Source organism: Caretta caretta, chromosome 15, assembly GCF_965140235.1.
Source record: "Caretta caretta isolate rCarCar2 chromosome 15, rCarCar1.hap1, whole genome shotgun sequence".
NCBI lineage: Eukaryota > Metazoa > Chordata > Testudines > Cheloniidae > Caretta > Caretta caretta.
The window spans coordinates 14275424-14418620 of NC_134220.1; the positions used below are offsets into that span (position 1 = coordinate 14275424).

Here is a 143197-nt window from a genome sequence, read left to right on the forward strand (position 1 = left end):
TGCAGTCTTGGGTCCCTCCTCACTCACCACAGCCGGGGCCCCACTGCTCTTCAGCCTGGCCAGCTCCAGTTCGTGCTGTCTTTGTTTCTCCTTCTCCTGGCGCTCATGTTGACGTTGTTTCTCCTTCTCCTCCTGCTCATGTTGACGTTGTTTTTCATGATCCTCCAGCTCCCTCATTTTCATCTCCCTCTCCCATTCCAGCCGCCTCCGCTCCAGGGATGGGGAGCTCCGCCGGGAGGATCCCCTGCTGGGTGCTGGGGTCAGGGTGCCCTCGGTATTCGCTGGGCTTCCCCCAACCCCTCCCCCAGACATAGGTAGGAAGGGTCTCGGGATGTCCTCGGCAGCAGTCTGACCCCTCCCAGCCCGGTCAGGCCCCAGGGCCCACGCTGCGTCTGCCGGGCGGCTCCCCTCAGGGATAGGGATCGGGTCATCCAAGCGATCCCTCTCCTCCAACTGGGCAATCAGTTGTTCCTTGGTGGACCTCCCGATGCGCAGCCCCCTCTGCCTGCACAGCTCCACCAGGTCACTCTTAAGGCGTTTAGCGTACATCTCCCTGCTGGCCACTCGCAGGCCGGGCAGCTTCCCACGGTTTCCAGGAAAAGCCCTTAGTGTGCCAGTCCTTCTTGAGGTCACCACCTCTTTGCCAGGGTCGAGCTGCAGACTCCTCCGCCCCTGGGACTGCTCGCTGCAATCCCCCGGGGGACCCTGTTACTGCAAAAGTCTTTCTCTCTGGTCACACATTCCCAGGGGTTAACCGCCCCCCGAAACCGTCTCTGAATCTTCAGCACGCCTGGTCCCCGTCAATTCCCCTTCGTTTTACTGTTCCCCAGTCACTTACTGCAGGAAGCGCCGTTCACGGGGTGCAGTAGATCCCACCGCTGCCACCAGTTGTCACGGAGTGTGGGGGAGTCCAGGCCCTGCACCCCTCTTCCTGGGATCCACTGAGACTCTCAGCCAGCCAGTAAAACAGAAGGTTTATTGGACAACAGGAACACAGTCCACAACAGAGCTTGTGGGTACAACCAGGACCCCTCAATCACGTCCTTCTGGGGGAGCAGGGAGCTTAGACCCCAGCCCTGGGGTTCCCTGTGTTCCTCCCCCCAGCCTCCAAACTGCCAACTCAACTCACCCCGCAGGTTCCCTGCAGCAGCCTCTGTTCACATTCCTGGGCAGAGGTGTTACCTCCCCCTCCCCCTCCTGGCTCAGGTGACAGGCTCTCAGGTCTCCCATCCCCAGGGCACATTCCCAGGTCAACACTCCCCCCTCCCTGCTGAGTCACATCGTCACACCCAGCGCAGCAGTCTGGGAGCTGACCTTGTTCGTGAAGACAGAGGCAAAAAAAGCATTGAGTACATTAGCTTTTTCCACATCCTCGGTCACTAGGTTGCCTCCCTCATTCAGTAAGGGGCCCACACTTTCCTTGACTTTCTTCTTGTTGCCAACATACCTGAAGAAACCCTTCTCGTTACTCTTAACATCTCTTGCTAGCTGCAGCTCCAGGTGCGATTTGGCCCTCCTGATTTCATTCCTACATGCCCGAGCAATATTTTTATACTCTTCCCTGGTCATTTGTCCAATCTTCCACTTCTTGTAAGCTTCTTTTTTATGTTTAAGATCCGCAAGGATTTCACTGTTAAGCCAAGCTGGTCGCCTGCCATATTTACTATTCTTTCGACACATCGGGATGGTTTGTCCCTGTAACCTCAATAGGGATTCTTTGAAATACAGCCAGCTCTCCTGGACTCCTTTCCCCCTCACGTTATTCCCCCAGGGGATCCTACCCATCAGTTCCCTGAGGGAGTAAAAGCTGCTTTCCTGAAGTCCAGGGTCCGTATTCTGCTGCTTACCTTTCTTCCCTGTGTCAGGATCCTGAACTCGACCAACTCATGGTCACTGCCTCCCAGATTCCCATCCACTTTTGCTTCCCCTACTAATTCTTCCCGGTTTGTGAGCAGCAGGTCAAGAAAAGCTGCCCCCCAGTTGGCTCCTCCAGCACTTGCCCCAGGAAATTGTCCCCTACGTTTTCCAAAAACTTCCTGGATTGTCTGTGCACCGCTGTAGTGCTCTCCCAGCAGATATCAGGATGATTAAAGTCGCCCATGAGAACCAGGGCGTGCGATCTAGTAGCTTCTGCGAGTTGCCTGAAGAAAGCCTCGTCCACCTCATCCCCCTGGTCCGGTGGTCTATAGCAGACTCCCACCACTACATCACTCTTGTTGCTCACACTTCTAAACTTCTAATCCAGAGACACTCAGGTTTTTCTGCAGTTTCGTTCCGGAGCTCTGAGCAGTCATACTGCTCCCTTACATACAGTGCTACTCCCCCACCTTTTCTGCCCTGCCTGTCCTTCCTGAACAGTTTATCTCCATCCATGACAGTACTCCAGTCATGTGAGTTATCCCACCAAGTCTCTGTTATTCCAATCACGTCATAATTCCTTGACTTCACCAGGACCTCCAGTTCTCCCTGCTTGTTTCCAAGGCTTTGTGCATTTGTATATAGGCACTTGAGATAACCTGCTGATCGCCCCTCATTCTCAGTATGAGGTAGGAGCCCTCCCCTCACAGATGTTCCTGCCTGTGCTTCCTCCCGGTACCCCGCTTGCCCACTTACCTCAGGGCTTTGGTCTCCTTCCCCCGGTGAACCTAGTTTAAAGCCCTCCTCACTAGGTTAGCCAGCCTGCTCACAAAGATGCTCTTCCCTCTCTTCGTTAGCTGGAGCCCGTCTCTGCCCAGCACTCCTCCTTCCCTAGCTTGGGTTGCATTCATCTTAATCTAGGCAGGTGCAACTTCTGAAACCCCTGGGGAATCCCTTCCAAAGATGGGACCAGGCTGATGATGTGATCAGTGCAGCCAGCACAGAGAAGAACACCCTGAAAAGGAACAACATGAATGCTGCAAACAACTGTAAAGTGATGTTCCCTGTGGCTGTGAGAGACAGTGAGTGGGGGCCCGCTTTGTGATGAGCTCAGCATGAAGGGTCTACAGCTTTTGTAAAACCCCAGCCAGAATAATTTTAGGAACAGCAGCACTCACCAACAGGGGGTGCTCTTCACCTTCACAGTGCTGGAGCTCAGAGTCTCTACTCGGGCAGTGTAAAGCAAGTCAGGCTACACACTGCTGGGCTAGAGAGATCTCTGGGCTTTGGGGCTTTCTATTCCCCAGCAGCGCTCACATGACCGAGCTGGACAAGGGACCCTAGAGACCACTGTTTGGATTCCAACTTCCCAGCCACTCCCTCTCTGCTCCCTGGTCTCTGGGGCAGAGGTTCTCCGACTGCCAGTCTTGCTTGGAGTGGTGCGAGGGTCACGACAAGATCACCAAAACCCAGGGGCTGCTATAACCCAGAGGGGGCAAGCTTTGTCTTCAGCCTGCCCACACTGTCCTGCTGCAGGGAAGTACCACTATAAGGGGAGCAGTCAGGAACCAGTTGCCTTGATCCTCATGGTCCCCATTGCTCAGCTGGTTCCTCGCTGTCTTTCAGTGGGGCTCCCCTCCAGGAGTGTGCCGTGCAAAAGGGTCTCGACCCCACCCTTCCCAGCAGAGCCTCACCTAGCAGCATACTCCAATAGCACCCCAGAGCCCCCCAGCAGCACCCATCCTGGTCAGTCCCAACCCCAATCAAGCACAACTCCAGAGCCCAGCAGCAGCCACTCACTCCTCAAGCCATCGGTCTGCAGCAGCCACATCTCCCAGTGACGCCCAACCAGCCAGCAGCCGTCCCATCGGACACACAGCTCCAAACCAGCCAGGGTTTCTTGTGGCCACAAAACCCATGGCAAAGGGACGCTGCAAGAGCAATCACGCACCACTCCCTAGCAGCTCAGGTACATCATTTCAGGTACCCGGAGCAGCCGGTGAAGAAGTAAATCACCACAGGGCTGGCGATACCCCAGCCAGGAGCTCCAACCCTGAACCAGGATCAGCTGCTAGTCCCGGCTGGGCTGGAGGCAGGAAAGGAAGGGACTTCCTCTTCCTCTGCAAGGAGCATGGGGCTGTGTCAGACTCACCCCAAAAAACCTTCCCCAGCTGCAGCAAGCTCAGCATCCTCCCCGCTTCCTGCCGCCATCGCTCCTCAGCTGCAGGGGGAGGGGACACTGTACGGGGAGCTGCTCCCCCATTCCCCCAACGCCCATGCATCCTGACCTCCCATATCCAGACACCCCCACCAAGCCTCATCCCATGCACCTAAAACTCACCTCGCACTCTATACCCAAACGCCACCCAACTTAACCTACACTCCTGCATCTGGAGCCCCCCTGCACCCAGACTCCCTGCCTCCAGACCTCCACCCCTGCACCCACACCACCCCCACTGAGCTCCCTGCACTCAAACCCCGACCCTTATGAGCTCCATCACCCTGAGCCCCCACATGAAGACCCCCATGCCACTTTCCCCCCAACTAACTGCACCCAGATTCCCCGCTGAGACCCCCATGCCCAGACCCCTCCATTGATCCCCAACCACCTTCACCTGGAAGCCCCTGCACAGTCCCATTGTCCCTGCACTTGGACCCCGCCCCTCCCCGAGCCCCTGTGCATCCACATCCTGCCACAGTCTGCCTGCACCCAGATTGTCCCACACAGGTGGGACACCTAGATCCCCCCACACTGAGCCTCTTCAGACTTGGATCCTGCCTGGTTCAGCCTGCCTGCCCCACACCGGGTACACCCGGCACAGGGGGGAAGAGTCTCATGGTGTTTCTGGGACAGCAGCTGTTCGAACTTACCCAGACAGCATGCCGTCACACTCACTCCCCCCCAACACACACTGCCTCTGTCTCTCTCCCTCTCCCGCTCACACACACAGACACACGCGTCCTGTCCCGGCTGGGCTGGGACACACACACACACTCCCCCCGACCCCCACACCTGCACAGGAGAAGAGACTGACAAATAGTATGTGCAGTAGGACCAGAAGAAACCTGGCCTTGCCCCCCCCCCCCCACTCATTATATACAAGGACAGTGAGAGACCCTCCAGAATCCCGGAGCGATTGTGTCTGTTGGGGCCCTGGCTGATGCCATCTCAGCACAGCTCTGCTGGGGAGCTGGCCACACGCGGAGTCCTGGGCCGGGCTGGGCAAGGGCTGAGTCTCTCCTCCCCTGACACAGGCTCTGCCGCTGTGCAGACAGGGCTCCGTGCTCCTCTGAGTGGAGAGGCCCATTCTGCTCCCAGAGGAGTGTTGGAAAGTCCCGCAGCAGACAGCTCTCCTGTGGGCTCCTGCCTCGGCCAAGCAGGCATTGCTACTGAGAACCCCAGGGGTCCGGAGGAAAGGGAGAGGGGACACACCCCTGCCTCTCACGAGGGTGGCCAGGTTGCTCAGCAGCCCATCAGTTGCTCTACTTCTCAATCAACTCCTCAGGGGAGTGGGATGAATGCCCAGGGCATAGAAAGGCAGAGACGCTCTTCCAGGATATTGTTATTTCACCGGAACACTGTGGAGATTTACGGTTCCTCGGCACTCTCGGTGTAGGGGATCTAAGGTGGTAATGGTCAATTTCTACTCTGTCCGGCAATGTTCAAAAGCGCAGGGTAAAGCGCCATGCAGGAGCCCGGGGTGGATCTGCCTCCCTACCCCTTCCCCTGGGGACGGGTCTGTCTGTGTCTCACAGAGTTAGATTCATGTAGCCGCACCCCAGTGGCTGCCCAGCTCTAGAATGTCTTAATCTTCCTCCAGGGGAGCGCAGCTGCTCGAAAAACTGACTGATCTCTGCCCAACGTGACTAAGCCGAGGGCCTGATCACCTGGTTAGTGTGGAGAAGGACATCCTGGAAGGAAGAGGGTGAATGCTGGAAGGGACTCGCTAGCGATGTTCCCTACAGCCCTGGAGAGTCAGGGACGTGACCATGGCAAGTGTGATGCTGGCCACTAGGGGGCAATAGTAATCTGTGGGAGCCGACCCCACTGCAGGGAGTGGCTGTGAGTGCTGGTGTGCACCGGCCCTAGATGTTGGGGAAGGTGCGTTTGCCACACGCTCAGAGGCAGGGGCTGTCAGCGCGCCCAGCACTAGACCCCTCCGCCTCCCCCATCCAGCATCCACTCCATAACTGGGCCCAACAACAGCCCCCGTCCAACAGCACCCACACCATCCAGCACCCCAGAAATGATCACCCCAAAACTGGCCAGCATTTCTTCCTGCAATGACCGAAAATGGTGGCATAACTCTGAAAACAATTGTGGCCTGGGAGTATGAGAAGAAACCACAGTTTAATTTGAGGTCCAAGGCAGATAAAATTGGAGACTTCTGGGGAGAGGGGTCTGCACTTGACGTTCTGAGCAGACCAAACCCATTGGGAGCTGCTCACCTCTGGCATGAGCTGAACTTTCTTCTTGCTGATGAAAAGCAAAGCAGTCCTTTCCCCTACAGGTGTCTCAGGGGATTTATGCAGAGAGGCTCTCCCCTAGGTCCCTTCGCTCTTGGGGAGTGAAAGGCAGCAGCAGCCAGTGAGCAGGAGGCTGATTTGCATGAAGGGGCCGTTCTCCAGCACTGGGGGTTTAAGAGAGAATCGGAGGGTCCCAGACACAGACCCATTTGCCTCAGGAAGCCGAGCTCGTCTGGATTCCCACCATGGCCTGGGCCCCTCTGCTCCTTGCGCTGCTCACTTACAGCTCAGGTATTATAAGCGGGAGAGTTTTTCTCCATCTCTTTAGTCAGGGGATTTTCTCTTCCTTGGGTTCCTGCACGGCCTGTGGTGGGTTAGCTCTTGAAATATTGATTGTATCCCCATGTTTTCTCCTCCTGTCTCAGGTTCTCTCGCCCAGTACGTGCTGACTCAGCCGCCTTCAGTCTCTGTGTCTCCAGGGCAAAAAGCTCAACTCACCTGTTCCGGAAGCAATATTGGTAGCAAGAGTGTGCACTGGTACCAACAGAAACCTGGCAGTGCCCCCCTACTCGTTATATATGAGGATAGCAGCAGACCCTCCGGAATCCCCGATCGATTCTCTGGCGCCAACTCCGGTAACACGGCCACGTTAACCGTCACTGGAGTCCAGGCGCAGGACGAGGCTGATTATTACTGTCAGGTGTGGGACAGCGGCACTGCTCACAGTGACACGGCCAGATGGGGAAGTGAGACACAAACCTCTCGTCAGCAAAGGGCAACATGTAATAGCATTCGTCCTCTGACAGCGTGAGGGGCCATTTCAGAGGCAGGGAAGCAGGTATCCTATTTAATCTGCCCAGAAATCCTTCCAGGCAGAGCCTGGGACCACGCTGCGTCTGCCTCATAACCCTTGTGAACAATCTCACCCCAATGCACAGAGATCTAAAGGACAATTCAGAGAGCGAGGGGATCTCGTCCCCATTCCTGTTAAAGGGACAAACTGGACTCGCACCCTGTGCCTGACTCCGTGTCAGTCTCTCATCTCACCTCTCCTATGATACCCCTGGGCATGAGGACGCCCCTCACCTGGCAACAGTCCAGGGCTGGACACTGTTCTCCAAACATCTCCTGCCAAAATCAGACTCGTTCTCTTCTCCTCACAGCTTTGTCTAGACGTCCACACACACACACAGGGCCCTGCAGTGGGAATAGGGGATGGACCCTGGCACTGGAGAAGATCACTTGAGTGTCAGGCTCCTGGAGCCAGCAGCGAGAGCTCACTTTTCCCTGCTCTCCATCCCCATGAGCCTTGCGCACATCTGTGTCCTGCACCCCGTGTCCCAGCCTCCGGATATCCTACACAACAGCCCACCCGCGAGCCAGGCCGAGGCCTGTGACAAGCCCCTGCGTGGCACCAGCAGGAAGGAGAAGAGCCTCAGTCTCTGACTGACGGGAATGTCAAAGGGATGATTTCTGAGGGGAAGCGCACAGGAGCAGGAGGGCTCTGACCGCACAGAGCTGCCCCAAATTCTCAGAGCCATGAGCGAGGGCGAAGGTTCGTTAGCGCAGCCCTGACACCGGGGTGAGGGAGGCAGTGTGAATGCACCGGGCTGGGTTCCCTGATCCCGGCTTAAAACAAGAAGCCCCAGAATGCACGTCTGCTACTTCCGCAACGATCACCGTCCACTCAGTGCAGGAGCCGGGACCAGAACTGCAGAGTTCCCGGCTCCAAGGCCTGTCCCCTGAGCGCTGCCTCTCACCCCTCCTGCTGGGGCAGGCTCAGTGCTGCTGCTGGTGGCTACCTGCCCCTCCCTGCTCCCTGCTGGGGCCATTCTGGGAGGGAGATCGAACGTGGTTAACAACAACTTCACAATCGCTTCTGCAAACCTCTTTATTCAGCCCCAGACTGAAGGGGGCTGCTTTCCTGCGTGACATGCACCCCACCGCAACCAAGGACACCCCACAGACCTTCCCCGCCTGCCCAGCAATGCAGATAGCACAGAGCTGAGCCATAGGATCAGCAGAGATTGAAACCGCGCGAAATGACCCCTTGCGACAGGTGGGAGTGACTGAATAGTTCGCCTCAAGCCACAGACCAGCGTTCAGCAGAGCCAAGGAGCATTTGCGGTGGTGTCCGTGCAGGTTCACGTGAAGCATCAGGAGTCCTATACAGCTACGGCCGCTCCTGTGTATCCGTTTCAGTGGAGGAGGCCTGTGGGCTGTTCTGAAGCGACATCGGCCCATTGTGACTTCCCTGCCCGGTCTGGGACAGCTCAGCTCCTGCCACCACCAAGCTGTGCTGTGGGCAAAACCCTGTCTGCAGGGCGCTGACCCGCTCCAGGGGAATGACTGAAACAGGGCCTGAGATGGCCAAAGACCCTCACCACAGCATGCCCCACCCCTTCACACACGGCACTTTCCCTGTGATCTTGAGGACCGACGAGGCAGGATCAGATGAGCATAAAGGTGGAGCTTGTGTGCGCCTCCCCCAGGAGGATCAATATAAGGGGCAGATACTGTCAGGCCGTCTCGGTGCATTTGGCTCTTTTTCTCCCCAGGGCCTGAAATCTCCTCACCATGCTCTGGGCTCCCCTCCTCCTCCTGCTGGGGATGGGGTGCACAGGTGAGAACAGGGGAGCGGGGTCAAGACACACTGAAGTTGCTGCTGGAGTCAATGCACAAACTGCATCACTCCCAGCCGGGGACGGGCCCCGTGGGGTTCACCGGATTCTCCATTGTTTCCCCAGCGTCCATCTCGCAGCCTGTGGTGACTCAGCCGCCCTCAGGGGCCTGCGCAGGCTGCTAGGTTTGGTCTCTGCCTGTCGCATGTCACAGAAACACGTGTCCTGCACCCTGCCTCTCCACTCCTCAGCCCCTGTGACGGGGTGAGAGCCGGCTTGAGGCACAGGCACGGTCTATATGGCCAGGCCAAGGGTCCTGGCTCTTGTGGCGAGATCAGAATCTCGGCCTTCCTGAAGAGAAATTATAGCCTGTCCTCATGGGTTGTTTGGAAAGGCTTGAAGCACGACTGCAGTGTCCCTGACACCTGCCTGAGTCTGCAGAGAGCCTGAAATAACAGCTCCAGAGCTGTGAGCCACCCACTCATCCTGACCCGGAGAACCTGCTGCTTGTTGTAGGTTCTCACCACCAGAGCACTCTGTGTATTGGGGCCCTGGCTGATGCCATCTCAGCCGGGGTCTGCTGGCCACACCAAGAGTCCTGTGCTCGGGTGGGTCAGGGTTGAATCTTCCCTCCCCTGACACAGGCTCCACCGCTGCGCAGACAGGGCTCCGTGCGCCCGTGAGTTTAGAGGCCCATTCTGCTCCCAGAGGAGTGTTGGAAAGTCCCCCAGCAGACAGCTCCCCTGTGGGCTCCTGCCCCGGCCAAGCAGGCATTGCTACTGCGAACCCAAGGGGTCCTGTGGAAAGGGAGAGGGGACACACCCCTGCCTCTCACGAAGGTGGCCAGGTTCCTCAGCTGCCCATTAGTTGCTCTACTTCTCAATCAACTCCTCAGGGCAGTGGGGTGAACACGGCAGCGATGCCGTTACCAGCTCCCCTGAGGGTTTTCACCATGCCCCTGCCATAGTGGAGCTGTGCAGAGCAGGGATCGAGTGCTCCATGGGGGATCTCACCCCCGCAAGAGGGTTTGTTGGGAATCCCCGCTGGGTGCAGCATGGGGCCCCAACACCCATCCCCATCCAACAGCACCCACCCCATCCAGCACCCACTCCATCACCTGCCCCAGCCTCAGCCCGCATCCCACAGCCCCAAAAACCCTGAAAAGGAACAGCGTGAACGCTGGAAACAACCGTACACCGCTGTTCCCTGCAGCTGTGAGACAGTCAGGAGGGAGCAGCGTTCCCATGAGCTCAGCATGCCGGGCCTGAGCTCTTGTGAAACGCTGGAAGGACTGATCGTACTAATAGCGACTCTGACCACCCAGGGGAGCTCGTCCTCTATCCAGTGCTGGCGCTGGGCATCTGGGTGAGTGCAGCCGTGTCCAGGTGCCAGGCTACAAACTGCGGGGACAGAGACATCTCTGGGCTTGGGGCTTTTCATACCCCTACAACTTTCCCCTTTCCAATGTGACCCTGGAGGACACTGTGCTTTAGATTCTCACTCCCCAGACACCCCCCTCCCCTCTCTGCTCCCCGCGCCCTGGAGCAGGGGCACTCAGACTGGCCGTCTCCTTTGGAATGGCTGGAGAGTCACGACAAGATCACCAAAACCCAGGGGCTGCTCTGACCCGGGAGGGGGAAGCGAAGGGGAGAGAAGCAGAAGTTCTCTCCCTCTCCTGCTGCCACATTCCCGTCCCGCTGACCACAACAGGTCCTTCTGCAGGGAAAGCCACAAAAATCCATCAGGAACCAGCTGCCTTGCTCACCAGGTGCCCCATTGCTCACAGTATCCTCAGCTGGTTCCTCACCATCTTTCAGTGAGTTTCCCGTGAGCAGTGTGCAGCGCAGAAGGGTTTCAGCCCCTCCCCTGCCCCTTTCCAGCAGGACATCCCTCAGTAGCATCTTCCAGGAGCAACATAACCACCCAGCCGCACGTCCACCACCCAGCAGCCGCCACATTGTCCACTCCCAAACCCCTCGCCAACACCCGCCCCAGGCAGCAGCTGCGAATCCCAGAAGCCATCAGTCCATACCCGCCAAACCTCTCAGAGACACCTGCACAACCTGCACCGCCAGCAAGTCCCAGCACCCGTCCCACCAAGGACACACAGCCCCAAACCAGCCAGGGTTTCTTGCCGCAGCAGAAGATTGTGGGTCAGGGTCATGACAAGAAACCCAGCTAGCTTTGCAGTGCCAAGCAGACAATGTTGGAGACTCCTCACTCCAGGGGGAGTGCTCTGAACGGCAATGGTCTGAGTAAACACAGCACTTCGGGAGCTCCTCACCCTCAAGATGAGTTTCATTTTCCCTTGCAAATGGGAAACAAAACAATTCTTGGGTCTGTCCGTAGCTGTCTCTGAGGGGAGGGAGATGCCAGCAGCAGCCAGTGAGCAGGGGGCAGATTTGCATGAAGGGGCCGTTCTCCAGCTCTGGGGGTTTAAGAGAGAATTGGAGGGTCCCAGACACAGACCCGTTTGCCTCAGGAAGCCGAGCTCGTCTGGATCCACCATGGCCTGGGCCCCTCTGCTCCTCACGTTGCTCACTTATTGCTCAGGTATTACAAGCGGGAGAGTTTTTCTCCATCTCTTTAGTCAGGGGATTTTCTCTTCCTCGGGTTCCTGCATGGCCTGTGGTGTGTTAGCTCTTGAAATATTGATTATATCCCCATGTTTTCTCCTCCTGTCTCAGGTTCTCTCGCCCAGTATGTGCTGACTCAGCCGCCTTCAATGTCTGTGTCTCCAGGGCAAAAAGCTCAACTGACCTGTTCGGGAAGCAACATTGGTAGCAAGTATGTGCACTGGTACCAACAGAAACCTGGCAGCGCCCCCCTACTCGTTATATACTATAGTAGTAGCAGACCCTCTGGAATCCCCGATCGATTCTCTGGCGCCAACTCCGGTAACACGGCCACATTAACCGTCACTGGAGTCCAGGCGCAGGACGAGGCTGATTATTACTGTCAGGTGTGGGACAGTGACAGCAGCTCTGCTCACAGTGACACGGCCAGATGGGGAAGTGAGACACAAACTGCCTGTTGACACAGGGGATCATTTATTCTCATTCTTTCTGGGACAGCGTGAGAGGCCATTTCTGAGCTGGGAATGGAGGCGTCTTATTTCATCTGCCCACAAACCCTTCTCCACGGCCTGGGCTCACACTTTGTCTCCTTAGTAACCCCTGGGGTGGGAAAGGGCTGAGTCTTCCCTCCCCTGGCGCAGGCTCCAGGCTCTGCACTCCAGTGAGTTGACAGGCCCATTCAGAGCATTAGGAAGTCCCCCAGCCGACAGCTCTCATGTGGGCTCCTGCCCCGGCCAAGCAGCCATTGCTGGTGAGAACCCCAGGGGGTCCTGAAGAAAGGGCGAGGTGCCACACCGCTGACTCTCAGGGGGTGACCAGGTTTCTCAGTAGCCCACCAGCTGCTCTTCTTCTGAATCCAATCCTCAGGGGAGTGGGGTAAACCCGGCAGTGATGCTGTTACCAAGTGTCCAGAGGGCTGTCAATGTGCACCTGCCGGACTGGAGTTGTGCAGAGCAGGGATCGAGCGCTTCAGGGGGGATCTCAGCCCCGAAAGGGGTTTGCTGAGAGTTCCCACTGGGTTCAGCCTGGGGCATCGAAAGGCAAAGTGAGTTCCACGTAACTAGAGCTGCTCCAAACGTTTCAGACAAATAATTTATTCAGTGAAACGTGCAGGTTTGGTCCAACCGAAAGGACGCACAAATTGGACCCGGCTCGTTTTGGCCAGTCACAAACTAGCCAGAGGGGGCTGGTGCTGCTCTTACTGTTCCTGACACTCCCCCCTACGCTTCATTTACCCCGTGGGGAGGGCGCTCACCTAGACCTTGGGCAGCCCACGTTCAACTCCCCGCTCTGGAACCATTCCAAGCCGGACTTTTACAATACTCCAAAACACGTAAAACGTTTCAGATTCGATCTGAGCTGAACTGAAGACACGTCCAGTAACGCCGGCTATTTAACCATCCCCGGGGCCCTGGCAGAGGACATGGCTGATAATTACGGTGCTGTGGTGCACACCAGTGCCTGCTCCAGTGACTGGGTCAGATGGGGAAGTGAGACAAACTCCTCCCTCCCCTTCCCCCATCCAGGTTCTGTGGTGGGAGGAACAAAAACACACAAGCTGCCGTGTTTGGTTTCTGCCTGTAACGCATCACACAACAGTTGTTCTTCTCAGCGAAGCTCATTTCCCCACTCTCAGCAGTTGCCCAGCGCTTCCCTAGTCTTCCCTGTTCTCTCCTCAGACTCTCGCTGCTGGGGTCCAGGTGGACACCTCTAAGAACATAAGAACGGCCACCCTGGGTCAGACCAATGGTCCATCTATCCCAGTAGCCTGGCTTCCCACAGTGGCCAGTGCCAGAAGCTTCAGATGGAATGAACAGAACAAAGCAATTACTGAGTGATCCGTCCCCTCTCGTCCAGTGCTAGCGTCTGGCAATCTAGCCATTGATGGACCTATCCTCCACAAACTTACCGAGTTCTTTTTCCACTCATAGTTATTCTTTTGGCCTTCACAACTTCCGCTGGCAACGAATCCCACAGGTTGACTGTGCGTTGTGTGAAGAAGTACTCGCTTAGGTTTCTTTTAAACCTACTGCCTATTAATTTCATTGGGTGACCCCTGGTTCTATTGCTATGGGACAAGTTAACAACATGTCCTTATTGACTCTCTCCGCATCAGTCACGATTTTATGGACTTCTACCATCTCCCCCATGTGTTCTCCAAGATGAACCATCCCAATCTTTTTAATCTCTCCTCAGATGGAAGCTGATCCATACCTCGAACCACATTTTTCTGGTTCCTCTTTCTACCTGATCCATATTGGGATACAGCTCCCAGGTGTCAAGAGTTCCAAATAGAAGCGGTGGAATTTTTGAAAGACCGACCGGGAAATATACCAGGAAGCGCTGGAGAAGACAGTAGTGACAATACCAGCCTGGCATCTCTCGGTAAATGAGACCTACCGTCGCTTCTGTGGTGCTATCTACAAAGCAGCCTGCAGAGCCATCCCACGCGGTTGCTCCCCGGTCTACATCCCCTGTCTCGAGGAGGAGAGCGCTGCCTTGCACAAGCAGTAGGAGGCATCTGGTGACCCAGACGCCGCTGACCCTCTGATCGAATCATTGGACACTGCTCGCCGAGCCAGATGGGAGGAGACGACCGAGAGGATGAGCTTTACCTGCTCCAGATGCAAGTCTTGGAGTCGCGCCAAAACCTTGGAGCAGCACAGCAGCCACCTGCACCCTGCCGACCTTCAGTGACGTCAGTGGTGAAGAACTGCATCACGCCACTGCAGATTCCATCGCTTGGCTAGACGACTATGCACACGCAAAACAAACACCTTTTCCAATCCTAAAACGTCTCTTTTGACATAGGGTGTCCAGAACTGCACACAATATTCAAGGTCTGGGCACACCATGGTTTTATATAGTGTCATGATGATATTTGCAGCCTTCTTATCTATCCCTTTCCTGTCATTCCGAACACTGTTCGCTTTTTTGACTGCAGCTGCACATTGAGCAGATGTTTTCAGAGACCTCTCCACAATGACTCCAAGATCTCTCTCTTGAGTGGTAACAGATAACGGCGACCCCATCAATTTATATGTGTAGTTGGGATGATGTTTTCCAATGTGCATTACTTTGCATTCATCAACACTGAATTTCATCTGCCATTTTGTTGCCCAGTCATCCAGTTTTGAGAGATCCCTTTCTAACTGTTCGCAATGAGCTTTGAACTAAATTATCTTGAGTAGTTTTGTATCATCTGCAAACTGTGACACCTCGCTGATTGCCCCTTTTCCAGACCAATTAGGAAGATGTTGAACAGCACTGGTCCTACCCAGATCCTTCTGGGCTCCACTATTTGCCTCTCTCCACTCTGAAAACTGACCATTTTTTCCTACTCTTTTAAGCACTTACTGATCCGCTCAAGGACCTTCCCTCTTATCCCTGGAGAGCTGGCTTGCACGGCCCCAGTATCCGCTACCGCTCACGGTGGGGTGCCCCTGGGATCAGAACAGAACATTAGTGTCGCAGGAAGAGACAACAATAGCAAACCAGCTAGGAGGAGGTGACTTCATAGAATCATAGAGTATCAAGGTTGGAAGGGACCTCAGGAGGTCATCTAGTCCAACCCCCTGCTCAAAGCAGGAACAATCCCCAATTAAATCATCCCAGCCAGGGCTTTGTCAAGCCTGACCTTAAAAACTTCTAAGGAAGGAGATTCTACCACCTCCCTAGGTAACGCATTCCAGTGTTTCACCACCCTCCTAGTGAAAAAATTTTTCCTAATATCCAATCTAAACCTCCCCCACTGCAACTTGAGACCATTACTCCTTGTCCTGTCATCTTTTACCACTGAGAATAGTCTAGAACCATCCTCTTTGGAACCACCTCTCAGGTAGTTGAAAGCAGCTATCAAATCCCCCTTCATTCTTCTCTTCTGCAGACTAAACAATCCCACTTCCCTCAGCCTCTCCTCATAAGTCATGTGTTCCAGACCCCTAATCATTTTTGTTGCCCTTCGCTGGACTCTCTCCAATTTTTCCACATCCTTCTTGTAGTGTGGGGCCCAAAACTGGACACAGTACTCCAGATGAGGCCTCACCAATGTCGAATAGAGGGGAACGATCACGTCCCTCAATCTGCTGGCGATGCCCCTACTTATACATCCCAAAATGCCATTGGCCTTCTTGGCAACAAGGGCACACTGTTGACTCATACCCAGCTTCTCGTCCACTGTCACTCCTAGGTCCTTTTCCGCAGAACTGCTGCCCAGCCATTCGGTCCCTAGTCTGTAGCGGTGCATTGGATTCTTCCGTCCTAAGTGCAGGACCCTGCACTTATCCTTGTTGAACCTCATCAGATTTCTTTTGGCCCAATCCTCCAATTTGTCTAGGTCCCTCTGTATCCTATCCCTACCTGCCACCGTATCTACCACTCCTCCTAGTTTAGTATCATCCGCAAATTTGATGAGAGTGCAATCCACACCATCCTCCAGATCATTTATGAAGATATTGAACAAAACCGGCCCGAGGACCGACCCTTGGGGCACTCCACTTGATACCGGCTGCCAACTAGACATGGAGCCATTGATCACTACCTGTTGAGCCCGACAATCTAGCCAACTTTCTTTCCACCTTACAGTGCATTCATCCAGCCCATACTTCTTTAACTTGCTGACAAGAATACTGTGGGAGACCGTGTCAAAAGCTTTGCTAAAGTCAAGAAACAATACATCCACTGCTTTCCCTTCATCCACAGAACCAGTATCTATGAATCTATGAATCTATGAATCTAATCTCATCATAGAAGGTGATTAGATTGGTCAGGCATGACCTTCCCTTGGTGAATCCATGCTGACTGTTCCCGATCACTTTCCTCTCGTGTAAGTGCTTCAGGATTGATTCCTTGAGGACCTGCTCCAAGATTTTTCCGGGGACTGAGGTGAGGCTGACTGACCTGTAGTTCCCAGTATCCTCCTTCTTCTCTTTTTTAAAGATGGGCACTACATTAGCCTTTTTCCAGTCATCCGGGATTTCCCCCGATCGCCATGAGTTTTCAAAGATAATGGCCAATGGCTCTGCAATCACAGCCGCCAACTCCTGTAGCACTCTCGGATGCAACGCATCCGGCCCCATGGACTTGTGCACGTCCAGCTTTTCTAAATAGTCCCTAAGCACTTCTTTCTCCACCGAAGGCTGGCCACCTACTCCCCATGCTGTGTTGCCCACCGCAGCAGTCTGGGAGCTGACCTTGTTCGTGAAGACAGAGGCCAAAAAAGCATTGAGTATATTAGCTTTTTCCACATCCTCTGTCACTAGGTTGCCTCCCTCATTCATTAAGGGGCCCACACTTTCCTTGGCTTACTGCTCCCTTACATACAGTGCTACTCCCCCACCTTTTCTGCCCTGCCTGTCCTTCCTGAACAGTTTACATCCATCCATGACAGTACTCCAGTCATGTGAGTTATCCCACCAAGTCTCTGTTATTCCAATCATGTCATAATTCCTTGACTTCACCAGGACCTCCAGTTCTCCCTGCTTGTTTCCAAGGCTTTGTGCATTTGTATATAGGCACTTGAGATAACCTGCTGATCGCCCCTCATTCTCAGTATGAGGTAGGAGCCCTCCCCTCACAGATGTTCCTGCCTGTGCTTCCTCCCGGTATGCCGCTTGCCCACTTACCTCAGGGCTTTGGTCTCCTTCCCCCGGTGAACCTAGTTTAAAGCCCTCCTCACTAGGTTAGCCAGCCTGCTCACAAGATGCTCTTCCCTCTCTTTGTTAGCTGGAGCCCGTCTCTGCCCAGCACTCCTCCTTCCCTAGCTTGGGTTGCATTCATCTTAATCTAGGCAGGTGCAACTTCTGAAACCCCTGGGGAATCCCTTCCAAAGATGGGACCAGGCTGATGACGTGATCAGTGCAGCCAGCACAGAGAAGAACACCCTGAAAAGGAACAACATGAATGCTACAAACAACTGTACAGTGATGTTCCCTGTGGCTGTGAGAGACAGTGAGTGGGGGCCCGCTTTGTGATGAGCTCAGCATGAAGGGTCTACAGCTTTTGTAAAACCCCGGCCAGAATAATTTTAGGAACAGCAGCACTCACCAACAGGGGGTGCTCTTCACCTTCACAGTGCTGGAGCTCAGAGTCTCTACTCGGGCAGTGTAAAGCAAGTCAGGCTACACACTGCTGGGCTAGAGAGATCTCTGGGCTTTGGGGCTTTCTATTCCCCAACAGCGCTCACATGACCGAGCTGGACAAGGGACCCTAGAGACCACTGTTTGGATTCCAACTTCCCAGCCACTCCCTCTCTGCTCCCTGGTCTCTGGGGCAGGGGTTCTCCGACTGCCAGTCTTGCTTGGAGTGGTGCGAGGGTCACGACAAGATCACCAAAACCCAGGGGCTGCTATAACCCAGAGGGGGCAAGCTTTGCTTCAGCCTGCCCACACTGTCCTGCTGCAGAGAAGTACCACTCAAAGGGGAGCAGTCAGGAACCAGTTGCCTTGATCCTCATGGTCCCCATTGCTCAGCTGGTTCCTCGCTGTCTTTCAGTGGGGCTCCCCTCCAGGAGTGTGCCGTGCAAAAGGGTCTCGGTCCCACCCTTCCCAGCAGAGCCTCACCTAGCAGCATACTCCAATAGCACCCCAGAGCCCCCCAGCAGCACCCATCCTGGTCAGTTCCAACCCCAATCAAGAACAACTCCAGAGCCCAGCAGCAGACACTCACTCCTCAAGCCATCGGTCTGCAGCATCTCCCAGTGACACCTAACCAGCCAGCAGCCGTCCCATCAGACACACAGCTCCAAACCAGCCAGGGTTTCTTGTGGCCACAAAACCCATGGCAAAGGGACGCTGCAAGAGCAGACACGCACCACTCCCTAGCAGCTCAGGTACATCATTTCAGGTACCCGGAGCAGCCGGTGAAGAAGTAAATCACCACAGGGCTGGCGATACCCCAGCCAGGAGCTCCAACCCTGAACCAGGATCAGCTGCTAGTCCCGGCTGGGCTGGAGGCAGGAAAGGAAGGGACTTCCTCTTCCTCTGCAAGGAGCATGGGGCTGTGTCAGACTCACCCCAAAAAACCTTCCCCAGCTGCAGCAAGCTCAGCATCCTCCCCGCTTCCTGCCCCTATCGCTCCTCAGCTGCAGGGGGAGGGGACACTGTACGGGGAGCTGCTCCCCCATTCCCCCAACGCCCATGCATCTGGACCTCCCATATCCAGACACCCCCACCAAGCCTCATCCCATGCACCTAAAACTCACCTCGCACTCTATACCCAAACCCCACCCAACTGAACCTCAACTCCTGCATCTGGAGACCCCCTGCACCCAGACCCCCTGCCTCCAGACCTCCACCCCTGCACCCACACCACCCCCACTGAGTTCCCTGTACTCAAATCCCCCAACCCTTATGTGCTCCATCACCCTGAGCCCCCACATGCAGACCCCCATGCCACTGACCCCCCAACTAACTGCACCCAGATTCCCCGCTGAGACCCCCATGCCCAGACCCCTCCATTGATCCCCAACCACCTTCACCTGGAAGCCCCTGCACAGTCCCATTGTCCCCGCACTTGGACCCCGCCCCTCCCCGAGCCCCTGTGCATCCACATCCTGCCACAGTCTGCCTGCACCCAGATTGTCCCACACAGGTGGGACACCTAGATCCCCCCACACTGAGCCTCTTCAGACTTGGATCCTGCCTACCCCACACCGGGTACACCCGGCACAGGGGGGAAGAGTCTCATGGTGTTTCTGGGACAGCAGCTGTTCGAACTTACCCAGACAGCATGCCGTCACACTCACTCCCCCCCAACACACACTGCCTCTGTCTCTCTCCCTCTCCCGCTCACACACACAGACACACGCGTCCTGTCACACACTCCCCCCGACCCCCACACCTGCACAGGAGAAGAGACTGACAAATAGTATGTGCAGTAGGACCAGAAGAAACCTGGCCTTGCCCCCCCCCACACTCATTATATACAAGGACAATGAGAGACCCTCCAGAATCTGCCTCCCTGCCCCTTCCCCTGGGGACGGGTCTGTCTGTGTCTCACAGAGTTAGATTCATGTAGCCGCACCCCAGTGGCTGCCCAGCTCTAGAATGTCTTAATCTTTCTCCAGGGGAGCGCAGCTGCTCGAAAAACTGACTGATCTCTGCCCAGCGTGACTAAGCCGAGGGCCTGATCACCTGGTTAGTGTGGAGAAGGACATCCTGGAAGGAAGAGGGTGAATGCTGGAAGGGACTCGCTAGCGATGTTCCCTACAGCCCTGGAGAGTCAGGGACGTGACCATGGCAAGTGTGATGCTGGCCACTAGGGGGCAATAGTAATCTGTGGGAGCCGACCCCACTGCAGGGAGTGGCTGTGAGTGTTGGTGTGCACCGGCCCTAGATGTTGGGGAAGGTGCGTTTGCCACACGCTCAGAGGCAGGGACTGTCAGCGCGCCCAGCACTAGACCCCTCCGCCTCCCCCATCCAGCATCCACTCCATAACTGGGCCCAACACCAGCCCCCGTCCAACAGCACCCACACCATCCAGCACCCCAGAAATGATCACCCCAAAACTGGCCAGCATTTCTTCCTGCAATGACCGAAAATGGTGGCATAACTCTGAAAACAATTGTGGCCTGGGAGCATGAGAAGAAACCACAGTTTAATTTGAGGTCCAAGGCAGATAAAATTGGAGACTTCTGGGGAGAGGGGTCTGCACTTGATGTTCTGAGCAGACCAAACCCATTGGGACCTGCTCACCTCTGGAATGAGCTAAACTTTCTTCTTGCTGATGAAAAGCAAAGCAGTCCTTTCCCCTACAGGTGTCTCAGGGGATTTATGCAGAGAGGCTCTCCCCTGGGTCCCTTCGCTCTTGGGGAGTGAAAGGCAGCAGCAGCCAGTGAGCAGGGGGCTGATTTGCATGAAGGGGCCGTTCTCCAGCACTGGGGGTTTAAGAGAGAATCGGAGGGTCCCAGACACAGACCCATTTGCCTCAGGAAGCCGAGCTCGTCTGGATCCACCATGGCCTGGGCCCCTCTGCTCCTTGCGCTGCTCACTTACAGCTCAGGTATTATAAGCGGGAGAGTTTTTCTCCATCTCTTTAGTCAGGGGATTTTCTCTTCCTTGGGTTCCTGCACGGCCTGTGGTGGGTTAGCTCTTGAAATATTGATTGTATCCCCACGTTTTCTCCTCCTGTCTCAGGTTCTCTCGCCCAGTACGTGCTGACTCAGCCGCCTTCAGTCTCTGTGTCTCCAGGGCAAAAAGCTCAACTCACCTGTTCCGGAAGCAACATTGGTAGCAAGAGTGTGCACTGGTACCAACAGAAACCTGGCAGCGCCCCCCTACTCGTTATATATGGTGATAGCAGCAGACCCTCCGGAATCCCCGATCGATTCTCTGGCGCCAACTCCGGTAACACGGCCACGTTAACCGTCACTGGAGTCCAGGCGCAGGACGAGGCTGATTATTACTGTCAGGTGTGGGACAGCGGCACTGCTCACAGTGACCCAGCCAGATGGGGAAGTGAGACACAAACCTCTCGTCAGCAAAGGGCAACGTGTAATAGCATTCGTCCTGTGACAGCGTGAGGGGCCATTTCAGAGGCAGGGAAGCAGGTATCCTATTTAATCTGCCCAGAAATCCTTCCAGGCAGAGCCTGGGACCACGCTGCGTCTGCCTCATAACCCTTCTGAACAATCTCACCCCAATGCACAGAGATCTAAAGGACAATTCAGAGAGCGAGGAGATCTCGTCCCCATTCCTGTTAAAGGGACAAACTGGACTCGCACCCTGTGCCTGACTCCGTGTCAGTCTCTCATCTCACCTCTCCTATGATACCCCTGGGCATGAGGACGCCCCTCACCTGGCAACAGTCCAGGGCAGGACACTGTTCTCCAAACATCTCCTGCCAAAATCAGACTCGTTCTCTTCTCCTCACAGCTTTGTCTAGACGTCCACACACACACACAGGGCCCTGCAGTGGGAATAGGGGAAGGACCCTGGCACTGGAGAAGATCACTTGAGTGTCAGGCTCCTGGAGCCAGCAGCGAGAGCTCACTTTTCCCTGCTCTCCATCCCCACGAGCCTTGCGCGCATCTGTGTCCTGCACCCTATGTCCCAGCCTCCGGATATCCTACACAACAGCCCACCCGCGAGCCAGGCCGAGGCCTGTGACAAGCCCCTGCGTGGCACCAGCAGGAAGGAGAAGAGCCTCAGTCTCTGACTGACGGGAATGTCAAAGGGATGATTTCTGAGGGGAAGCGCACAGGAGAAGGAGGGCTCTGACCGCACAGAGCTGCCCCAAATTCTCAGAGCCATGAGCGAGGGCGAAGGTTCGTTAGCGCAGCCCTGACACCGGGGTGAGGGAGGCAGTGTGAATGCACCGGGCTGGGTTCCCTGATCCCGGCTTAAAACAAGAAGCCCCAGAATGCACGTCTGCTACTTCCGCAACGATCACCGTCCACTCAGTGCATACTCAGTGCCATACTGGAGCTGTGCAGAGCAGGGATCGAGTGCTCCATGGGGAATCTCACCCCCGCAAGAGGGTTTGTTGGGAATCCCCGCTGGGTGCAGCATGGGGCCCCAACACCCATCCCCATCCAACAGCACCCACCCCATCCAGCACCCACTCCATCACCTGCCCCAGCCTCAGCCCGCATCCCACAGCCACAAAAACCCTGAAAAAGAACAGCGTGAATGCTGGAAACAACCACACACCGCTGTTCCCTGCAGCTGTGAGACAGTCAGGAGGGGGCAGCGTTCCCATGACCTCAGCGTGCCGGGCCTGAGCTCTTGTGAAACACTGGAAGGACTGATCGTAGTAATAGCGACTCTGACCACCCGGGGGAGCTCGTTCTCTCTCCAGTGCTGGAGCTGGGCGTCTGGGTGAGTGCAGCCGTGTCCAGGTGCCAGGCTACAAACTGTGGGGACAGAGACATCTCTGGGCTTGGGGCTTTTCATACCCCTACAACTTTCCCCTTTCCAATGTGACCCTGGAGGACACTGTGCTTTAGATTCTCACTCCCCAGCCACCACCCTCCCCTCTCTGCTCCCCGCGCCCTGGAGCAGGGGCACTCAGACTGGCCGTCTCCTTTGGAATGGCTGGAGGGTCACGACAAGATCACCAAAACCCAGTGGCTGCTCTGACCCAGGAGCGGGAAGCGAAGGGGAGAGAAGCAGAGTTTCTTTCCCTCTTCTGCTGCCACATTCCCGTCCCGCTGCCCACACCAGGTCCTTCTGCAGGGAAAGCCACAAAAATCCATCAGGAGCCAGCTGCCTTGCTCACCACAGGCCTCATTGCTCACAGTATCCTCAGCTGGTTCCTCACCATCTTTCAGTGAGTTTCCCATGGGCAGTGTGCAGCGCAGAAGGGTTTCAGCCCCTCCCCTGCCCCTTTCCAGCAGGACATTGCTCAGCAGCATCTTCCAGGAGCACCATAACCACCCAGCCACACGTCCACCACCCAGCAGCCGCCACATTGTCCACTCCCAAACCCCTCGCCAACACCCGCCCCAGGCAGCAGCTGCGAATCCCAGAAGCCATCAGTCCGCACCCGCCAAACCTCTCAGAGACACCTGCACAACCTGCACCGCCAGCAAGTCCCAGCACCCGTCCCACCAAAGACACACAGCCCCAAACCAGCCAGGGTTTCTTGCCGCCACAAAAGATTGTGGGTCAGGGTCATGACAAGAAACCCAGCTAGCTTTGCAGTGCCAAACAGACAACGTTGGAGACTCCTCACTCCAGGGGGAGTGCTCTGAACGGTAACGGTGTGAGTAGACACAGCACTTCGGGAGCCCCTCAGCCCCAAGATGAGCTTCGTTTTTCCTTGCAAATGGGAAACAAAACAATTCTTGGGTCTGTCCGTCGCTGTCTCTGAGGGGAGGGAGGTGCCAGCAACAGCCAGTGAGCAGGGGGCAGATTTGCATGAAGGGGCCGTTCTCCAGCTCCGGGCATTTAAGAGAGAATTGGAGGGTTCCAGCCACAGACCCGTTTGCCTCAGGAAGCTGAGCTCGTCTGGATCCACCATGGCCTGGGCCCCTCTGCTCCTCACACTGGTCACGTACTGCTCAGGTGCGGCGAGGGAGGGGGGCTTATCTCAGTCTTTCAGTCAAAGAGGGTCTTTGATTTTAGAGCCATTTCTCACATTGCTTCCCCCAGCTGCTGGCCCAGAGCTTTAATCATCATGATTTTATCCCCGTGTTTTCTCCTCCTCTTGCAGGTTCGCTCGCCCAGTACGTGCTGACCCAGCCGCCTGCAGTGTCTGTGTCTCCAGGGCAAAATGCTCAACTCACCTGCACAGGAGAAAAGATTGACAAATACTATGTGCAGTGGTACCAACAGAAACCTGGCCGTGCCCCCGTACTCGTCATATACAAGGACAGTGAGAGACCCTCCGGAATCCCCGATCGATTCTCCGGGGCCAGCTCCGGTAACACGGCCACGTTAACCATCACTGGAGTCCAGGCGCAGGACGAGGCTGATTATTACTGTGAGCAGTGGGACAGTGACAGCAGCTCTGCTCACAGTGACACAGTCAGGCGGGGAAGTGAGACACAAACCTCTGTTGTCTAAGGGGCACATTTATTCTCGTTCTTCCTGTGACAGCGTGAGGGGCCCTTTCCGAGGTGGGAATGGAGACTCCTTATTTCATCTACCCACAAACCCTTCTCAGCAGCCTGGGGTCACAGTATGGCTCCTTAGTAAGCCCTGGAAGCCATCTCACCTCCCTGCATGGGGGAGAATCCTGGCCCCATTGATGTCACTGGCCTGTGACTGCAGTGGGGCCAAGATTTCACCCCAACGCTTGCAAAGTCAAAGGCTGATGCAGGGAGCAATGGGATCTCCTCCTCATTCTTCTTACAGGGAGAAACAAGAATTAGACCCACCCCGGCTCTGTCACAGCTCTGAACTCTGTCTCCTCTTCTGTTGTCCCCCGGAATGAGGACGCCCTTCTACTGGTAACAGTCCAAGGCTGGACACTGATCTCCAAGTTGATGGCGTGGATGACACAGAGAAGCAGAGCACGCTGCGAGGAACAGCCTGTGTGCTGCAATGACTGTCGTGATGCTTCTGTACAGCCATGCAGAGGAATGTCATCAGGGCGTGTGTGACATTGGGGGCAGCTGATCTTCCACAAGCTGCAGAATGGCGTTACTCCTAGGGGAATCCTACACCACTGCGTGAACACAGAATTCATGTCTCCCACAGATTTCTTTGCTTCCCTGCAGAAAAATGACTTTCTAACAGGGAAGAAAAGGGACGCTGCAAAAGCAGTCACGCACCACTCCCTAGCAGCTCAGGTACATCATTTCAGGTACCCAGAGCAGCCGATGGAGAAGTAAATCACCACAGGGCTGGCGATACCCCAGCCAGGAGCGTCAACCCTGAACCAGAATCAGCTGCTAGTCCCGGCTAGGCTGGAGGCAGGAGAGGAAGGGACTTCCTCTTCCCCTGCAAGGAGTGTGGGGCTGTGTCAGACTAACCCCAAAAAGCCTTCCCCAGCTGCAGCAAGCTCAGCATCCTCCCCTGCTTCCTGCCCCCATCGCTCCTCAGCTGCAGGAAGAGGGGACACTGTACGGGGAGCTGCTCCCCCATCCAACCAACTCCCATGCATCTGGACCTCCCATATCCAGACACCCCCACCAAGCCTCACCCCGTGCACCTAAAACTCACCTAGCTCTCCATACCCAAACGCCACCCCACTGAACCTCAACTCCTGCATCTGGAGACCCCCTGCACCCAAACCCCCTGCCTCCAGACCTCCACCCCTGCACCCACACCACCCCCACTGAGCTCCCTGCACTCAAACCCCGACCCTTATGTGCTCCATCACCCTGAGCCCCCACATCCATACCCCCATTCCACTGATCTCCCAACTAAATGCACCCAGACTCCTCCGCTGACACCCCCATGCCCAGACCCCTCCATTGATCCCCAACCACCTTCACCTGGAAGCCCCTGCACAGTCCCATTGTCCCTGCACTTGGACCCTGCCCCTCCCCGAGCCCCTGTGCATCCAGATCCTGCCACAGTCTGCCTGCACCCAGATTGTCCCACACAGGTGGGACACCCAGATCCCCCCACACTGAGCCTCTTCATACTTGGATCCTGCCTGGTTCAGCCTGACAGCCCCACAACGGGTCCCCCTGGCACAGAGGGGAAGATTCTCATGGTGTTTCTGGGACAGCAGCTGTTCCAACTTATGAGACAGCATGGCGACACACTCACTCTCCCCCAACACTCACTGCCTCTGTCTCTCCCTCTCCCGCTCACACACACAGACACACGCATCCTGTCACACACTCCCCCCGACCCCAACACCTGCACAGGAGAAGAGACTGACGAATAGTATGTTCTGTAGTACCAGAAGAAACCTGGCCGTGCCCCCCCCCCCCACTCGTTATATACAAGGACAGTGAGAGTCTCTCCTCCCCTGACACAGGCTCTGCCGCTGTGCAGACAGGGCTCCGTGATCCTCTGAGTGGAGAGGCCCATTCTGCTCCCAGAGGAGTGTTGGAAAGTCCCCCAGCAGACAGCTCCCCTGTGGGCTCCTGCCTCGGCCAAGCAGGCATTGCTACTGCGAACCCCAGGGGTCCTGAGGAAAGGGAGAGGGGACACACCCCTGCCTCTCACGTGGGTGGCCAGGTTGCTCAGCAGCCCATCAGTTGCTCTACTTCTCAATCAACTCCTCAGGGGAGTGGGATGAATGCCCAGGGCATCGAAAGGCAGAGACGCTCTTCCAGGATATTGTGATTACACCTGAACTCTGTGGAGATTTACGGTTCCTCGGCACTCTCAGTGTAGGGGATCTAAGGTGGTGATGGTCAATTTCTACTCTGTCCAGTAGGGTAAAGCGCCATGCAGGAGCCCGGGGTGGTTCTGCCTCCCTGCCCCTTCCCCTAGGGACGGGTCTGTCTGTGTCTCACAGAGTTAGATTCATGTAGCCGCACCCCAGTGGCTGCCCAGCTCTGGAATGTCTTAATCTTCCTCCAGCTGCCTGAATAACTGGCTGATCTCTGCCCAAAGTGACTAAGCCAAGGGCCTGATCAGCTGGTTAGTGTGGAGAAGGACATCCTGAAAGGAAGAGGCTGAATGCTGGAAGGGACTGGCTAGCGATGTTCCCTACAGGCCTGGAGAGTCAGGGAAGTGATCATGGCAAGTGCGATGCTGGCCACTGAGTGCTGGTGTGCACCGGCCCTAGATGTTGGGGAAGGTGCGTTTGCCACACGCTCAGAGGCAGGGGCTGTCAGCGTGCCCAGCACTAGACCCCTCCGCCTCGACCCCACGAACACTCACAGTCTGCTGAATAACAAAGGACGCTGTGCGAGGGCTGCCAGAAATAAACGGGGCATCGCACTTTGCACAACGGCTTAAAGGGAGAAAGAAAAGATGAACCAGCAGCTCCTCACGCGTTCCCATGGGGCGGCCGGGCCAGACCTGAGCAGGGCTGTGACCCGCTCACTAGGGCCCAGGTTGCAGTTCCCAGAGTGAGGAGCCAAGTCCAGCCAGCCCCGTGGAATGGGGAGTTTCTGCGTCATATCGGGACAGTCCTGGGAACCATGGATTCATGTAAAGTCTGAAAATATCAACTGCCCTCATCCAGCCTCCACTCCGAAACTAGCCCAAATCCAGTCTCCATCCAACAGCACCCACCCATCCAGCACCCACTCTATAACCAGCCCCCACACCAGTCCCCATCCAACAGCACCCACACCATCCAGCACTCCAGAAATGATCACCCCAAAACTGGCCAGCATTCCTGCAATGACTGAAAATGGTGGCCTGACTCTGAAAACTATTGTGGCCTGGGAGCATGAGAAGAAACCACAGTTTAATTTGAGGTCTCAGGCAGATCAAATTGGAGACTGTCACGGAGTCCCTGGGCGATGCTCTGGAACTGCTCCCCATGAAGTCAGTCAGGACTCTGGGGTAGTCGCCTTTCTGTGAGCAGCCTGTCTTCAGGACACACAGCTCACACAGCTTCCACCTTCCTGGGTCTGACCTCGGAGCATTCAGCATCCTCTGCCCCTCCGTGCGCTTTCCCCCAGCGAGTCCGCTCAGGCGGGGCTCCTGGGGAAGCCAGAGGGTCCTGCACCCCAACTTCGCAGTCAGACGTGACTCTCAGCCAGCCAGTAAAACAGAAGGTTTATTAGACGACAGGAACATGGTCTAAAACAGAGCTTGCAGGTGCAGAGAACGGGACCCCTCAGCTGGGTCCATTCTGGGGGGCAGTGAGCCAGACAACCACATCTGCACTTCACTCCATGTCCCAGCCAGCCCCAAACTGAAAACCCCCTCCAGCCCCTCCTCCTCTGGGCTTTGTTCCTTTCCCCGGGCCAGGTGGTCACCTGATTCCTTTGTTCTCCAACCCTTTAGCTCTCACCTTGCAGAGGGGGAAGGGCCCAGGCCATCAGTTGCCAGGAAACAGGGTGTCGGCCATTCTCTGTGTCCAGACTCCTGCACACACCTGCCCTCTAGGGCTCTGCAATGATCATACACCCTTACCCCACCCCCTAGATACTTAAGAACTGCCTAGGGGAAACTGAGGCACCCCCACACTATTCAGAGGAAACATTAAGAACAGTCCCACTTCGTCACAGAGACTTCTGGGGAGAGGGGTCTGCACTTGACGTTCTGAGTATACCAGACCCATTGGAGCTGCTCACCTCTGGGATGAGCTAAACTTTCTTCTTGCTGATGAAAGGCAAAGGAGTCCTTTCCCCAACAGGTGTCTGAGGGGATTTATGCAGAGAGGCTCTCCCCTGGGTCCCTTCGCTCTTGGGGAGTGAAAGGCAGCAGCAGCCAGTGAGCAGGGAGCTGATTTGCATGAAGGGGCCGTTCTCCAGCACTGGGGGTTTAAGAGAGGATCGGAGGGTCCCAGACACAGACCCATTTGCCTCAGGAAGCCGAGCTCGTCTGGATTCCCCACTATGGCCTGGGCCCCTCTGCTCCTCACGCTGCTCACTTACTGCTCAGGTATTATTAGCGGGAGAGATCTTCTCCACCTCTTTACTCAGGGGATTTTCTGTTCCTCGGGTTCCTGCATGGCCTGTGGTGGGTTAGATCACTAAATATTGATTTTATCCCCATGTTTTCTCCTCCTGTCTCAGGTTCTCTCGCCCAGTACGTGCTGACTCAGCCGCCTTCAGTGTCTGTGTCTCTAGGGCAAAACGCTCAACTGACCTGTTCGGGAAGCAACATTGGTAGCAAGAATGTGCAGTGGTACCAACAGAAACCTGGCAGCGCCCCCCTACTCCTTATATATGAGGATAGTGAGAGACCCTCCGGAATCCCCGATCGATTCTCTGGCGCCAACTCCGGTAACACGGCCACGTTAACCATCACTGGAGTCCAGGCGCAGGACGAGGCTGATTATTACTGTCAGGTGTGGGACAGCGGCACTGCTCACAGTGACCCAGTCAGATGGGGAAGTGAGACACAAACCTCTCGTCAGCAAAGGGGAATGTGTAATAGCATTCGTCCTGTGACAGCGTGAGGGGCCATTTCAGAGGCGGGGAAGCAGGTATCCTATTTAATCTGCCCAGAAATCCTTCCAGGCAGAGCCTGGGACCACGCTGCGTCTCCCTCATAACCATTGTGAACAATCTCACCCAATGCACAGAGCTCTAAAGTGGAAGAACAATTCAGAGAGCGAGGGGATCTCGTCCCCCTTCCTGTTAAAGGGACAAACTGGACTCGCACCCAGTACCTGGCTCCATGACTCTTGGGATGAGAACAGAATCTCGGCCTTCATTACAAGAAATTACAGTAAGTCCTCATGGGTTGTTAAGAAAAGCTTGAAGAATGACTGCAGTGTCCCTGATACCTGCCTGAGTCTGCAAAAAGCCTGAAACAACAGCTCCAGAGCTGTGACCCACCCACTCATCTTGACCCTGAGAACCTGCTGCTTGTTGTAGGTTCTCACCACTAGAGCACTCTGTTTACTGGGGCCCTGGCTGATGCGATTTCCGCATAGCTCTGCTGGGGTGCTGGGCACACGCAGAGTCCTGTGCTGGGGTGAGTCAGGGCTGAATCCTCCCTCCCCTGGCACAGACTCCACCGCTGCGCAGACAGGGCTCCATGCGCCCATGAGTGGAGAGGCCCATTCTGCTCCCAGTGGAGCATTGGAAAGTCCTCCACCAGACAGCCCTTGTGAGAGCCCCTGCCCGGCCAAGCAGGCATTGCTACTGAGAACCCCAGGGGGTCCTGAGGAAAGGGCGAGGGGACACACCCCTGCCTCTCAGGAGGTGGCCAGGATCCTCAGCAGCCCATCAGTTGCTCTACTTCTGAATGCAATCCTCAGGGGAGTGGGGTGAATATGGCAGTGATGCCGTTACCTACTCTCCTGAGGGTTGTCACAGTGCGCCGGCCATACTGGAGCTGTGCAGAGCAGGGATCGAGAGCCTCAGGGGGGATCTCACCCCCGCAAGAGGGTTAGTTGGGAGTCCCAATTGGGTGCAGCACGAGGCATCGAATGACACAGACGCTCTTCCAGGATATTGTTATTGCACCTGAACACTGTGGAGATTTACGGTTCCTCGGCACTCTCGGTGTAGGGGATCTAAGGTGGTAACAGTCAATTTCTTCTCTGTCCGGCAATGTTCAAAAGTGCAGGGTAAAGCACCGTGCAGGAGCCCGGGGTGGTTCTGCCTCCCTGCCCCTTCCCCTGGGGACGGGTCTGTCCGTGTCTCACAGAGTTAGATTCATGTAGCCGCACCCCGGTGGCTGCCCAGCTCTAGAATGTCTTAATCTTCATCCAGGGGGCTGCAGCTGCCTCAATAACTGGCTGATCTCTGCCCAACGTGACTAAGCCGAGGGCCTGATCCGTTGGTTAGTGTGGAGAAGGACATCCTGAAAGGAAGAGGCTGAATGCTGGAAGGGACTGGCTAGCGATGTTCCCTACCGGCCTGGAGAGTCAGGGACGTAATCGTGGCAAGTGCGACGCTGGCCACTAGGGGGCAATAGTAATCTGTGGGAGCCGACCCCACTGCAGGGAGTGGCTGTGAGTGCTGGTGTGCACCGGCCCTAGATGTTGGGGAAGGTGAGTTTGCCACACGCTCAGAGGCAGGGGCTGTCAGTGCGCCCAGCACTAGACCCCTCCGCCTCGAGCCCACGAACACTCACCGTCTGCTGAATAACAAAGGACGCAGTGCGAGGTTCTGCCAGAAATAAACGGGGCATCACACTTGGCACAACGGCTTAAAGAGAGAAAGAAAAGATGAACCAGCAGCTCCTCACTCGTTCCCGTGGGCCGGCAGGGCCAGACCTGAGCAGGGCTGTGACCCGCTCACTAGTGGCCAGGTTGCAGTTCCCAGAGTGAGGAGCCAAGTCCAGCCAACCCCGTAGAATTGGGAGTTTGTGCGTCATATCGGAGACAATGACAAGAAACCCAGCTAGCTTTGCAATGCCAAGCAGACAACGTTGGAGATTCCTCACTCCAGGGGGAGTGCTCTGAACAGTAAAGGTCTGACCAGACACAGCACTTCGGGAGCCCCTCGCCCCCAAGATGAGCATCACTTTCCCTTGCAAATGGGAAACAAAACAATTCTTGGGTCTGTCCCTAGCTGTCTCTGAGGGGAGGGAGGTGCCAACAGCAGCCAGTGAGCAGGGGGCCGATTTGCATGAAGGGGCCATTCTCCAGCGCTGGGGGTTTAAGAGGGAATTGGAGGGTCCCTGCCACAGACCTGTCTGCCACAGGAAGCTGAGCTTGTCTGGATCCACCATGGCCTGGGCTTTTCTCCTCCTCTCACTGCTCACTTACTGCTCTGGTGCGGCGATGGTGTGTATGTGTGAGGGGCGGGCGGGAAGATTATCTCAGTCTTTCAATCAAAGGGGACTTTGATTTTAGAGCCATTTCTCCCATTGGTTCCCCAGGCTGCTGGCCCAGAGCTTTAATCATCATGATTTTATCCCTATGTTTTCTCCTCCTGTTGCAGGTTCGCTCGCCCAGTACATGCTGACCCAGCTGCCTTCAGTGTCTGTGTCTCCAGGGCAAAATGCTCAACTGACCTGCTCAGGAAACAACTTTGGTAGCAAGTATGTGTACTGGTACCAGCAGAAACCTGGCCGTGCCCCTGTACTCGTCATATACAAGGACAGTGAGAGACCCTCTGGAATCCCGGAGCGATTCTCTGGGGCCAGCTCCGGTAACACGGCCACGTTAACCATCACTGGAGTCCAGGCGCAGGACGAGGCTGATTATTATTGCCAGGTGTGGGACAGCGACACTGCTCACAGTGACCCAGCCAGATGGGGAAGTGAGACACAAACCTCTCATCATCAAAGGGGAACGTGTAATAGCATTCGTCCTGTGACAGCAGGAGGGGCCATTTCAGAGGCGGAGAAGCAGGTATCCTATTTAATCTGCCCAGAAATCCTTCCAGGCAGAGCCTGGGACCACGCTGCGTCTCTCTCATAACTCTTGTGAACAATCTCACTCAATGCACAGAGATCTCAAGTGGAAGGACAATTCAGAGAGCAATGGGATCTCGTCCCTATTCCTGTTACATGGACAAACTGGACTCGCACCCACTGGCAGGAGCAGATGAGCAATTGTAAGATCTATTCCTCAGTATGCTGAGTCCTGAGCCTCCCAACGACAAGTGCAATGTGGATTTTCTCATTAATGATCACAAAACAATGAGTTTTAAAATCGATACTGGGGCACAGGCCAATGTGATGTCTCTAAAGTCATACAACACATTAAGGTCCAAACCACTTTGCACTTTAGTATCCAGCTGATAAGCTACTCATGGGACCCACTGCAAGTATGTGGTAAATGCAGTTTGAACTGTGAGCATCAGGGTAGGAAAGTGTTGCTGGAATTTCACTCGCAAGCCATACTGGGCTTACAGACTGTGACAAGTGGAGAGGGTCAATCTGGTAACGGAAGAACCAGAAGGTGATTGGGATATATTTAGAGAATAAGAGGATGGATGTGCAGGGTGGGGGTGCGTCCCAGGTAAGCACACCATAAAGATGAATTCACAAGTACCGGCTGCAATTCATGTACCTGGTAAAGTTCCAGTGGCATTTAGAGACAGGGGAGTGAAAGAACTGCACCATATGGAACAGTTGCGAGTAATAACAAGAGTTGCAAGAACTTACAAAATGGGTCAATTCTATAGTAAGTGTAGCCAAATCAGGTGGAGATGAAATAAGAATATGCTTGGATCTGAGGGATCTGAATAAAGCAATACAAAGAGAACACTTTCAATTGCCTACAGTGGAAGAAATTACCAGCAAGTTAGCAAAAACTGCCATTTTCCGTGATTTGGACCCCAGTAGTAGATTTTGGCAAGTACAGCTGGATGACAAAAGTTCTAGACTGTGTACATTCAGCACACCATTTGGGAAGTGCAGGTTCACCAGACTTCCTGTGGGCATCTGTTCAGCTCTTGAAGGGTACCAAATAGTGATCCGAAAGACATATGAAGGTCTGGAAGGTGTTAAATATTATACAGATGACATATTGGGTGGGGAAATACCAGATGGGAATATGATGAAAGGCTCAAGAGAGTTCTAGACACCTGTCATGAAAGGAATCTGTGACTGAACTGGATCTGAGAGAGAGAAAATATTTGGGGCATCGTTTGCCAAATGAAGGTCTAAAACCTGATAACTTAAATTATTGAAATGGCCTTATTGGCCTGCAAGGCTGAATTGCCAAGATTTCTTGCAATGGTTACTTACTTTGGGAAATGTATGCTGAACATGTCAACGGGAGCTACTCCTTTAAGGCAACTGTTGGGAAAGACGACATGTTTGCTGGGATGCCAGTACATGGAAGTGGCACATGAAGTCTTGAAAAAATTGCTTACAAGGACACCTGTGCTGAAGTACATACTGCCAAAGAACCAGTCGCTATGCCAGTGGATGCAAGCTCTCCCAATTAGGGGCTGTATTGCTGCAAAACAGGGCTCCTATGGCTCGTGTCTCTAAAGCTCTAAACTTCCACACCACAGAACTATGCCCAGATAGAAGAAATGTTGAAAACAGTATTTGGCTGTATTTGATTTAATCAGTTTACCTACGGGCAAAAAGTAGCTGGGAAAACATACTTTTAGGCCATTTTCAGAAAACCTTTGTAGTGCTCCACCAAGGTTTCCTAGATGGTTGTTAACACTCCCGAAATATTCGCTGGAAGTGAGACATAGACCAGTGAAAGAATTAGCACTTGCTGATTCTTTATCAAGAGCATACATGTTTCAAAGTGAAGGAGTAAGTTCAGAGGAAGCTGATGTTGCAATACATCTTATGATAGCTTATTTTTCTATTTCCAAACAGAAATTGAAGGAATTCCAAGGAGCTACTGCAAATGATGTTGTCCAACAAACCTTAAAACAAACTATTTTGCAAGGATGGCTGGATAAGAGACTGGACGTACCAGAGGATATCTGTGCTTATTCATTATATAATGCGGAACTAAGTTTGCAAGATGGATTTGTCTTTAAGAATGGTGGAAACATAGTACCGGCAAATCTCAGAAAAGAGATCTTGGCTATTATTCAGGACAGTCATCTTGGAGCAGAGCTACGTAAAAGGAGAGCTCAAGATGCCATCTATTGGCAGAGCACGTGCTGTCCAATTGAGGACATGATACAGTCTCTGCAACACATGTCAAACTTTCAGAAACAAAAATCAAAAGGAACCAGTGCTACCACATGAGGCCCCAGACAGATCTTAGCAGAAACTTGGCATGGACCTGTTGAGTTTCAAGGTGCAGAGTATCTTATTGTGGCTGATTAATATTCAGATACTTAGAAGTCTGCTTCCTTCAGAACACCACAAGTGTGTCTCTCATCAGACATCGCAAGTCTATATGTGCAAGGCATGGCATACCTGAAGAACTCATTAGTGACAATGGACTACAGTTTTGTGCCAGAGACTTAAAAAATTTTGCAAAGCAATGGGACTTGATTCACAAAACTTGAAGTCAAATGGAATGATCGAGAGCAGTTCCAACTGTAAAAAGGATTCTTAAAAAATCTAGCCTGGGTTACACAGATCCCTATCTTAGCCTGCTGGACTACTGGAATACACCTAGAGGGGATATGAGATCACCTGCTCAACTCCTCATCTTGGGAAGTCTAAGGACCCGAGTCCTGACTTCATCAACGTTGGTACAACCTAAGCTGATACAAGGAGACATACAAACTAGCCTAAAATTGAGACAAGCAAAGCAGAAATATTTCTTTGACAAGGTGCAAAGCCTTTATCATCACTGAAAAATGGAGAGACTGTATTTGTCAAAAAGGAGCATGGAAATCTGCATTGATGATTGACCAAAACCCTGCTCCAAAATCTTATCTTGCTGAGACAGAGGAAGGAGATATCTATGGAAGAAGCAGACAGTATTTGATGAGCACTAACAGAATTGTGCAGGAGAAGAATGAAAATATGAGACAAACAGAAATTGTGCTAACATCCAGCTCAGAAATACCAGCAATACTAAACCAGTGTACTGAATCTACTGAGTCGCAAGTGGTCAGCTCAACGACAGGGGGGGAAAGGGCCCCTGATACTCCTGGTACTACCTCTAAAGGCAGAGTGCTAAGAAACCCTGCAAGACAGAGGAGAGGAAAGTGATCAGGAACAGTCAGCATGGATTCACCAAGGGCAAGTCATGCCTGACTAATCTAATTGCCTTCTATGATAAGATAACTGGCTCTGTGGATGAGGGGAAAGCAGTGGACGTGTTGTTCCTTGACTTTAGCAAAGCTTTTGACACGGTCTCCCACAGTATTCTTGCCAGCAAGTTAAAGAAGTATGGGCTGGATGAATGGACTATAAGGTGGATAGAAAGTTGGGTAGATTGTCGGGCTCAACGGATAGTGATCAATGGCTCCATGTCTAGCTGGCAGCTGGTATCAAGTGGAGTGCCCCAAGGTTCGGTCCTGGGGCCGGTTTTGTTCAATATCTTCATAAATGATCTGGAGGATGGTGTGGATTGCACCCTTAGCAAGTTTGCAGATGACACTAAACTGGGAGGAGAGGTAGATATGCTGGTGGGTAGGGATAGGATACAGAGGGACCTAGACAAATTATTGGATTGGGCCAAAAGAAATCTGATGAGGTTCAACAAGGAAAAGTGCAGAGTCCTGCACTTAGGATGGAAGAACTCCATGCACCGCTACAGACTAGGGACCGAATGGCTCGGCAGCAGTTCTGCAGAAAAGGACCTAGGGGTTACAGTGGATGAGAAGCTGGATATGAATCAACAGTGTGCCCTTGTTGCCAAGAAGGCCAATGGCATTTTGGGATGTATACGTAGGGGCATTGCCAGCAGATCGAGGGACGTGATCGTTCCCCTCTATTCGACATTGGTGAGGCCTCATCTGGTGTACTGTGTCCAGTTTTGGGGCCCACACTACAAGAAGGATGTGGAAAAATTGGAAAGAGTCCAGCGGAGGGCAACAAAAATGATGAGGGGACTGGAACACATGACTTATGAGGAGGGGCTGAGGGAACTGGGATTGTTTAGTCTGCAGAAGAGAAGAATGAGGGGGGATTTGATAGCTGCTTTCAGCTACCTGGAAGGGGGTTCCAAAGAGGATGGATCTAGACTGTTCTCAGTGGGAGCAGATGACAGAACAAGGAGTAATGGTCTCAAGTTGCAGTGGGGGAGATTTAGGTTGGATATTAGGAAAATCTTTTTCACTAGGAGGGTGGTGAAGCACTGGAATGCATTACCTAGGGAGGTGGTGGAATCTCCTTCCTTATATATTTTTAAGGTCAGGCTTGACAAAGCCCTGGCTGGGATGATTTAGTTGGGGATTGGTCCTGCTTTGAGCAGGGGGTTGGACTAGGTGACCTCCTGAGGTCCCTTCCAACCCTGATATTCTATGATTCTATGATAAAGAGGGTAATTGTTCTAGACTTTTAAGAATTCAGATTAGAGTTGTGGGTGCTACATTAAGTCAATACAGTTAAATAAAAATTTGAAAATTAGTTAAATTGTGTGTATTTTTTTAGAAAAGGAAATGTAACAACAGAAGGAACTTTGGAGTAGGAACAAGTTACCCGTTTTGTTGTATGGAAGGAGTCATCATGTCAGGAGTCTTATCGGCAGGAGCACTTTGCTACAGCACTTGGAGCCAGGCAGGCAAGTCCACAGTAGTCAGTAATAAGTTAATTAAAGAGTTTACCGTTACATAAAGTCTCCCGGATTTCTTCTTATGTTATAATAGCTGGTTGGCAAGAGCTGTTACACCTTGCACTGGAGAAAGTCACTGGGCTCCTGGATCCAGCAGCAAGACCTCACTTCTCCCACTCTCCATCCCCAGGAGCATCTGGGATTCGCGGGCATCTGTCTCCTGAATGCAGTAGAACTCTCTGAGCCCTCCCAGCCTCCTCAGAGCCCGCACTCCAGCCCCAGTGCGAGCAGGGCCCGAGGCTTGTGAAAAAGGCACCAGCGGGAGAGAGAGACACAATCTCTGAATAACAGGACTATGAAGGAGCCGATTCCTGAGGTGAAACGTGCAGGAGCAGGAGGGCTCTGACTGCACAGAGCTGCGCCAAACTCTCAGAGCCCTGAGAGAGAGGGTGAAAGTTAGTGAGTATAGCCCTGACTTCGTGGCAAGGGCGGCAGTATGAATGCACTGGGCTGGGTTAGATTGGAGATGTCAACAGAACCTTCCCGTTGCTTTTCTCTTGGGGGCCAGTCTGGGTTTTTATCCACAAGACTGCCCATAAAGATGCCACCCACATGCCCAGCTGCTTAATATTTCCAGACACTGGGCTATGTTTGTCACCTGAAATTAAGAGTTAGCCCTTGAATGGCACCCCCAAAGCCATGAACAAGAGCTGATGAATTCTCACCATGGCTCTGAGAGGTAAATAACTGCATGTTAAAGTCCCCACTTCTCAAATGGGAAAACAGAGACCTCATTGGCCAAACCCACCCTGATCTAGAGCCCTGTAACTCTAGATGCAGTTACATCTCGGTGCAGTTACATCAGAGATAAACACGGCCCAGGGAGATCATATGACATGCCCAAGGGTGCGCAGGCAGTGCAGGAGCTGGGAGTAGAGCGATATAGTTCGCGGCTCCCAGTCCTATCCCAACAGCACTAGTCCTATCTCCCTCCCTATTTTATTCCTTCCCCTAGGTCAGAGTAAGTGCTGCTGAAGGTGGATACCTGCCCCTCTCCCTGGTCTGGATGTGCTGGGAACGAGGCTCTGAGACTGACAAACATTTATTGTAACTTCCTCAGCCCCCTTCAGCCACCGACTTGAGGGCTCTCCACACACCCCACAGCAGCTAGGGACCCCTGCAGACTCTACCTGCCTGCCCAGGCACTCAGAGAACCACAGAGCAGAACCAAAGGGTGGACACAGACTGAGAGCAGGCCCAGGGGACCACTCGGGCAAAAGTGAGTTATGCATCACTAGAGCTGGAAAAATGTTTCTGACAAATAATTTATTCAGCTAAAGTTGCAGTTTCGGTCGACGCAAAACTGTTCACAGATTAGACACAAATAGTCAAATCTCATCTGGGATGTGGAAGCTCTCTCTTATAGGGCTGTAGCTTGTCCCTCCTCCCGCACAGCCCCCTCCCTGGGATCGTCAGGGCCAATCAGATGAGAGCAGATGAACATAAAAGAAGACTTTAACCCCAGGAGGGTCAATATAAGGAGCAGACACTGTCAGGCATTGTCAGCACCTCTCGCTGCGTTTCTTCCAAGGGCCTGAAATCTCCTCACCATGCTCTGGGTTCCCCTCATTGTCCTCCTGGGGACATGGTGCACAGGTGAGAACAGGGAGAGCAGGTTAAATACACAATGAAGTTACTACTGAAGCCAATTGCACAAACCCTGTTACTAGTGGCTGGGGACGGACAGGGAGGGGTTGACACGTTTCTACCATATTTTTTCCAGGTTCCAGCTCGCAGCCTGTGCTGACTCAGCCGCCCTCAGTGTCAGTGTCCCCAGGAAACACCGTGAAACTCTCCTGCACCATGAGCAGTGGGACCAGTATCAGTGGCTACAGTGTGTTTTGGTACCAGCAGAAACCTGGGAATTCTCCACGATTCCTTCTGAGATACTATTCAGAGTCCAGCAAGGACCCAGGGCTCTGGGGTCCCTGCTCGCTTCTCTGGTTCCAAAGACATGGCCAGTAATGCAGGCTATCTAACCATCTCCGGGGCCCTGTCAGAGGATGAGGCTGATTATTACTGTGCGGTGTGGGCCAGTAGTGCAAATCACAGTGATCCAGCCAGATGGGGAAGTGAGACAAAAACCTCCCTCCCCCACCGTACGATGGTGTTGGGGGACAGAACTGCAGAGGCTGCAGTGTTTGGTCTCTGCCTATAACACATCCCACAAGAGTTGTTCTTCGCAGTGAAGTCCATTTCCTCACTCAGGAGATGCACAGCGCTCCCCTGATTCCTCCTTGTGTTCCCTCTGCAGGGGGTTAGGTGGAACATCTCCCTCCTCCTTCTCTCTCTTTTTGTGGGGAGGAGGGGAGGACAACTCCTCCCAGCTGCCTCCGTGCACTGTGTGAATGGCCCTTCCCTGTCTCCCTCCTCCATCTCCTGGTGCAGGACGGGAACTCTCTGCTCAGACTGGCTAAGGGTCGTCACCCCCTCCAGCATGAGCAGGGGAGCTACAGCTCCAGTTACACCCTCTTGAGACATCCCTAGTCAGGGCCCTAGAGGTCTTGCCAAGAGAACATAAGAACGGCCATACTGGGTCAGAGCAAAGGTCCATCTAGCCCAGTATCCTGTCTTCCAACAGTGACCAATGCCAGGTGCCCCAGAGGGAATGAACAGAACGGTAATCACCAAGTGATCCATTCCTTGTCACCCATTCCCCACTTCTAGCAAACAGAGGCTAAGGATACCAGAACACTTGAGCCTGCAGCAAAGAGAGATCCTGAGATTTCCAGAGTAAAACAAGCCCCTGGGCCAGGTGACGGAGCAGGGCTGTTTGCTTAAATATTCACAGGGAAGCATCAGACTATCCAGGAATGACATTTGGACTGGTGTATGTGTGAACGAACAAGTTACACTCAGAACATACCCGGACTCCACGTCACTGACTGCGGGAGAACCGACCCGAACGGCATTAACGTCTGCCACCGCTCAGCAAAGGGGTGACGCTGGTGTCAGAAAAGGGCCGTTGAGGTCACCAAAAGGGGGAATGATATAGAACCTTACTGGGAGAGGGTGGCTGCTCTACCTTATCCTGATGCGATTGCCCCAATACCTGGGCAATCTCTTCCAAAGCTGTGAGCAGGCCGATGACTTGAGGAGTCGGTCTCTGCACTCAGAGAGCCAGGGAGGAGCTGCTGGATTCTGAGCCCCCTATTTCCTGTGAGGTGCCCGGGTGGGAACTGAGCTCTTTCATAAGTGATCAGCAGGCAGAACCTGCTCCATTGGGCAGCTAGCCCTTGGAAACAGTCTCTGCCTTTGCCAGGAGCGACCAGATCCGTTGGTGCACGTTGACCTCTGCTGGCCTTGCTTTGCCTGCCCCAGCCCCAGCTTGTCTGACACCATGGTCCGTGAGGTGAGTGCTGGATTCACATCAGCTCCGATCTCTGTGGCTCTGCTGCCATCTTCAGGCTCATCCCAAGCAGGAAGCGTCTCCAGCTGTAAGGGTCTGGTTGACATAGACCCGGGAATCTTCACATGGCACTGCAGCAAAAGGACACTAGATGGGGATGTGCACCAGGGAAGGAGGTTACTGCAGGGCTGGGGGGCGCAGGCAGAGTTGCAGATTCCCACAGACACCCAGGAATCATAATCTGGCTAAGATGTTCCAAAAGGACAGGGATCTGGGGAGCCTCTGTTTCTATTTGCCCAACTGAAGACACGGGAAAGGAGCCTGATTTTCACACGACAGGTACTTCGCCCCCTTTGGATACCCGCAAATCACTAGCCACCTTTGAAAATCTTGGCCAATCTGTTTTCTTTTCCTCTGAATTGAGTTCCTGTTAGAGAGGCCTGAACTCAAGCCCTGGATCTAAACAGAAGCAAACTTTGGCAGGGGCAGGGGGCGGAGAGGTAACTGCAGGGGGAGTAGAGGCATCCAGATCTGAATTTCCTGGCACTGTCAGGGAGTTAGCAGAGGGAGGCTCATTGCTTAGCTCTGGGAATTGGGCCTTGCCCGTTATCTGAACTGTGTTGCGACTGATTGTCAGTGTCTGACATTTGCCCAATATTAATTTGTTGCTGCATTTCAGGGCTTAGGTCCATCTCCTGTTCCTTGTCTTTGGCTAGTTTAATCATTTCCCTTTGCGTGGACTCAGACGTATGCATAACTTGATGGGAGATGGCAGCTTGCTACAAAATGTTTACCTGACCTGTATTATTTAGAGTATACGGCTCAGCATCCCTGTCTGAAATTGGGGCATTATGAGCTGCTAAGACTGCACTCATTAAGAAACAATGAAGTTGAGTAACCGACCATATTCATGTCCCTAAGAGACTCAAGTACATGCTGGGACAAATGACTGACCTGGAGGAGCGGCTTGTGGCCTGCTGCACAGCACACGTGCAGTGACGGCACGGTGAATAGTAGGCAAGGCTGCTCAAGCGGAGCACAGTCATCTGCCCCACCTTGCCATGCAAAGCTGCCCAAGTGCACCAGAGCAAAACCAACAGTCTCTTGCCTTGAGAAAGCCCTCTCTGATCCTGGAGGATTCCCAAAGCCCCTCTCAAAATGATCTACAAAGATCACCCATCATTGATCTGCAGCCACCTCTGGGGTGGAGAGAGACAGCTGATGTACAGCCCACAACATCACGACACACAAGTTTGGGGCAGGCAGCACAGAATAATAATACGGCCGATCCAATGAGAAATTGAGGTAGGTAGAATGTAACTAGCTTTGTTACAACAGGCCAGGTCACTGGGGTTAACACCTGAAAGTGCTGTGGAGTCTCATTGAACCCAAATGGCCAGGAGTTCCTTAGACAGCTGCAAAATGCTTCCAAAATAGGAGTAGTATTTATCACAGGAGCTCAATTTCACGTCTCATCTAAAAGATGTTTCTTCCAGAAATCATGTCCCCTCACGCCGTGCTGAGACACCGACTTCCGATCGGTCTCAGCACCTACCCCGTCTACAACACCCAACTTCTTGCAGCCCCCGAGGTGTTTCTTGGAGGTCTCCATGTCCAGCTCAAGCAGTTGTAGTGGGAGAGGCCTGACATGGTGCCCAACCATCCTACGCAAGGCTACGCAGCTACTCACTGAGGCCTTAGCTGATCACTCAGCTGATGAGTGATCAGAGCTCAATTGGTCTTCGCTCCATGTGACAAGGGCATGGCCATTGTGAAGTGATACGTGTAAATACCCCTGACTGCACAATGTCAATGACCAATCACCGTCAGCAGAGCTGAAAGCTTGGCTCTGACACAGACTGTGCTAACAACAGGGTGAAAGGACACCCTGGCAAAGCACAACAAGCCCTGAGCCCCATGGAAGTTTCATTCAACCCTCCAAACAGGGTCTAGGTGTTGGGATGCTGCCCAGGCCCTGGCCTGTGGAGAGAACTGGGTGGGCTCGGCAAGCCAGGGACCAGCAGCCAGAACAACTGAAAAGAGAGCTGGTGATAATGGAAGTCTGATTAGCTTCAACTGGCCACCAGATGCCCTGAGCCACAAACAAGGTGGGGTGGGGAACACCGATGCTCGGGGGGTGGGAGGGCTACTGGCTGAGAAAGCTGGGCTAGTGCTCTCTGCTTTGGTTCGATTCTTTGCCGAGTCTCTGACCCTTACCGGTCCAATAAGCCAGGAAAAAGTAAAACAAAGGGGGTGGGATTGTCTATGAGACACTTCACACACACACACAGGTTTGGGTTTTGTTGGAGTCTGAGTTTTTCTCAAGCTAAACGAAGCCGGTTGACCAGTCTGAATCCAAAACAAAGCAGCCCCAAGCGATGTGTGCGTGCTGGCTGGGCTGGCTCACACATTCACCCTAGGTAAGCACGGCACCCTAGGTAAGCAGGGAGTATGTTCTCTGGCCCAGTCGCTCCCAACCAGCCAGAATGAGCTGGTCCTGGCGGTAGTGAAAGGAATTAACGGGGCTCTTCACCTGGCTCTGGTTTAATGCCAACTGGTGAAACAGTTGCTCTGACACATAAGGGATTGATAGCCCTGGCTAGACCCAGCCAGAGCACCGGCCACTTCTCCAGGCAGCTCCACCCAGGCATCCTAGTCCTGACCCCCAGCACTGTGGTCATTCCACTCCAAGCTCTCCAAGTAGGGTGACTGCCCATGGGAACAGGGGCAAGGCAGAGACCAACTCAGCCTCATTCCTGCAATAAAAAGGCTTGGAATCCAGATACCCAGAGGTGAATGGTTACCAACTGAAGGAAGGGAGACTTGCTTTCCTGAAAGCCTGGCTGCTTGCATGATGCTTCTTGTGCATGCAGGGAACTATAAACAGAGTGATTGCCACTTGCCCTGAGAGGCACTTACGCTCCCCAGAAACTACTCTGATTTCCTTTCAGGTTTAGCAGGAAAAGGAAGTGGTTTCCAGGAGCCAGACAGTTACACACCATCTGCCAGGTGCGCATGCAATTGCAGGACAGTTGGCAACGCAAGACTGCTCAACCCCACAGTGTGTTTCCCCCATGACTAGAGTGTTTCAGTGCATCAATGGAAAAAGAAAAAAAGCATGAAATCATGTAACCACAAGTCAACTTGTGACCACAGGAGCTGACCGCAGAGGGCACTTACTGATTACACGTGGTAACTGTCCTGCCGCATGATATCACACGGCAGGTTTTCATCGGCTACATGTTTCGGGACCAACTGGCACTTCCCCGCCTATGAGATAATTTCAGGTGTACAAAACTGCCACTCAGGGTCAAGCAACCAGCTGTGAAACAGGTAAATTTCATGAGTCCATCTGCCATCGTCAGCTGATCCAAGGGGATTCGGTTCTGATAGGGCAGGTGCAGTGCAGTATTTTCTTACCATTAGCGCATCTCAGCTCTGGCTGCTCCACACAAGGGACAGCAGAGAGGCGGCAGCCACTTTGACTGAAATAAAACTGTGAGTGGGACCCCCCCGCCCCCCTCCAAGGAAGCTTTGGAAAGCTGGAGCCTTTTGCCGCCTCTAATTGCTTTCTAGGGTCTCCCCCCTGGTTGGCCATTCGGAGCAGTAATAGAATGATCAGGATGGGGAATGTTACGGGAATGCCCTCATCTTTTCAGCCGAACACCAGCTATTTTCCCAGCTGGGCAGGTTTCTGCTCTCCTCCCCCCCCAGCCCCAAGAGCATGGAATCAGGTGTCTGAACATTTTGATGTTCACTTTAAAATCCTTCCATTTAAAATAGCACCCACCAGCTGGGGAGGGGGTCGCTCGGTCTGGACTGAACACCCTGCACAGTATGGGATTGGGGACTTTCAAAGGGGATGTTATTGAAGAAAGGCTTTAAAGAGCAACAGGAAGCCCTAGTAGCTTGGGAATCTGGGGTTGACGGAGCAGGCTTGAATTTCAGTTTAAACCTTTCCCCGGGGACCTGCTATTGCAGATGTGTTCAGGCATCGGCCGTCACTGCCCCCGCTGACTCTGTCTGCTTCAGCCCTTGGCTCCTGGCCCCTCCCCTCCAAGCTCACATTGCCAGCTGTACCTATCACCCGATGTTCCTCTCTGTCTCTGGCCTGTACTGCGCACACCAAGCTCAGCTTGTCAGGCATAACTGGCTGAATCCAGGGGTTAAGAAGTGATGTTTCAGTTCCCAGTCAGGTGGCAGAGCCAGAGCAGTGGGATTCCTGAAGACGCCAGTTGAACAGAAGACTCTGTCCATGGCTGAGATGGTGCCCATCCATCCCCCACGGGGCAGATAGGGGAAGGACTTATCTTGCTACTGCAATGAATTATTAGACTGTAGGAGCAGCATCTGTTGGGACAATTTAGCTTTGTGCCTTGGACATACAGAAAGACGGACCTATGTGGCTTTCTTGGGACCCAGGAACTTGCACAGAAGATGCTTATGGTAGATGTCAATGGTGTGAACATCCAGAGGGCCATACTCTGCGAGGGGCAGCCAGACCCTCCCTAATCCTAAGAGACAGCACACGTCATGGCTCAAAACTTGGAAATGGCCTGTGGGTTCCCCTTGTTGTGGATCACTCCATGGTTCCCAGCAAGGACCAACCCCCGGGGCTAGGAGGGCCGTTTACAGCAAGAGTAACCCGTACATTGCGACAAACACCCAGGAGCCTTCCTACCTGCTGCTTCACAGGGATGTCTCTGACTGGCCTTCTGGGGAACCCGTTGGGCTCGCATGTTCTAAAGACGTCTCCAGCGCTGCCTTCGCTGTGGGCCGAATGGAGGATGCTGCTGATACTTCAGTAGCAAGTGTCCTTTAGCCACTGCATTCTCCTTCCAGGATGGGATTCGTTCACGGCATCAAGGTGGATTTCAGAGCAAAGAACCTCATTGTCCTGACCTTCTGCATCAGTGGGACCCACTGGGAATCAAGCCACAGGCTCACTGGAAATATAGAAATACGGAACCAGGTAAACCAGATTTCAAGTCCTAATATCGCCTTTTTCTTGATTTTTATTTGTCTTGACCTAAACGAAAGCAAGGCTGCGCTGCGGCTAGCTCTGAGTTTCCAAAGGACCTGGGCAAAGGGACCCCTACACTCTAGACATCTGTCTGTGACCTTCTTGCCTCCCCGACCATTTCAGATCACACATTGATTCAGACGCTCAGCCTGAAAAGTAGGGGAGTCTGCAGCCATGGAGTGGGGGGAAGTGCCATGGTCTGTGGGGTGGTTCAGGGGAGATATGGATACAGGGGGGCCCATAAGGTGCTGGCTTCATAAGGGGAGACTATTGCTTGTGGCCCTTTGCTAGAACTGGCCCGGCGCAGCATTCTGGAAACTGGGAATAATCATGTAGCCTCTTTTCAATTCTGTCTATCGGCTCCAGTACGATGTATTTTATTGATCCATACTCCAGTCCCTGCCACCTTATCCATTCTGTGGACAACTTCATAACAGAGAGAGCCAGGCTCCCCTTCCTCCCAACCCCTATTTCTTAGCTCTCCACGTCTTGTTGTGCGGTTCCCTGGAGGCCCCTGGACTCCGGGCCGAAAGGTCCTGTGCCAGGCTGGCTGGTGGAAACTCTGCTCGTCTCTGTGATCTGGTTTATTCTATGGGTTCTGAACACTGCTGTGCACCAGCTCCATTAATGTTACACTCACTGTGCTCACATATGTACACGGGGCCCGTTGCCAGGTAGCAGGGCACCGTAGAAAGGTCAAAAACACAGAAATGGAAACCAAGCTGGGCCCAGTGACCCCATTCTGCCAAAATGAGGAGGAAAAAAGATCCAGAAAGGACGAGCTGGTGAAGAAGACAGGCCAAGATGCTCAATGACAAACAGATCTGAATAGAAAGGCCCTGTGCTAGGACTCAAAGAGAAAGAATTTGTTCTTTGGGATTAGCATCCTATTTAACTCAAGACCTTGACCAGAGGCACAGTGGCTTATCCCTTGGGAGAGAAGCTGATTCCACAATTACACTCCCCACTAAATTATTGTCCGTCCCCCTGTATCACCCAAGTTTCTTCAGAGAAGAGAAATCTGGGTCCCTTCTCCCAAAGCTCAACATTCTGGCCAATCAACCTCCCCGTCTAATTCACCCCGCCGATGGGACGCCTGGGCCACAAAGCAGAAGCAAGCAGCTGCTGGGATATTTTTGCACAGCCGTGTGTCACTGTGCGTATGTCTTCGGCGGTGGAACCCAGTTGACCGTCCTTGGTAAGTCACTCTAATATTCATTTACAATCGTTTCCCAGTTGTTGCGAGTTTTGAATTTTGTTCCTTTGTCTCCCCTTCTCAACTTCTCTATCTATTCCAGGCTGGGTGCTCTTCTACTCTGTCCTAATCACCATGAAAATGTGTGCATGGACAGAGGGGGGGTTGCTCTGTTGAATGACAAAACGCAGGTCCTGTGTAGTTACAGATTTTTCCACTTGTAAAAATGTTTTTGCCCTTTTGTTACTGATGAGTCCCCACTGATCAAAGCTTTGGTCACATAACAGGGTTTTGTTTTATTACAGGCTATAGGTGTGTGTGTGGGCGGGGGGGTACCTCCTAATTTCAGAGCCCAGCAAATTGTATTTTAATTGTTTATCTAACAAAACTTTCTATGTCAGTTTTCACTCTCTGATGGAAAGATTCCCAGGTAAGGCTATGGTAACGAGGAGAAAATATTCAGGAGTTTGAGATATAAGGTTTTAGTTTCATAGACGACTGGTCAGTCCTGCAGCCAAAAAAGAAAAAGTGTCTTTGTTTCAGAAATGGTCAAAAATGACAGCTGCTTTTTGGTTTTTTTGTGTCTGATGCTTTTCCTGAGATTATGCTGGAAAACTTAGACGGTTTTGGTGAGAATTTTCAACTCAGGGAAAGAAAATAGGAGTGGTCAATGAGCTGAGAGAGAGAGAGAAACTCCTCTTGAAAACATAGGTGGATGTTTTCGGTCATCCAGGGGGCAGAAGCAATTAAAAGGAGACTTTGAATTCTCAGGTGCAATTAAAAGGGATACAGAGCAAATGACTTCTTCTTGAAACATGAGACACCCTCTTTTGCAAATAGCCTGTTCAGTTTTAAGCATCTGGCTGGCTAGTCACTGTTGTATCGGAGCTTGCAGAGACTGAAAAGAGCCAGAGAAGGATTTCTCCTGGTCAGGCAGTTACTTAGATATTACTGCAATGGGCGCAAGGAATACCTGCGGTAGCTAGATAGGCAACAAAAATGGTCTTAAATAGCGAGACTCACATACGGATGAGGAACTGCTCCAAGTAGGACTCTGTCGCTTGGAATAGAGAGGTGCAGGAGAGGATTCAGTCGAAGTGTTTAAGGTTATGAATGAATTATTGTGATTGTTAACAAGCGAGCACGGCTCACTCCTCCTTTTTGACTGCCCGTTGAGCCACGGGGTCTCTAGGTGGAACGGCTGGCAAGTATGTATTCGCTAAGTAAAAGGGTGTGTTATCCCCTGGGGAGATGATAGAGTAGAACACTGTAGCTTGAGTTAACAAGAAGCTGGATAATTTTATGACCAGTTAACTCCACTGTTCTGTGACTTGCACATGCAAAGACAAGGGAATTGATATCTTGTGCTTCGGGACAGAGGATGATCATTGCGACAGGACAAAAGCATGTCCCTGCCCAGCACTGCACAGCTGCATTGAAACGGGCCAGACTATGAATTCAGTGGGATCTGTGATGGCACAGTGCCTCTGAGAATCAGATCAATAGGAATTGCTGTACAGTGTCAGACCACTGAGCTGGCAATTACCACACATGCTTAGGAGGAAAGTGACCAACCCTTATTAGCTAATTTTCAGAAGTGCTGGGCGCCCATAGCTCCCAATAGCAGTGCTGGGTGCTCAGCGTCTCTGAGAATCAAGCCGTGTGTGCAGGTCTGAACATGTCTGTGCAGTCAGAATATGCAGAACTAAGTCAAGGGATGATTTCCTTTGGGAGTTTAGCCACAGATATTTATTCCTCTCTACTAGGGAGAGGGAAACCAGCAGCAGATAGGGTCACACCAGCAATGTTCAAAATTTTTTTTTTTTTTTGAGAAAGCTTCTCTTAAAACATCTAGGACAGTGGTTTTCAACCCTGGGGGGCCACGGACTATGGCTAAGGTTGTCAAAGGGGTCCACACCTCCATTCAAAATCTTTGAAGGGTCCGCAAATGAAAAGAAGGTTGAAAGCCACTGAACTAGAAATTTTAGATATTCTGATGGGACGAACGTTGTCATTTAAGAGAAAATGAACCCCGATCCAGAAACAATGGGCCAAATCTGCTCTCGGTTACATTGGTGTAAATCTGGAGTAACTGGATTCACTTCGTCCTAGAAGATATTAAAATGATGGGTTCTCCTGCCAACAGCGTGTTTGTGTGTGTGTGTTTGTGTGTGTATACACACACACACTCACACAAACATTTTATATATATATATTGGCCTCTCTCAATCAAAGCCGTGAATTTACAATAGCTGAGAATCTGACCACAACCTTGAGCTCTGAGTGACTATCATTGACCACTGAATCCAGTGGGCCTCTGTGCTAGCACATGGGTCCCCTTGGGGGAACTCATTGCAGGATAAGGGCTTAAGTCTCTGAAAGATCAGTTTCCCTTCAGGAGGAGGGAATCTTATCGGTTATTGGTTGCAGCATTAACTGCAATGTAGCACTGAACAATCATTGATGAAACACAGGGAACTCTAGATGGCTCTCTGCTTCTCTTGATTGTTCGGCAATCAGTGCTGTGAATATTAGCCGCTCTGGCAGTTGTTAGCAAGGAGGTTTCTTTAAACATGAGCTGAAATTGACTTCTGAAAATATTGGGCCATATTCTTCTCGGTACTGTGGCAAAAGTGCATTGACTACACAGGATTTACACAGCGTAGATGAGAGGAGAGTTTGCCCCAGAGACGCAGGTTAACTAAAGATATATCTTTGAATTGCCAAACGCTGTACAACTGAACGCAGGAGAGCGAGCCCTTCCGGCTCTCTACTCCGATAAAATATTGCCCCACTCCTGCAATTGGATCCACACAGGCATACTCACAGAGCATCTTTGAAGCCAATAGGAATCCAGCCCGGGCCGGTGGTATGGACCTGATTGCAGGATCAAGGCCTAAGAGGCTAAATTTCTCTGACTTGAACACAAAGAAATAATCTGACGTAGCAATGCCCCGGAGTGATTGTGAACTCTGCAGTAACGGAGCTATGGGATTAAATGTTGGCTTGTGCCAGGTCAGCCGTCGGCTGAGCATTTCTCAGTAAAGGGCCATTCATTCCCACTAATGTGATGTTCAGCTGTTATAGCTGTAGAGCCAATGAGGTCGTAATGGACAAGATTATTAATGCTAGGACCAAAGGCCTAATTCCAGGCAAGCAGGATATCTGCAGTGGGAGAACTGTGCCCACAGGAATTATCAATGTAGGGTGCCGTGACAGATTCTGAATCTGTGGAAACTTTGATGCTGCCTATGGGCCATAATCTATCCTAAATCTTTGCACAAAGAATCTGATCCAGCAGAGCAATTAAGCACGTGCTTAACTTTAAGCGCATGAGTAGTCAGTCTATTGACTTCCAGGGGATGGCTGATGCATGCATCTAAGTGCTCAACTGGATTAGGGCCCTAGTTCTTATTTTAAGGGCCCAAATTTTGCTTTTGGTTTCTCTGATGCAATCAAATTAACATCAGTGGCTTAACATTTCCCTCAGTACCTGCCTCAATGTGAGCTGAATTTGCCGACATGCGGCCCCAAAGTATTGAGAAAACAGTAAGAATAAAAACTTGAAACACACTATGTGAGTTCTCTGCCGTGTATGGAGTATCCTGCAGGAGGAGATACTGAAGGGGCACAAATTTCTAGAATACCAACAAACCAATTTAAGTAGCTCTCAGGTCAGGCAGGATTCCAAATCAGAGCTAAACCTGGAGCCCTCTGAAACATCCACTTTTCCTACAGCCAGCGACACAAGATGGCAAATGCTAGCTGGCAGTTTTAAAGATAGATATGTTAGAGCCAGATGACAGCAGACCAGCCATAGCGGAGTGCCATTTTGCATATGAAAGCAACAGCTGCTTTCGATGTTCTGAGGGCAGCTCGCAGCAGATCAAACGTGGTTGACTCAAAGAATAAGCCAGCTACATTCCTCGGCCCTGAATTCCTGGGCAATCATGCAAATGCAGCGTCAGTGCCATATGGTTCCTTAGCTGGTGGGAGAGGGAACAAGTACAAGGAGAGATGCTGGGGGATGTTTAACACGGGAGATCATTATATTGGGCTAGCGCAGTGTTTTAGCTGAACTTAGCTTTTCCTGTTCTACTCCACTCTATCTTTACCAGATAGAATCCGGGGATATAGGTGAGCTTTCATTTGATTTTTAATGGTAAGACTTTGTAGTTACAAAGCAGCATTGATTTACAGTTCAGGCAGTTTCTCCCTCAGGCCCCACAGACTTTATTTAAAAAAAAAAAAACTTTATAGACCCGAAGAGCCAGATCCTCCACTGGTGTCATGGAACTACATTGATTTATAGTAGGTGAGGATCTAGCTCAAAATATCTAGTACCTTGGATTCTGCACTGGCAGCGTCTGAATTTGATGTTCCACTGTGTATCTGAATTCTCTTTGGCTTTGTTCCTAATCTGACTCTGAATCTACTTGTCTTGTAGGTCAGCCAAAGGCATCTCCTACCATGCACCTCTTCCCTCCATCCTCGGAAGAGATCAAAACAAAGAGCAAAGCCACACTGGTGTGTCTGCTGGGCAGCTTTTACCCAGGCTCAGTCCAAGTCACCTGGAAAGCTGACGGCAAGCAGCTGTCTACTGGAGTGGAGACGACCAAGCCATCCAAACAGAGTGACAACAAGTTCATGGCCAGCAGTTACCTGTCTCTGGATGCATCAAAGTGGAAGAGCCATGAGACCTACACCTGCCTGGTGACACACGATGGGAAGAACTTCGAGAAGTCCCTGAAGAGCTCAGAGTGTTCTTAACCCTTTCACCCCCAGAGGGCTCGGCCAGTTCCCAGATCAGTCACTAGAGAGTTTCCCAAAAGAGCTGGGATCAGTCTGTAGCATCACCTTAATGCTGATCTCCAGCAGCTCTGCTTCCTGTTTGATGTGGGGGATCTTTGATGATCCCTTTGATATCTTCTTTTAGTCCCATGTTCCCACTGCTCTCATCCCTCTGCATTCCCTGGAATTCTCCTTCCTGCTTTAGTCTCTGATGCAGCCTTGTTATGATATTAATAAAACCAGATACATTCAGCTATCGCTGTGTCTGTGAAGAGTTAAAATTATTGCCTCTTTCAAATGTTTTTAAAAAGTTGTTTATCATGATTCTGCAATAAAAGATGGACATTTATCTGCCAATAGTTTATTCTTCTGGTTCCAAATGCTGGACTGATTTCTATTAATTTATCTGTCAGTAACTTATTCCCAGCAACTATCAGTAAGATTTAGTAGCCACTGGGTAAGATGTGTTCATAGTTATAAAACTCTCTCTTGGATTTTCATCTGGAGTAGATTGGCACCATGCCATTGAATTCGGTGGATTGAGGCCGATTTACGCCCGCCGATGAGCTCACCTTGTTTGCTTTTGTCTAGAAATAAAACCACTAGCACCAAGCTTGGGAGTTACACTGAGTCTGGTGGAAGGTGTTACTGCTCTAAGCAACAGAGGTTGCAGCTGCCAGGGCAGAAATATTCTGGTGGGACCCACTGCCCGGTTTCTCTTGGGAGCTCCTATGGTCTGAACTCAGCCATCTGCAGGGCGCTGAGCAGAAAGCTTGAGTTCCACTTAAACACTATGGTGCAAGCATAAGTGGGTCTTTCTGTTAGTGGCACCATTGGTCTTTTGCTGGCTCGCTGCACAAGAGCGTCACTTGACCCACCTTCAAATGGTGTAACTGGAACACGAACAGTCCCACTCAATTCACTGAGTATCTCTGGCTGCTGGTGTCCCTGGCCACCCACAAGTCACAAAAACAGCAATGCAGCCAGGGAAACGTACCTTCCCATAGAATGCCAAACTGCACTGTGCTTCTCTGTGTGGGACCAGCTATTCGTTCGCAGGGCCAGATGGCTATGGGTTTGTCAATTACAAACAAATGTTATTAGGTAGGAGGAGCTTTGAATAGATTTTTTTAAAATCAAAAGATCTTTGTTCCGAGCTGCTGTATCCCTGTTCCTTCTCCCAAAGGTGAATGTCTCAACAGTGACCCTGCAGCTCCAATAAGAGTGTAAACAGATTATAATTTACCAACAGAGACCTGGCAAATACAGTCATAGATACATTTACAGTTACAAATCTGAACTCCAAATGAAAATACGTCCTCTGTAATAACTTGAAAAGCCATAAAGCCCCCCAAGGGAGAGATTATATTGGTCAGTCCTAGCTCCATTTATCTGTGGTCTGTCATTCATTGTGCTATAGGGTCATCATTACTGAAAAGAATTCTTATTGAATGTAAATGGTTTGCCTGGTCCTTAGCACACAATCTCAGCTGCTCACACAGATATAGCCAGCCTGGACCTGGAAGCATGGGTACAGCTAGTAACAGAATTCATGGAGGGTGAAATTCACCCTCTGCAATGGCCTTCATGAAGCCAATGAACCATTTACATGAGCAGGGCTTCAATAGTACATAGGCCTCCTGCAGGACTCCTGATTTACACCCTAAGAGAAACCACCAGGGAAGCAAGAGTTCAAGGCCCCTGTGTCCCAGGCTGGTACTGGGTCACCATGCTACAGGAAAAGAGAAGGCTAAGATCAAGCATAGCCTGGTGGAATAGCTAGTTTTACTCCAGGCCCTGAGGTTTTTTCCCCCACATGTGATTTCCCAGTCTGCTGTGGCACCTACGCAAGCTAAATCAAGTGTAGGGGAAAGAAACCAAATAACTCTATAATGCCAATTTTTTAAAAAGACTCAAGAGGTGATCCTGGCAATTACAGGCTGATAAGCCTAACTTCAGTATCTGGCAAATTGGTTGAAACTATAGTAAAGCTCCGAATTATCAGACACAGAGATGAACTTGATATATTGGGGAAGAGTCAACATGGCTTTTGTAAAGGAAAAAATCACACCTCACCAATCTATTAGAATTCTTGAGGGTGTAAACAAGCATGTGGACCATGATGATCCAGTGGATATAGTATACTTTGACTTTCAGAAAGCCTCTGATAAGGTCCTACCCCAAAGGCTCTTACACAAAGTAAGTACTCATGGGATAAGAGGGAAGGCCCTTGCATGGATCAGTAACTGCTTAAGGGATAGGAAACAAAGCGTAGGAATAAATGGTGAGTTTTCACTATGGAGAGAGGTAAATAGCAGGGATTTGGACTGGGACCAGCGCTGTTCAACATACTAATAAATGATCTGGAAAAGGGGATAAACAGTGACGTGGCAAAGTTTGCAGATGATACAAAATTACTCAAGATATTTAAGTCCAAAGCTCACTGCAAAGAGTTGCAAAGGGATCTCACAAAACTCCACAAAATAGCAGATGAAATTCAATGTTAATTACATAAACCCAACGACACGTATAAAATGATGGGGTCTAAATTAGCTGTTACTACTCAAGAAAGAGATTTTGAAGTCATTTTGGATAGTTCTCTGAAAACATCCACTCAATGTGCAGAAGCAGTCAAAAAAGCTAACAGAATGTTAGGAACCATTAAGAAAGGGATAAATAATAAGGCAGAAAATATCATATTGCCACTTTATAAATCCACAGTACACCCACACCTTGAATACTGCGTGCAGTTCTGGTCACCTCATCTCAAAAACAATTTAATAGAAGTGGAAAAGGTACTGAGAAGGACAACAAAAATGATTAGGGTATGGAACAGCTGCCATATGTGGAGAGATTGAACACACTGGAACTGTTCAGTTTAGAAAAGACACGGCTAAGGAGGGATATGACAAAGGTCTATAAAATGATGAATGGTGAGAAGAAAGTGAATAAGGAAGTGTTATTTACCCCTTCTCATAACACAAGAACCAGGGGTCACCCCATGAAATTAATAGGCGGTGGATTTAAAACAAACGTAAGCAAGTACTTCTTCACACAACACACGGTCAACCTGTAGAACGCGTTGCCAGGGCATGTTGTGAAGGCCAAAAGGATAACTAGGTTTAAAAAGAATTAGATAAGTTCATGGAGGATAGGTCCATCAGTGGCTATTCGCCAAGATGGTCTGGGATGCAACCCCATGCTCTGGGTGTCCCTAAGCCTCTGACTGCTAGAAGCTGGGACTCGACGACAGGGGATGGATCACTGGATAACTACCCTGTTCTGTTCATTCCCTCTGGCACAGCCAGAGTTAGAAGACAGGCTAGATGGACCATTGGTCTGACACAGTCTGGCCATTCTTATGTTCTTTATGTAGAGTCATTATGAAGTGACTCAGGACAATCCAGCTACCTCCTTTCCAAGGCCCCACGTGGTGTCATTGTGAGCGATAGTGCAGTCACTCTCCATGCTCAGGCTCATGCAGCTCTCAGATGTTTCTGCCCTTCACACAGAAACTCTCAACAAAGCACCCTGGGCCGTGACAACAGCTGTACCGTGCCTTGGAACCTGGCCATTCAGTGAGCACGTCAGTAAGGGCCGTGCCTTTGTAACAGGCGAGGGGTGCTGTGTGGAGCTGCCCCACCCCTGCAGGACTCTGGGGAAGGTGGCATCTCAGCCAGGCCTGGTCTCTCTGGTGCTGTCACCTATGCATGGGGATTGGACAATCTGCTCCTTCCATTAGGATGCTCCCGCCCCACTCACTGGCGGGTTTGCCCTGCTCCCTCGCCAGCTCTTTCCCAGATTCACTATATAACCCTTTCCAATGGGAACAGCATCCCCGGCGAAATACTCTCCTGTTTGCCAGCCCTTGCTGGCATTCGGCTGTCACTGCCACCAGACTTGATTGCATTGCTGAAACTATGATATTTCTTTGTACACAGTGAACGTAAGAACATAAGAACGGCCAGACTGGGTCAGGCCAAAGGTCCATCTAGCCCAGTATCCTGTCTTCCAACAGTGGCCAGTGCCAGGTGCCCCAGAGGGAATGAACAGAACAGGTAAACATCAAGTGATCCATCCCCTCTTGCCCATTCCCAGCTTCTGGCAAATGGAGACTAGGGACACCATCCCTGCCCATCCTGGCTAATAGCCATTGATGGAGCTATCCTCCATGAATTTATCTAGTTCTTTTTTGAACCCTGTTATGGTCTTCGCCTTCGCAACATCCTCTGTGGATGCACAAATGGGGCATGGGTATTATATTTTATTAGCAATGAATTGGCTAGCATTTCCAAAGGAGTCTAAGCAATCAAAGTGCTCAGACCCTGTTGATTTCCAATGGGAGCTGGCACCATATTTGCAGCCCTCTTTGAAAATCCTACTTGTATTGTGTGTACAGTTTGGATTTTCTTTGGGGTTTTTATGGGTTTGGCCCCCATGTAAATACAAACAGATACAAAAAAACAGCCCCCACATTACTCTGCTGCTGGCGGGTGAAGTGAAATTCCCTCTAGTGCAGAGAATCACCACAAGGGTTACACACCACTTCAGTCCCACCTACATCTCCATTTAGCCTATGGCCATCCATTACGAGTCCTTAATCCAGCAAATGAAGGGTTAATGAACCAGTGGCCAAAGCAATCATCAGGCACAAGTAATGCCGCCTGAGGAACCTGAGCAAAAGGAAAACAGGCCCCGATTCAGCAGAGCAGTTAAGCATGTGCCTACCTTTAATTAAAGTTAAACATCTAGATGAGCCACTCCGGAACAATTCAACAGTTAGGGTGTGCATGTTAGCTCTTACTCGGGAGCTTTTACTCACCTGAGTTAGTCTCATGGATTTCCAGAGGACCGTTAGGGTGAGGAAGTGCTCACCAATGGGTGAAATTCACCCTGTGCAGAAGACCTGCATAATGTCTATGTACCACTGAAGTCCTACATAAGTCCTGTTAAGTTGGATTTAAATGGAACCTAGGCCTGTACAGAGCCTAAACCCAGGGGTGACTTCACCCTGCTCTGGGTAAGGGACACATGACCCTGCCCTCAACTGGGAGAATGATGAAGTCACTGAACCTATCAAATCAGAAAGTGCCACATTAGAGGTGTGAGGGGATTTCGAATAACCCAGATCACCTTCAGTAGAAGAGCTACACATTCATCGCTGAGAACTAGACACAACCCCGGATGCTCACCCCAAGCTGCGACTGCAAAGAATTCTCCTGCTCGTCACGGGTTCCCAAGCCCATAGATGCTGAACACTGGTAGTGCTTGTGGAGTGAACTTTAGAGCCTCTGTCAGGCCTGAAAACCACTGTCCAGGGGCGTATGTAAGGTCTGGTTCACTGGAGTCAAGGCAGCTGTGTCACTGACTTCAGTAAGTGCAAGATCAAGCGCTATAAACAGCTTCAACTATGGCCCATTAATGAGGAAATTAGGCTGGTACCATTCACTTCCTTGCCCCTCCTGAGCTGAGACACACCAGGTGCTAAAGGGAGTTTGTATTTACAGTCAGAGGGAGGGTCCAGGGCCCTGGTTTAATTCATAAGAAACCAGCTGAGCATGGACACAGCTCACAGCCTGGATGTTTACTGGCCCTGCCTTTGGCGAGAGGGGCACCACACGCCCACGCTCTGCTGGGCAGCAGACACCAGAGCAGCTCCCCTAAGGTCAGGGGGAGGGAATAGCCCAGCAATGATGGGAGTCTCATGGCAGCTCTGTCCAGGGAGACAGCGCTGGGGTTTACTGCTGAGAACAGCTGGGAAATACAGAGCAAATGGCAGTAGATGATGGCACTCTTAATTTCTAAAGGCAACTGGGTTGCTCCCTTGAGGAAAGTGCTGACGTCTCCTGCATACTGGACATTGGGTGAGCAGACATGCTCTCTATTGATACCAGCATTGCCTTGTATTGGTATCAACAGGGTCTGAAGCATATGCCAGCTGTAGGATGGAGATGAGTCTTACAAGCACCAAAGGTTCTGAGCATCTTGACTGGCTCCTGGCTTCCAGAGAGACTGACAGTAACACCTACTTCTGATCCATTGCTTGTCAACCATCCAGGATTGTCCTGGAGTCTCCAGGAATTAATGATTAATCTTTAATTAAAGATTATGTCATGTGATGAAACCTCCAGGAATAGGTCCAACCAAAATTGGCAAACCCTACTGCTGGGGTTCAGACAGAGCGTGGTGGCAATCAGTTTCATGGCACATGGATCTTGAGCCCTTCCTCAGGCGTATCCAATGTGGAGACTTCACCAGCCCCCTGCATGGCTCAGCTGAGAGCGAACACAGGACGTCATGACACAGCTTCTTGCAGAGACTCAGAGCGACCCCCTGGCCCCCTGGACGAGCTGAAGATCCCAATCAGGTAAGTTAGGACAATGGGGGAGGGGACGTCTTAGCTTCTCATGGACAGGTGCAGAGAGGCTGCGCTATTCAGAGAGTAGACGAGGACAGCACGTGGTTTGGATCACACCCGATCCACGTGTGTGCAGCCCCTGGCATGTCTGATCTGTCTCTTCACTGACACTTATTGGTGGGTCACCGGGACATGCTGTACATTAATTAGGTCGAGAAAGATGCTGGTGCTCACAAACGTGTGGGGTTCTGGACACGTACTTTCTACGTGTGGTTATCGCAACCGTAACATACACGACAGCTCGTGCGCCTCATTCTTTACCCGACGTAATTCCACCGAAGTCAATACAATGGCACCAGTGATGAATGTGGCCCAGTATTGGCCTGTCCTGGCCAAATGGCAGTGGAGGGACCAACACGCAGTCCAGTTGTGTACGTGCCCTCCAGCACCCAGACCTGTTCTCCACGGGCTCCAGGCACAGCAGCACAGATCCACAGCCGGTGCGGGGGTTGGGGGAGCGCTGTAGTGGTGGGACCCAGCACGGTAGCAGAGCACAGAGCTCCTTTGGTTCCCTCTAGGTACCATTACGCCCCCATCACTGTAGTGCCTGAGCATCTCTGAGACACGACAGAACTTATCCTTACACCACCCTCGGAGGCACGGAAGTGCTGCCCCATTTTACAGACGGGGAATGGAGGCAGAGAGAGGGTGTCATTTGCTCAAAGATACAAAGTCAGTGGCAGAGCCAGGACATGAACCCCGCTCTCCTGACTCCCAATCCACTGCCTTAACGACAAGCCCATCTTCTGCGGGCTGCCTGCGGGATTTGGCCTTATTCTGAGTTCTCCCAAGGAATACTCCATTGCTTCATTTCCCAGTGAATCTTCACTCCTCCGATTGTACGATGAGTTTCTCCGGAAAGGATAAACCTGCACTCCCATGGGGTGCCAGTGGAAACTGCCCCGTACCTCTTTTTCCCCCCTCACGGGCAGTGCTGGCGACCTCTCCCTGCCATCGACTGGGACAGGTTTTTGTACAGCCATGTGTCACTGTGGTGGATCTTCGGTGGAGGAACCCAGCTGACCGTCCTTGGTAAGTCACTGAATTACTCTCAAACTTTCCTCCTCCTGGCTGTATGGTACGTTTTCCATGGTTTTTTTCCTGCTTTCTTTGTCTTCATCTTGGGCTCGGGACTCCTCTCACTTTATATATGGACCTTTACACTGTCTTGGGAAGAACGTTTAGTCTCTCTGGATAGTCATAGCAAGTGTACATGGCCCATGTTGGATTTTGTTTTCTTTTCCCACTCAAGAGAAGTTTGAATTTGACCATGAAACCTATTGAGATTCTGCCACTGGGTCCCCATTTACGATGACCTAGTTTTAGCCCCTTCAGGAAAAGATTTTCCCTCTTTTTCTTTTCGGGTATGAACTATTTCTCATTAGCACCGGGTGCTAGTCAGTGTATGAAAGAAATCCCGGGCCAGCTTCTCCGGTGCCGTACAATGCCCTAGCTCCATTGTCCGCAATAGACCTCCACCAGCACTCACCCCAGGATCCTGCAGACAGGTGTCCAATCCCGTGACATCTCATCTGCTATAAAAATCCTTGCTCCCTGGTGATTTAAAATCGGATTTGTTGGGGGCCGTTGGAAGGGAATGCTTAGGAATGAGAGCTGGGCAGAAAATATGGTTTTCTTCTGTGAATAATTTCAGAAAAAGCAAAACAAAAAAATCATTTTCATCTCAATGGGCCCAAAATCCCAAACAAGCATTTTCAGCTGAAAACCGAGAATGCTTCAGTTATTGAGAGGTTTTGGCTTAAGATTTCCACTTTTTCCATTTTCGGATTTTCAACAAAAAAATGATTTTTTTTTTGAGAAAAGCAGATACTTGCCACAAAAATATTCATTCAGTGGAAAACCAATTTTCCATTGAAAATGGTTTTGATGGTCATTTTCAACCAGCCCTATTTGTAGCATTGCTCAATTGGAGCTAGACAAGGGACTGATCAAATTTTAAAAATAGATAGCCAGGTCCCCACATGGTGTAAATCCACGTACCTTCCTTGCCAGCAATGGACTACACTGATTTACGCTTACCCTGAGTGAGTCTAATTGCACTGACTGACTTACTCCTGACACTGAAGATCTGCTCCATTGTACCTTGGAGAAAATTGGATTTCAGTGTGGATATGCAACCCAAACCCACCCAAAACCTTTCAGATATGCAAGATATTAGTTAAATGGAGTGGGGTGGGAGCAGCCTGCAGGGGGAAGGGATTTAAAGAGGTTGCACTAACTGTGCACTAACAAGGTTGCTGGCCAGTCTGAAAGGCTGGACGGCTTCATAGAGGCTGGATTGTGTGTCTGCCAAGCTCAGAGCTCAGTGATCAGGATGCTGGCTGGACCAGCCGGCTTCACTTACAGAACAGCCTAGGGGACCTAGTGCACCTGGCTTAGCCAGGGCTCGGTAAGTCAGGGCTGACAGTATTAGCTCAAATACCATCCTTGGCTGCTTTGACCTACATAAAGTGTGAAATAATTAGGGCCCAGACTGCGGGAGCCCTACTCATGCCGAGTAGCACATTGCTTTTCATACAGTCCCACTAATGTCATGGGACCGACCGCCTGTGGAGTAAGGCGCAACCTGGCGCGAGGACGGGCATCCCAATTTGGCCCCAGCGCCAAGGCTGCTGCTGCAGAAATGTTACTAAGAGTTTAAAAATTCCCCAAACTTTTGCGTCCCTTCTTAAGCAGGTAGTGCCTTCTTTGCCCCCCCCCCCCCCCCCATCTCTACGCAGTTACACAGCACAGCATCAGGCTAGGGCCCAGGGGAATCTACTCTGCCCCCACCATGAAATCAACCCTCAGTGTGGTAGTTTGCAAGGTCCCTTTTCCTCTGGTCTTGAGCCCCAATCTAGCAAAACACTCAGATGCACACTGGATCGGGCCCTGAAGCAGGGATTGGTCCCATAAATGAGTCTGTACTTTACAGCTGCTGAACACAAGCTTGCTTGGTAACTAGGCTGTTCAGCAACAGGAACAGGCAACCAGGCTGTGGTAGGAGATTGTTTGTCACCCAGGTGTTAAGCAGAAGATCTGACCCTTAGCGGAGAGACCTACAGACCCAGACAGACAATGATGATTCAACAATGGGTTTATCGACCCACTTGGCAGAATAGAGAATTTATCCCTGCTATGGAATTCCATAGGATGGTTCACAAACAAACTCCCCCCCCCCACCTCAAAACTACAGAATTTTATACTACTTTCTATAAAACACTATTTAATGCATGTAGCTCTCCCATCCTATGCTTTGGATCCTACTGTTTTGTTTTTTTTTCTAATTATCTGTTATAGCATTTTTTTCATTTGGAAATATGTGGGTTACCCCACATTCCTCTGTGACTCTAGTGAAGCAGCCCCCAAGGCCTGAACAGGCAAATTAAACTCTAAGCTTAGACCCTAAGAAATAGCCCCATTCTCAGATAGACTGTTCTTGAGAAATGAGAGAGAGTGTTTTCACCATGGAAATATCTTCCTACTTAATTCAATGAGTAGCACCTTCCTCTGCACTAAATGGCACCATTTGAGAAGGAAGGTGCTACTCAATGTGAGGAAAGGTATCAAAATCTTGCACTTAATAGGGAGGAATTCTCTGCAAACTGCCGAGGTTGCTAGCTGTTCAGAAGTCGTATTTCCCTTTCTCTGAGCAACAATGAATGAAAAGGTGAGCTTGGAAACAATCCTGATAATACTTCGCACTTCTACAGCACCTTCCACCAAGTGTCTCAGCGCTTTAGAAATATGTAAAAAACCATAAACCTTGAGAAAAAGCCTGCATGCACTGAGGTCAGTGATGGTAAGTGACTTCATCAGGTTCACTAAGGAAGCCTGTGGCAGAACTAGGAATGGACCCCAAGTGTCCAGATTCCCAGTCCTGTGCCTTAACCACAAGAACACCTTACATTGCAGATCATTACCCTGCCCATGGTGCTTGTGAGAAGTTGGATTTGTTACACTGCAGAGATCTGTTTTAGAGTAACAGCCGTGTTAGTCTGTATTCGCAAAAAGAAAAGGAGTACTTGTGGCACCTTTGCAGAGATCTGGAATTTCTTACATTCTGCACTGGCAGTCTCTGGATTTGGGTTTTCTAACACTGAATCTCCTTGTCTTGTAGGTCAGCCAAAGGCATCTCCCACCGTGCACCTCTTCCCTCCATCCTCGGAAGAGATCAAAACAAAGAGCAAAGCCACACTGGTGTGTCTGCTGGGCAGCTTTTACCCAGGCTCAGTCCAAGTCACTTGGAAAGCTGACGGCCAGCAGATCTCCACTGGAGTGGAGACGACCAAGCCATCCAAACAGAGTGACAACAAGTTCATGGCCAGCAGTTACCTGTCTCTGGATGCATCAAAGTGGAAGACTCATGAGACCTACACCTGCCAGGTGACACACGATGGGAAGAACTTCGAGAAGTCCCTGAAGAGCTCAGAGTGTTCTTAACCCTCTGACCCCCGGAGGGCTCGGCCGGTTCCCGTGTCAGTCTGTAGGGGGTTCCCCAAGGGAGCCAGGATCTCTCTGTAGCATTCCGATAATGCCGATTTCTAGCAAATCTGCTTCCTCTTTTAGGTGGGGGATTTTACCAATCCATATGACACCTGTCTTTATTCCCATGTCCCCACCGCTCTCACTCCCTGCATTCCCTGGAATTCTCCTTCCTGCTTTAGTCTCTGATACAGCCTTGTTAGGATATTAATAAAATCGGAAAAAATTGACTATTGCTGTATCTGTGAAGAGTTTAACTTCTTCTGTCCCTTTTACATCTTGTGTATTAATTGCAATATTCACCTTCTCTTCCAATAAAATAAATTTACCTTTTATCAGCTAATATTGTGTTCTTTTTACTCTGGGTCAATGCTCAGCTGGGTCACTAGCCCTGCAGAGAGCAGGCTGCTCTGTGAGTTAGTACTGAGTCACCCTCTGCCCTCGCATGGGGCAGATTCCGGTACCACCTTCTCCCTGAGCATTCGTCATTCTTCAAGAAGCCTCATTCGAATCAGTGGGGCTATTGGCTGGACAGCTCAACACTAAGGGGAATAAGTGACCAAATCTGGCCCATAGAGGGAGGGGCACTGCTGATGGCGGTTTCCTCCGATAGGCTGTAAACAGAGCTCCTGGCTACTTCTAGTCAGTATAGACACAAACCCCTCTTTGGAAGAGTGGCCTTTAATATCCTGCCACCACCGACTTAGGAGACAGCTCTCTGCCCAGATATCCAGATGATGATTTCTGGAGCACCAAGCGTGTGCAGAGCACAGAGGGGATAATGGCTCTCAGAAGTTTTCAGGAGCTTACAATGCTAGGATGAGAGTGAAAGGATCAGACAGAGCATGTGTGTGTGTGTGAGTGAGAGAGAGAGCGCGTGTGCCAACGAGTACACGACTGGAACCCAGACCGTGTGCTGATTTTAACACTACTTCATTGACAAAAAGGCTCTGGAAAGCGATTAACTTCCTTTGCTCAATGTTTAGTAATTGGTCCTGCTCCCTTGCACAGGTGAACAGCAATAGACTGACGAATGGACTGAAAAACTGCATGAAGTATTTAGGGTATTTTCAAAAGAGACTCACTCCATTAAAAGTCTAAGTTCAACTGAAAGTCAATAGGACTTAGGAGCGTAAGGGCCAGATTTAAAAGGCAATGAAATGAATGGGCGTTTGGCAACTAGGTGCTTCTCAAAATCCCACAAGGTGCCCACCTGTATATTTAGATGCTTAAACACCATTAACACTCCAGGCGTGAGTGCTTACGTCACTTCTGACAATGGGACTTGGGGACTTTTGCTGGCGGCTCAGGTCTGCCCTCCACTACCCAGGGAATTCTCCCAGGGTCTGAGCCTCAACCACTGAAGTCACAGGAGCTTCCCCACCAACTCCAGTAGGTGCCGGATCAAGTGTCAAACACAGCACGTGAGCCTTGGCTTCAACTAGGGCCCATTAATGAGGAAATTAGGCTGGTACCATTCACGCCCCTGGCCGTGCTGAGCGGGGACACACCAGGCGCTGAGGGGGGTTTGTATTTACAGTCAGAGGGAGGGTCCAGGGCCCTGGTTTAACTCATAAGAAACCAGCTGAGCATGGACACAGCTCACAGCCTGGACGTTTACTGGCTCTGCCTTTGGCGAGAGGGGCACCACACGCCCACACTCTGCTGGGCAGCAGACACCAGAGCGGCTCCCCTAAGGTCAGGGGGAGGGAATAGCCCAGCAATGGTGGGAGTCTCATGGCAGCTCCGTCCAGGGAGGCAGCGCTGGGATTTACTGCTGAGAACAGCTGGGAAATACAGAGCAAATGGCTGTCGTTGGGGGCAATGTGTTAATTTCTAAAGGCAACTCAGGGGCTCTCTTCAGGAAAGTGCTGATCTCTGCTGTATACTGGATATTGATCCCAACATTGCCTTGTATTGGTGCTAACAGGGCTTGGAGCATTTTCCAGCATATGCCAGATGCAGAATCTTGGCTTCTAGAGAGGCTGCCAGGAACGCCTGCATCCGAACCAAGGCTGAGGTCCCAGCAGAGGATTGTGGTGATTGCTTTCATGGCACATGGATCTTGTGCACTATTTACTTGTTCCTCCAACATGTCCAGTGTGGAGACTTCACCAGCCCCTGGCATGGTTCAACCAAAAGCGAACACACGACGTTTTGACACAGTGTCTTATGGAACTTCTGTGCCCAGTGACTCAGAGCAACCCCTCGCCCACGGACTATCTGCAGATCCTGATCAGGTAAGGCAGGATCATGTGTCATGGGATGGGGTAGCGTCTCACTGACGGGTGCAGGGAAGGCTGCATTGTCCAGATGAGAGACGAGGACTACACGTGGTGTTGGTTTCCTATCCACACACAAGCAGTCCCAACATGGCAGATCTGTTTCTTTGCTGACACTTCTTGGTGTGAAGCTAGGATAGTTTTGACACTGACTAGGTCTGTAGAGAGGCCAGTGCTCCCAGGGATGTGGGCTACAGACACGTGCTTTGGAAACATGGGTATCGCCCACATGAGATTCCCTATTGGATACATTAAATACTGACAACAAATGGGCCTAATTCTTCGGTGGTAAAATTCCATATAAACCACTATAATTGCACCAGGGTTGAACCTGGCTCAGCATGTTCACTATCAGCATCCCAAATAAATCTGCCAGCCTGTCCCTCCTATGGACCTACGAGGGCCAGCTGAAGATCCACAGACCGTGGGTGTGTTTGGGGAGCACAGGGGCAGTGGAACCCAGTGGAGTGGCAGATGCTTAGCACACAGCCCCTTTACTTCTATCTAGGTTGGTTTATGACCTGTAGCACTGTTGTATCTGAGCATCTCACAGCCCAAAAGGAATTTATCCTTACAGCATCCCTGCTGAAATAGGGAAGTACTATCCCCATTTTACAGATGGGGAACTGAGGCACAGAGATGATGTGGCTTGCCCAAGGGCACAACATCAGTCTATGGCAGAGCCAGGACTTGCACTCCAGTCTCCTAACTCCTGCTCCAGTGCCTTAAGGACAAGACCATCCTCTGCTCTCTTACATGGGCTGTGTGCTGGGACCAGGATTTGGCCCCACGTCAGCTCTCCCAAGGAATACTCCATTACTTCTCCTCCCAATGGATCTTCATTCAATCAATTGTACTTTGAGCTTCTTCAGAAACGATGAACCTTCGTTCTCATGGAGAGCCAGCAGAAGTTTTCCAACGACTATTTTCCCCACACGTGCAGTGGTGGTGACTCCTCCCTGCCATTGAACATGACTGGTTTTTGTACAGCCATGTGTCACTGTGGAATGTCTTCAGTGGAGGAACCCAGCTGACCGTCCTTGGTAAGTCACTGAATTACTCACCGCCTTTCCTTCTCAATGCCCAAACTGTCATGTTTCCATGATTTTTTCCTCCTTTTCTGCCTTAGTGCCAGGCTCGGGTCTCCTCTCACTTTACGCACACACCTTCCCACAGGGTTGAGAACAATGTTTAACCCGTGGAGAGTCAGAATAGGGTGTACATGTCGCATGCTGGATTTTCTTATATTGTACCTGTGAACAGGGTTTTGAATTTGCCCATGAAACATGTCCAGATTCTGCTGTCAGGTCCCAATTTTGAAATAACTGGTATTAGCCTCTTCAGGGAAATATTTCCCAACCCCCAATTGTTTTTTATTTGCTTTGGTTTTACTGGACTAGACATTTCTTTTTAGCACTCGGTTTTGACTCATATGTGAAAGAAACTAGGGGCCAGATTCTCAACCAAGGTCAAACAAAATAGTCCCATGGTCTTCAATAAACCTACACCAAAACTCATCCAAATCTCTTTAAGATGGGTGTACAATACCTTGAAACCTAATGTGACAGAGAAAATAATGTGTTTGTTGTGATCTATATCCCGATTTGTCTGGTTAGCTTGAAGAAAATTCAAATTCGTGAGAGTTGGTCACGAAATAGGATTAAAGTTTCCTTATAGGAAATTTTCAACAAAAATTTAAAAAAAATATTTTCATCTAAATTTTCAGCAGAAAATTTTGACTTTGGGGCAAAAACCCTAAACCCAAACACCAAAACGTTGTCACCGAACAATTACTGAAGAGCTGGGGAGGTGGGAGAAATCAGAGTTTAGGTGAAAATATTTGGTTTTGAGTTTTTGCTTTTCCAACAGTAAAAAAAGATGTTTTTTCGAGATCTGGAGAAACATTCTGCAAAACTTCCATTTAGATGAAAACCCAATTTTTAACTGACAAGAGATTTAGTGGGTAATTCTTAACACCCCTATTTGCAGTCTCCTTTTAGAGCAAGTTCAGCGACTGATATTTTTACAGTACAAGAACAGATCCTCATGTGGTGTAAATCAGTGTAGCCCCTTGGCAGCAATGGAATGACACTGATTTACACTTACACCGAGTGAGTCTAATTGCACTGACTGACTTCTGACCCGGAGGATCGGTTCCATTGTTCCTTGGATGACTGTAGCTATCGTGGATTTCAGTTTGGAAATACCACTCAGACCTGATTTTCTGACCGTGCTGCAGGATACCCCACACCTTTGAAATATGGAGGGCTGCAGATAAATGGGGGTGGGGTGGTTTGGAGCAGCCTGTGCGGGGTGCAGGAAAGAGGCTGCACTAATTGCCTCTCCGAAGCCTGGAGCACATTAACAAGGTTGCTGGCCAGCTTCCTTGAAGCTGCATTCTAGGGCTGCCAAACTCAGAACTCAGTGGAGAGGATGCTGGCTGGGCCAGCAACTTCTGTTAGAGTAAAACCTTGAGGAGCAGATAGATCTCGGCTAGCCAGGGCTCAGTAAATCAGGGCTGCCTGTGCTAACTCAGACAACACTCAGGTTTCAGAGTAACAGCCGTGTTAGTCTGTATTCGCAAAAAGAAAAGGAGTACTTGTGGCACCTTAGAGACTAACCAATTTATTTGAGCATGAGCTTTCGTGAGCTACAGCTCACTTCATCAGATGCATACCGTGGAAACTGTAGCAGACTTTATATATACACAGAGAATATGAAACAATACCTCCTCCCACCCCACTGTCCTGCTGGTAATAGCTTATCTAAAGTGATCATCAGGTGGGCCATTTCCAGCACAAATCCAGGTTTTCTCACCCTCCACCCCCCCACACAAATTCACTCGAATTTGTGGGGGGGGGTGGAGGGTGAGAAAACCTGGATTTGTGCTGGAAATGGCCCACCTGATGATCACTTTAGATAAGCTATTACCAGCAGGACAGTGGGGTGGGAGGAGGTATTGTTTCATATTCTCTGTGTATATATAAAGTCTGCTACAGTTTCCACGGTATGCATCTGATGAAGTGAGCTGTAGCTCACGAAAGCTCATGCTCAAATAAATTGGTTAGTCTCTAAGGTGCCACAAGTACTCCTTTTCCTTCAGACAACACTGTTTGTAGTTTTGACCTGTGTAAAGCATGAAATAACTACAGCCCGCAGGCTGCACTGAGCCTACTCGTGCTGAGTAGCACCTTGCTCTTCAAACAGGCCCACTGACGTCAGTGGGACCGACCCCTTGTGGAGTAGGGTGCTACCTGGAATGAGGAAGAGTTGCTCAGTTTGGTCCCAGGTGTCTGGATGTTACCACTCTGAGGAATTTTTAAACCCCTGGTGCACCCATTCCTAAACCAGTAGGTTCTTTATTGTGTCCATATCTTGCAATGTCCCTTTTCCTCTTGTCTTGGACCCTGATCCAGTAAAGCACTGAGACACATACTGACTCGAGTCCTTTGGTCCCATAAATGTTTCTGAAAACATTTTAGCAACAAGAGTATCCAGTATATAACACGGTGCGATAAAAAGCTATTTCCCAGCCAAGACTCATGCAGACAGATCTGACCCTTAGCTTAGAGACCTACAGAAAGTGATGAACAATGGTAACTGCTCAATGAGATCATTGATTTATGTTGCAGAATTTTATATCCTGAAACTTTATCTGTGCCATAGAATGACATAGAGTGGTTCAAAAGAGCTCTCTCTAGGAAAGTTCTGTACTGTATTACAGTAGTTTCTATGGAATGCTATCAATGTGTCTAGATCCCCTGTCCCATTCTTTGGCTCTTGTTGGTTGCTTTGTTATTACATTTTATAAGATTATTCCATACGGGAAAATGTGGGTTACCCCAGATTCCCTTCTGGGCACTGAAGCAGCTTCTGGTGCCCTAACCACACACATTAAACTCTAAGAAATAACCCCAAACAAATATCCAGAACATAGTCCAAAACCCTTAGAAAGCGTATTTTAGATTTCTAAAATGCAGCACAACGTAGAACGAATTGCAGATTTTCTTTGTGAACCACTCATGCTAGACATCCAATGCATATAGATCGCAACATACTTCTTTGCTCACTTTCATAACAATAATTTGTATCCTTAGTGCCAACACTGTACACCTTGCAGGCCCCAAGTTATTATTTGAAGTCAGTGGGAGTTATGGGTGCAGCAGGAATACAAGATAAAGCCTTCACGGATTAAAGTGACAAAAAGGATGAGGAGTACTAGTGGCACCTTAGAGACCAACCAATTTCTTTGAGCATAAGCTTTCGTGAGCTACAGCTCACTTCATCGGATGAGTAAAGTAATATTATCCCCTTTTACAGCCATAGGGACAGTAACTAACTAGGCCAGGTTCACTAAGGAACCCTATGGCAGAGCAACGATGAGACCCCAAATCTCCTGATTCCCAGTCCTGTGCCTTAACCAGAAGAGCATCTTACATCTCAGAAAATTACCCTGCCCACGGCACTTGTGAGAGTTTGGATTTGTTACACGGCAGAGATCTGGAACGTTGAACATTCTGCACTGGCAATCTCTGGATTTGGGTTTTCTAACACTGAATCTCCTTGTCTTGTAGGTCAGCCAAAGGCATCTCCTACCGTGCACCTCTTCCCTCCATCCTCGGAAGAGATCAAAACAAAGAGCAAAGCCACACTGGTGTGTCTGCTGGGCAGCTTTTACCCAGGCTCAGTCCAAGTCACTTGGAAAGCTGACGGCCAGCAGATCTCCACTGGAGTGGAGACGACCAAGCCATCCAAACAGAGTGACAACAAGTTCATGGCCAGCAGTTACCTGTCTCTGGATGCATCAAAGTGGAAGACTCATGAGACCTACACCTGCCAGGTGACACACGATGGGAAGAACTTCGAGAAGTCCCTGAAGAGCTCAGAGTGTTCTTAGCCCTCTGACCACAGGGGGCTCAGCTGGTTCCCGTGTCAGTCTGTAGGGGGTTCCCCAAGGGAGCCAGGATCTCTCTGTAGCATTCCCATAATGCCGATTTCCAGCAAATCTGCTTCCTCTTTTAGGTGGGGGATTTTACCAATCCATATGACACCTGTCTTTATTCCCATGTCCCCACTGCTCTCACCCCCTGCATTCCCTGGAAATGTCCTTCCTGCTTTAGTCTCTGATGCAGCCTTGTTACGATATTAATAAAATCGGAAAAAATTGACTATTGCTGTATCTGTGAAGAGTTTAACTTCTTCTGTCCCTTTTACATCTTGTGTATTAATTGCAATATTCACATAATCTTCCAATAAAATAAACTTACCTTTTATCAGCCAATATGGTTTTCTTTTTAGTAGGGATCTCATTGGCTTTGGGGTTTCAGACAAGCTAAGGGAGAAGTAATGCTTAGTGACATGTAATATCATGGAGATCAGAGGAGGGGGAGAGATGTCACAGAGGAATCATTACCCAAGCTGTGACAGTTCTCCCCTAACACTGGTCACTCTGGCTCTCAGCCAGCCTTCTGGGAGGTGTGACAATTGCTGCTGCACAAATCTCTCTCCAGAGCACACGCTGTGTTAGGGAATCACTGGGGGGATCGTGAGCTGCATGAGAGCTTAATGCAACCCCCGTGGCTCTGCAGCCAGCCCTGCTTGTGCTGGGATCCTGGCACCTCCCAACAGACCAGCAGGGCTAGGCTGGCTCAATGCTCAGCTGGGTCACTCGCCTTGCAAAGAGCAGTCCGCTCTGTGAGTTAGTACTGAGTCACCCTCTGCCCTCGCAGGGGGCAGACTTCCGCTCCCATCTTCTCCCTGAGCATTAGTCATTCTTCAAGAAGCCTCATTGGAATCATTGGGGCTATTGGCTGAACAAGTCAACACTCAGGGGAACAAGCGTCCAAATCTGGCCCATAGAGTGAGGGGCATGACAGTCCTGCAGACTGTTCTCTCGGATAGGCTGCAAACAGAGCTCCTGGCTACTTCTGGTCAGTAGAGACACAAACCCCTCTTTGGAAGAGTGGCCTTCTATATCCTGCCAACACCAACCTGGCCGACAGCTCTCTACCCACCCAACCGGCCCTCCCTTCAGGGGCAGCTGTACATGGAAATCTGCCTGAAAGAAACTCGTCCTGTTGGCCCCTGGGTGACACCTGCTGTGTTTCAGCCGGAGAGGAAGGGGGCCACCCTCATGCCCAGTGTGGCCAGCTGTGTAAGCGTGTGAAGTGCTTTCGGAGCCTTCAGAGTCAAGCTATTCCATTTGAAAAGCCTCATTATTTAGAACTAAATCAGAGCATTCCTGATGATCTGGATTCTCTGGGTGCACAACACTGTGGCCCTTAGTACGTTTTGTGTGTTGCACAGTTTGGGCCTTGAGGGGCCAAAGCAGTCAGTTTGTGATCCATTAAAACTCATAAATGGAGCTGGGGGTCCGGGGATCAGTTTCATGTTGCATGTGAGACTGGATACTCTGAGGAGCGCCCTGGAGACTGTCTCACCCTTCCCAGACAGCAGCATGCACCCTGTGTACAGCTGGGAACTTGCCTCACGGAGAGCGGTTGTCATGCACTTCCACCTCCTCCAGAAACGAATAAGGGGGAAGGGGAGCTGCGGGAAGCTGCACTATGGATGAGTTTTAAAGAATGATGGTTTTATGAATAAGTATTTTTAACATCCCCACACCGATTTGTCCTACCATCCCAACACCCTCACACACACACGTCTGTACTTGGGGGGCTTAAGATATTCAGATGATGATTTGTAGAGTACCAAGAGAGTGCAGAGCACAGAGCAGACAATGGCTCTCAGAAGTTTTCAGGCCCCTACAATGCAAGTCGGAGAGTGAAAGGATCAGAGAGAGAGAGGGAGAGAGAGAGCGCGCGCATGTGCTAATCAGTGCACTACTAGAACCCAGAGCGTGCGACGATTTTCACACTACTTCATTGACAAAAGGGCTCTGGAAAGCGATTAACTTCCTTTGCTCAATGTTTAGTAATTGGTCCTGTTCCCTTGCACACGTGAACAGCAATAGACTGACGAATGGACTGAAAAACTGCATGAAGTATTTAGGGTTTTTCAAAAGTGACTCACTGCATTAAGAGTCTAAGTTCAACTGAAAGTCAATAGGACTTAGGAGCGTAAGGGCCAGATTTAAAAGGCAATGAAATGAATGGGCGTTTGGCAACTAGGTGCTTTTGAAAATCCCACTAGGCGCCTGCCTGTAACTATAGGTGCTTAAATACCTTTAACTTTCTGTCCCCTTGTGCTTATGTCACTTCTGACAATGGGACTTGGGCACATTTGCTGGCGGCTCAGGCCTGCCCTCCACTACCCAGGGAATTCTCCCAGGGTCTGAGCCTGAGCCACTGAAGTCACAGGAGCTTCCCCACCAACTCCAGTAGGTGCCGGATCAAGTGTCAAACACAGCACGTGAACCTCCTTGGCTTCAACTAGGGCCCATTAATGAGGAAATTAGGCTGGTACCATTCACGCCCCTGGCCGTGCTGAGCTGACACACACCAGGCGCTGAGGGGGGTTTGTATTTACAGTCAGAGGGAGGGTCCAGGGCCCTGGTTTAATTCATAAGAAACCAGCTGAGCATGGACACAGCTCACAGCCTAGACGTTTACTGGCCCTGCCTTTGGTGAGAGGGGCACCACACGCCCACGCTTTGCTGGGCAGCAGACACCAGAGCGGCTCCCCTAAGGTCAGGGGGAGGGAATAGCCCAGCAATGGTGGGAGTCTCATGGCAGCTCTGTCCAGGGAAACAGCGCTGGGATTTACTGCTGAGAACAGCTGGGAAATACAGAGCACATGGCTGTCGTTGGGGACACTCTGTTAATTTCTCAAGGCAAATGGGGGGCTCCCTTCAGGGAAGCACTCATCTCTGCTGCACACTGGACACTGATCCCAACATTGCCTTGTATTGGTACTAACAGGGTTGCAGCAGAGGATGGTGGTGATTGGTTTCATGGCACATGGATCTTGAGCATTATTTACTTGGTCCTTGGACACGTCCAGTGTGGAGACTTCACCAGCCAAATACAAGACAGAACATGATGATGCAGCTTCTTCAGAGCGACCCCTGGCCCTATGGACTATCTGATCAGGTAAGGCAGGATGTGGTAGCTTCTTACTGATAGGTGCAGGGAAGGCTGCACTATCCAGATGAGACGAGGACAGCACATGGTGTTGGTTTCCTATCCACACACGTGCAGCCCCAGCATGGCAGATCTGTTTCTTTGCAGACACTTGTTGGTGTGGTGTTAGGAGAGTTTTTACACTATGTCTTTAGAGAGGCCAGTGCTCCCAGGGGTGTGGGTTACAGACACGTGTTTTAGAAACAGGGTATATCCAACATGAGCATCTCACAGTCATAAAAGAATTTATCCTTACAGCACCCTTGTGAAATAGGGAAGTACTATCCCCATTTTATAGATAGGATATTGAGGCACAGAGATTATGTGGCTTGCCCAAGGGCACAACATCAGTCTGTGGCAGAGCCAGGACTTGAACCCCCGTCTCCTGATTCCCACTCCAGTGGCTTAACAACAAGACAATCTTCTGCTCTCTTATGTGGTGCGCATGCGTGGACCAGGATTTGGCCCCATGTCAGCTCTCCCAAGGAATACTCTAGTGCTTCACCTCCCAATGGATCTTCATTCAATCAATCAATTGTACTATGAACTTCTCCAGAAAGGATGAACATTCCCGCTCATGGAGGGCCATCAGAAGTTGTTCCATGGCCATTTTCTCCACAAGTGCAGTGGTGGAGACCTTTCCTTGCCATTGAACATGACTGGTTTTTGTACAGCCGTGTGTCACTGTGGTATGTCTTCGGTGGAGGGACCCAGCTGACCGTCCTTGGTAAGTCACTGAATTACACTCCAACTTTCCTTCTCAATGCCAAGACTGCAATGTTTCCATGATTTTTTCCTCCTTTTCTGCCTTTGATCCAGGCTTGGGTCTCCTCTTACTATACACTCAGACCTTCATACGGTGTTGAGAACAATATTTAGCCCGTCCGGACTCAGAACAGGGTGTAGATGTCCCATGCTGGATGGTTTTTTTATCTTTTCCCAATGAACAGGTTTCTGAATTTGCCCATGAAACCTACCCAGATTTTGCTGTTGGGTCCCAATTTTTAAATAACTGGTGTTAGCATCTAAAAGAAAATATTTTCTACCTTGTTTTTGGTTTTCATGGACTAGACATTTCTTACTTATTCGCACTGGGTTTTTCCAATATGTGAAAGAAACCAAGGGCCAGATTCTCAGCCAGCTAAAACAACATAGTCCCTTTGTTTTCAATAGATGTCCACCAAAACGCATCTAAACCTTCTTAAAATAGTTGTACAACCCCTTGAAATCTAATCTGATCTAAAAATAATTTGTCCTTTGTGATTTGAAATCTGATCTTCTGGAGTAGTTTGAAGACTATTCATTTTGGTAAGAGTTAGTCACTAAATGGGTTTCATTTTCTGGAAAATTTCAACAAAAATTAAAAATGTTATTTTTGTCAAAATTCTCAGCAGAAAATAGATTTTTGGCAAAAAAAATCAAAAATGAAACATTTTCACAAAATAATTACTGAAAACAGGGGAAAAAATCCCCAGATATCTGCAGAAACTTGAGTTTCCAACCAGAAATTCCTTCGACATGAGACACTTTCCGTCAAAACGTCCGTTGAGATAAAACCCCAATTGTTAACTGACAGGAGATAGAGTGAGTCATTTTTGACCAGCCCTTTTTGTAGAATTGCTAATTGAGAACGAGTTAAGAGATTGATGTAATCTTAAAAATATAAGAGCAAATGCTCATGTGGTGTAAATCAGTGTAGCCCCCTTGGCAGTAATGGAACTACACGGATTTACACTTACACTGAGCGAGTGTAACTGCACTGAGTGACTTACTCATGACCCGGAGGATCAGTTCCACTGTCCCTTGGACGACTGTAGCTATCGTGGATTTCAGTTTGGGAATACCACTCAGACCTGATTTTCTGACAGTGCTGAGGGACACCTTTGAAATATGGAGAGTTACAGATAAATGGGGTGAGGTTGGACCAGACTGCGCGGGGAGAGGGCTTGAAAGAGACTGCACTAATTGCCTCTCTCAAGCCTGGAGCACACTAACAAGGTTGCTGGCCAGTCTGGAAAGGCTGGACGCCTTCCTAGACTGGTATTCTAGGGCTGCCAGCGGACTTTACATAGGCTTTGGCTACACTGCCAATTGAAAGACAAAACTTGTGGCGTTCATGGGTGCCTTTTACTAGGGGGTTAAAAATGCCACAAACTTCTGTGTCCATTCCTAAGCCAGGAGGTCCCTTATTGTCTCCATAGCTCCATGCAGTAACATAGCACAACATCGTGCAAGGGGGCAGGGGACTCTACTCTGTACCCACCCTGACATCAACCAATACTGTGATATTTTGCAATGTCCCTTTTGCTTGTCTTGGCCCCGCATCCAGCAAGGCACTTAGACACATACTGGCTCCAGTCCTTTGGCTGGGATTCCTCCCATACAGGAGTCTGTACATTACGAGCTTCTGAAAATGGTTCAGCAACAAGCCAACTTGGTAACGAGGCTATTCAGCAGCCGGCATATCACAGGAGGAGTTAAGGAGATTATTTCCCGTTGAGGTCTTTTTCAAACGTACGTTCCCTTAGTAGAAAGGCCTGCAGAATGTGACAGACGATGATAACTGCTGAACAGCTTTATTGACCCAACTTGCAGAATTTAATATATAGAGACTTTCTTCCTGCTATAGAATACCATAGAATAGTTAAAAAAAGAAAAAAAGTCTCTTACTTGAACTCCATAGAATTTTACGGTACATTATATGAAACACTCTGAAATGTGTCGAGACCCCATATCCCATCCTTTGGATCATTCTGGTTGCTTTGTTATTACGTTTTATAGGTTTGTTCCACAAGGAAAAATGTGGGTTACCCTGGATTCCTCTCTGGGCACTGAAGTGGCTTCTGATGCCCTAACCACACACATTAAACTCGAAGCGAAGCTTAGACCCTAAGAAATAACGCCGAATAAATAACCAGAACATAGTACAAAATCCTTAGAAAGCTGCTTTTAGATTTCTAAAATGCAGCACAATGCAGAATCAGCTGCAGCATTCCTTTGTGAAAGGCTCTTGCGAGAAGTCCAGTGCATACAGATTGCAATGCAATTCTCTACTCCCTTTCACACCAATTGATTTTTCTTCCCTTTAGCACCAACACTGTACCTCTTGCAGGCCCCAAGTTGTTATTTGAAGTCAATAGGAGATACCTGTGCAGGAGGAATATGGGATCAAGCCTTCAGTGATTCAAGGGACAAAAAGAATGAGTAAAGTGATATCCCCTTTTACAGGCATAGTGGCAGTTACTAACTAGGCCAGGTTCACTAAGGAAGCACATGAGAGACCAAGGATTGGGTCCCTGATTCCTAGTCCTGTGCCTTAACCAGAAAAACATCTTACATCTCAGATCATTACCCTGCCCACGGCACTTCTGAAAAGTTGGATTTGTTACACGGCAGAGATCTGGAACGTCGAACATTCTGCACTGGCAATCTCTGGATTTGGGTTTTCTAACACTGAATCTCCTTGTCTTGTAGGTCAGCCAAAGGCATCTCCTACCGTGCACCTCTTCCCTCCATCCTCGGAAGAGATCAAAACAAAGAGCAAAGCCACACTGGTGTGTCTGCTGGGCAGCTTTTACCCAGGCTCAGTCCAAGTCACTTGGAAAGCTGACGGCCAGCAGATCTCCACTGGAGTGGAGACGACCAAGCCATCCAAACAGAGTGACAACAAGTTCATGGCCAGCAGTTACCTGTCTCTGGATGCATCAAAGTGGAAGACTCATGAGACCTACACCTGCCAGGTGACACACGATGGGAAGAACTTCGAGAAGTCCCTGAAGAGCTCAGAGTGTTCTTAGCCCTCTGACCACAGGGGGCTCAGCTGGTTCCCGTGTCAGTCTGTAGGGGGTTCCCCAAGGGAGCCAGGATCTCTCTGTAGCATTCCCATAATGCCGATTTCCAGCAAATCTGCTTCCTCTTTTAGGTGGGGGATTTTACCAATCCATATGACACCTGTCTTTATTCCCATGTCCCCACTGCTCTCACCCCCTGCATTCCCTGGAAATGTCCTTCCTGCTTTAGTCTCTGATGCAGCCTTGTTACGATATTAATAAAATCGGAAAAAATTGACTATTGCTGTATCTGTGAAGAGTTTAACTTCTTCTGTCCCTTTTACATCTTGTGTATTAATTGCAATATTCACATAATCTTCCAATAAAATAAACTTACCTTTTATCAGCCAATATGGTTTTCTTTTTAGTAGGGATCTCATTGGCTTTGGGGTTTCAGACAAGCTAAGGGAGAAGTAATGCTTAGTGACATGTAATATCATGGAGATCAGAGGAGGGGGAGAGATGTCACAGAGGAATCATTACCCAAGCTGTGACAGTTCTCCCCTAACACTGGTCACTCTGGCTCTCAGCCAGCCTTCTGGGAGGTGTGACAATTGCTGCTGCACAAATCTCTCTCCAGAGCACACGCTGTGTTAGGGAATCACTGGGGGGATCGTGAGCTGCATGAGAGCTTAATGCAACCCCCGTGGCTCTGCAGCCAGCCCTGCTTGTGCTGGGATCCTGGCACCTCCCAACAGACCAGCAGGGCTAGGCTGGCTCAATGCTCAGCTGGGTCACTCGCCTTGCAAAGAGCAGTCCGCTCTGTGAGTTAGTACTGAGTCACCCTCTGCCCTCGCAGGGGGCAGATTTCCGCTCCCATCTTCTCCCTGAGCATTAGTCATTCTTCAAGAAGCCTCATTGGAATCATTGGGGCTATTGGCTGAACAAGTCAACACTCAGGGGAACAAGCGTCCAAATCTGGCCCATAGAGTGAGGGGCATGACAGTCCTGCAGACTGTTCTCTCGGATAGGCTGCAAACAGAGCTCCTGGCTACTTCTGGTCAGTAGAGACACAAACCCCTCTTTGGAAGAGTGGCCTTCTATATCCTGCCAACACCAACCTGGCCGACAGCTCTCTACCCACCCAACCGGCCCTCCCTTCAGGGGCAGCTGTACATGGAAATCTGCCTGAAAGAAACTCGTCCTGTTGGCCCCTGGGTGACACCTGCTGTGTTTCAGCCGGAGAGGAAGGGGGCCACCCTCATGCCCAGTGTGGCCAGCTGTGTAAGCGTGTGAAGTGCTTTCGGAGCCTTCAGAGTCAAGCTATTCCATTTGAAAAGCCTCATTATTTAGAACTAAATCAGAGCATTCCTGATGATCTGGATTCTCTGGGTGCACAACACTGTGGCCCTTAGTACGTTTTGTGTGTTGCACAGTTTGGGCCTTGAGGGGCCAAAGCAGTCAGTTTGTGATCCATTAAAACTCATAAATGGAGCTGGGGGTCCGGGGATCAGTTTCATGTTGCATGTGAGACTGGATACTCTGAGGAGCGCCCTGGAGACTGTCTCACCCTTCCCAGACAGCAGCATGCACCCTGTGTACAGCTGGGAACTTGCCTCACGGAGAGCGGTTGTCATGCACTTCCACCTCCTCCAGAAACGAATAAGGGGGAAGGGGAGCTGCGGGAAGCTGCACTATGGATGAGTTTTAAAGAATGATGGTTTTATGAATAAGTATTTTTAACATCCCCACACCGATTTGTCCTACCATCCCAACACCCTCACACACACACGTCTGTACTTGGGGGGCTTAAGATATTCAGATGATGATTTGTAGAGTACCAAGAGAGTGCAGAGCACAGAGCAGACAATGGCTCTCAGAAGTTTTCAGGCCCCTACAATGCAAGTCGGAGAGTGAAAGGATCAGAGAGAGAGAGGGAGAGAGAGAGCGCGCGCATGTGCTAATCAGTGCACTACTAGAACCCAGAGCGTGCGACGATTTTCACACTACTTCATTGACAAAAGGGCTCTGGAAAGCGATTAACTTCCTTTGCTCAATGTTTAGTAATTGGTCCTGTTCCCTTGCACACGTGAACAGCAATAGACTGACGAATGGACTGAAAAACTGCATGAAGTATTTAGGGTTTTTCAAAAGTGACTCACTGCATTAAGAGTCTAAGTTCAACTGAAAGTCAATAGGACTTAGGAGCGTAAGGGCCAGATTTAAAAGACAATGAAATGAATGGGCGTTTGGCAACTAGGTGCTTTTGAAAATCCCACTAGGCGCCTGCCTGTAACTATAGGTGCTTAAATACCTTTAACTTTCTGTCCCCTTGTGCTTATGTCACTTCTGACAATGGGACTTGGGCACATTTGCTGGCGGCTCAGGCCTGCCCTCCACTACCCAGGGAATTCTCCCAGGGTCTGAGCCTGAGCCACTGAAGTCACAGGAGCTTCCCCACCAACTCCAGTAGGTGCCGGATCAAGTGTCAAACACAGCACGTGAACCTCCTTGGCTTCAACTAGGGCCCATTAATGAGGAAATTAGGCTGGTACCATTCACGCCCCTGGCCGTGCTGAGCTGACACACACCAGGCGCTGAGGGGGGTTTGTATTTACAGTCAGAGGGAGGGTCCAGGGCCCTGGTTTAATTCATAAGAAACCAGCTGAGCATGGACACAGCTCACAGCCTAGACGTTTACTGGCCCTGCCTTTGGTGAGAGGGGCACCACACGCCCACGCTTTGCTGGGCAGCAGACACCAGAGCGGCTCCCCTAAGGTCAGGGGGAGGGAATAGCCCAGCAATGGTGGGAGTCTCATGGCAGCTCTGTCCAGGGAAACAGCGCTGGGATTTACTGCTGAGAACAGCTGGGAAATACAGAGCACATGGCTGTCGTTGGGGACACTCTGTTAATTTCTCAAGGCAAATGGGGGGCTCCCTTCAGGGAAGCACTCATCTCTGCTGCACACTGGACACTGATCCCAACATTGCCTTGTATTGGTACTAACAGGGTTGCAGCAGAGGATGGTGGTGATTGGTTTCATGGCACATGGATCTTGAGCATTATTTACTTGGTCCTTGGACACGTCCAGTGTGGAGACTTCACCAGCCAAATACAAGACAGAACATGATGATGCAGCTTCTTCAGAGCGACCCCTGGCCCTATGGACTATCTGATCAGGTAAGGCAGGATGTGGTAGCTTCTTACTGATAGGTGCAGGGAAGGCTGCACTATCCAGATGAGACGAGGACAGCACATGGTGTTGGTTTCCTATCCACACACGTGCAGCCCCAGCATGGCAGATCTGTTTCTTTGCAGACACTTGTTGGTGTGGTGTTAGGAGAGTTTTTACACTATGTCTTTAGAGAGGCCAGTGCTCCCAGGGGTGTGGGTTACAGACACGTGTTTTAGAAACAGGGTATATCCAACATGAGCATCTCACAGTCATAAAAGAATTTATCCTTACAGCACCCTTGTGAAATAGGGAAGTACTATCCCCATTTTATAGATAGGATATTGAGGCACAGAGATTATGTGGCTTGCCCAAGGGCACAACATCAGTCTGTGGCAGAGCCAGGACTTGAACCCCCGTCTCCTGATTCCCACTCCAGTGGCTTAACAACAAGACAATCTTCTGCTCTCTTATGTGGTGCGCATGCGTGGACCAGGATTTGGCCCCATGTCAGCTCTCCCAAGGAATACTCTAGTGCTTCACCTCCCAATGGATCTTCATTCAATCAATCAATTGTACTATGAACTTCTCCAGAAAGGATGAACATTCCCGCTCATGGAGGGCCATCAGAAGTTGTTCCATGGCCATTTTCTCCACAAGTGCAGTGGTGGAGACCTTTCCTTGCCATTGAACATGACTGGTTTTTGTACAGCCGTGTGTCACTGTGGTATGTCTTCGGTGGAGGGACCCAGCTGACCGTCCTTGGTAAGTCACTGAATTACACTCCAACTTTCCTTCTCAATGCCAAGACTGCAATGTTTCCATGATTTTTTCCTCCTTTTCTGCCTTTGATCCAGGCTTGGGTCTCCTCTTACTATACACTCAGACCTTCATACGGTGTTGAGAACAATATTTAGCCCGTCCGGACTCAGAACAGGGTGTAGATGTCCCATGCTGGATGGTTTTTTTATCTTTTCCCAATGAACAGGTTTCTGAATTTGCCCATGAAACCTACCCAGATTTTGCTGTTGGGTCCCAATTTTTAAATAACTGGTGTTAGCATCTAAAAGAAAATATTTTCTACCTTGTTTTTGGTTTTCATGGACTAGACATTTCTTACTTATTCGCACTGGGTTTTTCCAATATGTGAAAGAAACCAAGGGCCAGATTCTCAGCCAGCTAAAACAACATAGTCCCTTTGTTTTCAATAGATGTCCACCAAAACGCATCTAAACCTTCTTAAAATAGTTGTACAACCCCTTGAAATCTAATCTGATCTAAAAATAATTTGTCCTTTGTGATTTGAAATCTGATCTTCTGGAGTAGTTTGAAGACTATTCATTTTGGTAAGAGTTAGTCACTAAATGGGTTTCATTTTCTGGAAAATTTCAACAAAAATTAAAAATGTTATTTTTGTCAAAATTCTCAGCAGAAAATAGATTTTTGGCAAAAAAAATCAAAAATGAAACATTTTCACAAAATAATTACTGAAAACAGGGGAAAAAATCCCCAGATATCTGCAGAAACTTGAGTTTCCAACCAGAAATTCCTTCGACATGAGACACTTTCCGTCAAAACGTCCGTTGAGATAAAACCCCAATTGTTAACTGACAGGAGATAGAGTGAGTCATTTTTGACCAGCCCTTTTTGTAGAATTGCTAATTGAGAACGAGTTAAGAGATTGATGTAATCTTAAAAATATAAGAGCAAATGCTCATGTGGTGTAAATCAGTGTAGCCCCCTTGGCAGTAATGGAACTACACGGATTTACACTTACACTGAGCGAGTGTAACTGCACTGAGTGACTTACTCATGACCCGGAGGATCAGTTCCACTGTCCCTTGGACGACTGTAGCTATCGTGGATTTCAGTTTGGGAATACCACTCAGACCTGATTTTCTGACAGTGCTGAGGGACACCTTTGAAATATGGAGAGTTACAGATAAATGGGGTGAGATTGGACCAGACTGCGCGGGGAGAGGGCTTGAAAGAGACTGCACTAATTGCCTCTCTCAAGCCTGGAGCACACTAACAAGGTTGCTGGCCAGTCTGGAAAGGCTGGACGCCTTCCTAGACTGGTATTCTAGGGCTGCCAGCGGACTTTACATAGGCTTTGGCTACACTGCCAATTGAAAGACAAAACTTGTGGCGTTCATGGGTGCCTTTTACTAGGGGGTTAAAAATGCCACAAACTTCTGTGTCCATTCCTAAGCCAGGAGGTCCCTTATTGTCTCCATAGCTCCATGCAGTAACATAGCACAACATCGTGCAAGGGGGCAGGGGACTCTACTCTGTACCCACCCTGACATCAACCAATACTGTGATATTTTGCAATGTCCCTTTTGCTTGTCTTGGCCCCGCATCCAGCAAGGCACTTAGACACATACTGGCTCCAGTCCTTTGGCTGGGATTCCTCCCATACAGGAGTCTGTACATTACGAGCTTCTGAAAATGGTTCAGCAACAAGCCAACTTGGTAACGAGGCTATTCAGCAGCCGGCATATCACAGGAGGAGTTAAGGAGATTATTTCCCGTTGAGGTCTTTTTCAAACGTACGTTCCCTTAGTAGAAAGGCCTGCAGAATGTGACAGACGATGATAACTGCTGAACAGCTTTATTGACCCAACTTGCAGAATTTAATATATAGAGACTTTCTTCCTGCTATAGAATACCATAGAATAGTTAAAAAAAGAAAAAAAGTCTCTTACTTGAACTCCATAGAATTTTACGGTACATTATATGAAACACTCTGAAATGTGTCGAGACCCCATATCCCATCCTTTGGATCATTCTGGTTGCTTTGTTATTACGTTTTATAGGTTTGTTCCACAAGGAAAAATGTGGGTTACCCTGGATTCCTCTCTGGGCACTGAAGTGGCTTCTGATGCCCTAACCACACACATTAAACTCGAAGCGAAGCTTAGACCCTAAGAAATAACGCCGAATAAATAACCAGAACATAGTACAAAATCCTTAGAAAGCTGCTTTTAGATTTCTAAAATGCAGCACAATGCAGAATCAGCTGCAGCATTCCTTTGTGAAAGGCTCTTGCGAGAAGTCCAGTGCATACAGATTGCAATGCAATTCTCTACTCCCTTTCACACCAATTGATTTTTCTTCCCTTTAGCACCAACACTGTACCTCTTGCAGGCCCCAAGTTGTTATTTGAAGTCAATAGGAGATACCTGTGCAGGAGGAATATGGGATCAAGCCTTCAGTGATTCAAGGGACAAAAAGAATGAGTAAAGTGATATCCCCTTTTACAGGCATAGTGGCAGTTACTAACTAGGCCAGGTTCACTAAGGAAGCACATGAGAGACCAAGGATTGGGTCCCTGATTCCTAGTCCTGTGCCTTAACCAGAAAAACATCTTACATCTCAGATCATTACCCTGCCCACGGCACTTCTGAAAAGTTGGATTTGTTACACGGCAGAGATCTGGAACGTCGAACATTCTGCACTGGCAATCTCTGGATTTGGGTTTTCTAACACTGAATCTCCTTGTCTTGTAGGTCAGCCAAAGGCATCTCCTACCGTGCACCTCTTCCCTCCATCCTCGGAAGAGATCAAAACAAAGAGCAAAGCCACACTGGTGTGTCTGCTGGGCAGCTTTTACCCAGGCTCAGTCCAAGTCACTTGGAAAGCTGACGGCCAGCAGATCTCCACTGGAGTGGAGACGACCAAGCCATCCAAACAGAGTGACAACAAGTTCATGGCCAGCAGTTACCTGTCTCTGGATGCATCAAAGTGGAAGACTCATGAGACCTACACCTGCCAGGTGACACACGATGGGAAGAACTTCGAGAAGTCCCTGAAGAGCTCAGAGTGTTCTTAGCCCTCTGACCACAGGGGGCTCAGCTGGTTCCCGAGTCAGTCTGTAGGGGGTTCCCCAAGGGAACCAGGATCTGTCTGTAGCATTCCCATAATGCTGATTTCCAGCAAAACTCCTTCCTGTTTAAGGTGGGAGATTTTACCAATCCATATGACACCTGTCTTTATTCCCACGTCCCCACTGCTCTCACCCCCTGCATTCCCTGGAAATGTCCTTCCTGCTTTAGTCTCTGATGCAGCCTTGTTAGGATATTAATAAAATCAGAAAAATTTGACTATCGCTGTGACTCTGAAGGGTTTAACTTCTTCTGTCCCCTTTTCTCCTGATGTATTAATTGCAATATTCACATAATCTTCCAATAAAATAAACTTACCTTTTATCAGCCAATATGGTTTTCTTTTTTGTAGAGATCTCGTTGGCTTTGGGGTTTCAGACAAGCTAAGGGAGAAGTAACGCTGAGTGACGTGTAATATCATAAAAAGAAAAGGAGTACTTGTGGCACCTTAGAGACTAACCAATTTATTTGAGCATGAGCTTTCGTGAGCCACAGCTCACTTCATCAGATGAATCACATCACATCACATCTGATGAAGTGAGCTGTGGCTCACGAAAGCTCATGCTCAAATAAATTGGTTAGTCTCTAAGGTGCCACAAGTACTCCTTTTCTTTTTGCGAATACAGACTAACACGGCTGTTCCTCTGAAACGTGTAATATCATGGAGATCAGGGGAGGGGGAGAGATGTCACAGAGGGATCATTACCCAAGCTGTGACTGTTCTCCCCTAACACGGGTCACTCTGGCTCTCAGCCAGCCTTCTGGGAGGGGTGACAATTGCTGCTGCACAAATCTCTCTGCAGAGCACACGTTGCGTTAGGGAATCACTGGGGATCATGGGCTGCATGAGAGCGTAATGCAAACCCTCGTGGCTCTGAAGCCAGCCCTGCTTGTGCTGGGATCCTGGCACCTCCCAACAGACCAGCAGGGCTAGGCTGGCTCAATGCTCAGCTGGGTCACTAGCCCTGCAGAGACCAGTCTGCTCTGTGAGTTAGTACTGAGTCACCCTCTGCCCTCGCAGGGGGCAGATTCCGGCTCCCGTTTTCTCCCTTTAGTCATTCTTCAAGAAGCCTCATTAGAGTCAGTCAATGGGTTATTGGCTGAACAGCTCAGGACTCAGGGGAATAAGCGTCCAAATCTGGCCCATAGAGTGAGGGGCACGACACTGCTGCAGGTTGGTCCCTGGGTTAGGCTATAAACAGAGCTCCTGGCTACTTCTGGTCAGTAGAGACACACAGGACCTCTTTGGATGAGTTCCACTGGGCAGGATATTAAATACCAACTTGGGGGACAGCTCCCTACGCACCCAACCTGCCCTCCCAGCAGGGGCAGCTGCACATGGAAATCTGCCTGAATTAAACAAGTGCTGCTGGCCACTGAGACACACCTGCTGTGTTTCAGCCAGAGGGGAAGGCAGTGACCTTTATGTGCAGTTTGACCAACTGTGTAAATGAGTAAAGTGCTTTGGGAGTCTTCAGATTCAAGATGCTTTTCAAATGAAATCAAAACATTACTGATGATCTGGATTCTCTGGAAACACTCAGGCCTTTGTTACTTCTGGGCTTTTGCACAATTTGAGCCTTGACAGGCCAGAGCAGACAATTTGTGTCCCATTAATTACCCCATAGTTGTCCTGGGGAATCAGTTTCATGTGAGACTGGATACTCGGAGGGGAGCTCCGGGGTCTGTCTCACCCTTCCCAGACAGCAGCATGCACAGTGTGTACAGCTGGGAATTTGCATCACAAAGACATTTATCATGGACCCCAAGCCGTGCTGGGCCACCAGCCAAAGGAGACCCTGATTCCCTGACAGTCCTGGGGCCAGGGAGGTAAAGGGATACATTTGTATCACATATGCCACGTATTGGTCAGATACCACCATGCTGTCGCCTCTCACAATACGGGTGACATGGATGGGTGGATGGATGGCCAGTCATGCACTGCCACCTCCTACAGAAGGGGTTAAGCGGAAAGGGAGCAGAGGGAGGCTGCGATATGGATGAGTTTGAAAGAATGAAGGGTTCTAAACTTCACAAAGTATGTTTAACGTCCCCAGACCAGCTGTCCCACCATTCCCCCCTACACAAACAGGTCTGTACATGGTGTCGGGGGTAAGAATTCCAGGTTATGATTTGTGGAGCCCCAAGAGTGTGCAGTACACAGAGGAGACAATGGCTCTCAGAAGTTTTCAGCAGCTCACACAGAACGTGTGTATGAGAGGGAGAACGAGCATGGGCCATGGAGTTCGCTACTCGAATTCAGGGTGTGCGCTGATTTTAACACTACTTCATTGACAAAAAGGCTCTGTTGCCTTGCACGTGTAAACTACAATAGACTGATGAATGGACTGACAAGCTACATGAAGTATTTAAGGTGTTTTCAAAAGTGACTAACTCCATTAAAAGTCTAAGTTCAACTGAAAGTCAATAGGATTTAGAAGTGTAAGGGCCAGATTTAAAAGGCAATGAAATGAATGGGCGTTTGGCAGCTAGGTGCTTTTGAAAATCCCGCTAGGTGCCATCCTGTACATATAGGTGCTTAAATACCTTTAACACTCCGGCCCAACATGCTGAAGTCACTTCTGACAAGGGGACTTCAGCACATTTGCCAGCGGCTGAGGCCTCCCCTCCCTACCCAGGGAATTCTCACAGCGTCTGAGCCTGAGCCACTGAAGTCACAGGCTCTTCCCCACCAACTCCAGTAGGTGCCGGATCAAGTGTCAAACACAGCACGTGAACCTCCTTGGCTTCAACTAGGGCCCATTAATGAGGAAATTAGGCTGGTACCATTCACGCCCCTGGCCGTGCTGAGTTGACGCACACCAGGCACTAAGGGGGGGTTCGTGTTTACAGTCAGAGGGAGGGTCCAGGGCCCTGGTTTAATTCATAAGAAACCAGCTGAGCATGGACACAGCTCACAGCCTGGACGTTTACTGGCCCTGCCTTTGGCGAGAGGGGCACCACACGCCCACGCTCTGCTGGGCAGCAGACACCAGAGCGGCTCCCCTAAGGTCAGGGGGAGGGAATAGCCCAGCAATGGTGGGAGTCTCATGGCAGCTCCGTCCAGGGAGACAGCGCTGGGGTTTACTGCTGAGAACAGCTGGGAAATACAGAGCACATGGCTGTCGTTGGGGGCAATGTGTTAATTTCTAAAGGCAACTGGGGGCTCCCTCGAGGAAAGTGCTGATCTCTGCTGCGCACTGCACATGGGCAGATACCAGCCTGGCCTTGTATTGGTGCCAACAGGGTCTGGGGCATTTTCCAGCATATGCCAGCTGTGCGATGGACACGGCTTTTACAAACACCAAAGGTTCTGAGCATCTTGCTTGACTCGGGGCTTCCAGCAATGCCTGCACCTGACCCACTGCTGGGGTTCAGACAGAGCGTGGTGGCCATCGGTTTCATGGCACATGGATCTTCAGCCCTTCCTCAGGCACGTCCAATGTGGAGACTTCACCAGCCCCCTGCATGGCTCAGCTGAGAGTGAACACAGGACGTCATGACGCAGCTTCTGGCAGAAGGGCTGTGCTCAGTGAGTCAGAGCGACCCCCTGGACGATCTGAAGATCCCGATCAGGTACGTTAGGACAATGGGGGAGGGGACGTCTTAGCTTCTCACGAACAGGTGCAGGGAGGCTGCGCTATTCAGAGAGTAGACAAGGACAGCACGTGGTTTGGATCACACCCGATCCACGCGTGTGCAGCCCCTGGCATGTCTGATCTGTCTCTTCACTGACACTTATTGGTGGGTCACCGGGACATGCTGTACATTAATTAGGTCGAGAAAGATGCTGGTGCTCCCAGATGTATGGGGTTCCGGACACGTACTTTCTAAGTTTGGTTATCGCATCCGTAACATACACGACAGCTCGTGCGCCTCATTCTTTCCCCAACGTAATTCCACCAAAGTCAATAAAATGGCACCAGTGACGAATGTGGCCCAGTATTGGCCTGTCCTGGCCAAATGGCAGTGGAAGGACCAACACGCAGTCCAGTTGTGTACATGCCCTCCAGCACCCAGACCCGTTCTCCACGGGCTCCAGGCACAGCAGCACAGACACGCATGCAGATCCACAGCCGGTGCGGGGGTTGGGGGAGCGCTGTAGTGGTGGGACCCAGCTCGGTACCAGAGCACAGAGCTCCTTTGGTTCCCTCTAGGTACCATCACGCCGCCATCACTGTAGTGCCTGAGCATCTCTGAGACACGACAGAACTTATCCTTACACCACCCTCGGAGGCACGGAAGTGCTGCCCCATTTTACAGACGGGGAATGGAGGCACAGAGATGATGTGACTTGCCCAACGGCACAAAATCTGTGGCAGAGTCAGGACATGAACCCCGCTCTCCTGACTCCCAATCCACTGCCTTAACGACAAGCCCATCTTCTGCTCTCTTATGTGGGCTGTCTGCGGGGACCAGGATTTGGCCTTATTCTGAGTTCTCCCAAGGAATACTCCATTGCTTCATTTCCCAGTGAATCTTCACTCCTCCGATTGTACGATGAGTTTCTCCGGAAAGGATAAACCTGCACTCCCATGGGGTGCCAGTGGAAATTGCCCCGTACCTCTTTTTCCCCCCTCACGGGCAGTGCTGGTGACCTCTCCCTGCCATCGACTGGAACAGGTTTTTGTACAGCCGTGTGTCACTGTGGTGGATCTTCGGTGGAGGAACCCAGCTGACCGTCCTTGGTAAGTCACTGAATTACTCTCAAATTTTCCTCCTCCTGGCTGTATTGTACGTTTTCCATGTTTTTTTTCCTGCTTTCTTTGTCTTCATCTTGGGCTCGGGACTCCTCTCACTTTATATATGGACCTTTACACTGTCTTGGGAAGAACGTTTAGTCTCTCTGGATAGTCATTGCAGGTGTACATGGCCCATGTTGGATTTTCTTTTCTTTTCCCACTCAAGAGAAGTTTGAATTTGACCATGAAACCTAGTCTGCCACTGGGTCCCCATTTACGATGACCTAGTTTTAGCCCCTTCAGGAAAAGATTTTCCCTCTTTTTCTTTTCGGGTATGAACTATTTCTCATTAGCACCGGGTGCTAGTCAGTGTATGAAAGAAATCCCGGGTCAGCTTCTCCGGTGCCGTACAATGCCTTAGCTCCATTGTCCGCAATAGACCTCCACCAGCACTCACCCCAGGATCCTGCAGACAGGTGTCCAATCCCGTGACATCTCATCTGCTATAAAAATCCTTGCTCCCTGGTGATTTAAAATCGGATTTGTTGGGGGCCGTTGGAAGGGAATGCTTAGGAATGAGAGCTGGGCAGAAAATATGGTTTTCTTCTGTGAATAATTTCAGAAAAAGCAAAACAAAAAAACATTTTCATCTCAATGGGCCCAAAATCCCAAACAAGCATTTTCAGCTGAAAACCGAGAATGCTTCAGTTATTGAGAGGTTTTGGCTTAAGATTTCCACTTTTTCCATTTTCGGATTTTCAACAAAAAAATGATTTTTTTTTTTTTGAGAAAAGCAGATACTTGCCACAAAAATATTCATTCAGTGGAAAACCAATTTTCCACTGAAAATGGTTTTGATGGGTCATTTTCAACCAGCCCTATTTGTAGCATTGCTCAGTTGGAGCTAGACAAGGGACTGATCAAATTTTAAAAATAGATGGCCAGCTCCCCACATGGTGTAAATCCATGTAGCTTCCTTGCCAGCAATGGACTACACTGATTTACGCTTACCCTGAGTGAGTCTAATTGCACTGACTGACTTACTCCTGACACTGAAGATCTGCTCCATTGTACCTTGGAGAAAATTGGATTTCAGTGTGGATGTGCAACCCAAACCCACCCAAAACCTTTCAGATATGCAAGATATTAGTTAAATGGAGTGGGGTGGGAGCAGCCTGCAGGGGGAAGGGATTTAAAGAGGTTGCACTAACTGTGCACTAACAAGGTTGCTGGCCAGTCTGAAAGGCTGGACGGCTTCATAGAGGCTGGATTGTGTGTCTGCCAAGCTCAGAGCTCAGTGATCAGGATGCTGGCTGGACCAGCCGGCTTCACTTACAGAACAGCCTAGGGGACCTAGTGCACCTGGCTTAGCCAGGGCTCGGTAAGTCAGGGCTGACAGTATTAGCTCAAATACCATTCTTGGCTGCTTTGACCTACATAAAGCGTGAAATAATTAGGGCCCAGACTGCGGGAGCCCTACTCATGCCGAGTAGCACATTGCTTTTCATACAGTCCCACTAATGTCATGGGACCGACCGCCTGTGGAGTAAGGCGCAACCTGGCGCGAGGACGGGCATCCCAATTTGGCCCCAGCGCCAAGGCTGCTGCTGCAGAAATGTTACTAAGAGTTTAAAAATTCCCCAAACTTTTGCGTCCCTTCTTAAGCAGGTAGTGCCTTCATTGTCCCCCCGTCTCTATGCAGTTACACAGCACAGCACCAGGCTAGGGCCCAGGGGAATCTACTCTGCCCCCACCATGAAATCAACCCTCAGTGTGGTAGTTTGCAAGGTCCTTTTCCTCTGGTCTTGAGCCCCAATCTAGCAAAACACTCAGATGCACACTGGATCGGGCCCTGAAGCAGGGATTGGTCCCATAAATGAGTCTGTACTTTACAGCTGCTGAACACAAGCTTGCTTGGTAACTAGGCTGTTCAGCAACAGGAACAGGCAACCAGGCTGTGGTAGGAGATTGTTTGTCACCCAGGTGTTAAGCAGAAGATCTGACCCTTAGCGGAGAGACCTACAGACCCAGACAGACAATGATGATTCAACAATGGGTTTATCGACCCACTTGGCAGAATAGAGAATTTATCCCTGCTGTGGAATTCCATAGGATGGTTCACAAACAAACTCCCCCCCCCACCTCAAAACTTCAGAATTTTATACTACTTTCTATAAAACACTATTTAGTGCATGTAGCTCTCCCATCCTATGCTTTGGATCCTACTGTTTTGTTTTTTTTTCTAATTATCTGTTATAGCATTTTTTTCATTTGGAAATATGTGGGTTACCCCACATTCCTCTGTGACTCTAGTGAAGCAGCCCCCAAGGCCTGAACAGGCAAATTAAACTCTAAGCTTAGACCCTAAGAAATAGCCCCATTCTCAGATAGACTGTTCTTGAGAAATGAGAGAGAGTGTTTTCACCATGGAAATATCTTCCTACTTAATTCAATGAGTAGCACCTTCCTCTGCACTAAATGGCACCATTTGAGAAGGAAGGTGCTACTCAATGTGAGGAAAGGTATCAAAATCTTGCACTTAATAGGGAGGAATTCTCTGCAAACTGCCGAGGTTGCTAGCTGTTCAGAAGTCGTATTTCCCTTTCTCTGAGCAACAATGAATGAAAAGGTGAGCTTGGAAACAATCCTGATAATACTTCGCACTTCTACAGCACCTTCCACCAAGTGTCTCAGCGCTTTAGAAATATGTAAAAAACCATAAACCTTGAGAAAAAGCCTGCATGCACTGAGGTCAGTGATGGTAAGTGACTTCATCAGGTTCACTAAGGAAGCCTGTGGCAGAACTAGGAGTGGACCCCAAGTGTCCAGATTCCCAGTCCTGTGCCTTAACCACAAGAACACCTTACATTGCAGATCATTACCCTGCCCATGGTGCTTGTGAGAAGTTGGATTTGTTACACTGCAGAGATCTGTTTTAGAGTAACAGCTGTGTTAGTCTGTATTCGCAAAAAGAAAAGGAGTACTTGTGGCACCTTTGCGGAGATCTGGAATTTCTTACATTCTGCACTGGCAGTCTCTGGATTTGGGTTTTCTAACACTGAATCTCCTTGTCTTGTAGGTCAGCCAAAGGCATCTCCCACCGTGCACCTCTTCCCTCCATCCTCGGAAGAGATCAAAACAAAGAGCAAAGCCACACTGGTGTGTCTGCTGGGCAGCTTTTACCCAGGCTCAGTCCAAGTCACTTGGAAAGCTGACGGCCAGCAGATCTCCACTGGAGTGGAGACGACCAAGCCATCCAAACAGAGTGACAACAAGTTCATGGCCAGCAGTTACCTGTCTCTGGATGCATCAAAGTGGAAGACTCATGAGACCTACACCTGCCAGGTGACACACGATGGGAAGAACTTCGAGAAGTCCCTGAAGAGCTCAGAGTGTTCTTAACCCTCTGACCCCCGGAGGGCTCGGCCAGTTCCCGTGTCAGTCTGTAGGGGGTTCCCCAAGGGAGCCAGGATCTCTCTGTAGCATTCCCATAATGCCGATTTCCAGCAAATCTGCTTCCTCTTTTAGGTGGGGGATTTTACCAATCCATATGACACCTGTCTTTATTCCCATGTCCCCACCGCTCTCACTCCCTGCATTCCCTGGAATTCTCCTTCCTGCTTTAGTCTCTGATGCAGCCTTGTTAGGATATTAATAAAATCGGAAAAATTTGACTATTGCTGTGACTGTGAAGAGTTTAACTTCTTCTGTCCCTTTTACATCTTGTGTATTAATTGCAATATTCACCTTCTCTTCCAATAAAATAAATTTACCTTTTATCAGCTAATATTGTGTTCTTTTTACTCTGGGTCAATGCTCAGCTGGGTCACTAGCCCTGCAGAGAGCAGGCTGCTCTGTGAGTTAGTACTGAGTCACCCTCTGCCCTCGCATGGGGCAGATTCCGGTACCACCTTCTCCCTGAGCATTAGTCATTCTTCAAGTAGCCTCATTCGAATCAGTGGGGCTATTGGCTGGACAGCTCAACACTAAGGGGAATAAGTGACCAAATCTGGCCCGTAGAGGGAGGGGCACTGCTGATGGCGGTTTCCTCCGATAGGCTGTAAACAGAGCTCCTGGCTACTTCTAGTCAGTATAGACACAAACCCCTCTTTGGAAGAGTGGCCTTTAATATCCTGCCACTACCGACTTAGGAGACAGCTCTCTGCCCAGATATCCAGATGATGATTTCTGGAGCACCAAGCGTGTGCAGAGCACAGAGGGGATAATGGCTCTCAGAAGTTTTCAGGAGCTTACAATGCTAGGATGAGAGTGAAAGGATCAGACAGAGCATGTGTGTGTGTGTGAGTGAGAGAGAGAGCGCGTGTGCCAACGAGTACACGACTGGAACCCAGACCGTGTGCTGATTTTAACACTACTTCATTGACAAAAAGGCTCTGGAAAGCGATTAACTTCCTTTGCTCAATGTTTAGTAATTGGTCCTGCTCCCTTGCACAGGTGAACAGCAATAGACTGACGAATGGACTGAAAAACTGCATGAAGTATTTAGGGTATTTTCAAAAGTGACTCACTCCATTAAAAGTCTAAGTTCAACTGAAAGTCAATAGGACTTAGGAGCGTAAGGGCCAGATTTAAAAGGCAATGAAATGAATGGGCGTTTGGCAACTAGGTGCTTCTCAAAATCCCACAATGTGCCTATCTGTATATTTAGATGCTTAAACACCATTAACACTCCAGGCGTGAGTACTTACGTCACTTCTGACAATGGGACTTGGGGACTTTTGCTGGCGGCTCAGGCCTGCCCTCCACTACCCAGGGAATTCTCCCAGGGTCTGAGCCTCAACCATTGAAGTCACAGGAGCTTCCCCACCAACTCCAGTAGGTGCCGGATCAAGTGTCAAACACAGCACGTGAGCCTTGGCTTCAACTATGGCCCATTAATGAGGAAATTAGGCTGGTACCATTCACGCCCCTGGCCGTGCTGAGCTGACACACACCAGGCACTAAGGGGGGGTTGTATTTACAGTCAGAGGGAGGGTCCAGGGCCCTGGTTTAATTCATAAGAAACCAGCTGAGCATGGACACAGCTCACAGCCTAGACGTTTACTGGCCCTGCCTTTGGCGAGAGGGGCACCACACGCCCACACTCTGCTGGGCAGCAGACACCAGAGCGGCTCCCCTAAGGTCAGGGGGAGGGAATAGCCCAGCAATGGTGGGAGTCTCATGGCAGCTCTGTCCAGGGAGACAGCGCTGGGATTTACTGCTGAGAACAGCTGGGAAATACAGAGCACATGGCTGTCATTGCTGGCAATGCGTTAATTTCTAAAGGCAACTCAGGGGCTCTCTTCAGGAAAGTGCTGATCTCTGCTGTATACTGGATATTGATCCCAACATTGCCTTGTATTGGTGCTAACAGGGCTTGGAGCATTTTCCAGCATATGCCAGATGCAGAATCTTGGCTTCTAGAGAGGCCGCCAGGAACGCCTGCATCCGAACCAAGGCTGGGGTCCCAGCAGAGGATGGTGGTGATTGCTTTCATGGCACACGGATCTTGTGCACTATTTACTTGTTCCTCCAACATGTCCAGTGTGGAGACTTCACCAGCCTCTGGCATGGTTCAGCCAAAAGCGAACACACGACGTTTTGACACAGTGTCTTATGGAACTTCTGTGCCCAGTGACTCAGAGCGACCCCTCGCCCACGGACTATCTGCAGATCCTGATCAGGTAAGGCAGGATCATGTGTCATGGGATGTGGTAGCGTTTCACTGACGGGTGCAGGGAAGGCTGCATTGTCCAGATGAGAGAAGAGGACTACACGTGGTGTTGGTTTCCTATCCACACACAAACAGCTCCAACATGGCAGATCTGTTTCTTTGCTGACACTTCTTGGTGTGAAGCTAGGATAGTTTTGACACTGACTAGGTCTGTAGAGAGGCCAGTGCTCCCAGGGGTGTGGGCTACAGACACGTGCTTTGGAAACATGGGTATCGCCCACATGAGATTCCCTATTGGATACATTAAATACTGACAATAAATGGGCCTAATTCTTCGGTAGTAAAATTCCATACAAACCACTATAATTGCACCAGGGTTGAACATGGCTCAGCATGTTCACTATCAGCATCCCAAATAAATCTGCCAGCCTGTCCCTCCTACGGACCTATGAGGGCCAGCTGAAGATCCACAGACCGTGGGTGTGTTTGGGGAGCACAGGGGCAGTGGAACCCAGTGGAGTGGCAGCTGCTTAGCACACAGCCCCTTTACTTCTATCTAGGTTGGTTTATGACCTGTAGCACTGTTGTATCTGAGCATCTCACAGCCCAAAAGGAATTTATCCTTACAGCATCCCTGGTGAAATAGAGAAGTACTATCCCCATTTTACAGATGGGGAATTGAGGCACACAGATGATCTGACTTGTCCAAGGGCACAACATCAGTCTGTGGCAGAGCCAGGACTTGCATCCCGGTCTCCTGACTCCTGCTCCAGTGCCTTAAGGACAAGACCATCCTCTGCTCTCTTACATGGGCTGTGTGCTGGGACCAGGATTTGGCCCCACGTCAGCTCTCCCAAGGAATACTCCATTACTTCTCCTCCCAATGGATCTTCATTCAATCAATTGTACTTTGAGCTTCTCCAGAAATGATGAACCTTCATTCTCATGGAGAGCCAGCAGAAGTTTTCCAATGACTATTTTCCCCACACGTGCAGTGGTGGCGACCTCTCCCTGCCATTGTTCATGACTGGTTTTTGTACAGCCGTGTGTCACTGTGGGATGTCTTCGGTGGAGGAACCCAGCTGACCGTCCTTGGTAAGTCACTGAATTACTCACCGCCTTTCCTTCTCAATGCCAATACTGTCATGTTTCCATGATTTTTTCCTCCTTTTCTGCCTTAGTGCCAGGCTCGGGTCTCCTCTCTCTTTATGCACACACCTTCCCACAGGGTTGAGAACAATGTTTAACCCGTGGAGAGTCAGAATAGGGTGTACATGTCGCATGCTGGATTTTCTTATATTGTACCTGTGAACAGGGTTTTGAATTTGCCCATGAAACATGTCCAGATTCTGCTGTCAGGTCCCAATTTTGAAATAACTGGTATTAGCCTCTTCAGGGAAATATTTCCCAACCCCCAATTGTTTTTTATTTGCTTTGGTTTTACTGGACTAGACATTTCTTATTAGCACTCGGTTTTGACTCATATGTGAAAGAAACCAGGGGCCAGATTCTCAACCAAGGTCAAACAAAATAGTCCCATGGTCTTCAATAAACCTACACCAAAAATCATCCAAATCTCTTTAAGATGGGTGTACAATACCTTGAAACGTAATGTGATAGAGAAAATAATGTGTTTGTTGCAATCTAAAACCCGATTTGTCTGGTTAGCTTGAAGAAAATTCAAATTAGTGAGAGTTGGTCACAAAATATTATTAAAGTTTCCTTATAGGAAATTTTCAACAAAAATTTTAAAAAAATATTTTCATCTAAATTTTCAGCAGAAAATTTTGACTTTGGGGCAAAAACCCCAAACCCAAACACCAAAACGTTGTCACCGAACAATTACTGAAAAGCCGGGGAGGTGGGAGAAATCAGAGTTCAGGTGAAAATATTTGGTTTTGAGTTTTTGCTTTTCCAACAGTAAAAAAAGATGTTTTTTCGAGATCTGGAGAAACATTCTGCAAAAACTTCCATTTAGATAAAACCCCAATGTTTTAACTGACAAGAGATTTGGTGGGTAATTTTTAACACCCCTATTTGCAGTCTCCTTTCAGAACAAGTTCAGCGATTGATATTTTTACAGTATAAGAACAGATCCTCATGTGGTGTAAATCAGTGTAGCCCCCTTGGCACCAATGGAACGACACTAATTTACACTTACACGGAGTGAGTGCAATTGCACTGACTGACTTCTGACCCGGGGGATCGGTTCCATTGTTCCTTGGATGACTGTAGCTATCGTGGATTTCAGTTTGGAAATACCACTCAGACCTGATTTTCTGACTGTGCTGAAGGACACCCAACACCTTTGAAATATGGAGGGCTGCAGTTAAATGGGGGTGGGGTGGTTTGGAGCAGCCTGTGCGGGGTGCAGGAAAGAGGCTGCACTAATTGCCTCTCCGAAGCCTGGAGCACATTAACAAGGTTGCTGGCCAGCTTCCTTGAAGCTGCATTCTAGGGCTGCCAAGCTCAGAACTCAATGGAGAGGATGCTGGCTGGGCCAGCAGGCTTCAGGTACAGCAAAACCTTGAGGAGCAGATAGATCTCGGCTAGCCAGGGCTCAGTAAATCAGGGCTGCCTGTGCTAACTCAGACAACATTGTTTGTCACTTTGACCTGTGTAAAGCGTGAAATAACTACAGCCCGCAGGCTGCACTGAGCCTACTCGTGCCGAGTAGCACCTTGCTCTTCAAACAGGCCCACTGACGTCAGTGGGACCGACCCCTTGTGGAGTAGGGTGCTACCTGGAATGAGGAAGAGTTGCTCAGTTTGGTCCCAGGTGTCTGGATGTTACCACTCTGAGGAACTTTTAAACCCCTGGTGCACCCATTCCTAAACCAGTAGGTCCTTTATTGTGTCCATATCTTGCAATGTCCCTTTTCCTCTTGTCTTGGACCCTGATCCAGTAAAGCACTGAGACACATACTGACTCGAGTCCTTTGGTCCCATAAATGTTTCTGAAAACATTTTAGCAACAAGAGTATCCAGTATATGACACGGTGTGATAAAAAGCTATTTCCCAGCCAAGACTCATGCAGACAGATCTGACCCTTAGCTTAGAGACCTACAGAACGTGATGAACAATGGTAACTGCTCAATGAGATCATTGATTTATGTTGCAGAATTTTATATCCTGAAACTTTATCTGGGAAGATAGAATGACAGAGTGGTTCAAAAGAGCTCTCTCTAGGAAAGTGCTGTACTATATTACAGTAGTTTCTATGGAATGCTATCAATGTGTCTAGATCCCCTGTCCCATTCTTTGGCTCTTGTTGGTTGCTTTGTTATTACATTTTATAAGATTATTCCATACGGGAAAATGTGGGTTACCCCAGATTCCCTTCTGGGCACTGAAGCGGCTTCTGGTGCCCTAACCACACACATTAAACTCTAAGAAATAACCCCAAACAAATATCCAGAACATAGTCCAAAACCCTTAGAAAGCGGATTTTAGATTTCTAAAATGCAGCACAACGTAGAACGAATTGCAGATTTTCTTTGTGAACCACTCATGCTAGACATCCAATGCATATAGATCGCAACATACTTCTTTGCTCACTTTCATAACAATAATTTGTATCTTTAGTGCCAACACTGTACACCTTGCAGGCCCCAAGTTATTATTTGAAGTCAGTGGGAGTTATGGGTGCAGCAGGAATACAAGATAAAGCCTTCACGGATTAAAGTGACAAAAAGGATGAGTAAAGTAATATTATCCCCTTTTACAGGCATAGGGACAGTAACTAACTAGGCCAGGTTCACTAAGGAACCCTATGGCAGAGCAATGATTAGACCCCAAATCTCTTGATTCCCAGTCCTGTGCCTTAACCAGAAGAGCATCTTACATCTCAGATAATTACCCTGCCCATGGCACTTGTGAGAGTTTGGATTTGTTACACGGCAGAGATCTGGAACGTTGAACATTCTGCACTGCAGTCTCTGGATTTGGGTTTTCTAATACTGAATCTCTTTGTCTTGTAGGTCAGCCAAAGGCATCTCCTACCGTGCACCTCTTCCCTCCATCCTCGGAAGAGATCAAAACAAAGAGCAAAGCCACACTGGTGTGTCTGCTGGGCAGCTTTTACCCAGGCTCAGTCCAAGTCACTTGGAAAGCTGACGGCCAGCAGATCTCCACTGGAGTGGAGACGACCAAGCCATCCAAACAGAGTGACAACAAGTTCATGGCCAGCAGTTACCTGTCTCTGGATGCATCAAAGTGGAAGACTCATGAGACCTACACCTGCCAGGTGACACACGATGGGAAGAACTTCGAGAAGTCCCTGAAGAGCTCAGAGTGTTCTTAACCCTCTGACCCCCGGAGGGCTCGGCCGGTTCCCGTGTCAGTCTGTAGGGGGTTCCCCAAAGGAACCAGGATCTGTCTGTAGCATTCCCATAATGCTGATTTCCAGCAAAACTCCTTCCTGTTTAAGGTGGGAGATTTTACCAATCCATATGACACCTGTCTTTATTCCCACGTCCCCACTGCTCTCACCCCCTGCATTCCCTAGAACTGTCCTTCCTGCTTTAGTCTCTGATGCAGCCTTGTTAGGATATTAATAAAATCAGAAAAATTTGACTATTGCTGTGACTGTGAAGAGTTTAACTTCTTCTGTCCCCTTTTCTCCTGATGTATTAATTGCAATATTCACATAATCTTCCAATAAAATAAACTTACCTTTTATCAGCCAATATGGTTTTCTTTTTAGTAGGGATCTCGTTGGCTTTGGGGTTTCAGACAAGCTAAGGGAGAAGTAACGCTAAGTGACGTGTAATATCATGGAGATCAGGGGAGGGGGAGAGATGTCACAGAGGGATCATTACCCAAGCTGTGACTGTTCTCCCCTAACACGGGTCACTCTGGCTCTCAGCCAGCCTTCTGGGAGGGGTGACAATTGCTGCTGCACAAATCTCTCTGCAGAGCACACGTTGCGTTAGGGAATCACTGGGGGATCGTGAGCTGAATGAGAGCGTAATGCAAACCCCCGTGGCTCTGCAGCCAGCCCTGCTTGTGCTGGGATCCTGGCACCTCCCAACAGACCAGCAGGGCTAGGCTGGCTCAATGCTCAGCTGGGTCTCTAGCCCTGCAGAGACCAGTCTGCTCTGTGAGTTAGTATTGAGTCATCCTCTGCCCTCGCAGGGGGCAGATTCAACAAGCCTCATTGGAGTCAATGGGCTATTGGCTGAACAGGTCAGCACTTAGGGGAATAAGTGTCCAAATCTGGCCCATAGAGTGAGGGGGACCACACTGCTGCAGGCTGTTCCCTGGGATAGGCTGTAAACAGAGCTTCTGGCTACTTCTGATCTGTAGAGACACAGCCCCCCCTTTGGAAGAGTGGCCTTTAATATTCTGCCAGCACCAACCTGTATGACAGCTCCCTACGTACCCAACCTGCCCTCCCAGCAGGGGCAGCTGTACATGGAAATCTGCCTGAATTAAGCAAGTGCTGCTGGCCCCTGGGTGACACCTGCTGTGTTTCAGCCAGACATACTTATGTCCAGTATGACCAGCTGCATAAATGTGTAAAGTGCTTTGGGAGCCTTCAGATTCAAGATGCTTTTCAAGTGAAAGCAGAACATTGCTGACGCTCTGGATTCTCTGGTATCACTCAGGCCCATGTTACTTCTGGGGCGCTGCACAGTTTGAGCCCTGATGGGCCAGAGCAGACCGTTTGCATCCCTTAAAAAAACCATTAGTTGTGCTAGGGAATCGGTTTCATGTGAGACAGGATACTCTGTCTGAGGGGTGCTCTGGAGTCTGTCTCACCCTTCCCAGACAGCAGCATGCACCGTGTGTACAGCTGGGAACTCACATCACGGAGCGGGTTTATGATGGACCCCGGAGCCGTGCTGGGCCAGCCAGCCACAAGGGACCCTGATTCTCCTACAGTCCTGGGGCCAGGGAGGGAAAGGGATACATTTATGCCACGTATTTGTCAGATCCCATCAAGCTGCCCCCACTCACCATATGAGTGACACTGATGGATAGATGGATGGCCAGTCATGCACTGCCATCTCCTACAGAAGGGAATAAGGGGAAAGGGGAGCAGAGGGAGGCTGAACTACGGAGAAGTTTTAAACAATGAGGGTTTTTTAACCTTCACAAAGTATTTTTAACATCCCCAGACCGACTGACCCCCCCCTCCCCCCATCCCAACACACTCACAGGACTGTACATGGCAGGATAAGAGTCCCATATAGTGATTTGTGGGGCACCAAGAGTGTGCAGAGCACAGAGGGGACAAAGCAAGGGTGAGAGTGAAGGGATGGGACAGAGCGTGTCAGAGAGAGAGAGAGAGAGAGCGCGCATGTACCATAAATAGTTCGTTGCTAGACCCCATTGAAGTAGTGTTAAAAATCAGCACACACCATTGGCAAAAAAGCTCTGGAAAGAGATTAACTTCCTTTGCTCAAAGTTTATTAATTGGGCCTGTTCCCTTGCACATGGGAACTGCAATAGACTGATGAATGGACTGAAAAACTACATGAAGTATTTAGTGTATTTTCAAAAGTGACTAGCTCCATTAAAAGTCTAAAGTTCAACTGAAAGTCAATTCAAATTAGGTTCCTAAGGGCCAGATTTAAAAGGCAATGAAATGAATGGGCGTTTGGCAGCTAGCTGCTTTTGAAAATCCCACTACGCGCCTGCCTGTAACTATAGGTGCTTAAATACCTTTAACTCTCTGTCCCCAAGTGCTTACGTTGCTTCTGACAATGGGACTTGGGCACATTTGCCAGCGGCTCAGGCCTGCCCTCCACTACCCAGGGAATTCTCACAGCATCTGAGCCTCAACCACTGAAGTCACAGGAGCTTCTCCAGCAACTCCAGTAGGTGCCGGATCAAGTGTCAAACACAGCATGTGAGCCTTGGCTTCAACTAGGGCCCATTAATGAGGAAATTAGGCTGGTACCATTCACGCCCCTGGCCGTGCTGAGCTGACACACACCAGGCACTAAGGGGGGGTTCGTGTTTACAGTCAGAGGGAGGGTCCAGGGCCCTGGTTTAATTCATAAGAAACCAGCTGAGCATGGACACAGCTCACAGCCTAGACGTTTACTGGCCCTGCCTTTGGCGAGAGGGGCACCACACGCCCACACTCTGCTGGGCAGCAGACACCAGAGCGGCTCCCCTAAGGTCAGGGGGAGGGAATAGCCCAGCAATGGTGGGAGTCTCATGGCAGCTCCGTCCAGGGAGGCAGCGCTGGGATTTACTGCTGAGAACAGCTGGGAAATACAGAGCAAATGGCTGTCGTTGGGGGCACTGTGTTAATTTCTAAAGGCAACTAAGGGGCTCCCTTCAGGAAAGTGCTCATCTCTGCTGCACACTGGACATTGATCCCAACATTGCCTTGTATTGGTGCTAACAGGGCATGGAGAATTTTCCAGCATATGCCAGATGCAGAACCTTGGCTACCAGCTAGACCGCCAGGAACACCTGCATCCGATCGATGGCTGGGGTCCCAGCAGAGGATGGTGGTGATTGGTTTCATGGCCCACGGATCTTGTGCACTATTTACTTGTTCCTCGGACATGTCCGGTGTGGAGACTTCACCAGCCAAATGAGAGACGGAACAGGAGGGTGCAGTTTCTTCAGAGCAACCCCTGGCCCATGGACTATCTGGAGATCCTGATCAGGTAAGGCAGGATCATGTGTCATGGGATGGGGTAGCGTCTCACTGACGGGTGCAGGGAAGGCTGCACTGTCCACATGAGAGACGAGGACAACATGTGATGTTGGTCTCCTATCCACACTCATGCAGCCCCGGCATGGCAGATCTGTTTCTTTGCTGACGCTTGTTGGTGTGACGCTAGGATAGTTTTGACACTGACTAGGTCTGTAGAGAGGCCAGTGCTCCCAGGGTGTGAGCTACAGACACGTGCTTTAGAAACATGGGTAACGCCGACATAAAATACACTATTGGATACATTAAATACTGACAGCAAATGGGCCTAATTCTTCTCTAGTAGAATTCCCACAAGTCACTATAATTGTAGCAGGGTTGAATGTGGCTCAGCATGTTCACTCTCAGGATCCCAAATAAATTTGCCAGCCTCTCCCTCCTGGGGACCTATGAGGGGCAGCTGGCAATGGAAGGACCAACAGCTTAGCAGCCCCAATTCAAACACTCTCTGCGTCCCCTCCATCACCCACAGTGGTGCTAGATGGAGCTCCATCCACAGCAGCACACACAGGCATGCTGGACGTACCTGTAGATCCACAGACCGTGGGTGTGTTGGTGGAGCACAGGGACAGTGGAACCCAGTGCAGCAGCAGCTGCCTTGCACACAGTTCATTTGCTTCTATCTAGGCAGGTTTATGACCTGTATCACTGTCATACCTGAGCAGCTCACAGCCCTAAAGGAATTTATCCTTATACCACCCCTGTGAAATAGGGAAGTACTATCCCCATTTTACAGATGGGGAACTAAGGCAAGAGATGACGTGACTTGCCCTAGGGCACAAAGTCAGTCTGTGGCAGAACCAGGACTTGAACCCATCTTCTGACTCCCACTCCAGTGCCTTAAGTACAAGACCCTCCTCTGCTCTCTTACGTGGGCTGCATGCTGGGACCAGAATTTGGCCCCATGTCAGCTCTCCCAAGGAATACTCCATTGCTTCACCTCCCAATGGATCTTCATTCAATCAGTTGTACTATGAGCTTCTCCAGAAACGATGAACCTTCGCCCTCAAGGAAATCCCAGTTGTCGTCCCGTGTCTATTTTCTCCACACGTGCAGCGGTGGCAACCTCTCCCTGCCATTGAACATGACTGGTTTTTGTACAGCCTTGTGTCACTGTGGATTGTCTTCGGTGGAGGAACCCAGCTGACCGTCCTTGGTAAGTCACTGAATTACTCACCGCCTTTCCTTCTCAATGCCAATACTGTCATATTTCGATGATTTTTTTCCTCCTTTTCTCTCTTAGAGCCAGCATTGGGTCTCCTCTCTCTTTATGCACAGACTTTTCCACAGGATTGAGAACAAATGTTCAATCTGTGGATAGTCAGAACAAGGTTTAGATGTCCCATGCTGGATTTTTCTTATCTTTTCCCAATGAACAGATTTCTGAATTTGCCCATGAAACCTACCCAGATTTTGCTGCTGGGTCCCAATTTTTAAATAACTGGTGTTAGCATCTTAAAAGAAAACATTTTAAAAGAAAATGTTTTTTGTTTTAATGGACTAGACATTCCTTATTCACACTGGGTGTTCCCAAAATGAGAAAGAAACCAAGGGCCAAATTCTCAGCCAGGGTAAAACGACATAGTGCCTTTACTTTCAATAGATCTCCACCAAAATGCACCGAAGCCTCCTTAAAATAGATGTACAATCCCTTGAAATGTAATGTGAGAAAGGACATATTATTTTCATGTCATTTGAAATCTGACCTTCTGGAGTAGTTTGAAGACTTTTCATTTTGGCAAGAGTTAGTCACAAAATGGGGTTTCAATTTCTGGAAAATTTCAACAAAAATGAAAACTGTTATTTTTGTCTAAACTCTCAGCAGAAAATTGACTTTTTAGGAAAAAAATTTAAAAAACAAACACTATCTTTTCAGTAATTATTGGGTGAAAAAGAAAACCCCCAGATATTTACAGAAACCTTTTGGTTCTGAGTTTTTGTGTTTCCAACAAGAAATTTTTTGACCTCAGACACATTCTGTAAAAATTTCCATTGAGATGAAAACCCAGTTTTTCACTGACAAGAGATTTGATGGGTCATTTTTGACAGCCCTAGTTGTAGAATTGCTAATTTCGAGCGAGATATGAGATCAATGTAATTTTACAGATATAAGAACGAATCCTGATAGAGTTTAAATGAACACAGTCCCCTTGACAACAATGGAACTACACTGATTTACACTTACACTGAGTGAGTGTAATTGCACTGACTGACTTAATCCTGACCTGGAGGGTCGGTTCCATTGTTCCTTGGATGGCTGTAGCTATCATGGACTTCAGTCTGGAAATACCCTCAGACCTGTTTTTCTGCAGGTGCTGAGGGACACCCAACACCTTTGAAATATGGAGGGCTACAGATAAATGGGGTGGGCTTGGAGCAGCCTGAGGGGGGAGAGGGCTTGAAAGAGGCTGCACTAACTACCTCTCTCAAGCCTTTAGCACATTAACGAGGTTGCTGGCCAGTCTGGACGGCTTCCTAGAAGCTGCATTCTCGGGCTGCCAAGCTCAGAGCTCAATGATCAGGATGCTGGCTGGGCCAGCAGGCTTCAGGTACAGCAAAACCTTGAGGAGCAGATAGATCTCGGCTAGCCAGGGCTCAGTAAATCAGGGCTGCCTGTGCTAATTCAGACAACATTGTTTGTCTCTTTGACCTGTGTAAAGTGTGAAATAACTACAGCCCACAGGCTGCACTGAGCCTACTCGTGCTGAGTAGCACCTTGCTCTTCAAACAGGCCCACTGACGTCAGTGGGACCGACCCCTTGTGGAGTAGGGTGCTACCTGGAATGAGGCTCAGTTTGGCCCCAGTTAGAAGGCAGGTGCCTTTTACTAGGGGGTTGAAAATTCCGCAAACTTGTGTGTCCCGTCCTAAGCCAGGAGGTCCCTTATTGTCTCCATAGCTCCATGCAGTAACATAGCACAACATCGTGCAAGGGGGCAGGGGACTCTACTCTGTACCCACCCTGACATCAACCAATACTGTGATATTTTGCATTGTCCCTTTTGCTCGTCTTGAACCCTGATCCAGCAAGGCACTTAGACACATACTGGCTCGAGTCCTTTGGCTGCGATTGGTCCTGTACAGGAGTCTGTACATTACAAGCTTCTGAAAACATTTCAGCAACAAGCCAGCTTGGTAACAAGGCTGCTGTTCAGCAGCCGCCATATCACAGGAGGAGTTAGGAGGTTATTTCCCATTGAGGTCTTATTCAAAAGTGCGGTCCCTTAGTAGAAAGGCCTGCAGAGTGTGACAGACAAAGATAACTGCTTAATAGGTTTATTGACCCATCTTACAGAATTTAAGATATAGACTTTATTCCTACCATAGAATGGTTAAAAAAAAAATCTTTCTTTTAGAACTCCATAGAATTTTATGGTACTTTATATGAAACACTCTTAAACTTGTCTAGCTCTCTGCCCCATTCTTTGGATCATGTTGCTTGCTTTGTAATTACATTTTATAGGATTATTTCATAAGGGACAATGTGCGTTACCCCGGATTGCTCTCTGAGCACTGAAGTGGCTTCCAATGCCCTAACCACACACATTAAACTCGAAGTAAAGCTTAGACCTTAACAAATATCCTTAAACTAGTAAGTACAACATCATCCAAAATCTTCAGAGAGCTGCTTTTAGATTTCTAAAATGCAGCACAATGCAGAATCAGCTGCAGCATTCCTTTGTGAAAGGCTCTTGCGAGAAGTCCAGTGCATACAGATTGCAATGCAATTCTCTACTCCCTTTAACACCAATTTATTTTTCTTCCCTTTAGCACCAACACTGTACCCCTTGCAGGCCCCAAGTTGTTATCTGAAGTCAGTAGGAGATACCTGTGCAGGAGGAATATGGGATCAAGACTTCAGTGATTCAAGGGACAAAAAGAATGAGTAAAGTGATATCCCATTTTACAGGCATAGGGACAGTTACTAACTAGGCCAGGTTCACTAAGGAAGCACGTGACAGACCAAGGATTGGGTCCCTGATTCCTAGTCCTGTGCCTTAACCAGAAGAGCATCTTACATCTCAGATAATTACTCTGCCCACGGCACTTCTGAAAAGTTGGATTTCTTACACGGCAGAGATCTGGAACGTTGAACATTCTGCACTGGCAGTCTCTGGATTTGGGTTTTCTAACACTGAATCTCTTTGTCTTGTAGGTCAGCCAAAGGCATCTCCTACCGTGCACCTCTTCCCTCCATCCTCGGAAGAGATCAAAACAAAGAGCAAAGCCACACTGGTGTGTCTGCTGGGCAGCTTCTACCCAGGCTCAGTCCAAGTCACTTGGAAAGCTGACGGCCAGCAGATCTCCACTGGAGTGGAGACGACCAAGCCATCCAAACAGAGTGACAACAAGTTCATGGCCAGCAGTTACCTGTCTCTGGATGCATCAAAGTGGAAGACTCATGAGACCTACACCTGCCAGGTGACACACGATGGGAAGAACTTCGAGAAGTCCCTGAAGAGCTCAGAGTGTTCTTAACCCTCTGACCCCCGGAGGGCTTGGCCGGTTCCCGTGTCAGTCTGTAGGGGGTTCCCCAAGGGAGCCAGGATCTCTCTGTAGCATTCCCATAATGCCGATTTCCAGCAAATCTGCTTCCTCTTTTAGGTGGGGGATTTTACCAATCCATATGACATCTGTCTTTATTCCCATGTCCCCACTGCTCTCACCCCCTGCATTCCCTGGAAATGTCCTTCCTGCTTTAGTCTCTGATGCAGCCTTGTTACGATATTAATAAAATTGGAAAAAATTGACTATTGCTGTATCTGTGAAGAGTTTAACTTCTTCTGTCCCTTTTACATCTTGTGTATTAATTGCAATATTCACATAATCTTCCAATAAAATAAACTTACCTTTTATCAGCCAATATGGTTTTCTTTTTAGTAGGGATCTCATTGGCTTTGGGGTTTCAGACAAGCTAAGGGAGAAGTAATGCTTAGTGACATGTAATATCATGGAGATCAGAGGAGGGGGAGAGATGTCACAGAGGAATCATTACCCAAGCTGTGACAGTTCTCCCCTAACACTGGTCACTCTGGCTCTCAGCCAGCCTTCTGGGAGGTGTGACAATTGCTGCTGCACAAATCTCTCTCCAGAGCACACGCTGTGTTAGGGAATCACTGGGGGGATCGTGAGCTGCATGAGAGCTTAATGCAACCCCCGTGGCTCTGCAGCCAGCCCTGCTTGTGCTGGGACCCTGGCACCTCCCAACAGACCAGCAGGGCTAGGCTGGCTCAATGCTCAGCTGGGTCACTCGCCTTGCAAAGAGCAGTCCGCTCTGTGAGTTAGTATTGAGTCATCCTCTGCCCTCTCATGGGGCAGACTCCAGCTCCCGTCTTCTCCCTGAGCATTAGTCATTCTTCAAGAAGCCTCATTGGAATCATTGGGGCTATTGGCTGAACAAGTCAACACTCAGGGGAACAAGCGTCCAAATCTGGCCCATAGAGTGAGGGGCATGACAGTCCTGCAGACTGTTCTCTCGGATAGGCTGCAAACAGAGCTCCTGGCTACTTCTGGTCAGTAGAGACACAAACCCCTCTTTGGAAGAGTGGCCTTCAATATCCTGCCAACACCAACCTGGCCGACAGCTCTCTACCCACCCAACCGGCCCTCCCTTCAGGGGCAGCTGTACATGGAAATCTGCCTGAAAGAAACTCGTCCTGTTGGCCCCTGGGTGACACCTGCTGTGTTTCAGCCGGAGAGGAAGGGGGGCACCCTCATGCCCAGTGTGGCCAGCTGTGTAAGCGTGTGAAGTGCTTTCGGAGCCTTCAGAGTCAAGCTATTCCATTTGAAAAGCCTCATTATTTAGAACTAAATCAGAACATTCCTGATGATCTGGATTCTCTGGGTGCACAACACTGTGGCCCTTAGTACGTTTTGTGTGTTGCACAGTTTGGGCCTTGAGGGGCCAAAGCAGTCAGTTTGTGATCCATTAAAACTCATAAATGGAGCTGGGGGTCCGGGGATCAGTTTCATGTTGCATGTGAGACTGGATACTCTGAGGAGCACCCTGGAGACTGTCCCACCCTTCCCAGACAGCAGCATGCACCCTGTGTACAGCTGGGAACTTGCCTCACGGAGAGCGGTTGTCATGCACTTCCACCTCCTCCAGAAACGAATAAGGGGGAAGGGGAGCTGAGGGAGGCTGCACTATGGATGAGTTTTAAAGAATGATGGTTTTATGAATAAGTATTTTTAACATCCCCACACCGATTTGTCCTACCATCCCAACACCCTCACACACACACGTCTGTACTTGGGGGGCTTAAGATATTCAGATGATGATTTGTAGAGTACCAAGAGAGTGCAGAGCACAGAGCAGACAATGGCTCTCAGAAGTTTTCAGGCCCCTACAATGCAAGTCGGAGAGTGAAAGGATCAGAGAGAGAGAGGGAGAGAGAGAGCGCGCGCATGTGCCAATCAGTGCACTACTAGAACCCAGAGCGTGCGACGATTTTAACACTACTTCATTGACAAAAGGGCTCTGGAAAGCGATTAACTTCCTTTGCTCAATGTTTAGTAATTGATCCTGTTCCCTTGCACACGTGAACAGCAATAGACTGATGAATGGACTGAAAAACTGCATGAAGTATTTAGGGTTTTTCAAAAGTGACTCACTCCATTAAAAGTCTAAGTTCAACTTAAAGTCAATAGGACTTAGGTTCCTAAGGGCCAGATTTAAACGGCAATGAAATGAATGGGGGTTTGGCAGCTAGCTGCTTTTGAAAATCCCACTAGGCGCCTGCCTGTAACTATAGGTGCTTAAATACCTTTAACTTTCTGTCCCCTAGTGCTTATGTCGCTTCTGACAATGGGACTTGGGCACATTTGCTGGCGGCTCAGGCCTGCCCTCCACTACCCAGGGAATTCTCCCAGGGTCTGAGCCTGAGCCACTGAAGTCACAGGAGCTTCCCCACCAACTCCAGTAGGTGCCGGATCAAGTGTCAAACACAGCACGTGAACCTCCTTGGCTTCAACTAGGGCCCATTAATGAGGAAATTAGGCTGGTACCATTCACGCCCCTGGCCGTGCTGAGCTGACACACACCAGGCACTAAGGGGGGGTTGTATTTACAGTCAGAGGGAGGGTCCAGGGCCCTGGTTTAACTCATAAGAAACCAGCTGAGCATGGACACAGCTCACAGCCTAGACGTTTACTGGCCCTGCCTTTGGCGAGAGGGGCACCACACGCCCACACTCTGCTGGGCAGCAGACACCAGAGCGGCTCCCCTAAGGTCAGGGGGAGGGAATAGCCCAGCAATGGTGGGAGTCTCATGGCAGCTCTGTCCAGGGAAACAGCGCTGGGATTTACTGCTGAGAACAGCTGGGAAATACAGAGCACATGGCTGTCGTTGGGGACACTCTGTTAATTTCTCAAGGCAAATGGGGGGCTCCCTTCAGGGAAGCACTCATCTCTGCTGCACACTGGACACTGATCCCAACATTGCCTTGTATTGGTACTAACAGGGTTGCAGCAGAGGATGGTGGTGATTGGTTTCACGGCACATGGATCTTGAGCATTATTTACTTGGTCCTTGGACACGTCCAGTGTGGAGACTTCACCAGCCAAATACAAGACAGAACATGATGATGCAGCTTCTTCAGAGCGACCCCTGGCCCTATGGACTATCTGATCAGGTAAGGCAGGATGTGGTAGCTTCTTACTGATAGGTGCAGGGAAGGCTGCACTATCCAGATGAGACGAGGACAGCACATGGTGTTGGTTTCCTATCCACACACGTGCAGCCCCAGCATGGCAGATCTGTTTCTTTGCAGACACTTGTTGGTGTGGTGTTAGGAGAGTTTTTACACTATGTCTTTAGAGAGGCCAGTGCTCCCAGGGGTGTGGGTTACAGACACGTGTTTTAGAAACAGGGTATATCCAACATGAGCATCTCACAGTCATAAAAGAATTTATCCTTACAGCACCCCTGTGAAATAGGGAAGTACTATCCCCATTTTATAGATAGGATATTGAGGCACAGAGATTATGTGGCTTGCCCAAGGGCACAACATCAGTCTGTGGCAGAGCCAGGACTTGAACCCCTGTCTCCCGATTCCCACTCCAGTGGCTTAACAACAAGACAATCTTCTGCTCTCTTATGTGGTGCGCATGCGTGGACCAGGATTTGGCCCCATGTCAGCTCTCCCAAGGAATACTCCAGTGCTTCACCTCCCAATGGATCTTCATTCAATCAATCAATTGTACTATGAGCTTCTCCAGAAAGGATGAACATTCCCGCTCATGGAGGGCCATCAGAAGTTGTTCCATGGCCATTTTCTCCACAAGTGCAGTGGTGGAGACCTTTCCTTGCCATTGAACATGACTGGTTTTTGTACAGCCGTGTGTCACTGTGGTATGTCTTCGGTGGAGGGACCCAGCTGACCGTCCTTGGTAAGTCACTGAATTACACTCCAACTTTCCTTCTCAATGCCAAGACTGCAATGTTTCCATGATTTTTTCCTCCTTTTCTGCCTTTGATCCAGGCTTGGGTCTCCTCTTACTATACACTCAGACCTTCATACGGTGTTGAGAACAATATTTAGCCCGTCCGGACTCAGAACAGGGTGTAGATGTCCCATGCTGGATGGTTTTTTTATCTTTTCCCAATGAACAGGTTTCTGAATTTGCCCATGAAACCTACCCAGATTTTGCTGTTGGGTCCCAATTTTTAAATAACTGGTGTTAGCATCTAAAAGAAAATATTTTCTACCTTGTTTTTGGTTTTCATGGACTAGACATTTCTTACTTATTCGCACTGGGTTTTTCCAATATGTGAAAGAAACCAAGGGCCAGATTCTCAGCCAGCTAAAACAACATAGTCCCTTTGTTTTCAATAGATGTCCACCAAAACGCATCTAAACCTTCTTAAAATAGTTGTACAACCCCTTGAAATCTAATCTGATCTAAAAATAATTTGTCCTTTGTGATTTGAAATCTGATCTTCTGGAGTAGTTTGAAGACTATTCATTTTGGTAAGAGTTAGTCACTAAATGGGTTTCATTTTCTGGAAAATTTCAACAAAAATTAAAAATGTTATTTTTGTCAAAATTCTCAGCAGAAAATAGATTTTTGGCAAAAAAAATCAAAAATGAAACATTTTCACAAAATAATTACTGAAAACAGGGGAAAAAATCCCCAGATATCTGCAGAAACTTGAGTTTCCAACCAGAAATTCCTTCGACATGAGACACTTTCCGTCAAAACGTCCGTTGAGATAAAACCCCAATTGTTAACTGACAGGAGATAGAGTGAGTCATTTTTGACCAGCCCTTTTTGTAGAATTGCTAATTGAGAACGAGTTAAGAGATTGATGTAATCTTAAAAATATAAGAGCAAATGCTCATGTGGTGTAAATCAGTGTAGCCCCCTTGGCAGTAATGGAACTACACGGATTTACACTTACACTGAGCGAGTGTAACTGCACTGAGTGACTTACTCATGACCCGGAGGATCAGTTCCACTGTCCCTTGGACGACTGTAGCTATCGTGGATTTCAGTTTGGGAATACCACTCAGACCTGATTTTCTGACAGTGCTGAGGGACACCTTTGAAATATGGAGAGTTACAGATAAATGGGGTGAGGTTGGACCAGACTGCGCGGGGAGAGGGCTTGAAAGAGACTGCACTAATTGCCTCTCTCAAGCCTGGAGCACACTAACAAGGTTGCTGGCCAGTCTGGAAAGGCTGGACGCCTTCCTAGACTGGTATTCTAGGGCTGCCAGCGGACTTTACATAGGCTTTGGCTACACTGCCAATTGAAAGACAAAACTTGTGGCGTTCATGGGTGCCTTTTACTAGGGGGTTAAAAATGCCACAAACTTCTGTGTCCATTCCTAAGCCAGGAGGTCCCTTATTGTCTCCATAGCTCCATGCAGTAACATAGCACAACATCGTGCAAGGGGGCAGGGGACTCTACTCTGTACCCACCCTGACATCAACCAATACTGTGATATTTTGCAATGTCCCTTTTGCTTGTCTTGGCCCCGCATCCAGCAAGGCACTTAGACACATACTGGCTCCAGTCCTTTGGCTGGGATTCCTCCCATACAGGAGTCTGTACATTACGAGCTTCTGAAAATGGTTCAGCAACAAGCCAACTTGGTAACGAGGCTATTCAGCAGCCGGCATATCACAGGAGGAGTTAAGGAGATTATTTCCCGTTGAGGTCTTTTTCAAACGTACGTTCCCTTAGTAGAAAGGCCTGCAGAATGTGACAGACGATGATAACTGCTGAACAGCTTTATTGACCCAACTTGCAGAATTTAATATATAGAGACTTTCTTCCTGCTATAGAATACCATAGAATAGTTAAAAAAAGAAAAAAAGTCTCTTACTTGAACTCCATAGAATTTTACGGTACATTATATGAAACACTCTGAAATGTGTCGAGACCCCATATCCCATCCTTTGGATCATTCTGGTTGCTTTGTTATTACGTTTTATAGGTTTGTTCCACAAGGAAAAATGTGGGTTACCCTGGATTCCTCTCTGGGCACTGAAGTGGCTTCTGATGCCCTAACCACACACATTAAACTCGAAGCGAAGCTTAGACCCTAAGAAATAACGCCGAATAAATAACCAGAACATAGTACAAAATCCTTAGAAAGCTGCTTTTAGATTTCTAAAATGCAGCACAATGCAGAATCAGCTGCAGCATTCCTTTGTGAAAGGCTCTTGCGAGAAGTCCAGTGCATACAGATTGCAATGCAATTCTCTACTCCCTTTCACACCAATTGATTTTTCTTCCCTTTAGCACCAACACTGTACCTCTTGCAGGCCCCAAGTTGTTATTTGAAGTCAATAGGAGATACCTGTGCAGGAGGAATATGGGATCAAGCCTTCAGTGATTCAAGGGACAAAAAGAATGAGTAAAGTGATATCCCCTTTTACAGGCATAGTGGCAGTTACTAACTAGGCCAGGTTCACTAAGGAAGCACATGAGAGACCAAGGATTGGGTCCCTGATTCCTAGTCCTGTGCCTTAACCAGAAAAACATCTTACATCTCAGATCATTACCCTGCCCACGGCACTTCTGAAAAGTTGGATTTGTTACAAGGCAGAGATCTGGAATGTCGAACATTCTGCACTGGCAATCTCTGGATTTGGGTTTTCTAACACTGAATCTCCTTGTCTTGTAGGTCAGCCAAAGGCATCTCCTACCATGCACCTCTTCCCTCCATCCTCGGAAGAGATCAAAACAAAGAGCAAAGCCACACTGGTGTGTCTGCTGGGCAGCTTTTACCCAGGCTCAGTCCAAGTCACCTGGAAAGCTGACGGCCAGCAGATCTCCACTGGAGTGGAGACGACCAAGCCATCCAAACAGAGTGACAACAAGTTCATGGCCAGCAGTTACCTGTCTCTGGATGCATCAAAGTGGAAGACTCATGAGACCTACACCTGCCAGGTGACACACGATGGGAAGAACTTCGAGAAGTCCCTGAAGAGCTCAGAGTGTTCTTAACCCTCTGCCCACAGGGGGCTCAGCTGGTTCCCGAGTCAGTCTGTAGGGGGTTCCCCAAGGGAACCAGGATCTGTCTGTAGCATTCCCATAATCCTGATTTCCAGCAAAACTCCTTCCTGTTTAAGATGGGAGATTTTACCAATCCATATGACACCTGTCTTTATTCCCACGTCCCCACTGCTCTCACCCCCTGCATTCCCTGGAAATGTCCTTCCTGCTTTAGTCTCTGATGCAGCCTTGTTAGGATATTAATAAAATCAGAAAAATTTGACTATCGCTGTGACTCTGAAGGGTTTAACTTCTTCTGTCCCCTTTTCTCCTGATGTATTAATTGCAATATTCACATAATCTTCCAATAAAATAAACTTACCTTTTATCAGCCAATATGGTTTTCTTTTTTGTAGAGATCTCGTTGGCTTTGGGGTTTCAGACAAGCTAAGGGAGAAGTAACGCTGAGTGACGTGTAATATCATGGAGATCAGGGGAGGGGGAGAGATGTCACAGAGGGATCATTACCCAAGCTGTGACTGTTCTCCCCTAACACTGGTCACTCTGGCTCTCAGCCAGCCTTCTGGGAGGGGTGACAATTGCTGCTGCACAAATCTCTCTGCAGAGCACACGTTGTGTTAGGGAATCACTGGGGATCGTGGGCTGCATGAGAGCGTAATGCAAACCCCCGTGGCTCTGCAGCCAGCCCTGCTTGTGCTGGGATCCTGGCAGCTCCCAACAGACCAGCAGGGCTAGGCTGGCTCAATGCTCAGCTGGGTCACTAGCCCTGCAGAGAGCAGGCTGCTCTGTGAGTTAGTACTGAGTCACCCTCTGCCCTCGCAGGGGGCAGATTCCGGCTCCCGTTTTCTCCCTTTAGTCATTCTTCAAGAAGCCTCATTAGAGTCAGTCAATGGGTTATTGGCTGAACAGCTCAGGACTCAGGGGAACAAGCGTCCAAATCTGGCCCATAGAGTGAGGGGCACGACACTGCTGCAGGCTGGTCCCTGGGTTAGGCTGTAAACAGAGCTCCTGGCTACTTCTGGTCAGTAGAGACACAAAGGACCTCTTTGGAAGAGTTCCATTGGGCAGGATATTAAATACCAACTTGGGGGACAGCTCCGTACGCACCCAACCTGCCCTCCCAGCAGGGGCAGCTGCACATGGAAATCTGCCTGAATTAAACAAGTGCTGCTGGCCACTGAGACACACCTGCTGTGTTTCAGCCAGAGGGGAAGGCAGTGACCTTTATGTGCAGTTTGACCAACTGTGTAAATGAGTAAAGTGCTTTGGGAGTCTTCAGATTCAAGATGCTTTTCAAATGAAATCAAAACATTACTGATGATCTGGATTCTCTGGAAACACTCAGGCCTTTGTTACTTCTGGGCTGCTGCACAATTTGGGCCTTGACAGGCCAGAGCAGACAGTTTGTGTCCCATTAATTACCCCATAGTTGTCCTGGGGAATCAGTTTCATGTGAGACTGGATACTCGGAGGGGAGCTCCGGGGTCTGTCTCACCCTTCCCAGACAGCAGCATGCACCGTGTGTACAGCTGGGAATTTGCATCTCAAAGACATTTATCATGGACCCCGAGCCGTGCTGGGCCACCAGCCAAAGGAGACCCTGATTCCCTGACAGTCCTGGGGCCAGGGAGGTAAAGGGATACGTTTGTATCACATCTGCCACGTATGTGTCAGATACCACCATGCTGTCGCCTCTCACAATACGGGTGACATGGATGGGTGGATGGATGGCCAGTCATGCACTGCCATCTCCTACAGAAGGGGTTAACTGGAAAGGGAGCAGAGGGAGGCTGCGATATGGATGAGTTTGAAAGAATGAAGGGTTCTTAAACTTCACAAAGTATGTTTAACATCCCCAGACCAGCTGTCCCACCATCCCCCCCTACACAAACACGTCTGTACATGGTGTTGGGGTAAGAATTCCAGGTTATGATTTGTGGAGCCCCAAGAGTGTGCAGTACACAGAGGAGACAATGGCTCTCAGAAGTTTTCAGCAGCTCACACAGAACGTGTGTATGAGAGGGAGAACGAGCATGGGCCATGGAGTTCGCTACTCGAATTCAGGGCGTGCGCTGATTTTAACACTACTTCATTGACAAAAAGGCTCTGTTGCCTTGCACGTGTAAACTACAATAGACTGATGAATGGACTGACAAGCTACATGAAGTATTTAAGGTGTTTTCAAAAGTGACTAACTCCATTAAAAGTCTAAGTTCAACTGAAAGTCAATAGGATTTAGAAGTGTAAGGGCCAGTTTTAAAAGGCAATGCAATGAATGGGCGTTTGGCAGCTAGGTGCTTTTGAAAATCCCGCTAGGTGCCATCCTGTACATATAGGTGCTTAAATACCTTTAACACTCCGGCCCAACATGCTGAAGTCACTTCTGACAAGGGGACTTCAGCACTTTTGCCAGCGGCTGAGGCCTCCCCTCCCTACCCAGGGAATTCTCACAGCGTCTGAGCCTGAACCACTGAAGTCACAGGAGCTTCCCCACCAACTCCAGTAGGTGCCGGATCAAGTGTCAAACACAGCACGTGAGCCTTGGCTTCAACTAGGGCCCATTAATGAGGAAATTAGGCTGGTACCATTCACGCCCCTGGCCGTGCTGAGCTGACGCACACCAGGCACTAAGGGGGGGTTCGTGTTTACAGTCAGAGGGAGGGTCCAGGGCCCTGGTTTAATTCATAAGAAACCAGCTGAGCATGGACACAGCTCACAGCCTAGACGTTTACTGGCCCTGCCTTTGGCGAGAGGGGCACCACACGCCCACGCTCTGCTGGGCAGCAGACACCAGAGCGGCTCCCCTAAGGTCAGGGGGAGGGAATAGCCCAGCAATGGTGGGAGTCTCATGGCAGCTCCGTCCAGGGAGACAGCGCTGGGGTTTACTGCTGAGAACAGCTGGGAAATACAGAGCACATGGCTGTCGTTGGGGGCAATGTGTTAATTTCTAAAGGCAACTGGGGGCTCCCTCGAGGAAAGTGCTGATCTCTGCTGCGCACTGCACATGGGCAGATACCAGCCTGGCCTTGTATTGGTGCCAACAGGGTCTGGGGCATTTTCCAGCATATGCCAGCTGTGCGATGGACACGGCTTTTACAAACACCAAAGGTTCTGAGCATCTTGCTTGACTCGGGGCTTCCAGCAATGCCTGCACCTGACCCACTGCTGGGGTTCAGACAGAGCGTGGTGGCCATCGGTTTCATGGCACATGGATCTTCAGCCCTTCCTCAGGCACGTCCAATGTGGAGACTTCACCAGCCCCCTGCATGGCTCAGCTGAGAGTGAACACAGGACGTCATGACGCAGCTTCTGGCAGAAGGGCTGTGCTCAGTGAGTCAGAGCGACCCCCTGGACGATCTGAAGATCCCGATCAGGTACGTTAGGACAATGGGGGAGGGGATGTCTTAGCTTCTCACGAACAGGTGCAGGGAGGCTGCGCTATTCAGAGAGTAGACGAGGACAGCACGTGGTTTGGATCACACCCGATCCACGCGTGTGCAGCCCCTGGCATGTCTGATCTGTCTCTTCGCTGACACTTATTGGTGGGTCACCGGGACATGCTATACATTAATTAGGTCGAGAAGGATGCTGGTGCTCCCAGACGTGTGGGGTTCCGGACACGTGCTTTCTAAGTTTGGTTATCGCATCCGTAACATACACGACAGCTCGTGCGCCTCATTCTTTCCCCGACGTAATTCCACCAAAGTCAATACAATGACACCAGTGACGAATGTGGCCCAGTATTGGCCTGTCCTGGCCAAATGGCAGTGGAGGGACCAACACGCAGTCCAGTTGTGTACATGCCCTCCAGCACCCAGACCCGTTCTCCACGGGCTCCAGGCACAGCAGCACAGACACGCATGCAGATCCACAGCCGGTGCGGGGGTTGGGGGAGCGCTGTAGTGGTGGGACCCAGAACGGTACCAGAGCACAGAGCTCCTTTGGTTCCCTCTAGGTACCATCACGCCCCCATCACTGTAGTGCCTGAGCATCTCTGAGACAAAACAGAACTTATCCTTACACCACCCTCGGAGGCACGGAACTGCTGCCCCCATTTTACAGACGGGGAATGGAGGCAGAGAGAGGGTGTCACTTGCTCAAAGATACAAAGTCATTGGCAGAGCCAGGACATGAACCCCGCTTTCCTGACTCCCAACCCACTGCCTTAACGACAAGCCCATCTTCTGCTCTCTTATGTGGGCTGTCTGCGGGGACCAGGATTTGGTCTTCTTCTGAGTTCTCCCAAGGAATACTCCATTGCTTCACTTCCCAGTGGATCTTCACTCCTCCAATTGTACGATGAGTTTCTCCGGAAAGGATAAACCTGCACTCCCATGGGGTGCCAGTGGAGATTGCCCCGTACCTCTTTTCCCCCCCACACGGGCAGTGCTGGCGACCTCTCCCTGCCATCGACTGGGACAGGTTTTTGTACAGCCATGTGTCACTGTGGTGGATCTTCGGTGGAGGAACCCAGTTGACTGTCCTTGGTAAGTCACTGAATTACTCTCAAACTTTCCTCCTCCTGGCTGTATTGTACATTTTCCATGGTTTTTTCCTGCTTTCTTCATCTTCATGCTGGGCTCGGGACTCCTCTCACTTTATATATGGACCTTTACACTGTCTGGGGAAGAACGTTTAGTCTCTCTGTATAGTCATAGCAGGTGTACATGGCCCATGTTGGATTTTCTTTTCTTTTCCCACTCAAGAGAAGTTTGAATTTGACCATGAAACCTATTGAGATTCTGCCACTGGGCCCCCACTTACGATGACCTAGTTTTAGCCCCTTCAGGAAAAGATTTTCCCTCTTTTTCTTTTCGGGTATGAACTATTTCTCATTAGCACCGGGTGCTAGTCAGTGTATGAAAGAAATCCCGGGTCAGCTTCTCCGGTGCCGTACAATGCCCTAGCTCCATTGTCCGCAATAGACCTCCACCAGCACTCACCCCAGGATCCTGCAGACAGGTGTCCAATCCCGTGACATCTCATCTGCTATAAAAATCCTTGCTCCCTGGTGATTTAAAATCGGATTTGTTGGGGGCCGTTGGAAGGGAATGCTTAGGAATGAGAGCTGGGCAGAAAATATGGTTTTCTTCTGTGAATAATTTCAGAAAAAGCAAAACAAAAAAACATTTTCATCTCAATGGGCCCAAAATCCCAAACAAGCATTTTCAGCTGAAAACCGAGAATGCTTCAGTTATTGAGAGGTTTTGGCTTAAGATTTCCACTTTTTCCATTTTCGGATTTTCAACAAAAAAATGATTTTTTTTTTTTTGAGAAAAGCAGATACTTGCCACAAAAATATTCATTCAGTGGAAAACCAATTTTCCACTGAAAATGGTTTTGATGGGTCATTTTCAACCAGCCCTATTTGTAGCATTGCTCAGTTGGAGCTAGACAAGGGACTGATCAAATTTTAAAAATAGATGGCCAGCTCCCCACATGGTGTAAATCCACGTAGCTTCCTTGCCAGCAATGGACTACACTGATTTACGCTTACCCTGAGTGAGTCTAATTGCACTGACTGACTTACTTCTGACACTGAAGATCTGCTCCATTGTACCTTGGAGAAAATTGGATTTCAGTTTGGATATGCAACCCAAACCCACCCAAAACCTTTCAGATATGCAAGATACTAGTTAAATGGGGTGGGGTGGGAGCAGCCTGCAGGGGGAAGGGATTTAAAGAGGTTGCACTAACTGTGCACTAACAAGGTTGCTGGCCAGTCTGAAAGGCTGGACGGCTTCATAGAGGCTGGATTGTGTGTCTGCCAAGCTCAGTGATCAGGATGCTGGCTGGATCAGCCGGCTTCACTTACAGAACAGCCTAAGGGACCTAGTGGACCTGGCTTAGCCAGGGCTCGGTAAGTCAGGGCTGACAGTATTAGCTCAAATACCATTCTTGGCTGCTTTGACCTACATAAAGCGTGAAATAATTAGGGCCCAGACTGCGGGAGCCCTACTCATGCCGAGTAGCACATTGCTTTTCATACAGTCCCACTAATGTAATGGGACCGACCGCCTGTGGAGTAAGGCGCAACCTGGCGCGAGGACGGGCATCCCAATTTGGCCCCAGCACCAAGGCTGCTGCTGCAGAAATGTTACTAAGAGTTTAAAAATTCCCCAAACTTTTGCGTCCCTTCTTAAGCAGGTAGTGCCTTCTTTGCCCCCCCGTCTCTATGCAGTTACACAGCACAGCACCAGGCTAGGGCCCAGGGGAATCTACTCTGCCCCCACCATGAAATCAACCCTCAGTGTGGTAGTTTGCAAGGTCCTTTTCCTCTGGTCTTGAGCCCCAATCTAGCAAAACACTCAGATGCACACTGGATCGGGCCCTGAAGCAGGGATTGGTCCCATAAATGAGTCTGTACTTTACAGCTGCTGAACACAAGCTTGCTTGGTAACTAGGCTGTTCAGCAACAGGAACAGGCAACCAGGCTGTGGTAGGAGATTGTTTGTCACCCAAGTGTTAAGCAGAAGATCTGACCCTTAGCAGAGAGGCCTACAGACCCAGACAGACAATGATGATTCAACAATGGGTTTATCGACCCACTTGGCAGAATAGAGAATTTATCCCTGCTGTGGAATTCCATAGGATGGTTCACAAACAAACTGCCCCCCTCTCTCTCAAAACTACAGAATTTTACACAACTTTCTATAAAACACTATTTAATGCATGTAGCTCTCCCATCCTATGCTTTGGATCCTACTGGTTTTTTTTTTCTAATTATCTGTTATAGCATTTTTTTCATTTGGAAATATGTGGGTTACCCTACATTCCTCTGTGACTCTAGTGAAGCAGCCCCCAGGGCCTGAACAGGCAAATTAAACTCTAAGCTTAGACCCTAAGAAATAGCCCCATTCTCAGATAGACTGTTCTTGAGAAATGAGAGAGAGAGAGAGAGAGAGAGAGTGTTTTCACCATGGAAATATCTTCCTACTTAATTCAATGAGTAGCACCTTCGTCTGCACTAAATGGCACCATTTGAGAAGGAAGGTGCTACTCAATGTGAGGAAAGGTATCAAAATCTTGCACTTAATAGGGAGGAATTCTCTGCAAACTGCCGAGGTTGCTAGCTGTTCAGAAGTCGTATTTCCCTTTCTCTGAGCAACAATGAATGAAAGGTGAGCTTGGAAACAATCCTGATAATACTTTGCACTTCTACAGCACCTTCCACCAAGTGTCTCAGCGCTTTAGAAATATGTAAAAAACCATAAACCTTGAGAAAAAGCCTGTGTGCGCTGAGGTCAGTGATGTGACCCCCTTCCATAGCCAGAGAGGTAAGTGACTTCATCAGGTTCACTAAGGAAGCCTGTGGCAGAACTAGGAATGGACCCCAAGTCCTGTGCCTTAACCACAAGAACACCTTACATCGCAGATCATTACCCTGCCCATGGCGCTTGTGAGAGGTTGGATTTGTTACACTGCAGAGACCTGGAATTTCTTACATTCTGCACTGGCAGTCTCTGGATTTGGGTTTTCTAACACTGAATCTCCTTGTCTTGTAGGTCAGCCAAAGGCGTCTCCTACCGTGCACCTCTTCCCTCCATCCTCGGAAGAGATCAAAACAAAGAGCAAAGCCACACTGGTGTGTCTGCTGGGCAGCTTTTACCCAGGCTCAGTTCAAGTCACTTGGAAAGCTGATGGCCAGCAGATCTCCACTGGAGTGGAGACGACCAAGCCATCCAAACAGAGTGACAACAAGTTCATGGCCAGCAGTTACCTGTCTCTGGATGCATCAAAGTGGAAGACTCATGAGACCTACACCTGCCAGGTGACACACGATGGGAAGAACTTCGAGAAGTCCCTGAAGAGCTCAGAGTGTTCTTAACCCTCTGACCAAAGGGGGCTCAGCTGGTTCCCGTGTCAGTCTGTAGGGGGTCCCCAGAGGAGCCGGAATCTGCCTGTAGCACTGCTATAGTGTGGATTTCCAGCAAATCTGCTTCCTGTTTTAGGTGGGGGATTTTACCAATTCATCACACCTGTCTTTATTCCCATGTCCCCGCTGCTCATACCCCTCTGCATTCCCTGGAAATGTCCTTCCTGCTTTAGCCTCTGATGCAGCCTTGTTCGGATATTAATAAATCCAGAAACATGCAAGTATTGCTGTATCTGTGAAGAGTTTAACTTCTTCTGTCCCTTTTACACCTTGTGTATTAATTGCAACATTCACCTTCTCTTCCAATAAAATAAACTTACCTTTTTATCAGCCAATATGGTTTTCTTTTTAGTAGGGATCTTGTGGCTTTGGGGTTTCAGACAAGCTAAGGAAGAAGTAACGCTAAGTGACGTGTAATATCATGGAGATCAGGGGAGGGGAAGGGGGAGAAATGTCACAGAGGGATCATTACCCAAGCTGTGACTGTTCTCCCCTAACACGGGTCACTCTGGCTCTCAGCCAGCCTTCTGGGAGGGGTGACAATTGCTGCTGCACAAATCTCTCTCCAGAGCACACGTTGTGTTAGGGATTCACTGGGGGATCGTGGGCTGCATGAGAGTGTAATGCAAACCCCCGTGGCTCTGCAGCCAGCCCTGCTTGTGCTGGGATCCTGGCAGCTCCCAACAGACCAGCAGGGCTTGGCTGGCTCAATGCTCAGCTGGGTCACTAGCCCTGCAGAGACCAGTCCGCTCTGTGAGTTAGTATTGAGTCACCCTCTGCCCTCGCAGGGGGCAGATTTCCGCTCCCGTCTTCTCCCTGAGCATTAGTCATTCTTCAAGAAGCCTCATTGGAGTCAATGGGCTATTGGCTGAACAGGTCAGCACTTAGGGGAATAAGTGTCCAAATCTGGCCCATAGAGTGAGGGGGACCACACTGCTGCAGGCTGTTCCCTGGGATAGGCTGCAAACAGAGCTCCTAGCTACTTCTGGTCAGTAGAGACACAAACCCCTCTTTGGAAGAGTGGCCTTTAATATCCTGCCAACACCAACCTGGCTGACAGCTCTCTACCCACCCAACTGGCCCTCCCCGCAGGTTCAGCTGTACATGGAAATCTGCTTGAAATAAACTCGTCCTGCTGGCCCCTGGGTGACACCTGCTGTGTTTCAGCCAGAGGGGAAGGGGGTGACCAGTTTGACCCGCTGTGTAAGTGTGTAAATTCTTTGGAATCCCTCAGATGCTTTATTATTTATTTACAAATAAATCATAACATTAGTGATGGTCTGGATTCTGTGGGGTGTGCAGCACCAGGGTCCTTAATTATTCTGGTGTGTTGCACAGTTTGGGTCTTAATTGGCTTGTCCAGACAGTTTGTCCCCCATTAAAAACCCATCAGTTGTGCTGGGGAATCAGTAGCATGCGAGACTGGATACTCTGAGGGGCGCCCTGGAGTCTGTCCCTCCCTTCCCAGACAGCAGCATGCACCGTTTGTATACCTGAGAACTCAAATCACGGAGAGCGTTTAACATGGACCCATGAGCAGTGCAGGGCCAGCCAGCCAAAAGAGACACTTCAACACTGATTCTCCCACAGCCACGTCAGCTTTAAAACAATAATTGAGGAGGCCAATGAGCTTTACAGCGTTTAAATTGGTATCATTTCTGTATGCCAGATATTTGAGGAGAGCAGGGTGGGAGCTAACACTCACAGTATCTGCCTCTCATTGCTGGCAGGCCACTCATGCTCTGCCACCACCAATGAAAAGGAATAAGAGGAAAGACGACAAATGGAGGCTAGCCAATCGAGGAGTTTTGAAGGATGATATTTTCTTCCCCATCACACGTTTTTGACATCTCTGCACCTGTTTGTCCCTCCATCCCAACACACACACACACACAAACTGTCTGCGAGTGATAATTATCCCAGATCATTGCTGTTTTGTGGAGCACTAAGCTAGTACATGGTGCTGTAAAGAACACAGAGGAGACAATGGCTCTCCAACGCTCTCAGGAGCTCGCAATGCAAGCATGGGAGGGAAGGGATCCGAGAGAGAGAAAGCCCACCAGAAAGAGTTGGCTGCTAGAACCAACTGGTTTGTGCTGATTTTTTAAAATAATGTTCTTGATGCACGGGCTCTGGAAAGAGATTAAATTCCTTTGCTCAATGATTATTGATCAATCCTCTTGCCATGCAAATGTGAGCTCCCGGAGACTCTGATGAATAGATTGAAAAACTGCATGAAGCTTTGAGGTTATTTTCAGTAGTGACAAACTTCCTTAGGATCTAAGTCAATGGGATTGAGGCTCTTAAGGGCCAGATTTTTAAAGGTATTGCAATAAATGACCGTTAGGCACCCAGGTTCTTTTGAAAATCCCAGTGGGCCCCTATCTGCATCTTTAGGCACCTAAATACCTTTAAAAATCTGGCCCCAAGTGTCTAAATCACTTTTGAAAATGGGGTTGTGTCTCTCAAGTCATTTAGGTGCTTTTTAAAATGTTACCCTTTGATACGATGGTGACAGATGCTATAGAAAGCCCTACAATTCATAGACAGCTAGAGGGATAGTTTATCTGCAGTTTCTGTAAATACCCCTCTGTCTTCTGTTTTGTAGCTGGCTTCCTGCTTCTGGGGCATGCCCTGGGTGGTGTGCAGTGTTCAGGTGTGCTGTTCTCTCCCCATCAGATGAGTGCCACTCCAGGGGAAATTCCAGTTTAAACATTTTCAACTAGCTTCCATTGGCTTGATTTGTCAGCTAGGGTTTGGAAAGCAGAGGGGTTTTTGGTCCACTGGCTCTGTGGGGCTTACAGACCCTGGGCTCCAGGTCCTCCAGTAGAAACCAGACACCACCAGAGAGCAGCTAAAAAAATCCCCCATGGAGTCTACCAGAACTTCTACCTGGGGAAGATGTGGGTTGTCTCCCCTCTGAGTCCGTACGTGTGTTTTTCTACAGGTCCCCAACATTGCTACATTCAGATTTCACATGCACCCACTTGAGGTCTGATTCTCCAGTCATACCAGCATAAACTGGCCATAATGCCATTGACTGCAGTGGAGTTATGCTCGACTGAGACTGGCCCGTAGCATCCATTGGGGTCTCTATGTCCTTGTTTTCTAGAGCTGGAAGCACTTGAGCATCAGAAGTATGGCACGCAAAGTGCCATAGGTCACACCCTTAGAGGTGAACTGCAGAACTATTAAAAATTGACTCATGACTGCGATGAGATGTCAGTTATCTGTTAGGTCACAGAGCGCTCCATTCTGGGATATCTTCAGCTGGCACTTCCTGGCTTGGAGAACGTCAAAGGGTGTGAAGTATTTTTAAAAGCTCTCCTCACCGGTGAGTTCGGGAGCCCGGAGATCCGTGCTTTGCTTTAAAATGCAGAGTTGGAAAAAGTGTCTTACAGATTCACTCATCATCATCCCACTGCAGAGTCTTGGGGTAAGAGCAGAGCTGGGCATATGCTGTCTGAGAAAGAGGTTGCCATATTATTTCATCAGAGCTAACCCCTGCTGTGCTCCAATACACAAAGCACGCACCGCCCCTCCTCTGTATTCTTCCCTGCGCACTTTACAGCAAGCTGAGCTCCCCTGCATCTGTATAAAGACTTACGCCTAAACCACCCCAGGGTTTAGCCAGCATGGACCCGGGTGGAGGCTCCCAGTCCATCTGGAGACCAGCTTGCTGCACAGAGGGGCTGCAAACCTCCCCGCGTGGGAGAGCGCTGGAGGGGGCCACCATTGCCCCCAAAGTAGACTTCACTGGTCAATACATGAGTTTTTCTTTCAGGTCCCATACATTAATTATGACACTTAGCTGGACTCTATAGATACCAGAGAGAGAAAGAAGTTCACATTTCCAGACAGAGGGATGGTGCAGTGCTCTGGAAGGACAGATGAAACCAGCCGAGTGGAGAGAGGGATCACAGTTAAGATCTACGTTGCTGATGCCTGGAGAGAGAGGGGGTTAGCATCACAAGTGAACAGTCTACTGGGCACCAGGAAGTGAATCTGCCCTGTGACTCTCTGGAGGGAGAGGAGAGCTCTGTAATGCTGAGAGTTTGAAATCAACATCTTTAAGACAAGAGTGCCTGGTTCAACTGGCAAAAAGATCAGAATACAGATACAGGCTGAAGTTAATTCTACAGGCTGCTTCCAGATTGATGTATCCTGCCATATTATTAAATGACCAGCCTGTATTGGTACAAAGACTTGGTAAATTCAAGTTTACCAGACAGACAAAGCCTCGATAGTCCCAGAAAAGCTTGGAGGTTCCCAACTGGTTTTCAGCTACCAACAGCAGTCAGGAAAACCTGTATTGAACCGACTGCTAGGCCCTAAACCAAGGATGATGTAGGTTTTATTCCCTGGGAAATAAACCATAAGCACTGGGTCATTGTCTCACAGCTCCAGACGTATCCTGAACCAGATACCCTATTGCCAAGGGCCGACACAGCAACATCTCCTGTGAATATGGGATGGAGTAGCTTCTGCCCTGGTCTGGTGTCTCCTGAAGAGGCAGATCAGAGAAGGTACAGTACAGTTATCCTAACTTCTCCCATAAGACAATAATGACCGCTACAGAGAATGGGTATCACTTACTATAACAATGCAGTACCAGTTTTCACACATCGTTTCCAACATACTGCGTTCAGTAGTCAATTGTCCTGGCTCTCCAGTGCTTGACATAGGTTCTCGGACTTCATTTTTAAGTGTTGCAATCCTGCAAAACCCAGGAGTCTGACCTACCTAATACCTGCTGTATCCTCTAAAGGATGGCACATGAAAAAAAAAAAAAAGAAATCCGTGAAGCTATATGGGATATCAATGCAGGAATTGGCCCTTGGTGTTCATGTCTATAGGTGCTCCAAGTTCTCCACAGAGAAGCCCATCTTATCTGCAAAAGACCTCCGAATCGGTGAAGAGCAGAATGTTCTGTTATTCTGTCCAAGTGTTCTTCCCCCAGAAGACAACACTTCCAGAAACACTGACGCAGCAACAATCAATGGTAAGTGTCAAATGCTGGAACTATAGCATGGTCCTTCCCAGGATTCCCCTACTGAAACCTCTGGTACATAGTCTCCCTTTATGCGGCGTGAAGAGATCCATGGTGGCGTCCATTAGGGTGGAGGTAGCAACATTCTCATTCTATGCACGGTGTCCATGTGGGAGCACCCTGCTGTGCTAATGCCCAACCAACATTCATTGGACCCAGGAGTCTCCTCAGAGAAAAGGAACGTCTTCCTGATCTCTGGCAATTCCTGATTCAGCACATCCACGGGGTCACCTTCTGCTTGGAGGTTTTTGCACAGCCACGTGTCACTGTGGAATGTCTTCGGAGGAGGAACCCAGCTAACCGTCCTTGGTAAGTAACTGAAATATTCCTCTATAATTATTGTCCAGCTAGTTTATTGTCCAGCTTGTTTTGTTTTGTTTTTAAAAACTTTGCATCTTTTTGTTCCAGTAGAATGAATCATACTGAAATTGTTTTCTTTCCTTTTGCTCTGTGATTAAGAAGGGGCTTGTAGTTCTCGCCTCAGAATTTATCGCAAGTGAAGGATTTGGTCTTTTTAAAAAATGGATATTGAGTTTCTCCCATGAGTGAAATTTCTAAGTTCCTTGCCCTAGTTTGTTTGATGTTGGTTGGGTTTTTTGGGGTCACAGAAGGTTGGGGGGGGGAGGGAAACTGTGACCCAGTCAATTAGAATTCTGCTAGTTTATGCAACAGGAATGGGTTTGGTTTTCCTCCTTTCTTTGAAGGAAAACCTCCCCCAGATACAATCATTTAGAAAGGGAATGCTGTGCTTTTTATAGGAGGTCTGGTTTTTCAGAAGACTATTGTGTCACCAAGACAAACTGCCACTCAGCTTCTGAGACAAACCAAAACTTCGTTTGCTTTCTTATTCTAGTTCAGATTTCCACCAATACTCAATGTAGTGGAGGAGTTCACTGTTAACGTTAACAGTGATTGGGCATGGAAAAGGGAGAAAAGGGGGCATCTTAATTCAGGCGGCTGCAGGTTTCCCCTGCTGAAACCCCTGACACATATTCTCCCTTTATTCTGCATGAAGATCTCCCACTGACCCCTATGGGAGCTTCATGGGAAATCAAGGGGAGGGTGAGACATATTAGGCTCTTTTATGACAGTCTCCAATATTAAAATGTACTTAGAAGAAATATGGCAAGGAGTCATTAGTGACAGGCCTGGGCCATCTAGATCCTTGTAGTCAGGGGAACATAGAGACTCTCTGCAGTAACAAGAATTTAATCAAACCTGCAGTACATTTCAGGAAATCCCAGCCCCGCTGATGCAGTCGGAGTTTTGCCATTGACTGCTGTGGGACCAGGGTTTCACCCATTGTGCCTTGTGAGGATCTCAGAGTATTTTACAATAGGGGTTACTATTCCTCATGTCACAGTTGGGGAATGTGAAGCGTAGAGGTGAAGTGACCTGCCCAAGGTCTTACAGCACATCAGTATCAGAGTCAGAAATAGCACCCAGGTCTTCTCACTCACCGTCTCCCGCCCTAGACCTCCTTTGCTAGACAGTTCTATTTACAAAGGGTCACCTCCTCTTCCCCCCTCCCCCCCCCTCGGGATGGGGCTGCACAGCTGAACTATCACCATTGGCAACAGTTACAACATCAAACAGAGCCAAACACAAAATGCTCAAAGCCTAAACTAAGGGGCCTTAATTAAAACAAAAGGGCAACTTTCCTGAAGGGTTGCAATAGCACTGGGGCCTCCAGCTACAATAGGGACTTGAGAGCTAGGCAGATTTAGGTTTCCCCAAAACCTGTAAGACACAAAGAGCTTGTCAATATTGTAGAGGGGGAAACTACTGAGGTTAACAGAAAATGAAGCTTAAAGGCTGTAAGACCCTGCAGAACAATGTTCCTAAAAGTCTGACGTTTAGAAAGAGGAAGCCTCCCTAAGAATATATTAGCCTGTTTGCAGGATTATGTCCTTAAGCAGCAATTTGGACTGGAATAATCAAAGAACACGACATCACACAGATTCTATGGGAAGCTCTGGAATTGCCTTCATTTGCTTTGCTGAACTCTGAATTTTAATGGCACACTCTGGGGGGGGGGGGGGTGTTTTTTCTTGCCTTGCTAGTGATAAGTCTTTTAAATAAGACTTGAACTCACTTTTTGAAAATGCATCTAGTTACTGACTCGGGTATGAATTGTGAAATGTGCTATATACTTAGGACTAGATTCTGATCTCAGTTACACCAGTGTAAATTCAGAGTCACACTACTAAAGACAATGGAGTTAGTATTGCTAATGGGCTAGATCGTTATCTAGGGCCTGATCCAAAGCCTATTGAAACGAATGAGTGTCTTTCCATTGAATTCAATGGGCTTTGGATCACACGCTCTCTCTCTTAAGTTTCCCGTCTTTATTTAAGACTGATCAAATCCCATTAACTCTCCGTGGAAGAAAAAAGCTGAAAAGTGGGTTTTATAACATTTTATGAAAAAACTTTTTTTAAAAAAAAAATCCCTCAAAAGTACAACGTCTGCAGCTTCGAACGTTGTTTTCAGCATAGCCTAGTGGAGATAATTGTCTCCACAATGTTTGGGAGCTTGCCCCAGGAGTGCAGGGCATAGGAAGGAGCTCACAGTTGGATACAGTAATTGAAAGGGAAGCATTTTTCAACAGATGGGGCAGCTGTAGCATGGTGCTATTGATGCGAGTTCGGTGCAATGCCTCTGCCAGATGTTTTCCCTGATTAGCTCTCAGCATGTGCATCTCTGAGGTCTGAGTCAGGGCCCCATCCTCAACTCTGACCCATCTAAGTAGTCCTTATGCAGATAGCCCCATTGTAACATTAGAGTCATTGAGAATATGCACACTGATCATAACTATTCACAGCAATAGTTTGACTCCAAGCTCCACTGTTGTATAGGAAAAAAAAACTCAAACTGAATGAAAATTGGCAATCACACCCACATTATTTAGCTCTGAAATAGTTTCCTTCCTTCTGCTTTGGCACGTTCTACAATTCAGCTAATGTTAATCATTCTCCTTAATCCTCACACTGAATCTCCTTGTCTTGTAGGTCAGCCAAAGGCGTCTCCTACCGTGCACCTCTTCCCTCCATCCTCGGAAGAGATCAAAACAAAGAGCAAAGCCACACTGGTGTGTCTGCTGGGCAGCTTTTACCCAGGCTCAGTCCAAGTCACCTGGAAAGCTGACGGCCAGCAGATCTCCACTGGAGTGGAGACGACCAAGCCATCCAAACAGAGTGACAACAAGTTCATGGCCAGCAGTTACCTGTCTCTGGATGCATCAAAGTGGAAGACCCATGAGACCTACACCTGCCTGGTGACACACGATGGGAAGAACTTCGAGAAGTCCCTGAAGAGCTCAGAGTGTTCTTAACCCTCTGAACCCCGGGGGCTCAGCCAGTTCCCATGTCAGTCACTAGAGAGTTTCCCAGGGGAGCCAGGAACCATAATGCTGATTTCCAGCAAAACCGCTTCCTGTTTTATGTGATCCCTTTGATACCCACCGTTACTCCTATGTTCCCACTGCTTTCGCCCCTCTGCATTCCCTGGAAACATCCTTCCTGCTTTAACCTCTGATGCAGCCTTGTTACAATATTAATAAAACCAGAAACGTTCGGCTATCACTGTGTCTGTGCAGAGTTAAACCTCTTCTGTGCTCTTCACACTTACTGACTGTATTTGAACTATTTACATTATCTTCCAATAAAACATGTACCTTTATCATCCAAATGTTCATCCTTCTGTGTTTGAGTCTCTTTTGCGTTACACTTTTTCTTAGCTACTTACTCCATGAACACTAGCAGCAGAGAGCTGGGGTGTTATTCCTTGGGAGTCATAGATGAGCTAACGATTGATCTGATCTAAGGTGGTAACTCCAAACCCAGGGATCCCTACCGCAGAAACTCTCCCCGGAAGCAAGTTCTGTTGGTTAATTACAGAGGACCAAATTCTGCCTAAGTCCTATTGAAGTCAATAGGGCTAATCCCAGGGTAAAATGTGATTCATTCCAAATGAGCAAAGGTGACAATGCAGAGATGTTTGATTGTGTGATGCAAACGCTCTAGTTACAATTCAATCATAACAATCCAGGCTTCCTTGAGGTTTATAGCTCTAGGCTGCTCATCGTGTGAACTGACTCATCAAAAACTATTGGACTCTTAAATACAATTGTCTAGTCTTGCATCAAAACCACACACCGTGTTGAGGTATTATTTCCCCTTAGCGCAATGACAGCGTCCAAATCTGCAGATACAATGGACATCCCAGACAGCAGCACTTAGGTACCACTGGGAACCAAGTTCCTACAGAGGAGTTATCAAGGACTCCAAGTGCCCAAGTCAGATGCAGCCAAAGGAGATGCCTTTATTAAAATAAAGTCTTCAGTAATGATGTACACTTTAAAATAATAATTGAGGAGATCAAGGGGTGTAGGGAATGGGTTAAATCGGTTTGCTCACGGAAGGGCTTGAAAGGAGGTGTACACCGCCTAGCACTAGTGTTTGGGGTCCTCTCCCTGGCCTGCCAGATTCTCCACTTCTGGAAGGGAGTTGGGAATTGGGGACGGGGGAAGAACCTGTCTCCTTCTTTCCTCCCTCTACCCAGATCTGTGCAATGGACACTGGCCGGTACTATGCATGGTGAAATGAGATACATGCGCGCACACACACAGGGAGGGAGCTGTGAGATGGAGCCAATGAGTTTGCAGTCATGTTTTAAAACATTTACTTATTAAAAGGCTCCAGGCACAGAGTAACTTTTCTTTTGCTCAGTGGCTACAATGTACTAGTTTCACCTGCATTGAAATTTGGACCCAAACCCAAAATCCTGCTCTGGATCTGAATCTCAAACACCCCAACGATCAGAAGTTGCCCAGATCTAGAGTTTCGATTTGACCCGTTATCGGAATGGGGCTGTTTGTAACATCAGAGGGTTTTTAATTGAGGCTCCTCTCTGCTTGGAAAAGGAGCCAGAAGCGCTTTGATCGATGGAAACATTCTTCAGAGCAGTTGTGCCCCCAAGTGCTGTGTTCACCGGCTACTCTAACCTCTCACAGGCATAATCCTTGGTAAACCTCAGCAGCATTGCCCAGGGTACAAGCACGAGGCCACAATCAGATGTATGCAAGAGCATGAATATCATGCTCTCTGGAATTCCAGTTCAGGACTCAAATGGCTGGACAATCATTGCATGATTGTCTCCTCCAGTCTTCCCCCTTCCCAGGAGTCTGGTCTCCTAGTTCTAGCTCCCTCCCTCCTGACAACTGCATGGTAGGGTGAGTGGGGAAGGGAGAGGGGCCTTGAGCTCAAGTTTTTGCCCCTACACGGGGGCATGAATCCCCCTGCCACTCAGAGTTCGGCACCCGGGGGAAACTGGGCCTGATCCTCTCTCGCCGACACCTGCTTTGCACGGGGCTCGTTGTGCTGACTTCAGCACAGTTTCTCCTGGTTTACCCAGTTGTAAGTCGGGGGGGGGGGGAGGGAGAAATCAGGCCCAGGATGTCTCCTCTTTCTCCAGCAATGGAAGCCAGCGATCAGCGTCGGCATTACAAATCCCTCGCTAGCCCCTTGCTGCTACCATAGCACCCTTTAGCAAACAGCCATGGTAACCAGAGAGCACCACACTGAAGCTGTTTAATGGTCTCGGTGACGGGATAAAGGAACGAGGTTCAGCTCCTAGTGGACAAGTCTCCACATCCCAAAATTACCACCGCAGCCAGCCCCTTTATGGGCCTTTACAGTGGAACAGCCAAGGGCTGAATTGGCCTGGACATCTGGGGACTGAACTACAGACCCACTCACCCTAGAGCCGGGCCTTCCCACGTAGGGTTGAGGTGCATTGGCAGACCATCATGGGGAAATCCTACATGCTACACCTCTAAAGAGGGCTTCGGGCTCTAGGCCTGCCAGTCCAACCCTTTTCCTAACCCTACAGCCCTTGGTGCCCAAAGTTAGGGACCTAAGTCCATATTTAGGCACCAAATTGAGTGGCTTGGTTCTCCAAGGTGCCAAGAACTGCAGCTCCAGCAAAAACATTGGCCTAAAAAAAGTGAGACAGAAGAATGGTAAAAAGAAAGCGTCCGGCAGACCCCTAGTGCCTGTTAGAGGGGTAAACACAGGACGGAGCTCCCACGAGTTATGAACAGGGCTGCGCATGACATGTCATGACCCTGAGAGATGGTCTCTTCAAGTACAGAAAGCCATGCACGCAGGTAGGCACTTGATTTCATTGAGGAACGGGGAGGCAGGTACTGACCTAGTGTCCTAAATGACATCAGTTATTTGGTTTCGATGGGTCCGGCCTGAAAACCTATCAAAGCTTTTCCATTGACCTCAGCTGGAAGGCCCTTCCTGCTTGGAACGGCTTCCCTATTAGCCAGAAATCACTTCACTTCCTAGAGAGCTGGACATTCCTTCATGGAATCCACCCAGAGCAAACACGTGGAGCCAGAGTCTCTGCTGTGGCGAAGAGCCGCTCTGGACAGCAGGGGATATTGGGGGTCAGGATGAGGAAATCAGGGGGTAAGTTACAGCTCCATGATTCTCGACTTGATCCAGAGCCTGTGGGTGTTTTTCCATTCGTTTCAGCGATGTTTGGATCAGGTCCTATGAGCCCAGCCGTCCTCAGCAGGCTCAGAGCACTGGGACGAGACTGGACCCCTAACCCTGCCCTCAACATATTTGACTTGCATTCAGCTCTATTAATGGGCAAAGGGGTGGGGGTGGAGGAGTGTATTCTGTTCAAACCAGTTTGCCCATCCCTAGGACTCTGCTAGGACCACCATGCTTGGTTTGTTCCCAATAAACTCATTTCACCCCTTGTGCCAGGAGTTTCTACAGAGAGAAGACATCTCATCCTGCTCTTGGGCGTCAGAGGAATAACCCCAAAGGAGTTTTTCCGTGCTGGATTCATGACACGAGTGGGATCTTCCTCTCACTGAGCGGGAGGTTTTTGCACAGGTGTGTATCATGGTGGTGGATCTTCGGTGGAGGAACCCAGCTGAACGTCCTCAGTAAGTAACTGGAATAGGCTTGCACGATCTCCTCTTCAACGGAGTACATTTTTTCCCTTTCATGTGCATCTTTATACTTTTAATCTTTTTCTCCAGGACAGGTACTTTTCCTATGTAGAGTGTTCAGAAATTGTTCTCTTTTGCTCTGTTGTATGATACCACAAGGTGCTTGTCAACTAGGAGCAGCTTGAAGGTCCCCAAACCCCCAGACTCTTTCCGACAGCTTTTTGCAGGAGTTTTAGATTTTGGTTATGGGGAAAATACTGTCCAATGGCCAAGCTGCATAGGAGCCCCCACGCTCATCACACAGGTCCTCTAAACTGGAAGCAAACTACTCTTTTAAAGGACAGGTTTGGGAATCTCCTTTCTCAGCCGTTTACTGCATAAAGCCTGAATATTGTGGCCATAATTTTCAAAGGTGGCCACTGATTTAGGGTGTCAGTTTTTGAGCCCCACAGAGACCCTGATTTTCAGATGCAGGGAATTCCCAGCTCCCATTGACTTTAATAGGAGTTCTGGGTGCTCAACAGCTCTGAAAATGAGGACTACGTTCTCTCTGGCCGGGCAGCGCAAACCAAGCCATCCACTTTAGAAAAGTCAGCTCTAGAGTCCTGCAGTAAGTCCTGGCAGGAGCTGTAAAGTCATAGCACTGGGCTCTCCATTCATTTCAAGTCCCTGCTTTAGTGTGCCTGACGAGCCACCGCCCCTCATCTGATCGGTTTTCCCCCACTGGAGATGTCTCCAGAAGTTGCAGAAAAGCCAGTTTAACTCAGGCTGTTCTGCTTTCCGGCAGAGAGAGAAAATCTCACTAATTATTGATTAAAAGATTTGCTGAACCGTGTCCTGAAGCACCAGTTTGGAAGCGAATAATCAATGAATAATACATTAACGAGCTACTGCAGCATCCGCGCTGCTGCTTGGCTTCGTTCTGGGAGTGAGGTGAACTTCAGGGGCTCTGCCAGTTGCAGCTGCTCTTGCTAGTCAGAAGTCTTTTAAACAAGACTTGACATTCATCATTGAAAATGCCTTTTTATGGGTTGATTGTTTATTTAATGGTCCCCTAAAATGTCCTTTTACTGGGGGGGGTTCAGCAGCCTCCTCCCCCATCAACTCTATTGAAGTCAATCTCACTGACTCCTAGGGGAGCTGGATCACACTCTAGCTGATTTTTGTATCGAAAAAGCAGCTTACAGGAAGAGATGGGGTGCTGGGTTTCTAAGCATAGTGCCTATGCCGAGAGTACAGGGCAGAGAACGTCCGCATTTTTATTCCAAAGTCACCTCCCCAGTAAGAGGGAACAGCTAATTGATGTGGATATAAAACTCACCCGGGGCTCGATTCTCTTCTGGGTCCGATACCGGTCTCTGAGCCTGCACTGAGCAACACGAGTAACGTCTGTCGCTCATGGTGCATTTTCTCGCTCCTCCTCATTGATGAAGGACACTTTAGGAAATGCCCCTCGGCTCACTGCTGGGGTAGGCAGGCGTCCGAAGAGGCCTTGTCACTGCTCTTGCTGTTCTGGCTCCCCCACAGGAGTGTGCCCAGATTTCGTATGCATTGGGGCACCCGGGCAGCTGCTCCCCACCCAGCTCCTTTATCTGTCGGAGTAATGGAGTTAGACAGCTGGGGGAGGCCCACGCAATAGTTCTGAGTCTCTCTGTTCTGCGAGTGGGGCAGCACCCTGCCTTCCCCAAGGGCAACACGGCCTCCGCTCTGCAGCACAGCACAGGGCGAGGCTCATGGCTAGAGGGTGGCATTTAGCCACAAGCCCTGAGGAAGGGGGTGCTGCAGAGTCCCAGTGCTGCAGGAGACCTCAGACAAAGGGGGTCCATTAGGCTGCCAGAGGGTGCTCCCCCAGGTACAACAACCTGCCCTTCCCCCTCCCGGCTCAGCATCCAGCTCCTCAAGGAGCAGGAAGAAGGAATGAGCATGTCCCGAAGCGCAGGGCTTCCTGGGACTGCTGCTGTGGGCACCCCTTGCCAGGGGCCTGGAGGGAAGCCTCTTTCTTTCCCCTCTGGATGCAGCTCAGTGGAAGACCCAGGAGACCTACACCTGCCAGGTGACACACGATGGGAAGAACTTTGAGAAGTCCCTGAAGAGCTCAGAGTGTTCATAGCCCTCTAAACCCTAGGGTGCTCAGCCAGCTTCCGGGTCAGTCACTAGGGGGTTCCCCAGAGGAGCCAGGAACCATAATGCTGATTTCCAGTAACTCTGCTTCCTGTTTGATGTGGGCGGAATCTTTGCCGATCCCTTTGATATCTGCTTTTATTCCCACGTTCCCCCTGCTCTCGCCCCTCTGCATTCCCTGGAAATGTCCTTTCTGCTTTAGCCTCTGATGCAGCCTTGTTCTGATATTAATAAAACCAGAAACATTCAGCGATCGCCGTGACTGTGAAGAGCCAATGGGCGTAATCCAGCAGATGTATACAACTTGGAAATGCTTTAAGTAAAGGTAAAAATAGACACACGCATGGCACGGCTCAGGCCTGCGCCCTAGCCCTCCCTAACAGGAGTGGGTGACGCAGTACTTCATATGCATTGGCATTGTTTTTTATTTCCCTCAGCCTATAAAGCTCAGGGCCATGGTCCTTGCAGTGCGCTGGCAGAGGGAGAAAAGTTTGTTCTAATACATTTGCGAATAGCGAGTGACTGGCCAGGGCTACCAATGAATGCTGCACATCTCTATGAAGGCCTCTCACCCCAGATATCCAGAGGCTCAGTCCTTGGGCTGCTCTGAGCTGACTCTGGTGGCCGCTGCTACATTTGGGGTAGGGGAGAGAGTGCCATGTTTGCAGCACGTTCTTTGTATCAAAGCAGCTGTGAGTTGGACGCGGCTCCAGCACCTGGGGCTTCAGTCGCCTTCTCAGTGCACACAGGTTAATAGGCAGACAGCGAGTGAGCGGGGGGGTCAGGAGAGCAAAGTAAGGTCCCACCCCTGTAAACCTTAACGCATCTGAGAATTCCCATGGGTTCCAGCCAGGCTGCTCGCCAGGGTAGGGCTTTGCAGAGTCTGGCCCTAATGCAGTTTACTGCGTGGCTGAAGAAATAAAGGTCTGTATTCCCTGGTGATCACAACCACGCGTGCAGGACGTGTGTACACATGGGTGGCTGATGGGTACTGCTGTGTTGGAGACTGATCTGAAAGGAGCACTGCGCAGGGGAGGAGGAACATAACTGGGGATTTCCCAGACCCTTAGCAATTGCATTGGTACAGACCCAGAGTGCTGTGGTCCCAGCCCCCTAGCTCCCCTTCCCCCATCCTGTCCCTCTGTGTTTCCCAGTGCCCTGAAACTCCTCCCATGCAGCTCCCTCTATGTCCCCATCTCCTGGCACACTGCCATGCTCCCCAAACCCAGTCTCCTGCCCCTCTGCAGCCCCCACCAGGTCTAGTGGGAAGTATTTAAAGTGTTAAAGAGAGGCCGTGCACCTCCATGCCATCAAAAGTCTCACTTGCCATTAAATTCAACCCACTCTGTAAATTTTCAGCTCTCGGCATCCCTGTGAGGTTATTGACAGGGACACTGGAACAATTTGTATAGCGGGGGTGCTGCGAGCCATTGAGCCAAACGGTAAACCCTGTATATGATGGAAACCACTTCGAGCCAGGGGGTGCGGCAGCATCCCCCTCACCTCGAGTTCCAGCCGATGGTTATTGATGCACAAGCTCAGCACAGAATAAGGTGCAAGAGCAAAGCTGCCCGTGGCTGAAATGCTAGCCCTGCATAGCGAAGGCTTGTCCTCTGCTGCACACAGCCACCTCGAGAGAGGCAGAAGGATTGCTAACACAGGAGATGGGGAGCAGGAAAATAACGGGAGATGAGTCAATATAAAGGGGTGCCATGCCTGGGGAAGAGACAGGAAGGGAAGGGTATAATGCCAGGGAGTGCTGCTCTCTGCTCCTGGTTTACATGCGTCATATTTTATGCACCTAGCCCCCTAACAAAGCTGATCTCTGTCCTCTGAGCCTGCAATCCCATGTCGATCACCTGGTTCCAGGTGCATCGTAGCTGACAGGCCAGCATACGCCAGAGGGCCCAGTTTGTTCACCACCAGCGAAAACAGAAGCGAGCCAGGCTTCAGGAGCAGCAGAACACAGGACAATCGCACCAGCCTGTCTCACTGAGCCAGGTCCCCAGCGAGCGTAAACGGGCGTGCAACTCCACAGAGGTCAAGGGATCTTTGCCAGGGAACACCAGCGGGGGAATCGAGCCCAAGATCTTTATTTGAAATCCTCCTTTTCAAACCCTTTTAAACCACATACAGAGATTAACGAGATACTCTCTCCCGTGTCACCCCAGCCACACGAAAGGCTGGCCTCAGTGGATAGCCAAAGAGAAAGACAGACGCTGGGGGCCAGGTTTTCTAACCCAGCCTCCATTCGCTCCCAGCACACACAGGCTAGCTGTGCTCACCGAAACTCAGTTCCTGTGCAGAGCAGGCGGTCAGTCATCTAGCTACAGGGCCCGAGCTATGCACCTAGCTCCCCTCCCCCAGTCCCCCAAGGCACAAGTGTCGTCTCTGGCTCTAGGCTGGGGTCAGAGCAACGGGCAGGCCAAAGGTTTCCAAGGCCAAAAGGTCCCAATTTTCCCTTCCAGAAACCAAACTGCCAGTTTAGGACCAGATTCCAGGAGCTGGAGCCTGGGTCAAGGGGCAGGGACTCCTCTCCCGCAGGGCACTTGTGCAGGAGGCAGCCAGAGTTGGGGTGGCCCTACCAGTAGCATGCAGCCCCACAAAGGGGGCGTGACTGGGCACGTTAGAGGCAAGCCAGGCCCATCCACCCCTACATACTCCCTAGGACTCAGACGCTCATGCAGACAGGGATACATGGAGCATTTGTTGCCCCTGAGAACATTCCCACCGAGGGACATTGAATGTGCCTTGTCAGTTACCAGCCTCCACCTGCACCCTCACCTGGCTCTCAAAGCTGAGCCGAGCGGCTAATCTCTGGTCATCCATAACTGAGCTATTCACACGCTTGTTGGACTAACCTCAAATCACATCAGTTCTTTCTTTCCCCCCCCCCCAACACCCCAGGCAGCTTCTCCTTTAGAAGAACCTCTTCTTGTACCCACCAGAAACAAAGCCCCACAACTGTGTTAGATGGTGAAATTTGTACCTGGTTCAGTCCACGAGACCCAGACAGCTACAAGCACACACGCATCCTGAGCGGAGCCCAGACGGAGCCATCCAAAGAAAGCATCAGAGTGGAAGGGCCATTAGACCTAGCCCTGTCAGGTGATACAACAAAGTGTTTCCACCTGGGAAGCAATCAGTCCAATTTCTAATGGGATCTAAGGCCAGAAAGGCTTCTGGAGGTGATAGGGGCTAAAGGCACTACAAGAGCTATAAAGAGAACCTGCAGCCTTCCCGGGCCAGTCACTGGCTGTGATTCCTTGTAAATCAAATGTATAAAAGTCTGGTGATCGGGCTCGGGGCCTGCATACAATACAGAGCAATTACAACCAGGGCACAAATCCAGAGCCGCCTACTCTGAAAGGAGACGCTATAAAAGTAACTTCACAAGGCACTATGTTGATTGTGTCTCAGTGACGCCTTATCAAAAACACTCAGTGTGGAAGCAAACAGAGATTTGTTTCTAGCTGCCAGCCCTGTAAACTGGGCTCCTGGGGCCCCATTCCTGAGAGAGCTCAAGGGGGCAGATTTTCAGGCATGCTCCCTTCCCAGTGTGGCACTTCTGGCCAGCTTTTCAGAAGTGCTCAGCAGCCAACCAGCTGGGCTCGCTTGAGGTGAAGCTGGATTCGTTCTTCTTCACCCATCAACACCAGTAACAAAGGTTCTGCAGGCCAAATGGTGGCCACAGTGACCCTGGAGCAAGCCCATTGCCTTCCCATTATCCCTGTATTGAACCTGTGCAATCCCCAGGCTGCCAGTGGGGTTGCACAGATGGAACTCATTGGAATTTAGTAACCAGCTCTGCTGCTGGTGCAAAAGGCAGTTCCAGTGCAATTGTGTCGAGAGGCGGCAGATCCCAGACCCACGGGGAGCAGATCTCTCCAGGAAGAAGGGGCTGGTTTTACAGAGCTAATCTCCAGCCTGGAACCATGTGCTCTGCCACACACAGGCACCAAGGGGAATCTCCGCGCGGCGAACAATGGCAGGAGTACTGGGCCAGCACTGAACGCGCACACACCCCCGCCCACAGTAATCTATATGTGACGGTCCATACCAGCGGCACCAAATGGGGCCTACCGTGTGATTTCATGACCTGGATGCTCCTGGGGGCTGATGTTCCCCCTGCTCCCAATGTGATCTCACAGGCCAGACTTTCCCAAGTGCCCGGAGTGTACGTGTACCCAATGGGCTGAACTCTTCTGAAAATCCAGCCCTATTGTAGGTGATCCAGCAATCAGGGTCATACAGGGAGCCTCTCCTATGGCTGCGTATTTCAATAATAACAGCAAATATACCAACGCAGTTCAATATAAGGCCAGAGCAGCAGAAGTAGAAAAACACTGAGAGGCTTCGACCAGGGAGAAAATATCCTAGAATCTGCTCTAGGGTCTTCTGACCTTTGAAGGTCTGATTCTGAGTCTGTGAGTGAATATTTCTAAGGGGCTGAGATTCTGATTAGTCCCATTGCGAAACCCCTCAATCCGCGAGTAGACTCATTTACTTCTATGGCCTGACTCATGGTGCTACTCAATACGAGTAAGGGAGGCAGAATCTGGCCCTAAATCAGACACAAAGACAAAACTCCCCTCCAAGGGAGAGGGTCTGACCCCTTATTCGTGCTGAGTATCACTCGGGGAATAGTGCCCTTGAAATTACTAGGGCTACTTGCAGAATAAGGGCTGCTCCATGGAAAGGTGACAGAATCTGGCTCTAGATTAGCATAAATCATAATGGCCTTTACCCCTCCAGTGTGTGCAAGTCAGTAGCATGGCGTCACTCTCCCTGTGTGTAGCTACAGCTCCGATTTCTGGCCAGACCTACAATTTCATCTCTGGTTGTCTCTTCCAGGAACAAATCTGTGACTATGATCTGGGCAAGCACAGAACCATAGCGTGGATCACGGAGGTTACAGATCAAGTACAGCAAGTGGGAACAGGCTGACGCAACGTTCCCAACTCAGTCAGACAGTATCGTCAACGTGAGCTCAGTGAAGGGGGTTTTCCGCTGGCCTCACGCTAGCAGCTGTGAGACACACAAATAGCTCCCAATGTCCTGAGGGCAGCAGGGCTGAAACTGAAAAGCAAATTCTGTGCACTAAGAATAGCTCCAGCCAGGAGACAAGGACCACAGGACTCAACAGTTAACGGAAAGAGATGCACCAGGGAAAGAGAAAGAACAGGTGCAGGACTGTCAAGAACAACGAGGCAGGGTGGGGCCTCAGAAGGCCACTAGGTCCAGCTCATCTCTGGCTCAGAGCAGGTGGCAAGCTGTGGCTCTGGGCTATTTTGGGAGGGTCAGCTCAAGGTCCGTTGCTTTTGTTCTGCTGACTTGACCCAGCAGCTGTTAACACGTGTATCAAGCAGCCCCTGATCTGTCACCTTCAGGGGTTGATCGCTTTTTTCATGTAAGCAACGGTTATTTTCTGAGGGTGACATGCACCCTGTCCAGAAGGCCTTTCATAAAGCCTGTGCAGCCCACGGGCTTAAGCAGGGCTCAAGAGGTGCCCAGGGCTGGTGGGGCCATTTGCACAGAGGTGAATTTCATCAGGTCTGATGATGAAGCCACACAAAGAGGTCAGGCAAACTGAGGTGCAGGGAGCCAGGAACACACACTGGTGGCTGAGAGCACAGGCTGCTAGGTAGGCAAGGAGGCTTCACCTCCTGTCAATGGCATTATTCCCATCCACTTCTCCCTGCTGCAGGTACCTGCAGGCTTCTGTATGGAGATACAGCATGTCCCTGCTTGGCGGGGGGTGTCTATTCTGCGCCAGCATGACCAGGCCTGCCGTACAGCTGCGGCACTGTGAGGCAGCATTGACCCTTAGGCCTGGTCTATACTTCCAAGTTTTGCTGGCACAGCCATGTCGGTTCGAAGGGTGGAGAAAACCACCTCCATAACCGACAGCGCTGGGCCACCACAACCCCTAGTGCAGATGCAGTTACACTGGCAAACAGGCCCTTCTGCCGGCATAACTTATTTCGTGTGGGGGAACTGGTATAAGCTCTCCCAGCAAACGAGCTCTTTTGCCAGTATAAGCTGCATCTCCAGGAGGAGGGTTTGTTGCTCTAGCTAGAGCGGCCAACCTCTCCAGCGCAGACAAGGCCTGAGACATTTCCATCTCCTGCGGAACCCCCCGCCCAGAGGAACCAGTCAACATTCTAGGGACGTGGGGAGAAGACGGGGCAGTCGTACCTTTCCCCCACTGTCATAACTGCATCAGGGAACGGCCAGGAGTCAAAGTCCCCTTTGATTCTCCTCCTCCTTGTTCCCATGGTGCAAGCAGGCAGAGTGACTCTTCTGATCACTTCATAGCAATGTCAAGTTCATTAACATACACTTCTCCCCTATGGCAGTCACCGTTAATACTAGGTTGGCCAGTATGCTCCCTTGAAGGGGATGCGGGAAATGCCTGGAAAGCAAACACACTCTTTCACCCTGGTAGAACAGTAAGGGCCCAATTCACTCCTACTGTTACCTCTTACAGCAGGGACAGATTCAGTCCAAAGGCCTACATTTGCAAAGGGGCCTCCAGAAAGATGCTGCTCACATGGGCCAGAATCAGCATTTGTGCTCAAACAAGGGTTTCTGTGCAGTTTTCACCCCCAGGCTGGATGAGCATAGCCCAGTCTAGACCACACTGCCATACACCACTCAGGAGCTGGTACGGAATGTGGCAACCAGCTTGCAGAGCAGGGTCAGCCAGAGGAATGTATCATGGGGGGCGGGCTAGCTCAGTGGTTTGAGCATTGCCCTGGTAAACCTAGGGTTGTGAGTTCAGTCCTTGAGAGGGCCATTTAGGGATCTGGGGCAAAAATTGGGGATTAGCCCTGCTTTGAGCAGGGGGTTGGACTAGATGACCTCCTGAGGTCCCTTCCAACCCTGATATTCTATGATTCTATGCCACTGGCTCCATATTTGCTTCCAAGTCCTGACTATCCAAGAGACCTTCTCTCCCCAAGCTCCTCCACGACAGCTAAAGAGTTCAAACTAAGTGCCCCTATATTTAAAGGGCTTCCCGCAGAACATTCTCACACCCTCAACTCCAGAACATGCTTTTCCCATTGGTTCAACAGCATCCAAACCTGGTGGCCATCAATGCACTGCCAATCTGCTAATACAGAGCTTGGTCTCTCGGGGTGAAGTTTTGTTTAATTGGGGGTAGGGAGGGGAGTTAGTCCTTCAGTTATGTTAACTGGAGTCAACAAATTCCAATCATATTAGTTCTTACTGGTTGTCCACACACCTGAGCTATTACGAAAGGCGAAAAGTGAATGGTTCTATTAAACGGGGGAATAAATGAATAAAATCAATGAAAGGCCCCCTCTGTTGTCAGCTCTTGGGAGCAGGGACTGTCTTTTTGTTCTGTGTTTGTACAGTGCCTAGCACCATGGGGTCCTGGGCCGTGCCTAGCGCTCCAAGGCACTACTGCAGGACAAGTAATAAACACATGTATACAGTGCTCGCTGACTCGAGCGCATGTAGGGGTTTGCATTTGGCAAAGGTAGGCACTTGCAAAGTGCGTGGCTCATTTCTGGAGGCCCCTTGGAAAGCCTAGTCAGCAAGTATTGTGTCGCTCAGGAATTCATCAAGATAGTTCTGATTCCACCACACTGGTTCACCCTTTGAGCTGTCCCTTGGCCCTGGATTGGTCCCACTGATTTCAGCAGGACAGCTTGCAAGGTGAGGTACTTCACAAGAGGAAGGATGGGAGGAAATAGCCTGATATAAGTATGTGTTTGTTTCTCGGGTACCAAGTGGCCAACAATATTCTGGAAAACATCCTCTCGGCACCCACTCTGGAATGATCTCAGGGCAGATTGGACAACCCCATTGCAATACATGCCACTGTAATGTTACCCTGGGAAAACCAGGAGGGACGCCTTTTCCGGTTGTTTCCTTAGCTCTGTCGGACCTTGGTTTTGTATCAGGATCTACTAACCCAGACCCTTGCAGGGGCCCCCCTGAGACCCCACACAGGAGTCAGCGCAAGCTGGTCCTCATGTAAAATCAATGCCGTATCACCTGTGCTGTTCCATTATTTAATTACTCACAAAGTAAGTCAGTGTGAGCTGGTTGTGAAATTAATCCAGACATCACATCTGCGTATGCCGTGTTTGCCCTTCCAGTGAACCTGTTTTCTCTTGCTTCGATTGCAGAGAGCAACATTAAAATGCAAAAGGGACTTTTCTCTTACCTTTGAGAACAAGTTCCATTTATTGGACTAAATCATCCTCTTCTTATTCAGACCAAACTCCCACAGCTATCAATGAGTGTTGTCTATCCGGATTGGGCCTATCAAATACAGGAAAAGAGAGGATTTTACGTTTTAATGCTGTCCCCCAGGGTTTTTCCAGGGCAGTGTGTATGATAGACGTTACCTTTCATTTATATCTTATTTTTTAAATCACAAAGACAAAACAAAGGCTGGTGAAAAAGGATATAACACACAAGTCAGGGGACTGAAATATAGTCTATACATTGATGTAAGCGCCTATTAAAATGCTTTCAAGGACGAACAGGACAATATTTCCCTGATTAAGATCTGTATTGCCACAGTAAAAAACAGCCCCGCCCCACCTGGCCATCTCTATGCAGCTGCACG

The 143197-nt window shown here is 49.6% G+C and overlaps 1 protein-coding gene and 9 gene segments (V, D, J or C); all 10 read left to right on the forward strand.

The window, feature by feature from the left end:
- The first annotated feature begins 23455 nt into the window (after positions 1-23455).
- LOC125623137 (immunoglobulin lambda-1 light chain) lies at positions 23456-51317 on the forward strand. Its single transcript, XM_075120271.1, has 4 exons — positions 23456-23526; positions 23675-23967; positions 46144-46180; positions 50625-51317. The coding sequence occupies exons 1-4, from the start codon at positions 23481-23483 to the stop codon at positions 50945-50947; spliced, it is 699 nt and encodes a 232-aa protein (XP_074976372.1). The 5' UTR covers positions 23456-23480; the 3' UTR covers positions 50948-51317.
- Positions 51318-57234: 5917 nt separating this feature from the next.
- On the forward strand, positions 57235-69429 carry LOC125623059 (immunoglobulin lambda constant 1-like). The segment is given in 3 exon segments: positions 57235-57335; positions 58354-58418; positions 68728-69429. Coding segments are annotated over 3 exon segments (489 nt in total).
- Positions 69430-72780: 3351 nt separating this feature from the next.
- On the forward strand, positions 72781-76410 carry LOC142069340 (immunoglobulin lambda constant 1-like). The segment is given in 2 exon segments: positions 72781-72961; positions 75709-76410. Coding segments are annotated over 2 exon segments (489 nt in total).
- Positions 76411-79761: 3351 nt separating this feature from the next.
- On the forward strand, positions 79762-83396 carry LOC142069341 (immunoglobulin lambda constant 1-like). The segment is given in 2 exon segments: positions 79762-79942; positions 82690-83396. Coding segments are annotated over 2 exon segments (489 nt in total).
- A 3167-nt stretch (positions 83397-86563) lies between these two features.
- Positions 86564-91523, forward strand: LOC125623056 (immunoglobulin lambda constant 1-like). The segment is given in 3 exon segments: positions 86564-86640; positions 87688-87752; positions 90826-91523. Coding segments are annotated over 3 exon segments (465 nt in total).
- A 1760-nt stretch (positions 91524-93283) lies between these two features.
- Positions 93284-98100, forward strand: LOC142069366 (immunoglobulin lambda constant 1-like). The segment is given in 3 exon segments: positions 93284-93430; positions 94416-94515; positions 97401-98100. Coding segments are annotated over 3 exon segments (570 nt in total).
- Positions 98101-101025: 2925 nt separating this feature from the next.
- On the forward strand, positions 101026-105955 carry LOC125623057 (immunoglobulin lambda constant 1-like). The segment is given in 3 exon segments: positions 101026-101051; positions 102202-102254; positions 105253-105955. Coding segments are annotated over 3 exon segments (402 nt in total).
- Positions 105956-108572: 2617 nt separating this feature from the next.
- LOC142069342 (immunoglobulin lambda constant 1-like) lies at positions 108573-112941 on the forward strand. The segment is given in 3 exon segments: positions 108573-108730; positions 109162-109487; positions 112235-112941. Coding segments are annotated over 2 exon segments (489 nt in total).
- Positions 112942-115863: 2922 nt separating this feature from the next.
- LOC142069367 (immunoglobulin lambda constant 1-like) lies at positions 115864-120767 on the forward strand. The segment is given in 3 exon segments: positions 115864-115940; positions 116989-117053; positions 120072-120767. Coding segments are annotated over 3 exon segments (465 nt in total).
- Positions 120768-124784: 4017 nt separating this feature from the next.
- On the forward strand, positions 124785-129173 carry LOC142069370 (immunoglobulin lambda constant 1-like). The segment is given in 3 exon segments: positions 124785-124789; positions 125749-125801; positions 128504-129173. Coding segments are annotated over 3 exon segments (381 nt in total).
- The last annotated feature ends 14024 nt before the right edge of the window (positions 129174-143197 follow it).

Bases quoted from the DNA above. Each gene is read 5' to 3' on its own strand.
- LOC125623137 (XM_075120271.1), top strand. From the start codon at position 23,481: ATGGCCTGGGCCCCTCTGCTCCTCACACTGGTCACGTACTGCTCAG. The intron at 23,527-23,674 runs GTGCGGCGAGGG...CTCCTCTTGCAG, and splicing joins ACTGGTCACGTACTGCTCAG to GTTCGCTCGCCCAGTACGTG. The intron at 23,968-46,143 runs AGCTCTGCTCAC...TGTCACTGTGCG, and splicing joins AGCAGTGGGACAGTGACAGC to TATGTCTTCGGCGGTGGAAC.